Source organism: Gymnodraco acuticeps, unplaced genomic scaffold (genome assembly GCF_902827175.1).
Source record: "Gymnodraco acuticeps unplaced genomic scaffold, fGymAcu1.1, whole genome shotgun sequence".
NCBI lineage: Eukaryota > Metazoa > Chordata > Actinopteri > Perciformes > Bathydraconidae > Gymnodraco > Gymnodraco acuticeps.
The window spans coordinates 1,707,487-1,851,665 of NW_022990158.1; the positions used below are offsets into that span (position 1 = coordinate 1,707,487).

At 40.8% G+C, this 144,179-nt stretch overlaps 5 protein-coding genes across 8 annotated transcripts in view; 4 read left to right on the forward strand and 1 right to left on the reverse strand.

The window, feature by feature from the left end:
* Window positions 1-20,260: 20,260 nt before the first annotated feature.
* si:ch211-159i8.4 (matrix-remodeling-associated protein 5) lies at window positions 20,261-51,517 on the forward strand. The gene is given in 18 exon segments (XM_034217396.1): window positions 20,261-20,393; window positions 29,168-29,293; window positions 30,068-30,204; window positions 34,424-34,553; window positions 36,057-36,295; window positions 36,563-36,714; window positions 39,534-42,668; window positions 44,072-44,337; window positions 44,547-44,742; window positions 44,863-45,063; window positions 45,201-45,719; window positions 45,834-46,005; window positions 46,545-46,811; window positions 46,939-47,065; window positions 47,847-47,927; window positions 48,323-49,469; window positions 50,004-50,263; window positions 50,265-51,517. Coding segments are annotated over 17 exon segments (7,410 nt in total). The 5' UTR covers window positions 20,261-20,393; window positions 29,168-29,206; the 3' UTR covers window positions 50,559-51,517.
* LOC117546960 lies at window positions 37,818-43,013 on the reverse strand. Its single transcript, XM_034217398.1, has 2 exons — window positions 42,989-43,013; window positions 37,818-39,164 (listed from the first exon to the last, which is right to left on the reverse strand). Exons 1-2 carry the CDS (start codon window positions 43,007-43,009, stop codon window positions 38,235-38,237), a joined length of 951 nt encoding a protein of 316 aa, XP_034073289.1. The 5' UTR covers window positions 43,010-43,013; the 3' UTR covers window positions 37,818-38,234.
* Window positions 51,518-52,121: 604 nt separating the features above from the next.
* rab33a (RAB33A, member RAS oncogene family) lies at window positions 52,122-68,412 on the forward strand. Of its 4 annotated transcripts, none has more exons than XM_034217429.1 (5): window positions 52,122-52,393; window positions 60,566-61,115; window positions 64,140-64,280; window positions 66,095-66,175; window positions 66,273-68,412. In XM_034217429.1, the coding sequence occupies exons 2-5, from the start codon at window positions 60,738-60,740 to the stop codon at window positions 66,495-66,497; spliced, it is 825 nt and encodes a 274-aa protein (XP_034073320.1). In that variant the 5' UTR covers window positions 52,122-52,393; window positions 60,566-60,737; the 3' UTR covers window positions 66,498-68,412. The 4 variants fall into 4 exon arrangements, with proteins under 4 accessions (XP_034073320.1, XP_034073322.1, XP_034073321.1 ...); XM_034217431.1 differs by lacking the exon at window positions 52,122-52,393 and adding an exon at window positions 54,565-54,675; XM_034217430.1 differs by lacking the exon at window positions 52,122-52,393 and adding an exon at window positions 54,626-54,682.
* Window positions 68,413-71,405: 2,993 nt separating this feature from the next.
* Window positions 71,406-91,107, forward strand: fmr1 (FMRP translational regulator 1). Its single transcript, XM_034217407.1, has 15 exons — window positions 71,406-71,821; window positions 76,372-76,424; window positions 76,518-76,611; window positions 77,677-77,748; window positions 77,851-77,999; window positions 78,477-78,570; window positions 78,678-78,794; window positions 79,251-79,421; window positions 81,623-81,701; window positions 81,862-82,004; window positions 82,149-82,235; window positions 82,602-82,836; window positions 83,032-83,226; window positions 83,457-83,536; window positions 88,409-91,107. Exons 1-15 carry the CDS (start codon window positions 71,771-71,773, stop codon window positions 88,613-88,615), a joined length of 1,827 nt encoding a protein of 608 aa, XP_034073298.1. The 5' UTR covers window positions 71,406-71,770; the 3' UTR covers window positions 88,616-91,107.
* A 22,638-nt stretch (window positions 91,108-113,745) lies between these two features.
* Window positions 113,746-144,179, forward strand: part of LOC117546978 (AF4/FMR2 family member 3-like) — a 163,649-nt gene continuing 133,215 nt past the window's right edge. The window contains exon 1 of the mRNA XM_034217427.1: window positions 113,746-113,988. Coding sequence (XP_034073318.1) covers window positions 113,936-113,988 — 53 coding nt within the window. The 5' untranslated portion in view covers window positions 113,746-113,935. The remainder of the gene's footprint in view (window positions 113,989-144,179) is intronic.

Consider the following 144,179-nt stretch of genomic DNA (forward strand, 5'->3'; position numbering starts at 1 on the left):
TCCCTCGACTATCCTGTCTGGCCTGTTATCCGACCCTGCCTGTATCTACGCTGACCGCCTCGCTTACTCCCTGACTCTCTGCCTGTCCCTGACTCAACTTCTGCCCGCTGTCCTCCGGTGCGTTAAACTGCTCGGTTGGTATTCCTCAGATCCAGTGGAATCTCCAATAAAGTTTATTACCAATTCTCCTTGGTTTCTCGAGTGCTGCATTTGGGTTCTCCTTAAGATTGTGACAATAAGAGTGAAAGCTGAGACCATGTTGACGGATGATTTGACTAAGTGGGAGCATGTAGATATTGAATAGGAGGGGTCCAAGCACAGAGCCTTGAGGTACACCTTGGTTGACTGGGGCGGGAGGGGAGCTGCAGTCACTGATGGTGACAAAGTTTTTCCTGTTAGACAGGTAGGACTCGAACCAGGCAAGAGCTGTGTCACTGAGGCCAAGGTAGTCAGACAGGCGGCTGAGGAGGATGGAATGGGATATGGTATCGAAGGCTGCTGAGAGGTCCAGGAGGATGAGAATGCTGATGAGGCCAGAATCAGATGCGATGAGGAGGTCGTTTGTGATTTTGATGAGGGCAGTCTCAGTACTGTGATATGGTCTGAAGCCAGACTGGAGGGCTTCGTAGAGCTCATGCAGTGACATGTGGTGTTGCAGTTGTGCGGCAACTGCTCTTTCCAGGATCTTGCTCACGAATGGGAGGTTTGAGATCGGCCGGTGGTTGTTGAGGTCCTCTGGGTCCAAGCCAGGCTTCTTCAGGATTGGAGAGACTGAGGCAGTTTTGAGGCAGGGTGGGACTGTGCCAGAAGACAGGGACAAGTTCACAATGTCAACAATGATGGGGCAGATGGTGGATAGAGCTGCGTTGACCAAGGCTGTGGGCATTGGGTCAAGAGAGCAGGTCGATGTCTTGGCCTTAGTAACCAGCTTGGTAATTTGGATGACATCCACTGGGGAGAAGGTGGAGAGGCAACACCTAGGTGGACGAGTAATACCTTGTGGCTGGGGTGCGGTTAAAGTAGGTGGGGGGCCAGGCACCAGAAGCTGCTGGTGGATGGAATCAACTTTTGCCTGGAAGAAATCCAGAAACTTCGAGCAGAGATCAAGAGCACCTGGGGGATGGGGGGGATCAAGGGGGCGGAGAAGCCGGTTTATGGTTGAGAACAGCATTCTCGGTTGGGATTGTTGGATGCCAATGAGGGTGGAGTAGTAGGAAGACCTAGCCAGGGAGAGGGCTGCAACAGTTCTTTTTCTTTTAAGAAAATTCTACCACACGAAGTTCATAATGCTATGACAGAATTAAAAGTGGATGGCAGTGCAGGACTCGATGGTATAGAAAACAGGTTCATAAAACTGGCGTCCCATATTCTCATGTACCCACTTGCTGATTTGTTCAACCTGTCTTTGTCCACCTGTGAGTTGCCGATTATTTGGAAATGTGCACGCATCATTCCACTGCATAAAGGTGGTGATTTACTTGATACAAATAATTATAGACCAATATCTATAATCTGCTCTATTTCCAAAGTTTTGGAGAAAATTATTTATAATCAACTGTCACATTATCTCAATACTTATAATATTTTATCTCCGGTTCAATCTGGTTTCAGGCCTAATCACTCCACAACAACTGCCCTACTTAAATTTACGAATGACTTGTACTCTGCTGCAGATGATGGTGAACTCACAGGTGCCATTTTTATTGACTTGACAAAAGCCTTTGATTTCGTTGATCGATATCTGCTCTTGGATAAACTTCACGGCATTGGCCTTTCTAATAATACAGTGTTATGGTTTAACTCGTACCTTTACAGTAGAAAGCAATGTGTGGTTGTTAATGGAAAACAGTCTGACCTGTTGATCCAACAAAAGGGTGTACCCCAAGGATCAACTCTGGGCCCACTTCTGTTCTCTATTTACATAAATGATTTATCTTCTTGTCTCATTAATTGTTGTACTCACCTTTATGCTGATGACACTGTCATATATACATCCAAATCAGATTTTTCACAAATTCAGATCTCTCTTCAATCGGATTTAAATATCTTACAGGACTAGCTATCACACAATAAACTACTGCTTAACAAAACAAAATCTTATACCATGGTCTTTGGTACCAGGCAGAAGCTCAAATCCAAACCTAATGTAGTAATAACATGTAAGGATGGCACTTCTCCGCATAAAGTTGATAGCTTTAAATATCTTGGTGTATCTTGGTGACTCTGAACTTTCATTTAAACTACATATAAAGCATGTAATACAAAAAGTCAATTATGGAATCGGTGTTTTACACCGCTCTCACAATTGTTTTACGCTCAGTGTCCGAAAGAGAATTGCTTCTCAACTTATTCTTCCAATTATGGACTATTGTGATGTTGTCTACCAAAATGCACATAAATCAGATCTTGCTCCACTCAACATAGCCTACAATAGACTATGCAGATTTGTTCTTGGTTGTCCTTTTCGTACACATCACTGCACAATGTATAACCAACTTAAATGGCCTTCTTTAAATGTAAGAAGACACACGCATTGGCTTCAGCTGATATTTAAATGCCTTTATCTTAACTATCCCCCTTATTTAAAATAGTATTTTGTACCCTACTCACCAAATCATCAAGTTAGACATTCTGTTCAGATTTATTTCTCAGTCCCCTCTGCAAAAAAATGTATTGGCAGAAGAGCGTTCATGTTCAAAGCCCCAACTGACTGGAATACTTTACCTGCTGCTATTAGATCTTTTGCATCATTGGGTATGTTTAAACATGCATTATCATCTCACTTTCAACTGGTCTGCACTTGTTATTAATGAAACTGATATTGATGAAACTGATTTGCTTGACTGTCTCAAATTGTAATGATTGTATGCATTGCTTGAATTTTTCTTAACAGACTGTATGTGGTTTGTCTTGTGTGTCATGTTTTGCATTTTGTCTTTTTGTTTATGTATGTCTGTAAATTGTTGCTATTGTCGGGACCCCCTTGAAAACGAGATGGTGCATCTCAAGGGGTTTATCCCAATCAATAAAAATGTCTATATATATTATTTTGAGTACATGAGTTTAGTATTTAAAAGGGCCTTTGCAATATCACATTTTCAGAAACATATCATAATGGAAATGTACACATCAAAAACATAGGTAGTGTTTGAACTCACAGCAGTCAATCCAGCAGCTTGGAAAGACTTCAGTGATGCCGGGTGGGTGCAAGTAGAGTGCGAGAAGGTAGACAGACAGGTGGATAGACAGACAGTTCATCCACCCAATCATTTCGTTTGCCGAAATAATTGACTGGATGAAGTTAAAACAGTCCTTTAACAGCCATAGTTACTGGATTATGGCAGTTGATTTGTTCATTGTTTTAGAGACGTAAAGAGTAGCTAAAAGGTTGCAGAGTGACATCAGCATGTTAACAGTCAGTATGTCGTGTAACAGTTTGTTCTTGGCCAATGTATTGCCGTGTTGGTCACTTTGGCATGGTAGTTAAACTTGTTAGATTAAAAAAACCTGAGACGTATCATGGAAACAAACATTTAATTTTGTACAGTCTTGCGATTCTACCGATTCATGCTCTCAATTTCATAATTTGACTTGGAATGTTTGTCCGCAGAAGCAGAGCAAGTTAACAAATACCAAAGTTTTAGGAACAGAGCTGTTACACCAGAGCATCAGCTGAATAAAGACAGCAGTTGAGCCAGAGTCAACAAGTGTAATCCCATGGCTACGATTTGGAGTCGAGCCTCTCCTGCACTAAAGCCACTCCAAATAAACTGGAGAGTTCCTTTCAAAGGGGATATGCTCTGAAATCTGCTTTTCAGCCTACATGACTGTTATATAGGGCTGAGAGTGAGACACAAAGAGGGGGAGTGGCAGACTATTGAAATATGGAGCTGGAGAAATTAGGAAGAAAGAAATACTTTATTATAAAGAACATAAGAGTTTCTGAGATTAGAGACCAAAGGAGAGGGATTTAAAGGGAACGACTGGAAACTGAGCAAGTTTGTTATTTTCTACAATGTTGAATATGTGTGTGTATACGTGTGTTTGTGTGTGACAGGAATGCAAGTGATATTTGGATCATGGCACTGGCACCCGGCTCCATCATCACAGTCATGAGTGAGTGTGTGTGTGTGTGTGTGTGTGTGTGTGTGTGTGTGTGTGTGTGTGTGTGTGTGTGTGTGTGTGTGTGTGTGTGTGTGTGTGTGTGTGTGTGTGTGTGTGTGTGTGTGTGTGTGTGTGTGTGTGTGTGTGTGATGGTAATAATGCTGAGTGATGTAAAAGTGTAGTTGTCTCCTGTTTGGGACGCCTAAGGATTAGAAAATAATGTATGAATTGCAGTAAAGCTGATACACTTCACTCAATGTGATATCATGATATATTTTTTTTCATCTAAACACAGTGAGCACTCTGTCGGTATGAATTACTTCTCTCTCCTGTAAAGTTTGGCACTGGAAGATGAATTCCTCCTTCATTTACAAAGCTATCTGTGCTATTTTACAACCAATGGCAAAAGTAGTCAATGATCATACCTTATGGAATAAAAAACAACAAACTAATTGCAGACAGGGGAGTGATGCCAAGGTCTGGTTACATGTTAACATCAACCCAGAAGACCAATCATCTTATGTCATTTTGTTCTATATGTAATTTGTTGTTCGCATTTTATCCAAATGGTGGACATTTTTAACAGAAAGCTGTGTTGCTTTTGTAATGAGTTTTCGTATTCACCTCCAGTTGTATTGTTTGGACCTACATTAGATAAGTAGAAAGTAATGTAGAGGCAGACTTGGAGAAGTCTTTTTTGGTTACCATATCCTTTCTCTTTGGATGAGCATTGCTTTTTAACACAAACATGTACGAACTGAAATATTTAAATTTGAACTTAAAACATACATAACTCAGAAACTCACAGATATAAACTGTCAAATGTCCCACACTAATCAATTACAGCAAACTACACCAAAGAGAGGACAACAACAGGAAACAAAGACAAGGGGAATGTAACAAAAGTAAAGCATTATACTGTATATAGTATTTAGTCTACATGATATTTGTACTGAAAAGTAGCCTACATCATATTATATAAAGAGTTTTTGGCTATTTCTTCCATCCACTGATAGATCTTCACTCTTTTAAAAATATTTTAATCTTGCAACACTTCCTAAACAACAGTAATACGAGCTTCCACTTCCTTTTGGCAACATGCCTCATAGGCAATGCATTGGTCCCAGTACCAGAAAACAAGTCTTCACAACGATGATTGACGGTGATAATCTGAGAATATAAAATATCTAATATCTAATATGGGGCTTGAACCCAACATAGAGAGTGCTACAGTACAAGTAGTTCACATCTCTAACAAAGGCCTGAGCTCCTGAGTCCAAACATTACCATATTACTTGGGGTCCCAAAAGTTCTATTGATAATTTAAACCTCATTAGCAGTTATTTTGACTCTTTAAACCATGATTTATCCCATGTTTTAGCAATTATTTCTTCCCCTGGGTACCTCTCCAAACATCTCCTAAGGCCTTCACATTTGGTTGGTTATAACTCCCTCAAATGTTATAAAAGCATAATGTTTTCCTTTTTAAAGTGCCAATCTTGTTCTGGCCTGTCCTGCATCTCGGTTCTAGATGTTAGCGGTAATTGTCAAAGGCACGCCAAGTCCACAGCTGCATGTTCTTCCAAAATCCTTATTTAGGAATGTGTGTTGTTTATTAATTGTTCAAACATAAGTTGATCCAATCTAATAGATCCCCAACCTAATATAAAAAAGTTAAATGTTACGCCTCCAGTCAAGTAAAACATTTTTTACATTTTTGAAACCTTTTATAATATCATTACATTACATTACATTGCATTTAGCTGACGCTTTTATCCAACGCTACTTACAATAAGTGCATTCGACCAAGAAGATATACAAACTTGAAGAAAACAGAATCATATAAGTACATCAGGTTTCATAGAGCTAAAACATTTCAAGTGCTACTCAACTGGCTATAGATAAGCCAGTCCTTTATTAGTATATAAGTGCTTTGTTAGTAATTTTATCGCTCAAAGTGGAGTCGACTGGAACTGCTACCTCCACGACCCGACCACGGATAAGCGGGAGAAGATGGATGGATGGTGGAGTCGAAAGAGATGAGTTTTTAGTCTGCGCCGGAAGATGTGCAAGCTATCTGCTGTCCTGATTTCAAAGGGGAGCTCATTCCACTATTTTGGAGCCAGGATAGCAAACCAACGTGTTTTTGCTGATGGGAACTTGGGTCCCCCTCGCAGTGCGGGTGCAGCGAGCCGTTTGGCCGATGCAGAGCGTAGTGCACGCGCTGGGGTGTACAGTTTAACCATGTCCTGGATGTAGGAAGGGCCAGATCCATTTGCAGCATGGTACGCAAGTACTGTAGAGGAAACTTCTGTGTAGCATGCAGTGGAGTCACCGACTCAGGAAGGAGACACGGGAAGAGTCGGAGCTTTGATGTCAAACCACTGTGATTTATTTGGAGTTGGTACCAGAGTATTCACATCACAAATCCAAGAGTCAGAGGTTCTGACTCCACGGTAGAGTTGCCACGTCAATTCTGGAGAGCCTCTCTCTTGCCAGCCCATCTAACTGGTTTCGCAGAGAGTAAACAACATAGTTGAGGAGATAGCCTAAACAGTGTGGGAACACAGAGCTACTTGCTTCGGACACTTATGACCTCGAAGATTTTATCTTGGAGTCCACATATACAGAGAAGGAAGTGTCCCAGTGTACCCACAACACAGACCATCTGTATCCCAGTATTGACCGGTCACAGAATGGGAACAATAACATTATTGGCTAAGCCGCCTGTGTCCTTAAAGAAGGTAAACAGACATCGAGGTTTGTCCTGTATGTTACAAATTGGCGTCTTATGATAATTATTTCCATAACAAGTACCATTGTCTTGAAGTGGATTCTAGCAGTTACTGGAAGCCAGGGAAGGGAGCGGAGGAGCGGCGTGGTGTGGGAGAATGTTGGAAGGTTGAAGACCAGACGAGCCGCTGCATTCTGGATGAGCTGCAGAGGTCGGATGGCACATGCAGGTAGACCAGCCAGGAGGGAGTTGCAGTAGTCTAGGCGTGAGATGACGAGAGCCTGGGCCAGAACCTGCGTGGCTTTCTGGGTCAGCTGGGGACGTATCCTCCTGATGTTGTAAAGAGTGTATCTGCAGCAGCGGGTTGTAGCAGTGATGTTTGCAGTGAAGGACAGTTTGTTATCTAGGGTCACACCCAGATTCCTTGCAGTCTGAGTCGGGGAAACAGTAGAGGTGCCGATGTTGATTGTTAGGTCAAGAGTGGGACAATCTTTTCCCGGAAGAAAAAGCAGTTCAGTCTTGTCAAGGTTGAGCTTGAGGTGGTGAGCAGACATCCACTGAGAGATGTTCGCTAGACAAGCAGAGATGCGTGCGACGACCTGGGTTTCTGAACGGGGAAAAGATAGAAATAATTGGGTGTCGTCAGCGTAGCAGTGGTATGAAAAACCATGCGGTATGAAAAACCGATCCGAGCTAATGACCGATCCGAGCAAGTTTGTATACAAGGAGAAGAGGAGGGGACCAAGAACAGAGCGCTGAGTGACCCCTGTAGTTAATTGACAAGGGTCGGACTCGGACTCGGACCCTCTCCAAGTTACCCTGTAGGTGCGGTCTTCGAGGTATGAGGTGAGGAGGGAAAGTGCAGAGCCTGAAACTCCAAGTTCTTGGAGAGTGCGAAGGAGGATCTGATGATTCACCGTGTCGAATAGAGCAGACAGGTCCAAAAGGATGATAACAGAGGAGAGGGAGGCTGCTTTAGGAGTGTGCAGTTCCTCAGAGACAGCAAGGAAGGCAGTTTCTGTTGAGTAACCTGCCTTGAAACCAGACTGGTGCGGATTCAGAAGGTTGTTCTGATGGAGATAACAGGAGAGTTGTTTATAGACAGCACTTTCAAGTGTTTTAGACAGGAACGGGAGGAGAGAGACAGGCCTGTAGTTTATAACATCAGACGGGTTGAGAGTAGGTTTCTTTAGGAGAGGGTTTACTCTTGCCTCCTTAAGACTATTTGGAAAGTGACCAGAAGTTAGAGAAGTGTTGATGAAATGGGTGAGAAACGGTAGAATATCAGGAGCGATAGTCTGAAGGAGGTTTGAGGGGATAGGGTCCAGAGGACAGGTGGTAGGGCGGGCAGAGGTAATGAGGGTAAGAACCTCACTTGGAGAGAGAGGGGAAAAGGAGGTCAGTGTGTGGGTGAAAGGAGGGTCTGGTGACCCAGCGGTGAGTAAAGGTGAGTCAGAAAAAGAAGAGCGAATATCATTAACCTTTATTTCAAAGTAGTTAACGAAGTCGCTAGGAAGAAGGGAGGAGTGGGAAGGGGCTTTGGGGGGGGGTCCAAGAGGGTGGAGAAGATGGAAAATAGTTTTGGGGATTGGAATAGGAAGATTGGATCTAATCTTGAAAGAAAGTGCTTTTTGCCTGAGAGATCGAAGCAGAGAAAGAGGAGAGGAGAGCCTGATAGGTTAGGAGGTCGTCATGGTGTTTGGATCTCCACCATTTCCGCTCAGCTGCCCGAAGGATGGTTCTATTAGCACGCAGTGCATCATTTAGCCAGGGAGCAGGAGGGGACTGACGAGCCTGCCGAGATGTGAGAGGACAGAGAGAGTCCAGAGAGGATGAGAGAGTAGAGAGGAGAGTTTCTGCAGCAGAGTTTGGAGGCAGGAGTTGGAACGAGTCAGAGGAAGGGAGGGCTGAGAGCACCGATGAGGCAAGGGTAGAGGGGGAGAGGGAACGAAGGTTACGGCGGACAGGTGCAGAGTTAGAAGAGATTAGTTTGTTATGTTTGGAAAGGGGTAGAGAGAATGATATGAAAAATAGATGCGAGGTGTGAAGCAGGTTTACAGGGAGGTTAGAAGTAGTGCAGTTCCTTGAGAATATGAGATCAAGGACATTGCCAGCTTTATGAGTTGGTGGGGATGGAGACAGTGAGAAAGCAAAGGCGGTTAAAAGAGATGTTAGTTCAGCTATCTTCCCTGTCTGGAGGTTGAAGTCCCCGAGAAGTACAGCGGGAGGGTCAGTTTCAGGGATGTGTGAGAGGACATTATCTAAATCCCCCAAGGCGCCTGGTGGACGGTAGAGAACAACAATGGTTAATTGTATAGGATGGGTTACAGTAATGGCATGGAATTCAAAGGTGTAAGGAGTGAAGTTCGGTAGTTTGAAGAGGGAAAAGCTCCATTTGGGAGAGAGCAGGAGACCAGAGCCACCTCCTCTGCCAGTGGGTCTGGGTGTATGGGAGAAGGAATATGCTGTGGAGAGAGCTGCTGGGGTGGATGTGTTGGATAGAGTAATCCAGGTCTCAGTGAGAGCAAGGAAATCCAGAGATGAAGTCAGCCTTAGGAACAGCTGACTGGCAGTTCCACAGGCCCCTAAAACTAGATGTTGGATCTCAGTGGAGCATGTGGGATAGACGAGAGCAGGCCGGTTATAACGATTAGGAGATGCACAGGGCCAGTAATAATTGCGAGAAGACACATGAACAGGAATGGAGAATATACACATGTTTTTAGCAAGAGTGGATAAAAACACCAGCGATAATTAGCTAATTTAAAGTAGGATTTACCTCCTCTTTGCCTCCCTCGTGACTCTATTGTCTGACGCTCCAGGAAAGTGCTACCTAAAATGGACCCCTGATTGTTGAGTTGTCACAGCTGTGGGGCCACGCCCCTTTAATTAGTTAACTCTCTGCAGCTGATGGGCCTCAATAGGAAATTGAAACTCGCTCACTCCTGAGTTGTTAATGAAACTTTTTAGTGGCACAATCATGGGCGCAGGAAGGGGGGTGCTGAGGGCTCTGCAGCACCTCCTGCGCCAGGCAGGGGGTGCGGAGCTCCCCTGTCGGAATTATTATTTGACGGTTATTGCTGCTCCCGCTGTGCATAATCTGTGTAATATGTAGCCAATAAATTCCATATTGTTGGTAAAATAATATTTTGGCCTGCCCCGAATGTTTTTTCTGTAGCACCGGACAATTCTACCTCAATAATATAATACTTTAACCGTGCTTTACGTGAACCTCATCATGACACTCGAGAGGACAGCAGGACTGTAATTTTCCGTGTTCAGTGAATGCAACAGAGGCAAGACACCAGACCAATCAGAGAGTTGCATGGAAATAAAAGTGTGCTTGTGTCATTCAAACTCGGCTCTCTGTGTGTGTGTGTGTGTGTGTGTGTGTGTGTGTGTGTGTGTGTGTGTGTGTGTGTGTGTGTGTGTGTGTGTGTGTGTGTGTGTGTGTGTGTGTGTGTGTGTGTGTGTGTGTGTGTGTGTGTGTGTGTGTGTGTGTGTGTGTGTGTGTGTGTGTGTGTGTGTGTGTGTGTGTGTGTGTGTGTGAGGGAGAGAGGGAGAGAGGGAGAGGGACCGGTGCCAGCAGCAGGGACCGTGTTGTTAGCATCTGGTTAGCTAGCTGCACTAACGGACATACTGTACGGAACTGTTTGTTCCACAACAAGCTGGAGGAGAGTTCTCCTCTCAGACTGAGAGGCTCAGGTGAGCTAAAGGACTCTCTTGAGTGTTTAGATAGTTAACTTTAGTCTAAGTTATCTCAGTGGGTCTCAAACGGTTTGGTCACAAATTATTCAAAAGATTATTTCCGCAGCACACCTTCATATGATCATTATAGTTATAAAACAAATAAGAGAATAAAGAAAAAACAGTTATGAAATACTATATGGCAGTAAAACAAGAATACAGTTTGAAAAGGGAGTGATTTGTAAAATATCCATAAAGAAAAAGAACATCTGCTTACAGTTGTGTTTCATCTGGGTGTTGAGAGATGTATCCATAGATCTCTTAATGTTGCTCTCAAATTGCACCAGATTGATGCTTTTAACTTCAATATTTAAAAAAAATCTTCCCGGGGTAGCATCCCCCCGGACCTCCCTCGAGGAGGTGAGGTCCGCTCCCCACTCGTAAAAAATAGCACTTTACCCCTGCCTATATGCCGTGAGCTGATTATCGAGCCTTCATTGTAACAGTCGCGGGTGTACTGTGTGTTTGCGTGTGGGGAGTGCTTTTGTGCGTGCTCTATAGTGCCCGTAATAGTGTTCACTGGAGTCCAGCACCTCAGCACCCCCACTCAAAATACCTTCCCGCGCCTCTGGGCACAATAGTTTGCAATTACATTAAAACCTAAGTTATAAAGATATGAGGTTAACCCTTAATACAGTTACCCCTACTCAATAAAGCTCTTAGTATTCTACAAATGTTTCAATCAAAGTTATCTCGAGCAGCCAGTTAGTTCAGTTTTAAGGTTTCTGTCGAAAGAATTGTCCCAAATTTCTGCCCGGAAATACTGTAGCGGTTTTGAGTTTAAAATCACAATTTCAATATCATGCCATTATTAAGTTGTATGCATAACAATGATTAAAGATTCTTGCAGGAAATTCTCCATGTGTTCTGTGGAAAGGTAAGGACTGGCTTGTTAGAAGGGATAACACCATTGAATTGAGTGATAAAAGTCTTAATAAGAAGAGTTTATGTAAGGTCTTACTCTATAAACACCCAAATTATAGCTTGTTCTGCTGTCTGACCTTTTCCGACTAAAACCATAAGGATCTCAATTGGGAAGATCGCTCTTCTATCGAGCCCCCTGCCCTCCCCCTCTGAAAGTCTCTATTGGACTCCTTTGTTTACTTCCGTGACATATATATATATATATATATTAAAAGTGACATCAGTATGTAACACTCACAATTGTATTGGCTAGTGCTCCAACACATTGTACGTGATATGCTATAGGGACATCTCTAAGTGGTTGACCAATCACAACAGAGCCGGCCAGCTAACCAATCAGAGCAGACTGGGCTCTGGTTTCAGACAGAGGGTGAAAAGAGGTGCTCTAGCCCAGGGGTTCCCAAACGTTGCCATGCCAAGGACCCCCATATAGCATTATCCTCTGGCGGGGAACCCCCTGTTGCAAACATTTTTTTAAATGATGTGTACAAGTGCCTCGCGATGGAGCATGCAGTGTGTTGCCACTACATTTGGGGCCTTCTGCCTGATCAAAGCTGTCACTCCGCTTTTTTTGCCTGTCATAGCCGCTGCCCCATCTGAACACACACCCACACAACGAGACCAGTCAAGTCCATTTGAGATGATGTACTCATCTAAAACTTGGAAAATGTCTTCCTGTGGTCCTACCTTCCAGTGCTTTGCAAAATAATATTTCCTCAACAAAGTTGTCTTCTGAAATAAATCTAATGCTGTATGCAAGCAATTCTGCGACATTTGCTACATCCGTGCTCTCATCCAGCTGCAGAGCGAAATAAATATTCATATAAAAAATAAGATAATAGATTTTCATCTATTCTCTTATAGTATAAAATACTATATGACAGTAAAAAAAAGTTGTTATTAATAAACAAGAAGACAATTTAAAAGGGGAGTGATTTGTAAAATATCCATAAAGAAAAATAAATCTGCTTACAGTTCTGTTTCATATGGGTGTTGAGAGATGTATCCATAGATCTCTTCATGTTGCTCTCAAAGTGCACCAGATTGATGCTTTTAACTTCAATATTTAAAAAATCATGCCCCCGGACCCCCTAGAGCAGGGGTGTCAAACTCAATTTCATCGCGGGCCACATTTGCATAAAGGTTGCACTCAAAGGGCCGGTTGTAACTATATAAATATATAATATATATATAAAATAATGTATTATATATTACATTATTGCCTCTGAATTGGATTAGTATCGGATAGGATAATAACTTAGTCATTAACTACGTCTGAAAGCAGAAGTCTCTTCAGTGTGCATGTCACAAAACGAGATGCATTGTGGGACATGTAGTTTATGGGCAACCTGCTTCTATAAAGTGGCATGTAACCGTATAATAAACGTATTATATTCTTTGCAAGCTCTTGCGGGGCCACATAAAATGAAGTCGCGGGCCGGATTTGGCCCCCGGGCCTTGAGTTTGACACCCCTGCCCTAGAGGATGTTAGGTCCATCCCCCACTTAAATCATGTCCACATGGATATAGGATACTAAATACATTTGCACACATCTTGTGTCCATATCTTTCTGTTTTGGTGGTCATGCCACAACCGTGCACATGCATGCATGCACGAGTCATAGTGAGTGTCTGCATTTTGGGGGGGTGGGGCGCCAGCTAAAATCTTGCCTAGGGCAGCAAATTAGTCAGGGCCGGCCCTGACTAGTACACTTAATCACCTCGTCTACTGTGTGTGTGTGTGTGCCTCTCTGTGACAAGCTAAACATCCACGTAGGTCATCATGTCAGAGTCTAAACCAGGGGTCGGCAACCTTTTTGATATGAAGTGCCATTTAAAAAAAAAAAATTCTGTGACTATCTTCCTCACCCTCTCAGACTTTCAGTTGCGCACGCTACTAAAGAGACGTGCTACCATGGAAACCAAACAATGGTGTCGCTGTATTAAAGTCCGAGTGGAAACAGTCCTGAGTAAATCTGATTTTGTCAGATTTCGGGAGAAATGCGGGAGAAATATGACCCCGGGAGGAAACTGGGAGAGGGCAATGAAATCGGGAGTCTCCCACGAAAATCGGGAAGGTTGGCAAGTATGCCCTTTAAGAGAGAGAGAGAGAGGCATTTGTACAGCTCCTTATGGGTACTGCAATTAGTGAAGTGCTTTCCTCCGTGGTGAAACGATCAGCACTGCACCACGGAGGAAAGCGGCAGAAAGTCACCTGGAGATAAAGAGAGCGGGGCTGCGTTGCGTGCATGGCTTCCTTCTGCAGGTAACGGGGAGACGCGCCTTGGCGGCGGTCTCGTTCAGGATCCGAAAATACAATTTAAATATTTTGCACACTTATTCCACTTATTCCTAGTGTGCCACTGGTTACGGTGCCTTGTGCCAATGCTGGCACGTGTGCCAGGGGTTGCCGACCCCTGGTCTAAACTGTATTCACAAAAGTACAGAAAGGAGTGGGAATCAAACCCTGAGTTTAAAGGATGGTTGAAGCCATTTATTGGAGATGACACACGGCATAGCCTACTGCCTTTATTCTAAGGGAGATTTCTATTAAAAACTACTAAAACTATTTCAATCATGAGAGACGTGATGTATGAAATACATGTTTAATACCGGACACGTGGTATAGAAAATTATGATGATAGATTACAACAATGAATCAACTGATGTTTGGAGATTAGGCCCCGGTTTGTAGGATAATCATTCGGGAGGGGAAAACCGCTCCGATCCCAAAGAGAAGAGAAGTGAGAAGTGCTGAGATGTGAAGCATTTCTTACCTTGCTGGCTGATTGAGGAGATCTGTGGATGAAATGAGATAACACGGGGACATGATGAGATGTCGGAATAACTGTAGGGTTAATGTGAACGCCAACCATGCTTAGCGCCTGCATGTTGGATTAGACGATGCTGACCCACTGGCCGCAACCTGCACGCGCAGGGTTAAACATGACGCTGATCCACCGGCCGCAACCTGCACGCGCAGGGTTAAACATGACGCTGACCCGCTGGCCGCAACCTGTACACACAGGGTTAAACAAAATGCTGACCCATAGGCCGCAACCTGTACACACAGGGTTAAACGAAATGCTGACCCATAGGCCGCAACCTGTACACCCAGGGTTAAACAAATGCTGACCCATAGGCCGCAACCTGCACACACAGGGTTAAACAAATGCTGACCCATAGGCCGCAACCTGCACACACAGGGTTAAACAAATGCTGACCCATAGGCCGCAACCTGCACATGCAGGGTTAAACAAATGCTGACCCATAGGCCGCAACCTGTACACACAGGGTTAAACAAATGCTGACCCATAGGCCGCAACCTGTACACACAGGGTTAAACATGACACTGACCTACTCGCCCTGCACGTGCAGGGTTTAAACATAATGCGGACCCACTGGCCGCAACCTGCGCGGCAGGATTCAATACGAGCTAACCTGAGGTCACGACGATATGAAGTGTTTAAACATGAACACGGTGACACGTAAATGTGCTGACTTGCTAAGACCACCACCAGTTGTATGTATAAATGCCGTTTAGTGTTCGGACCTTGGATAGCCAGCACGCACGGATGTCCGGGCGAATGTGGGATATGAAGGCGGAGGAGGACCACCGTCCGAGTTGGCAGGGAGGAGGGAGATATGCCTTGAATGGCTGCACCTGTCTGAACGAAAGCCATGATATGCTATTAGACGCCACCACCAGTTATATGCATATTTACCATAGGTAAACTGAAGAGATCTTGATTGGCGGCACGAGCCGATGTCCGGTGAAGAGGGAGATGTAGACGATATAATGCCCGAGAGCTGTTAGCTTGAGTACGGTGATGCATGAATATCGTAACCTGGTTTACCACGAGCCAAGTGAGCATGAACCCGAGAATATGAATGAAGTGCAGGATGCACGCAGAAAAGACGTACACTTAGTTAAATACTGAGACATGACCCATGATATAGTATATCTTAATTAGCGTTAAGTGTGCCGGGATGAGTCATAGATGCTGATGAGCTGATTGAGTGATTAAGACTGTCTTCTATCATCTGAAGTGAGGATGATGGAGGGACGCTAGTGTTAGATCCAGCAAGTGTGATAATAAATGTGTAGAAATAGTGGAAATCTGAATGATCTCATGCAGATATCCTCCCCAAAACGGAGGATGTGCAGTGCACGTCCTTAAGTCGGGGAAAACACGGTCGTCGTGAGGCCGGCGGATGCCACGTCCAGGAAACGGGAGATGATGCGTGCCGAAGAATCCGCATGCAAAGTACGGTTGCCCGGTGAGGAAGAGCAACTGTCGTTGAAGACGTTTATGTGGATGCACGCAGTTGGTTAGAGGAACGATAATACCATGAGCTTGATGTGATGGCTAGGAACTCCGGTGTGAGACTGGGCCTGTAGTTCCTCATGATTAGGAACGCTGTGCTCCTGGAGGAGTCTCTTCTGTTTCTTCTTCTCTTTTCCCAGTTGAGCGGAGTTGTAGTTTAGTAATGTTGTATTTGAACGCTAGATGCGTGAAGGCAACGCATTAGGAGATCTCCCTGAGCAGTGGGTGATTTGAACTGGGGAGAGACGCTATTAATATTATTACCCGAATAGCCGGTGCACGCATAGTTTCTCCTACTTGACTTAAGGCTGAAAGAGTTCCCTGAACGATGATGGGAACATTAAAGCGCGTCGTAATATCTGCTTTGAAGAGCCAGCCTTGGCCTGCACGCTATTAGATTACATTATCTCCGTGCGTAGAAAGGGGGGAACATTGACCTTGTCATCAAGATTGCCCTGACATTTACCGAATTGTATTAAATAATCTGTCGACAGGCTGTAAACAGAAAAGCTGAAATTGAAACTAATAAATACTCAGTTACCTCTAATCATTAACCGAGTTTGTATAATGTAGTTACTCTGTGTGTTGCTGCTAGCATACATAACATCTGACGTGGGAACGTTACTCGTGAATGGAGCTACGGAGCTGCTAGAAAGACAGTGGAACCCGGTGCATTCCTCCGTCTGGATGTGGAGCACTTTTGCTAAATGTTTAGACAAAGTGCTCGTGTTACGCCCTTACATGATAAACTCTTATTGCACTTTGGCAACGAGCATTCTCCACATCGAAGCGGGTGAAGTTAACCACGCCTCGGAGCGCGTTCTCTCCGCCACCTCCGCAGTGTGCTCCGCTGCATGTAGCCGCTGTGTGTGTAAACTGCCCCGTCCCCTCGCGATGGGGGAGAGAGATCTCATCTGATCGAAAATACATCATAGGCGCATTTGATTGTCCTTTGCATATTAGAACGAGTTGTGACACTAGACTGCGATATAATGTTTTTGTAGCAATAAACAGGACATATATTTATAAATGTCTCCGGTACTGATAAAAAGACCAATAACGTTGGAGCTTACGCACGTAAACACACTGCTGACGTCACAATGAATCGACGACTGAATTAGTTGCAACTAATTTGGTAATCGATTTGATCGATTAGTCGATTAGTTGTTGCACCCTTAGTCGCTGCAACTCTGACTACTTTTACATCCAGGCTGAAGACTTTTCTTTTGTCGCTGCTTTTAATTGAACTATTCATATCTTAGACTGCACTGTACTTTGATCCATGTACTTTTTCTTTTAATGTTTATTTTATTAGCTTCCTTTTAAATGACTGATTTTAAATGCCATTTCTTAATGTCTTTCATTTTTTAAAGCAATTTGAATTGCCTTGTATTGAAAGTGCTATATAAATAAACTTGCCTTGCTGCCAAGGAGATGTTGTTGTCGCAGATCTAGCCGTTGGTGCACCAAGAAACGGAATATTCTTAGTGGAGAAGAAAAAGAGAAAACCGATCATTTAGTCAATAATCATTCAATTAATATTGGGAGTGAATTCCTAATTTATTTAGTATCTGGTCATAAACAGGATAATGTGCAGCGACTTGTTCATTGAGGAAAAGAAGCCCTACGAAACGCCATTCATTTCAGGAAACGCTGTGTTGAAGCTTGAACCTGCGTTTAGTTACTGAGCATTGTAATGAGTAATTACCCGACTGCATTAGTAATGCAAGTAATACGTTACTGAAACTCCATACTGTAGCACGTTACCCCCAACACTGCCTGAAGCTCACCTTAACCCTGACTAGAGGTAGCAATGCATAGTGTTGAACTTCCTGTCGGCTCCCAGACCGTAGTCGAGGAAACGGGGGGGGGGGGGTGACTCTCTGTCGTCTCCCAGGGCAGAAGCAACACGCTTCTGGTTCAATAACCCATTTTATCGGAAAGACTGGAGAGAGGCGAGCTCTTCTTGGGAGGTCGTTGCATTATTTAGCTCTCCTGTTTCGCAAGATAGATTTCGCAAGATCACAGACCTTCCTTTTTTCTGCTGCCTCGTTTATTTCTAAAAACATGTATCCCGCTCGCTCATACCATGCCCATGCACACATGCACACGCCACACCCCTCTCTTAAGGGTAGCGATCTCACTCTGCATGACCCAAATGTCGTAACAAATACGAAACATCTCGTGAATTTGTTGCAACTGCCTTTGCCAACGTTACCCTGACGCCTGTTGAAGTGAGCGCAGGAGGAATAGCTTCAATGGGATAGCTTAAGCCCTGCCTGCCTGCAGGAGGGGTTGTAGTTGAAGCCAGAATGGGTAAAAACTCTGCATGTGATGAGGACCCGTTCCGCGTGAAGCCGGAAGCGCTGCATTAGGCGGCCCTGATGCCAGTGATGCCTTCTCAAGAGACTGAAGCGTACGTCAGTTGTTTGCGTGAAGTAGCCATTCCCATTAGGCCGGAGGAACTTCCATGGAGCCAGATTTCCTTGTCTTTTCCTCCCGCGTCCGGGCTTGCGGGACGGCCGGCTGACCCGCTACCCGACTGGGGAACGCAGCCTGTAGCTTAATCCGCGATACTGCGGAGCTGATGAATAAATGCCTGGAGCTGGAACGAAGCCCTCAGCTGGGCCAAAGCCCTGCTGCTGCTTGGCTTAACCATGAACACCGTGACGCGTACACTTGTGCGTTGACACCTGAAATGACAACTGACAGAGAGGGAAGAGCAGATTTAAAGGGTTTAGCAGGTGCAATGATTGCTAGCTGGGGAGTACCGCCCCTGATTACTTAATGGGAGAGAAGCTTGCAGTGACGTGTAACACCAGGGGTATGGTCTTCTTTCTTGAACTTGCGCTAAGCTTCATTTCTACTTAATACTTTTTCTAATAGAGATATTTCTGATCTACTGTCGTCTGGATTTTCTCTGGTGGTTTCAAGTTTTGATCCTTGAACGGGGTGGAACGTTTTCTTTACTCCTCTCTCCCATGCTCTCTCCTACAGCCGCCATGACATGATATGCAAATTAGGCGATGACGTCATTTAGGGACTTCTGGTGACTTTTCGGACAGCCAATTTCCTATGGAGTTGGCAACACTGCAGGCAGTATGAGAAAAATAAAGAGCTTTTTGAACATTAAAGCATGGAGACATGTCACAGTAGAGACACTACATACAAAAATGTGCATTATATGTCCTCTTTATGTCTAGTTAAAGGAGGAAAAGAGAATTTTCCTCAACCATGAGGGTTAGGGTTGGGTTTAGGGTTAGACATATTGCTGTGGTTGTGAGATCAAAAAGAAGAGAAAAAAACCGGTAAACCAGTAAACCAACAGGCTTTTGTTAAATGTTTTACAAGCATTGGCTTGAATAACGCACATGAATGATTTTCACGCTTTCTTCTCCAACTGCAGTAAACTTAATAAAATGGGGGCATAAACAAAAAAGCTCTGTTACAAAATAACCTATTGATATAGATTTGTTTAGAGTTTGACTCGGGCAGCAAATGAGCAAATCAGTGACTTAAGTGTTTCCAAATGTGGGCAAAAAGTCAACACAGTTAACGTGCACATTGTATTTACCAGATCAATGGCATCTATCATGTTATGAAAAGCTAGACTTTACATTTCAACATGAAAAATAATTTCTTCAATCCTGCAAAGTGATATGTAAACCTAGACCAGGGTAAACCTGCCACAGGGTTTCAATCGTTTCAATACTACAGGTATTACGTTTAGAATCAGGGCTTAAAGGACAATTGCACGGTTAATGCCTTCTCATCCTGTTTCATTCACTGTAATGTTATCCAGGCAGCTCACATGAATGATACTGACTGCCTGCCAACTTTTTCAAAGTACGTGTCAATGTGTGTAGCTGCCAGCACAGCTCTGTAGCTATAGGTGATTTATAATAATTGGCTAATCTTTATTCAAAAGCTGTAATGTACCTCAAGAGGGAGAGTAGAGAGGAAGAGGGAGGCGGAGGGTTGGAAAGCGTGTGAAGAGAAAAACAGGCAGAGAGGTAAAAGAGAATACAAACAGAGATAGGGAGAGGGGGGGAAAAGACGCACAAAGGAGTGAAAACAATTTTATTTTTTTTAAAGGAAAGCTAAGTGATAATGTTTCCAGCAGGATTGTCCGTGTGAAATGGAAATGAGGAGTCTCAGAGAGGGAAGGCGGGAGAGAATATGAATGGAGGAGGTGAAGGAAGGAGCGTAGGTGTAGGAGGGGATGGAGAAGCAGCATTCCTGACCGCACAGTTACAGAACAGGACTAGAAAGAGGGAAAGAAGTTAATCCGAAATCCAGATGCCTTCAGGACCAACAGAGGGTCAAACATATCCACAGACACACACATACACACACACACGCATGCACAGAAGGCGCTCCATCCCCTCTCCTGCTCTCCTGTTCACAGACCTCGGAAACTCGGTGGCACCAAACGGACAAAAACATTGACTGGATATCTTTTTTACATCCGTTTTTCCTGTAAAAACAAAAGGACTTTTTTGGGGTCTTTTTGCACTTCAACTGTTTATTCTTTCCCTTTCTGGAGTTATTTCCAGGTGAGTCTCTTGTGGTTTTCATAATGAGAAGTTGCTAAATGTTCCCAGATGTAACAGTCACTTTAACAGCGGCAGTTGTTTGTGTGGAGGTTTGTTCAGCTTTCTGGTTTTCATTCAAGTTTTTAATTGAAAATCCATCTTACATGCCAAAGCAACAGCCCTAACGTTTGCATGGTTAGGTTTCAGAAGCTGATGTATAGCTGATGACTTCGTGTCCTCATTTAGGAGTGACAGTTAAATAACTTGCGGTTGTAAAATGAGTGTCAAAAGGTTGCAAATTGACAGCTTTAGAGCCGTATTGGTCTTTCCAACATCGAGGAATGCTGTCTCACTTTGAAATGAGGATGATGAACTGATTTCTTTCTGACTGTGTCATGTATTGACAGAAGTGTTTGGTGTCGTGCTAACTCATCTGTTTATTCACTTGTGTTAAATGGGATAAAAAGAAAACAAACATGTGTTTATTTTACCCCAATGAGCAACTTTATTCCCCATAAAATAGAGAAAACTGTTTAAAAAAATGCTTGTACTTTTTTGACCTATATGTAACCCTTTTTTGCCCCCCAATCCACCACAAAAAGGCATCCAGTACGATTATGTTCAAAGAGCATCTGAAAGTTGCAAATATTTATACTTGACATACCGTGCGCAAGTCTCATAAATCTCTTTCAATCACAGAGTGTGTTTACTATAATCAGGTCCATGGGTGAAGTGCATTTCAGTCATAATGGTACCACATAGCACTTCAGGCAAACAGACGCACTGTATACATACTCTTTCGTATTTTTTAGCTCCACACAGCTTTGATTTAAAGGGTGCCAGATTCCAGTAATAATAAGCAACAGACACCAGATAGTGCAAAGTATTTTAAGATTTGCAAAAAAGCCACCTGAGCGTCTTTCCGTGCCACTGCAGCAAGCCATGCTAAAACGTTGAGAGATTTACAGCCAATACTTGGAAAGGAATTTTCAAAGGACTCTGCCCATTACATTTAAGCAATTAATTAACACCCAGTCAGAGGATTTTGTGTCTCACCTCATACATCAGTGAAAGTGAAAACGTTTTATCACACCCATAGATAAAGTTGCTTTAAAACCAATGTGGGCTATTCACCCTCAGCAGAGGACATCTTATGTTCATTTTCAGGTTTCATATTTGTATTTCATGTTCCTACTGGGACATGTCTCCGTGCTTTAATGTTCAAAAAGCTCTTTATTTCTCTCACACTGCCTGTGCTGCAGCACCTCTTTTCACCCTCTGTCTGAAACCAGAGCCCAGTCTGCTCTGATTGGTTAGCTGGCCGGCTCTGCTGTGACTGGTCAGCTGCTTGGAGATGTCCCGCCCCTTAGCCTATCACATACAATGTGTTGGAGCGCTAGCCAATTTAAGTAAGAGTGTTACATAGTGACGTCACTCTGTTACGGAAGTAAACAAAGGAGTCAAATCAAGGTCTTTTATGTGGGGCTTGGGGTTGTGTGGGAAAGAAAATCCCTCAGGTTTGGACTTGTTTGCCTTGGCAGATAATTGATATGCACAAAACCAGTATAAAACACTACAGGAAAAGGAAACCCTAAAAAGCATCAAAGGATGTGTCTCTTTAAGAAAAAATGCGGAAAGCCAAAAAAAAATATATATTAATGTTAACACATTTTAAAAGTGTTTTTGTCATTTGTCTAATGGTGTTTCTAGTTGTTACATGATCTTAATCTTCTAGAGATGGATATTAATAGCACAACTCAAATGAAAGAGATTTCTGAACATCTGTATATGGGTAGCACAAGATGTTAAAGACTTGCATGAAAACATGTGGAAATCGTATTGTAGTCTTCAATTGACATGTGTTATCTTGAATAAAGCAGCTGTGAATTGGCTGCCAGTCATTTTAATGCTTTTGACAGGAAGAATAATTGGCCTGACTCAGACATTCTTGAATGAAAACATCAAGTATTAAAGACATTTGTTGGGCTTTTGATCTGTTTTTATGGATTAAGTTTAGACAACAAAACTGTGTTTGGTTGTTAGTATTGAATCGTCATGCTGCATGCTAGCTAAAGCCACACATGATGCCTCAAAAGAAAAAACACATGGTTATTTTCTTCTCACTGTAATAATTGTTCCTATTACAATTATGTGTTTAAGGCTGTTACTCATGCGCTAGCATTAGAAACAAACAACTTTATGGTGTGGTCCCTTTCTAGTTAGATAGGAAGCTTGAACGAATTGGAATGAAATTGATTAACTCGGTCATTTAGAAATAATTATCCTGCATGTTGCAACTTCTTGAAGTGTTCAAGACTATTTTGAGTAAAGGATGTGTGTTTAGAGCACAGTTTCTTGACTTGCATAAAGCATTTAAAACATAAAATGATCCAATACGTTTTTCTACACTACACTGTATAGGGTGAGGCCTTTACTTTTTATCTGCTTGTTGACAATGTGTGTGTTTTCTTTTAAAATAATGCATTGTCATCAATAAATTCATGCTCAATTGGAGTGCAACAAGGCTCAACACTGGGGCCACTGTTTTTCATTTTATTTATGAATACGTTTGTGAGAATGTTGAAATCCAAATCAATGCTGATGACATAGTAATATAGACTCATGGGAGAGATGCTTTTGAATGTCAATTTGAAAGCCATATCAAAACATTTAGTAAAAACTTGATTTATAAACATCAAGACATATTAGAACTCAACAACAATGAAAACATCCAAAACATCTTTGTATGTTGAGTTGACTTATTTTCACATCTTCCTTATTCTTTCTACTTGTCTTGTAACCATAATATGTTGTCTAATTTATTCAATTATGTTAATTATTCAGATTGTCTCTATTGCAAGTCCCTTATCAAACAGTGTCAGGCTTACATCAAATTAAAGTCAACTTCAGCTATATTGAGCATATATAGAAATGTTATTTATTGGGATAAACCCCTTGAGATGCACCATCTCGTTTTCAAGGGGGTCCCAAGAGATTATATTGAGTATAATTTAAGACTAAATAGTCAATAGTCATACTGTTTACTACCAAGATATCTGTCTTGTTTTTTTTTTTGCTCCACAAAATCCTGCTATCAATCAATACAGTGTATGCTAGATACAAATCCAGTTATTTATTGGTGGGATTTCTATGCTCTTTACTGCAGTAGTTCCGTATAACGTGTTATGATGCAGTACAGCCCTTTCTGTTTCTACTTCATTCCATATGTTTGTTGGTCCTTTCCAGTTTTTTGACCTTCGTGACAGCATGATGTTGACATAAAAAAATACACCACAGAAGAGGAGGATGGTTGTAAGATGAAAGAAAGACCATATATAAGGAAACAAAGAAGTAAAGGGTGCGTTTTGGCAGGACTTAGAGGAAAACCACTACGTGCCAGTGAGCATATGATTTTGATAAGCAGGGGTGCTCTGGCTCCTTCACTGGAAGTACTTTATCTCTTTCAGGTCAGAGTCTGGGAGGGGTACTAAGTGATTTCACTACAGGAACACCTTTTCTCTATTCTCATCTCTTTCCATTCTGCTGTCCTCTACTCCTCTAAAATTATTTCCTTTGCTTGTTTCCTCTCCTGTCCTGTCTGTTATCTAAGTGCTAACACAGGAGGTCTGGTAAAGCCATTAGAAGAGAGCATGCAGCTAGCTGACTGACAGCGTTTACCTGTGATCACCATAACGTCTCGACACTTGAGACGGACAGAATGGACACCTTTATTGTTCTGTAACGTTGAGGTAGAAGCTCCTTCCTGACACATGATATAAGTAAGGGTCGCTGAACATCTGTGTGTAACACCCAATAAAAGGCCTCCAAAATCCCTTCAAAGTGTTAAATGACTGAATGGAAAAAAATAATAACATTTGGATTTCCAAATGTACACACACAATATGGGATATTTATTATGAGCCATAAGTATGATATATCCCATCTCAGAAACTGGCTTTTTAACGATGTTAAGCATGAATTTTTATGATCTTGGACACAAGATGGCAAAGTAATTAGAGACCAGAGGACACACGTTCCAGCTCTTGTGACACAAAGCATCCCCCCTGCTGCTGAGTGAACCTTAAGCACAACAATGAGTGTCTGTTCTGTGGTTGATCCTGACCCCTGAGGACGCAAGAGGAGAAGACTTTCCACTGTGGATCATTACATTATTATTATCTTAGTGGTTTTTAATGCACAATTGCACATACTTTATCAACAGAGACAGGAAAGACCAAAAGTAATGGCTATTTCCTTGGCCCATGATACACCTTTTCAACCAGTTTCATAAAAATCAGTGCAGCAGTTATTCCCTAGACCTTTGGACTTACAGACAAACAAGACAAACCGAAAAATATATTCACCCAACTCTGCAGTTTCCCTCAGCTCTACCGGGTGCTGAGTCTTTCAGCTCCTTGTTTTGGTTTACGGGTAAATAGTAGTACTGTAGCAATAACATTTTGTTAGCAATTAGCAGTTAAGGAGATATACATTTGTTTAAGAGTTGGTGGAGACCAAAAACAGAGCTAAAAGCAGGGCTGTCCCTCCCTACAGGCAGATCACGTAGACTGCGTGGGGCCTCACCTCGCGGAGGGGGCCTCATCTTGCGGAGGGGGCCTCATCTTGCAGAGGGGGCCTCATCTTGCGGAGGGAGCCGCAAATGTGGCGCACCTATGCACTTATGGGACGCAATTAGTGTGGCGCGGCACGGTTTCGCCGCTGCGAGGCTCCACTAGCACCAAGTTTATAGTATGCAAGTTAGACCAAGAGGGCAATTCAACGTTTGGATATAGCATGCACCTCAAGAATCTTGAAATATATAGCACAGTAGGCTAAATATAATTCCCATTCGCTCTGACATTGTCACATTGCAAAGCTAACCTGTTCTTGGCATTTACCTTGTGGATGAAAATATGTTCTTGTCATTTGAATTGTCACATTTGTTTTTTTAATGTTTTTTAAAGATTTGTTTTGGGGCCTGATTATCCTTTACTAGAGAATGTCAACATTGCAAAGGGGAGGCAGAGGGGACGACACACATAAAAGACCGCATTCAAACTTACTGGATGTCTACCTCAGCAGGGACTGAGCCCCAGTAAATTGTTCCCCTAGCTCTACCTGGTGCACTATGTGGCAGCCCACATTTCTTATTTAATTCACCAGTTTTCATTAATACAATCTGAAGATTATCTTACTGTTGGAACATTCAATCATTGTATCTGAGCTGTCACCACCACTGACCCCCTGATGTAGTCTAATGGCTTTGTCAGATCAGGAAGTCCAAACTGATGTGATACACACACACACACACACACACACACACACACACACACACACACACACACACACAGCTGTAAGTTAAATTAGCCTCCCTGTGCAGAGAGAACACATTGAAAGAAGTGGAAAGAGGAATGCCCAAACTGGCCTCTAATTACATCAAAATATGTATGAGCGTTCTTTGGTTCTCTTTATCTTCCTTTACTCATTCCTGTTAGGTCTGTTAAGTATTGGTGTGTGTGTGTGTGTGTGTGTGTGTGTGTGTGTGTGTGTGTGTGTGTGTGTGTGTGTGTGTGTGTGTGTGTGTGTGTGTGTGTGTGTGTGTGTGTGTGTGTGTGTGTGTGTGTGTGTGTGTGTATGTAATTGGTTTGTAATAACATAGTAAGTGCCAAACCACCTGGCTCTGCAACAAACCACATCTGCAAATGTCCCTGTTCGGGTCAAATTGACCCAATTTCCATTTTCAATGAATACAAACAAATATAAAGATATATTTGTTCAACCTGAAACTCAATGGCCGGGGCTTATTTATTGTGAAGGACATGTGGAATTGTTTTTTATTTTTTTCCACTTATGAAAAAATGCCCACCCGCATTTATGTCCTTCATAAGAGGTTCGGGTCAATCTGACCCGGATACAATACCAGGACAGACAGACAGAGAAAAACACACACACACACACACACACACACACACAATTGTATGCATAGAGAAGCTGTTTGAACCTATTTTCCCTTGATCTTTGTTGTGTGTACACAAAACTATCCTAGAACATTATAAACATTTTAGATCTTCCAGAAATGTATAAACATTTCACATTTTCTCGCACTGTCCCCCTTGCACCTGCACGCCGGAGGAGGGACTAAACAGAGACATAACCTCACATTACAGTGTATAGTGCAGAACTACAATTATCTACCAACAAAATGGCCAAAAGATATTCTGCTCAGAGCCTTGGAGCTAATAATGGATGAGAGTGAGTGGAATGCATTAGAAGAACACGGTGAAGTGGGACAGGAAGACATTTCTGAAGATGAGGATAATGTGGAGGTAAACTCAGAATTTGACAGCGAATTGGAAGATGAACTTGACTCAGAGCCAGCTGCTGGAAGACCCCCACAGCCAGCCGCAAGAAGACCCCCACAGTCAGCTTCTGGAAGACCCCCACAGCCAGCCGCAAGAAGACCCCCACAGTCAGCTTCTGGAAGACCCCCACAGTCACTGTGAGGTCTGTGGACCCTCAAAGGACTCCAAGACACAGACTACATGCAGCAACTGCAACAAGTACATCTGTGCTATACACACGAAGAAGTTCTGTACATCATGTGTTTCCTAAACGGACTTGCCCATTGACTCACATGATGTTCTGCAGCGTCACTTCATCAATATAGTTTTCGGATATACTGTATTTTATGAATAGTGACTGTTAATTGTTTTTATTTGCTTTGTGTTTATATCTGTTCTGTCATTTATATGGATGTTTCATTCTCTCTATATTTCACAGCCAAATACTTTTGGATGTGTGGTTCTTGTGTTCCAATTGCTGTTAAATTGCTTTATTTCCTTCAGGGCTTTGATTATTATATGACAGATTAAAAGTAATAAACATTCATGAAAACATGTTTCATTTACATTTGTCCTAGAAAAGCATGATCAACATGTAAACCTAGTTTTTATTACAGTGTATTTTTTTTAACATAAATTACATTTGTATCACAAAAAACGATGGACACTTCCATTGTTAAATTTGATCTAGCAAAGAGTATTTTCAAAAACTAATCATATATTTCATTTATATTGTTGGGGGATGAGTTAAAGACAATATATATATATAAGGAATTGTGCATGTTGAATTTAGTTCTGTATTTTTTTTAAACCCTGAAATATGTCCCGGGTCAATTTGACCCGAACATTACCAAAGGGTGCGAAATGTGAACATAACACAAGGGTTAAGTGGTTATGTGAACATAATCTAATGTATTATATGAGTTTGAGCTACCAGAGTGTGACTTTGAGTCATCAATGCCGACGGATTCACATGTGAAAACACATATCCCTAGTTTTGAACATGATTCCCCCAGGAAAGTGATCAAACCTCTCCGACATGTGTTATTACCCTTAAGGCGAATAGTTTGGTATTAGGAGAGCTGCTACAGTTGTCAACTTGCTCAGCCATGGACATTTTTTCTCACAGATCTCAAATTCTCTCTTAGTCCTGCTAATGCAATCACACAAACCTTCTTTCTTTCTCTCTTTCAATTTTTTTCCTTTCCTTTCCTTTTCCTGGACTGGCTTGGGCATGTGTAAAGTGTCTTTAAAATGCTCTGCATTTTAAAGACATGATCATTTTCTCTTTTATGTTGTCTGCCTGAAGCTTATAACCAAATCCATTTAGTTTAGCTATTTCCGTTTCAAAGGTAAAACTTTAGCTGCATATGTATGAATAAGCAGCTGCAGATTAAATGTTTGTCCATGTCCTAAACATAATGTTTATATAATAATGCATTACATTTTTTATTAGAGCGCTTTTACAGGTGCTCAAAGCGCTTTTCAATGACATATTACACATAATTAGACATGTAAATGTCATTACTGTGGACATTACCCACATTTATTTACATTTATATAATGGCCCTTTGCCTGTGAATGTGGCTTTTTACTTAATATACAAATAATATCTAAAGAAATGTAGTGCAACATAGTAACAGACAGCTTAAGACACATCTTTTTAAATGATCTTTTTATTAGCGACACCCTCCTTTTAAATGGAGTTGTAATCTTTATTTTTTTCTTAATTCTATATTGTTTAATTTATTCAAAAGGTTTTACAAGCTTTAACTTATATTATTTATTTATCAGTTTTATTAGAAACATTTCCTATTAAGTTGGTCTTTTAATCGTTTAACTTTTATTATAATTATCATGAAGTTTATATTATTATTATTTTATTGTGTATATATGTTTGTTTTATCTATTTTATAGGTTTTTACATTTTGTTGTATCGGTTTATTTGATCTTTTGTCTTCCTTTATTTTTCCGACAGGAATCGTTATCTATTTCTTTTTTTTAATTATCATACCTTTTACTTCCGTGCGTCTTTTGTTGCTGCACATTTTCAAAAAGGTCTTGAATTTCTTGTTGTTTGTTTTAATTTGTGACGTGTGCTATTTTGTAAAGCACTTTGAGCTGCACCTGCTGTATGGAAAGTGCTATATAAATAAAGCTTTATTATTAATATTAATATTATCTTTTTAATGAGGGACTGGAGCCCATTTCATTATGCAATGATTCAAAGGTACAGTACAATAGACCTACCACAGGGTCATTTCCTGATCCCTCATCATCTGTTCACATGGATGAATAGCAATATCATTATATAAAGTCTCCAGTTTATCAGATACAGATGTACAAGATTAAATCCCCTATTACAGCCTTGTGATGAATCTTGTCTGGGTTTTTAATCTTTAGTTTTTGTTGACACGAATCAGTGCATCTAAATCTCTTGATCCCCTCCTGCAGGTGTATTGATGACGTGAGCGGTCACACAGCCATCCAGTCATGGCGCAGTGGGGGTGCGCCAACATCTTCTGCAGGGCGGCTGCAGCGTGGCTTCCCTTTCTCTTCTCATCACTGCTATGGCAAACGGTAAATTCATAGCAAAAGTTCTCAACCTTTTAGAAGCCTCTGACTAGATTACATTTGAAAATATTCACTGATTAAGGTAACTTAAAAGGTGACATTCAATCTACGAAACATAGCCAGCCTTCCAGAGCTTAACTTGCTGTGCTGTGGATGTTGAGTCATTGGTTAATTCATCATAGGTTTCAATGGAAAGCTTCAGATAATGATTAAGGAATTTCCCTACCCACAAAATAACAATGTGTCTATCAATTAGTCACGTCTTACCTTTATTCTCCTGAAGAAAACCTTGTTTTTCTCACATTCCCCCATGGTTAAGGGAGACTCAAAAAAGGAGAACGTTTTATGATTTGAAGAAAATGGGGGTTAAGTTTCACACCAGCATAAATAAATAAAAAATCAGTTTTTCATCTCATTTAGTCCTGTGCAAAGGCATATCCATTTCCGATCAAACCTTACCATTTGAAAGATTTCAGGATAGCAAAGACAAGTTGCCCAAAAGTTTTCTTCAAGAGTTCAGGGTAACAGGGTAGTCATTTTACCATCAGTCATTTATTAAAAAAAAAAGAAGTGTCTTTTAAGTTTGCTAAAGGTATTTGTCTGACGTAAGGGAAAGCACAACATGGATGGATATGGTAATATTGTACACATTTCCTTAAAAAAGTAGAAGTAGTAATCTTCACAAGGTTAATACACTTTGTTTGTTTCATTATGCCCCAACTTTTATTTAATCCCCAACCTTCTCCATCTGATCTCCTTTTGTTGTCATCCTCTCTGTAGATCTCCCCCATACATGCCAACCCAACTTGCCCACGTAGCTGTAGCTGTCCGGGTGTTAAAGAGGTCCACTGCACGTTCAGACACCTCACCACCATTCCCAAAACCTTCCCCAGAGACACAGAGAGGCTCAACCTCGGGTAAGACTCACTCACTATGCATGAACACAGGTGCACACTGAAGCATTGAGACATTGCCATCAGTGGCAACCCAGGGGGATGAAAACTAAACACTCTACAGGAAGTAGTGTGGAGTAGGTTGTCAGAGAAGTGTTTTCATTGGCTGACAAATTATCAACACAGGCTCTAATACCTACAAATGCTGAGGTAAGAGCTTTTTGGTTGTTGAGATTACTTTTTTTAAGCTATGGATCTAACAGATGAATTACTCCCTTGCCTTAGAGGATGGGATAAGGAAACACGTATTGCTGCTTTCCATCGGTTGTCAGCCCTCCTTAAGAACAAAAGATGCCAGCTTTACATCAAAGAGAGCAGCCGATATAATCAGCATGTATTCTATTGTGCATCTAATTTCAACACATCTGTTCCGAACCCAAAAGATAAGGGCTTAGCACCAACATGTGGTTCTGAACCCACTCCGGAGGGGATAAATCTCTTAATCACTTCCATGTGGACGGAGCTTTCACTGCCCTCCAGCACAGTGGAGAAATAGCCCAACCACTGTTCTGTATAACAAACTGCTTTGTCCAATAATTGGCTCCATACAATTCCTGTTTACATGGGAAACCACTTGGCAAGCAGCAGCGAGAGCTATGCTATTGTTCACAGGAGCCTTGCCATTTGCATGCAGGACTCAGCTATCACTGCATTGCAGGTGTGTTGCATTTTTTATCCCCAGCTCTTCACAACAGGATAAAATGCTGTGAAGAAGCAATTAATTATGTCACGAAAGCTTCAAGTCCACAGGAGGTAAACTGTCTCCATATGAACTCATTGTGCTAAGGGAATATTACCGTGGGAGCCATCAGTGAATTCCGGATCATCTTGATCTTGAACCGAAAATACTGTTTTATATATCCAGCATTACACTGCTATTAGAAAGGGTTTGGCACCAGGAAGCATTACATTCATATTAAATGACAACACCCCCTTCAGGTCAAACTGAATAAGGTAATATATTCCTAACCACTGTAAAGACATACAGTATGGCAGGGTGGAAACATAGTACACAAATACACAGACCCATGGGATATATTACCGGTTTACCATTTAAAATGCAATAAGTTACAAAATTGGACAGTATGTATGTATATAAGTATGGCAGCTTCCGATGTCTGCAATAGATGGCTTTGAATCAGTGTGCATTTACTTCATATATATATATTAAAATAAATTATATGGGTGCCATTCTTTTACCGGTTCAAAACACAAAAACACAAGAGCAAGGAATTAAATAAAGGGCATGTTTGTTGGAACACCTTAGTAGCCAAGTGGTTACCTTGCATGGCACATTACTACAATATCCTAGGGTCAATTCAGTCCTTGCGACCTTTTCATGACATTTCCCTCTTTCTACTCTAGCTTTATCATCACCTTGTTTCTTTCTATGTTGTCGTTAACTTATGTATGTGAGTTATTCCAAGTAATCCTGACCGTCATTGTCCTGCCACAGGAAACAAACTACTGAAACAAATTCTATACTTTACTATATGTTATACCATTCTAAAATAACAAAGATTTAGTTGACAAGTCATAGTTTTAGTTTGGTAAAAAATGCTCTTACACACATCTGGATTTTACCGCAGAGAACTTTGATGTTGCACTCTTGTATACTATTTCTGATTCCCTATTGATTCCTGATGGTGGTTCTTGTGTGGGGTAGAAGGCAGGATCTGTTCAAATGTAAATAAAAGGGATTTCTTAAAGACACTTCAGCAGAGCAGACGTTTGGAATGGGACCAAACCTTTAGGGATCTAACAGACTCTGACTTTCTAAACACTAGACATCGATCAGAGGGATTAAGTCTCTAATGCAAAACTGTTGGTATATGTTCCCATCAGCCATCTGCGGAATTTTGATCTAGCCTGTTTTCCTTTAGTTTGTGGTTTAAATTCAAAGTAAACTGCTCTAATAAATGCAGGCGTCTTTCCTCTTATTAAAGACCTCTGCCAATTGTTTATTGAATGGCACATTGGCTAGTGACTGTCATCAGACAGTAAAGATGCATTGTATCTTTGATTGCCATTTATTTTTCTTCGGCAGTGTGGGTTATATTTGTTTGCAGGGTCGAGTTCTCTCGAATTAAGCACTGCTGAAACAAGTTAAACTATCAGTTTACATACATCCTTTGCAACAAAGGAAAATGAACTGAAATCAATAAAGTGAAGGTACAGTACACTTAAAGCATTGATACGGCTTAAACTACAGTTAACCCTTGTTATGCTCGTTTAACAGCTTCAGAAACCCCCCATATATTTCACCACATCTGAAATGGTAAACATTATTTGTAACTTCATGGGAAAAAAACTCGAGAAAACATGCCCAATTTGCGAAGTAATTGGCCAGGTGTGTAGAGCGAAAAAAGTTGAATGGGGAAGCTGTCTTCACTTATTCTTTACCCAACAACTTTTTCCATTGAGTGGAGCACCATGAGTGCCTTCCAGGAGGGATTGTCCGAAATTGGGAGTCATCACCCCATTTGTACGATTCATTGCATTGAGACTGCAAACATACTGTATGCCAAGGACACAGACAATTGTTGGGGAAACCACTAAGCCACTTAAGTGTCTGAGCCTCTACTATTGCTAGACGAAAAAAGAAAATAGCCAAATTTATTTATCAGTTAAAACCACCAATGCAAACCATGTCTCATTTCCACTGCATAGTTATGCTTGACTCACTGTTGGTGCCAGGCCCTTTTTTTAATTTAGTATTTCACTTTGGTGATACGAGGTGCGATCCACAACTTTTGTTATTGAAAAACCAGAAAAGAGTGATTCAAGTTGAGTAAAGCTGCGTTGACAATGAAGTGGAAATGAGTGGCATGAGTCTTGCAAGGCAAAGCTGCTGACAACACAATTAAAAAATAAATGTATATATAATCTAAAGTGTCTTTAATGGGATGACCATCAACTATTAGACAAGCTTGGGTGTGCCATGAAATGTAATCTATGAATGCTTGTAACTCCTGTAAATTGAAGGAATGCAACATCTTTTGTCATGGATATAAGAGCAAAGCACCAAGACTGTCAGGGTTCAAAGTTCAGTTCCCAACAGGGAAACTTATACAAAAAATATGTGCATCATGGTACTGGAACACCATGGAAAAAGTGACCAATGGTTGATATATTGTGAGCTGGCTGTTTTATTGATGGCAGTGGAAACGCAGAGTATCCCATATGTGTTGAATTGGGTAGGGATAACTGCACCCTGGGAATGCTTTGAGTTTTACAGTTGAGGAACTCAATACGTAGCATCTGTTGAAACAATGTACTGTGCCAAATCCTGTTATTGGAAAGCAGTGCTTACTATTTTAACACTGAAATCGATCAAATTCTGTCTCCACCTGCCAATAAAAAACATGCTATGTATACTGTATTTGGCATCAGTTTGACTCTTCGTCAGATGTCAGCTGCAATGTGATGAAACCTGAAGATTCCAAAAAAAGTTTTTTATAGTTTCTGTATTAGGATTGCTGAAATAATTATTAACCTGGGCCCCTTCGCATGTAGACCCATACTATGATGTACAAGAAGACAATTCCAAATACGCTCTAAACTTCCTGAGTCGATTTCTTCATTGATGCTTTCTAAGACAGTTGTGCAATAAATGGTAAATGGACTGTACTTATATAGCGCTTTATCCAGTCTTTAAGACCCCTCAAAGCGCTTTACATACTACATGTCATCCACCCATTCATACAGAGCAGTGTATCTAACTCTAGGACCTAACATTCACACACATTCACACACCGTTGGCCATGCCATCTGGAGCAACTCAGGGTTAAGTATCTTGCCCAAGGATACATCGACATGTTGACTGCATGGGCTGGAATCGAACCCACAACCATCTGGTTGAAAGACGACCACACTCCCTCGCAGCCACAGTCACCCTGCAATAGATACAGTATGGTGATTCATGATCTGTGTGTGTATTTCCACAGAAGAATGATGATATCACGGTGGGTCAAAGGTTGACTGAGGTATCTCTTAGATCCCTCTTTCCATCAATTATTTCCAGCTACCCATCTTTGCATCATTTGAAAGGTCAAATTTCCCAGACACAGATGCAAGCATCGACTGTTAACTAATATTAGTTTCCTTTCCCTCTGACCCCCTTTATGACCCTTTGTTACTCTTTCATCCCTAACTGTCCCTGTTTATTTTCTCTTTCCAACAGATATAACAGCCTGACGGAGGTGGAGGGGTCAGAATTCAGGTCCCTACGGCAACTGGAAATGCTCATGTTGCATGGCAACGACATCAGCACAGTCAACCCTGGGGCATTTTACAGCCTTAGATCACTACAGGTAGTGTGTGTGTGTCCTAGTATTGCTATCCTTGTGGGGACCTACATCTGTTTACACAGTCAGGTGTGGGGACTCGCCTCCCTTATGGGGACATGATGGAGGTCCCCATGAGGGGAATCATTAATTTTAGGGTGAAGACTTGGTTAGGGTTTTGGGGTCAGGGTTTTGGGGAGGGCTCTCGTGTGTGTGTGTGTGTGTGTGTGTGTGTGTGTGTGTGTGTGTGTGTGTGTGTGTGTGTGTGTGTGTGTCCTGGTATTTTAACCAGAGTAGTAGATTAACTTCTCTAAATATGTTTTAAAAACCAGACAGACTTCTGGTTTATGCACCTGCCTGCAGACTGAATTCAGACATCATCCTCAATCATCATTATGATCTAATTCCAATGACTGTATTTGACTTTATTTGGCAAGAGCCTGCGGTATCTCTTACATCCTGTTTAGATCTAATTTTTCCTAAATATCCAAGTCAAACCAGAGTAGTTAAATACTTTTGGTTGTTGATGTGGTGTCTTGGGTTTGTTTCAAACTCTCTTGAGTGTTTGCATATGTTACCTTCTCCATATCGGGCTCTCAATCATAGCTTGAGCTATATGTAGCAGAAGCATATGTAGAATTGGGCTGGCTAACACTATACTGTGTATGTGCCTCTCAAACAGTGCCAAATCTAATATCCCTTTAGCTAAGCCTCATCCAAGCCAATAATTAGTTGCGCTTTGATTGTTTGAATAAAGTTGCATTGAAACTTGTTGGGTCCAGACAAATCCAATCATAATCCAAATTCAAAACAGACTGACGAGCCAGTTTCAAACACATCAAAAACTACTTGGTTAGGTTCAGTCAAAAAAGATTATTAGCTTGATATAAGTATTTTTGTCACGTTATTTAACTTACAGAAATGAATTAAAATAGGTCAACAATGACTTTTGGTTTCACATGGGACATGAACACCAGTCTCCATGTGTTCCATTTGTTTAGTTTACCCTATCTACTGTTCACCATGACCTTCTCCACACGTACAAGTACATTTGAATAGAAATGTAAATAGGTGACGTAAAATAAATTTCCCTCAAAACGTTATTGACAGTTTAGTTTCATTGGATGGGAACTTACCATTTAGGACGCAAGGCTGATGCATCCAAATAGGATAGGAATCAGTCAAGTTTGGTTTGGGTTTTGTGACTCAGATGTTGAGGAACAAATGTCCCCAAAGACCACTAACATTTGATTATGAGGATGAAATGTCCGTAAGTTATGTCAACTAATAAAGTCTGTAATTTAAAATCTCAATTAGTGCTCCTTTAAAGAAGAAATCACAATCACGTTATCAGTAACAAAGGGTTGCTTCCAAACCCATGCTGTCTTTACTTTTAGTCACTTTTTATTGGTGGCCTTAACCAAGCAAGAAGTCTATTTACTTAATGTGGACCTAAATCAGTCAGGTACTCTGCACCCTCAATAGATGCTTTAAAGTCAGTATAACACTAACAGTTTTTTACCCCCCCAGATCATGAAGTTGAGTTACAACAAGCTAACATCCGTGAGCCCCGGTCTGTTTGAGGGCCTTGTTAGTTTGATCCGTCTCCACCTGGACCACAACCTCATTGACTTCATAGAGCCATACTCCTTCTCTGGCCTGACATCCCTAAAACTCCTGCAGCTGGAGGGGAACCTTCTCAAAGATATCCATCCTCAAACCTTCATAACAGTGTCAATACTAGGAAGCTTTTGGACCTCAGGACTCAAGTAAGAAATAATATGACTAGATATTTCTATTTATACTGTATGTATTGTAGTTGAACATTTGAGGCACCATAAACTTCAGTTTGTATGTTCTTAATAAGAAGATCCATAGATTCAACAAATTGCTCATATTTTAAAGATTGATCGTACTATACCTTTTACCTTATGGATTCTACAGTAGATGTTTCCCTGCCTTCTTCACAATGCACCATCCCAGTGTCACCCTGTAGACCAAAAAGTAAAGAACATGATATACTGTTTTTGTCTCAGACACTTACACCTGTCAGATAATCTGTTGGAGCAGCTCCCTGCCGAAGCACTGAAGACAGCTCCAAGGCTGGAGCTCCTCTCTCTACATGGCAATCCCTGGACCTGCGACTGCCAGCTACAGTGGTTGGTAGAATGGAGCTCCACACATGACGGTAAGGATGCTTCAATCCAGTTTGTTTGCTAGAACACTATTTCCTACTCCTTTACTACTGTGGTGCTTGGAAGTTTGATCCAAACTAGATGACAAAAGACTAAACATATTAAAGGTTCGTAGGGAAAGTGAAAAATGTCATTGGTGTCATTAATGAATTTCTTAGCCACTTTCAACTCAGTTTTAGTCTCCACCAAATCCTGAATAAAATATGTGAGTATAGAAGACTTAAAATTGCCACTATGTTCCTCAATGTGTTGCTGTTTTAGTGAGCTTGTTGATTAAATGCTGGGTAAGTAGTTTATCAATGGTTTGCCGGCAAAAAAACACTAACTACTGCGACTGTAACAACTTTATCATAGCACAGAGAATGAAGCAAAACAGTAAAGGTTTATTTGCAAACCCCTTTTTATATTATATAAAATTAAGCATCATTAAAACATGTACTTGTTCGACTGAGGAAGCGTGAACAAGTTTGTGAACACAAGACTCATATATTATCACTTTTAGGTTGATATAAATAACTTGCAAACATTTACTTTTTCAACCTTCCAGCTGTTGCAAACAACTGAGCGCCTTTACTTGGCTTCTATAAAGGCAAAAAAGCCACATCAAACCATTTTTACCTTAAAATGAACTCTAGTGTAAATGCTAAATCATTAAAGGTCAAGACAGATAACTTAATAACTGGTTGTAACTTATTTATATATTAAGAACATGTGCACAAAAAAGACACATGTTTTTGAGTAGAAATAGAAAAAAGTACTGGCAGACAATATTGCATGCCGGCCTTCAAGCTTCTGCTATACATACACGTGGGTTTGCTGTCCTGGCTCCAAGATGGTGGAATGAGCTCCCCATTGACATCAGGACGGCAGATAGCTTGCACATCTTCCGGCGCAAACTGAAAACTCATCTCTTTCGACTCCACTTCGAGCGTTAGAACTATTAACGAAGCACTTTTATACTAATAAAGGACTGGCTTATCTAAAACCAGTGGAGTAGCACTTGAAATGTTTTGGCTCTATGAAACCTGATGTACTTATATGATTCTGTTTTCTTCAAGGTTGTGTCTTCCTGGTCGAATGTACTTATTGTAAGTCGCTTTGGACAAAAGCGTCAGCTAAATGCAATGTAATGTAATGTAATGTAATGAAGGACACAGCTACATTCACCAAAGTGTATTTGATCTACATGCAGTCAAGAAAAACGTTTTTATTGATTATTTTTTCCCTATCCATCTACCTGATTCAAAGTTTTTTATTAGGCAGGTGCTTTGTCTCTTATTTTGTATGTTACTTGTAATAATAATAATACATTTAATTTATATAGCGCTTCTCATCTGCCAAGACAAATCTCGAAGTGCTTAACAACAAAGGATACTAATACACTTTGATAGATTAAACAAATAATTGTAATAATAATAAGAAATCAAAATATAAAATATAAAATAAAGTACAAAAATAAAAGTCGGTGATAGCGATAAAAATGGCAGTACTCCAGGTGTACCATGCTCAAAGTTTATTGGAAGGCCTGCCGAAAGAAGAGGGTCTTAAGGCCGGTTTTGAAGACCTCGGTGGAAGGGGCAGATCTCAGCTGATCTGGGAGGGAGTTCCAGAGGCGCGGGGCGAGTGAGCAGAAGGCTCGGTCTCCCATTGTTCGGAGACGTGTGCGGGGGATGTAAAGAAGAGGAGCGTGGCTGGAGCGGAGAGAGCGGGTAGATGTCTGGGTATGGATGAGGTCACAGAGGTATTTTGGGCTTTGTGCATTCAGGGCTTTGTACGTGAGGAGCAGAACCTTAAACTGGATCCTGTAGTGGACCGGGAGCCAGTGTAGTTTTGCAAGTATGGGGGTTATGTGTGCGGACCTTTTTGTACCGGTGAGAACTCTGGCTGTGCTGTTCTGGACAAGTTGCAAGCGGTTGATGGATTTGGCTGGGAGACCGGAGAGGAGTGCATTGCAATAGTCTAGTCTTGAGAAGACGAGTGCATGAACCAGTTTTTTGATGTCATCAGTTGAGAGTGAGGGCTTCAGTCGGGAAATGTTTTTCAGGTGAAAGAAGGAGGTCTTGGTGATATGTTTGATGTGGGCTTGGAAAGACAGAGTGGGGTCAAACCTTACACCGAGGTTGGTGACAACGGAGGAGAGAGGAATGAGCTGACCATCAAGGGAGGGGCTGATGTTGGCGGCCTTGGCAAGCTGGTCGGTGGTGCCTATCAGGATTGCCTCCGTCTTGCTGCTGTTGAGCTGAAGGTAGTTGGTGGTCATCCAGGAGCGGATGTCTTCCAGGCAGGTGTTTAGTGTTTGGATAGTATTGGTGGTATTGGGTTGTGTTTTGATGTAGACCTGAGTGTCGTCGGCATAGCAGTGGAAGTTGATGTTATGTTGTCTGATGATATGACCCAGAGGTAATAGATAGATTAAAAATAGGATCGGCCCCAGCACTGAGCCCTGTGAGAAAGAGGCAGAGAAAAGTAAGTCCCATAAGCTTTGTATCAACAGAACAATTTATAATACATCATGTTGTTCATGACCTGCTACATCTGAAAATAAATGGTTGTAACCAGAAATGTACTATGGACTGCATGAACTTTGACTGAACCCATGAAGAGAAACAATTGTATCTTAATTTGTCCTGTCCCCCCAATCCATCATAATTCCAAAAATTGTCCTTTACTCTGTTTTAACTACCGTCATCCATTTTGCTCTATACCTTTTTCTTTCTTTGCCTTTCCCTCCAATTCTTTGGACTGTTTGCAATGTTTCTTATCATCCCGCCATTTTTTCCCCTCTCTACTTTTCTCTGCCTCTTTCTCCCAGGCGTATTAAAGTGCAAGAAAGAACGTGGCACCAGTGAGATTTGTCCTCAGTGCTCCTCTCCTCAACCCCTGAATGAGACTTCTTTGCTGGAACTGACCCCAGACAAGCTTACCTGTGAACGGCCAGATCTTCGCTCTGCTCTAAAAAAATGGGACAATCCTCTGTGGGCTGAATCTGAAGCAGAGCCGGACATCCCCTACATTCGAGACTTTGAAAAGCCTTTAGGACATCTGACTTTTGTTCTCTCTGACAGCCATGGAAACAGTGCTCATGTGGCATGTAACGTGCGACATCCTGGAGACAGTTCACCCATGTCTTGGACAGTAAATCCACAATTACCTGGGGAGTTATCAGTCAATGTGTCACTGGTGACTGTCCTTGAGTGTGAGATTGATCGAGAGACGTTGCAAGATCTATGGCAATTGGTTGCATATTACTATGAAAGCCCTGCTATCTTGGAGAGAGGTCAACTAAGAGGGAATGCAAGCAGAGTAACCTATCAATATGTGCAAGCTGTAAATGAAAATTCCCCGTATTTTACAGAATTGAAAGGGTATTTGGTAGCAGAACCTTCCTGGCTGCTTCAACCCAGAGTGACCTTGAGGCTTAACAGACAGCAGACAACAACCAAGAAATTGGTGATGGATTTCACAACAGTTATTACCAAGAACATCAATAGCCACAGAGGGTCGATAGATGAGAATGACCTTGCTGTGTCCTGGGCTCTCATTCGCAGAGGGACAGGAGGGCGGGTCAAAACTGCTCTTGAGGGTACGAAGGTTCTCTTGGAGTGCAATGTTGTCACTTCAGATCCAGAGATGAAATTGGAGTGGATCCTTCCAGATTTGTCCGTTCTGGAAGATGCAACTGATAAAATGGAAGTTTCTGAAAGAGGGGAACTTGTGATTTTAAATGTCACACAGTCTGACTCAGGCCTTTACCATTGTATGGTCAGAACCAAAGCTGGTGTGGACTTGATGCCTCTGAGGCTCACCATCAAAGAACTCTTGCTCAGCCCCACTGCTTTCAATGGTCAGAAGATTGTAGTTGAAAATGGTAAATCTTTTACCCTTCCTTGTGAGGTGACCTCAGTCCTGCCCAGTCAAACTATGTGGTACCTACCCAAAAATCAAATTCTTCTCCCCACGCAGCAGACAAAAAGAACAGAAGTGAAGGAAAATGGGACTTTGGTGGTAAGGAGGTTGACACAAGAAGATGCAGGGGAATACACCTGCTTGACCTCAAATCTGTATGGGGTTGACATGCTATCACACATGGTGGAGGTCACAGGAGTAAAAGCCTCTGCCAGGTCTAAAGTACAAACTGTAACAGAGAAGAAGGTGTTGCCAGTTGACTTGGAGGAGGTAGAAGGTTCAGGGGCAGATTACCAGGAAATTACACGTCCATTTGCTACACAGTTGCCTAAGAAGGTCAGACCACAGCAGAGGAATCCTAATGGGCTTTCAAAAAGGAAAATAATTAAAGATTCAAAGAGAAAACCGAATAAATCTGTTAAGGAACTAGATCCAAATCGTTGGGCGGAGATACTGGCTAAAGCTAATGCTAAGCCAAGTGTTGCCCTTCCCACAGAGCCGTCGCTACCAGAGCCAAGCACTGAAACTTTCCAAACAAGTCAGTTTATACCAACGACAACAACTGCTAAAACAATTGCTACCACCCCTTCTGCTAATAGGATAAAGATAACACGGTTCCCCATCAACACAAATGCTATGACGGAAGCCTATTATATAAAGAAGAAAGGAGATCATTCTGAAACATCTGAAAGTTTGCCTGAAGTTTTACCACAACCACCACCCAGTTATAGAGAACCAACCCCACACGCTGTTGGTGCAATCACAGAAAAACCAGAAGCTGTCACACACCCTCCTGTTGTTAGAACTCCTCAGCCAGTCGATGAGTCCAAAAATAAGCACTCGGGAGAGGGGAGAAGGAACCACGTTGTTCCTGATCAGTCAAACAGGAGAAGGCCTCCTTATAGACGTAGAAAACCCCCAATGAGGAGAGTACGCCCCCACGGACAACCCTTCTACCATCAAACAAACAAGCCTCAAACCACAGACTCCCCGACAACAACCATCACACCAACAACCACCTCACCAACAACCACCACAACAACAACCACAACTACTACTACCACCACTACTACTACTGCAGCGACAACAACACCTGTTCCAGCCACAGTGGAAAACCCAGAAACCCTATCTGCTGAGTATCAAACAGAGGAAGGTGAAAGTGATTACTATGAATATAATGATAAGGACAGTGGTAGTTTTGATGCCAAGGAAGATTTAAACACTGAAACCCCTCATACCACCCATTATGTTGACAGTAGCCAGACCACATTACTGCCAGCCATAGAACAAGATATAGGTAGCTCTCCACCTAATCCAAAGACAATTGTTACTCCAACGCTTAATGGTACCCCTCATCCAACTCAAAGGGCTGTTGAAGAAAAGGAGGACAATATTGTAAATCTCAAAGAATCTGAGAGACAGAGGATCAGAACTCAGACTGAAGAAAAGACCAGCCATGACAAAGAGCTTAATCGAGAGACTGAAAGGAAGGAGATGCCAGTAATGGTAGGACAAGGAAAACAGAAACTAGACTCTGAAAGCTTTGAGGGAGACGAAAACAAATCTGAAAAGGAGTGGGTGTCACAGAGCTACAATACAAGGGGTAGTATCCAGTTAACCGCACAACCTAGAACAAGACCTAACCCTCAACCTTTACCGGAACAACATACAAGAACTTCATCTTCCAAGGTCATTACATCACAATCAACCAGTGACAGAACAAGAGAAGAAGTTACACAAAAAGAGGATAAAGAGGTAGCTAAGCCAAATACGAAGCCTAGTTTCCCAATAATGGAGCCAGTTCACCCTTGGCTCCATCAGAACAAACAGGGAGGAACGCAAACTTCTACTTCCAGGACACACCCAAACAAAGACAGACATACGGGAGGACAAGGGGAGGTAAACCCAGGCAGACATTCCCAGCCTCCCAGAGTCCCCCCTACCTCCCGCTGGCCTTCAACCCATCATCATCATCATCATCATCAAAACCCCTACTACCCTTCCTGGCCTGGTCAAAGACCATTTCCCTATCCAAGGCAAGGTAAATACAGCTGCTGTGTAATGATTTATTTATTAAACACTGTTATGAAATGAGGTGTTATCCTTACATCATTGTATTGATTTGACTAGTTCCTTTACTTAAGGCGAGACACGGCAGGCAAAAACATCGTTTTTCAAGTACTGGTCAATTATGAGATTTTGTGCTATTTTGATTCTATAACATGTTTTCTTTCAGGCTTTTGGAAGGAAAACGTACAAAATACACATTTAAGTGTTTATTTTACTATAGTTTGTCTATTTGCGTCTGTAGATTTCTCCTAAATTCACCAAAAGTTAGCATTCTAACGTAACATAACTTACCGCGACCGCTGTGTGCACCATGTCAACAGAGGTATCGCTGGAAAGCTGTGTCTCTCCTGCACAATCTCATCGGATCCAAATATGGTCATTTCCTTTGTATCAGCAACCAATCGTGAAAGCACAAAGGGGTCTTAAACCAAGAAACGAAATCTCATTGGCTGGTGTCAATTTCTGACAACGTGATTCGTTCAGATGCATCACGTGGTGTGCTAAAACACTTCCTGGTTAGCTTTCCGCTATAAATTGAAATCTCAAAATAGCAAAAGAACGGGGAAAAAAACGTTCACAGAGAAGACGACAACAATTGTCACTTGCACGAAGCAAGGTTATACAAAAAACAAATGACTCCGAACATGAAATACCTTCACGGTGACGGAGTGCGTCGAGGCGCAAGCTGTCATCCAAAGAACAGGAGGGTTTAGCTAGCGCCTCACTGCAATCTTTAAAGGTCGTTTTCTCAAAATGAGTTTTTTCTCCTACTCTGAGTTCGAAATTTCAACTTCAGTAGCACGTAGATACACCAAACCTTCCAGTTATATTCCTATCAATATTATGAAGGCTTTTACAGAAGGGTTTGTTCATATATCATTCATAGCCTGAATTATACAACATTGTATACCTAAAACATGGCGAAAATTGATATTTTAGGGCTGTTGACAGTATTTTCTGATTTATGGAGTGATAAAAAGAGATATCCAAAATCCCTTCTGTAAAAGCCTTAGATACTAATATGACTACAAAATGAAACAAGAATTTTGAACCTGGCTATATCCAAAGTTCAGATTTCGATTCCTGAAATGTGTTAAAATATGTGCATATTTCATGAGATAATGGATAATTTGCATATTTAAACATGCTATTTCAGAAAACTTGTAATACAAAAGACAATTGCCTTATTGTAAGTAATTAACTGGAGAAATTTCTAGCTGATACTTTTAAGTTAAAAAAAATTACCCTATTCACCTGGGGTGTCTCGCCTTAACAAAAGTACATTTTATGTAGGGTTGATGTTTTTTTATGATTTGAAAATCAAATGTTGACAGTTTGTGTTGTTGGATATTTCATCAATTTGTCTTTTTGTAGGTACAGGGTCACACCTTGTGCCAACACAACGACCCTGGTTTCTCCCCCATCCTTGGGCTCACATCCCCTTTGTAACCAACCGACCAGAGATCACAGCTGAAACAGCGAAACCCACACCGACAGTGTTTGGAACAATGGGAAACTCCAGAGTTATAGTCGCTTATCCTCATGTGCCACATCATCATCAACAAAATCATGATGTGGATGGAAGGACACAAAACAGAGATCAACTGTTTCTGTCAAGGCTGAGGAACAGATACAGACAAGTATGATGAGTTAATATGAGATGGGTGGTGTTGTGTGTACACAATATCATTTTATCTGCATTTAAATGTTCCTCAGTGCTTTTAGAACACAGGACAATTGCTAAAGATGGCATTGACAATAAACCAGCTCTAAGAGATGGGATCTATTTTCAAAATGGGTAATACGATAATATTTAAAAATATAGTAAATTACATTTTGATTTTTCCAGGCTCAGCTCGATCGAATCATACAGCTGGGGAGGATGGTGACACCCAAACCTCGCACTAGCTATCACAATTACAAGCAGCAACCTTTGAACCCAGCTAAATCTTCATCATCATCATTCTATAGTTTCAGTCCATCCCCTCGTTCTTACCACCCCACCACCCCTGGAGTTCTGTATGGAGGTCAATGGCCTGTTGGAGGTAGATGCACCATTGAAAAAGATATAGGCAATTAATTTCTTAAGGAAAGTAAGCAGTTTATTTGAGTATATTTTGATAATGTGATAAGGGATTATTTTATGTTTAAATGTGTCTTTGTAGCAGGCCGGTTCAACTCTCGTCGGCCCACAGCTGCACCTCCTTTCCCATGGATTCTTGGTGCTGGAAGTGGTGGGCTGAAGCCCCATATTACCACGGTAACCACAGCTAGTATGTCAGTACTGGCTGAGAGTGATGTGTTTCTGTCCTGCAAAGCAACGGGGAACCCTGAACCCAACATCGCATGGACCAAAGTCTCTACAGGTAATGGAGAAAGAATGAAAAAGTCATTGGAGAAGGCCAGAAACGGAAATGTGGCACGATCAGTCCTGAAAAACATGAATCATAATTAAAAACTCCCCTGTCCCATTTTATCTTTATCATTTATATTTTCCTCTCAGGTGCCACAATCCCAGCCAACACCAAGCATGGTCCTCGTTTTGAAGTCTTCAAAAATGGAACTTTTGTTATAAAAAACATCCAGCTCCAGGATAGAGGCCAGTACCTCTGCACAGCCCAGAACAGCTTTGGATCAGATCGCATGGTCATCACTCTAGCTGTCCAGACCGAGGCACCCAAAATCCGGCAGCCGGCGTCCACAGAGATAGCAGTTTACCTAGGGAAAAATGTGAATCTTGACTGTTTCGCTTCGGGAAAACCACCTGCCCAGATTTCCTGGATTCTTCCAGACAGGACGTTTGTACGTGAAGTTGGGACTGTTGGCACTCCCCTTTCTTCCCTGTCGCTGCTTCAAAATGGAACACTTCAAATTCATTCTCTAAATTTCTCCAGCAAAGGGGACTATAAGTGTATTGCAAGCAATGCAGCAGGTGCTGATACAATCACTTACCATCTCCATGTGGCAGCCCTGCCTCCAAGCATCAGTGAAGGAGGAATGGATACTGTGATCATTCAGCCAGGTATAATACAAACTTTTACATCTCCAATAACAGGAGGTTTTCCTCATTATATGGCTTGTAAAAGACAATAAAATGTTTGCAAGATTTCTAAACTAATACAATCCCATTTACCAGGCAGGAGTGTGTATGTCCACTGCACTGTAAAGGGCGAACCAGTGCCTACTCTGAAATGGATGCTGCCAGCTGGAGTCCATGTTAAGCCAACACAGTATCTTGGACGCAGGCTCTTTGTCTTCCCCAATGGGACACTGTATGTGAAGAATGTTTCGCCAGCTGATGCTGGGAGGTATGAGATGTGTACTTATTTAACTTCATTTTATGATTCAGTCTTTCTGTCTCTGCACTGGTAATTAATTGTACCTACAATATACAAATACAAGGTTTTAGTTGACGCACCTCGCTACATCAGAATGTGTTCACTAAACCTAGTCAAATATAATTTAAAACTGATAAAAGGGAGAAACATGCCAATAACATCAATTGGAATGAAAGTTTACAGGCATGAAAATATCATACGCTACTTCTGTAATATTACTTTTACCATGCTAGCAGTATGGTTGGCAATTTGGTCCAGACTGAAGTATTGGATCGGATGCCATTACATTTTGTATACACTAACATAGTCCCGAGGAAATAAATCCCGTCTTAGAGATCTAATTTTAAGTTTTCAATAGCACTTCCCCAAGTTTACCTTTTAATGTTTTTGTTTTGACAACTATTAATGGATTTTCATGACATGTTAGTCAAAGTTTTCAGGCCATTTCAAATGTTCTTCTCTGACTGTTGTTCTAGGTTTTCACCAGTGTAATGTAAAACCTTCCACAGTTACGAGTGTTTGGCCACTAATGCTGTTGGCATAGCCAAAAGAGTGATCCAGCTGGAGGTGAGGTCCGAACCCCACTCCTTCTCACGCCAGCCTTCTCCTCTCCCCATCCCTCCAACAACCCAACGACATGGTGTGCCTTCCCGACAGCACTCTGTCTCGGCTATGTATGGTTCTGCTGTCTACCTCCACTGTCCAGAGTCTACCGGATCCACAAGAGGGACCTACTGGCAGCTTCCCTCCAAAACCATCATCGAACACCAATACAGGTAACTTATTTTTGCAAATTTGTGAATCAGTTCACTATGTTATAAATAAATACATTGGTTTTAGTTTCCATATAACTTCACTGACTGCTTTTGTTCAACCTCTATTCTCTTCCCCATCTGCCCGCAGTCCAGAGAGACCAATTAAAGTTTTCCGTAATGGGACACTGAGGATACTTCAGCTAACAGAGCTGGATGGTGGAAATTATCTGTGTGTCTTTCAGCGGCCCAATGGGGAGGATATGGAGCTGTTCCAGGTATGAACAGGACACATAAGGTCTTCAGGCACCTTTATTTTCCTGCCAACTCTGATCCACTAGTCTTTTTTTCCTTTCTGGCTGAGGAAGGTCTTTGGTCAGTGCAGTTATGAACCAGGACACAGGACCCAAAAGCAGGACTCGAAGACAGTTGTCCAAAAATAGAATGTTCTTTAATAACAAAAACTAAATCGTACTTTCAAAAAATAGAAAGTAGTTAAATAGCCAAAAGGAAGTTGTACGGCAACACAAACACTCACTTGGCAAAAGGTCTAAATCTCAAGGTAGGTATCAGGAGTCAAAAGGCCTAGGTGCTCACGACATGAAACATAACTAACTGGCAAAGGAACAAAGAAACACCAGGGCTATATATAGGTGAGGGGGATGGCCACAGGTGAAAACAATCAGGGCAGGGCCAAGCAATCTCACGGGCGGGAAACACACAAAGGCAGGAAATGTGGGATCTGGAATGACAGGAAAGATTACTTTTAAAATAAAAACAGGAAGTGACAAGATCAAAACACAAAACTAGAGTAAAAACATAACTAAACCTAACATATCTGTCGAGTCACAACAAGTGCTTTATTTATGATTGACAAAGTCACTGTTAAACTACCTATACTATAAGAGCCAAATATGTGGTCTGTCCCCAGGGTTTGTTAATCATAGGATTTTAATGTCTAATTTTCTCTTTATATTTCACAGGCAAGTTTTCATAGATTTTTGTCTGTATTTGAAAAATGTATTTGCTTGTATTTCCTAATGTATTTACATTTTTCAGGTGGAGGTGATTATGACCCCTCCCAAAATCGAACATGTGAGGACTGCACAGACCAGGGTCACTTTTGGAGAGAATTTCCAGGTAGATTTTGGACATCTTTTAATGTTTGATAGGCCAGGTCCAACACCTGTGTTTTAAAGGGTATTCTTTAGTTTTTCTACATTTTGTAGTTTATGCAAATAGTAATACATTTGATCATGATAAGACAATGGTCTCATTTACATAACATTTTCATTGTTTCTTTAAGGGCCACCATTTATTGATTTTAGCAGCTTAACATGTGAATAAACACGGTAAACAATGATAAAGCATATCACGAAACATTCAGTTACTTTATTGTTAATATATGACATACATTTCTTGCATTCAAGAACAATTTAAAATCAACCATAAACAAATTTACAGCAAATATTTAAGAGTTTAAATTAAATCAACTACTTCCTCCACAAATTTAACCTGCTTTGCTTTTTTTTTAGGTGGACTGTGTTGCAACAGGCCTTCCTGATCCAGAAGTTACATGGAGCCTTCCAGATGGAACTTTAATTAACAATGCCCTTCAATCGGATGACAGCGGACATCGCAACCGCCGCTATGTTATCTTTGGCAATGGAACTTTACTTCTACAGCAAATGGGCAAGAGAGATGAGGGTGACTATACCTGTTATGCCAAGAACAAACTGGGCAAGGACGAAAGAAAAGTTAGCGTCAAGGTGGGACCGAATGCCCCGACAATTGGGTTGAAATCCCAATCACTGGTTACAGTAAAGTTAGGCGAATCGGCTACATTTAGTTGTCTGGCAACTGGTGAACCTACTCCAAAAATCATGTGGATCTCACCAAGAAATGTTTTGATATCTATCTCATCAGATAGATATCAATTCACGGACGACGGGACGTTAGTGGTGAAAAAAGTTCAAATGGCAGACGAAGGCAAATATGCATGTGTTGCACGCAATTCTGCTGGTGATGATGTTAAAAACATGAAACTTGAAGTTGAACTCCAGGAACCCTTTATCAATGGCATGAAAGGGAGGAGCACCACAAAGGTTTTGGCAGTTTCTTACCAAACCGCTCACCTTGATTGCAGAGTGGAAGGAAAACCCGAACCAAGAGTATCATGGGTAACTCCTTATGGCCATTCGCTCCCATCACTGTACCTAGGCGGGCGCTTCCAAGTCCACCGGAATGGGAGCTTGGAGCTGAGAGGAGTGAGGAAAGCAGATGAAGGAAGGTACACATGTTTTGCTAAAAACAATCTGGGTGAAGCCTCACTTTTGGTTGAGTTAGATGTGGCATCAATAGCAGAGAAACCAAGTTTTGCTTTTCCCAATATTGAAATCTTACCAATAAAGCAAGACACAAGGGTGTTCTTCCTGGAGTGCCCTGCTCGTGGCAAGCCACACCCGGAATTTGCATGGGTTCTACCCAACGGGACAATGTTAGCCCCTGGTGTTAAACTCCAACGCTTCACACATCATCTGGGTAACGGAACTCTACAGATCTCTCATCCGGTTGCAAGTGATAAGGGAGTATACCGGTGCCTGGCAAAAAATGTGGCAGGACAGGCAGAGAAACGTTATGCGCTGGAGGCGGGAAGAAAGCCATTGATCAGGGGAACCCCAGGTATGCTTTTTCATCTTAAATTAAGGAAGCAAAATACTCCTTAGCTTTGTCAATAAACTAAAGGTGTTTTCAAACCTACTGTTTAGTTTGCTCTGGATCAAATCACTAGAAGGGTTGGTAACTTGTTGCATTCCACTTAGTTTAGACATTAACCAAAACGCATCACTCAAAGTCACATGAGGACATTTAACAATGTGTCTTAAATCGATAAAGCCTGAAGAAGGGTTCCTTCTTCCAAAATTCCAATCACTAACAAACTGCTCAAGAGTACTTTTTTGACTGGTATGAGACCACTGTCTTGAAAGGGTCTTGGTGCCATTGTTTTAGACCACACACAAGGATCATTTGTGTTTTCAGATCGTTCCAAGGGTATCAAACCAAGTCAATTAAATTAAATTAAACAACGCAGGTTTGAAAACACCCTGAAAGCATATGAAGAACTGATTGGAAATCTGTTCATGTTGCATTGATTTTTTTTTTTATCAATCAATTCTGGCAGGATATTAACTTACTGTTATAATTTAATTTTTGCAGGTGGGATGAAGATTACTTACGGTCTAAATCTCAACCTACCCTGCACGGTGGATGGCTGGCCGCAGGCAACCATCACATGGACCCTCCCTAATGGTCTTGTTTTGGACAAACCTCAAACGATTGGCCGGGTATCTTTTCTTACCAATGGCACCCTCCAACTCAGGCATGTCGCCACTTTTGACAGAGGAACATACACCTGTAAAGCGTTCAACGCTTTTGGTTCGTCAACGCTATCCTACCCAGTGGCTGTTATGGTTTTCCCCCCCACGTGTCACCAATATGCTGACTTCAATCACAAGAGTCAACCGGGGATCCCCAGTGAAGTTAAACTGTGTTGCGTCCGGTATTCCCAAGCCGGATATTTCATGGACGTTGCCTGGACGCACAACGCTGGCTCCACATAACCGGTTTGCAGTGCAAGGAGGGATTTACATGACAGAGGAGGGCAGTTTGGTCATACAGAACCCTATGCTCATGCACTCTGGCATTTACAAATGCAACGCTAAAAACGCACTTGGAACAGACTTCAGATCTACTTACCTACATGTGGTCTGAGTGACAGTAATTATTCTATTGGGAAACTGTCACAGCATAATTAAGACTGAACACAGATTTTTCAAGAGGATTTGAATATCTTGCATAATAAAGATAAAGACAGACTTAAAACTGCCTGAATGGCAGTTTGGCTTGAGGACCCTTGAAAAGGTTGTGGACTTCATGGATAACATCCAACCTTTTGTGATTTTAACTGAAGTTTTTATCCTGTAAAGGATGCAGATGTCTTTCTTTTTTTGACTTTTTAATGCATTTTCACTTCTCAAAGTGAATAATTAACTCACGGCTCAAGCTTTGGCATTATGGCATGACCCTGTAGATGTCATTGCACATTCCTCATATGACATTATAATACGTAAATGTTTACCTCACAGTACACTTTATTTTGACAATGCTGGTTCTGCAACTGAGATAAATTAAGACTATTTTCTCTTGGTATTGATATATTTGTATGTAATGTGTACCCATGATGATTATTAATATGTGCTGGTAGAATTACAATTTACAGTGATTTGAGTTTGCGGGACAAAAATGCTTTACCAAAAAGACTTTTCCCTGGGAACTCAATAACAAATTGTCCAGCATTTATTCAACACTACTTTACAATTAGTCAACAAGCAGTAACAAGGAGTGAAGTGTATAATTCCTGAATGCGGGTATATTAACTATTCTTTTCATATATTTATAAAGTGTCATATTTTATAAACATTGAGTGAGCAGTGATTTTTTTCTATGTGGATACAAATACCCCTTATTGCTGCTCTACAGTTGCTCTATAGTTTGTATCAGCAAATAAATTACTGTATGTACCAACGTCATTTATTCATTTTCAAAATGTTGGTAAAGAAATAGTTTAGAATAATATCTAAGTTGAGAGTTTACATTAACTATTAACAGTTTTGGGACACCGGTACAAAACGAAGGTGAACATAACAAAAAATATGTATGTACTGTGTATAAATTATGAGTAAAAATTTAAACATACAGGTATTTATTTTTGTCAGCCCGATTTTTTTACTCAAGGAAATGGTGTACAATGGTATACAAATTCCAGTTAACAGCACAGTACAAAGACAATAGAGAGAAGTAACTATTGTGATTAACATTAATTAGGGCCATAACATTTTTACAATGACCCGTAGTTCCTTATTATCTTTTCATCCTATGTTGATCTAAAAGATCTTGAAGGAATGTAATGCCCAATGAATCAAAAGTATATTCAGGTGATTATTTTCTAGTTCTAAGAACTGTGATGTCTGTTTCTGAGGTGATTGGGGCAAAACATGTGAGATTTTGAAAGGAGATTTGATAGTTTTAATGAAAATACATTGATTCATGCATCCAATTATGTTAATGCAAGCTATATTTCACTGTTGGTTTGTGTTCACCAGAATGTGAATGTCCCACTGAGCCTTGCTTCCAGACAAACGGCTCATTGACTGAGGAAGAAGCGAGCTCTGTCAGACACAAGCGTCGGGACTGTTTGACACAGTGCGAGTGTGTGTGTTTAACATGCGTGTGTGTGAGAGAGAGATTATGTGTGTCTTTTTTGAGAGACAGTGTGTATGTCTGTGAGGAAGAGATTGTGTCTGTGAATGAGGGAAACAGTGAGCAGGGAGCCTTTATTTGTGTCTGTGTGTAAGAGAGACATTGACTTGGCGAAGGAAAACAGAACTTGATTGGTATTTCTGTCTGCATTTCAGGCTGATATCAACAGACAGGCTGTTTGTGTACACGTCTATGTGTGTGCATTTGTGTTGTTTTGTAAGTTAGTCAAAATGGAAGCAAAGCAGCTCTGACAAACAACAGCAATCTGCATGGTTACATTTCAAACGGTGAGTTACGCTAATTTCCTCTTTCTCTTGTATATTGTTTCAATCATCCTCAAGCATTATACTGTCTGATTTCACATTGAAATGTCAAACCCCCCATAATCAAATATTTACATAATTAAGCATGTCATTAAGATAATGATCTTAATGATGCTAACAGCAAGATTTGGGAGGAAAAGCTACACGTAAGGAAACTATCAAATGCTACAGTTGCATTTTTTTTTAAATGTATGTCAAGCTAGCAGTGTCGCTAATATATCTTAAAGATTCGTAGGGATTTTGGCAATGTTTTGACTTTTCCTTCGGTCAGGGGAGGTTTTTGTCTTTCAGTCTTGACAACTATTGGATGGATTGCTGTGACATTTGGTTCAGACATTCATGGCCCCATTAAATATAGCTCAATCTTCAGGTCAAAATGTTCTATTATTCTAATCATTTCCAGCAAATCTGCAAAACTAATAACATTTCCATGTGTGTCAGCTGTACGTTTTGTTAGACCGCCAACATGCTAATCTAAAATAGTAAATAGGACAAGCTTACTTGTTAAACATCAGCAAAATGTTCACTGTGAACACATGAGCATGCCTGTGTTAACACTAACACAACACCATTGATGCAAAGTCTTGATAAAATAAATTGTGTTGCTTTTGTAACCAATAATAACATTTAACTTAGACTCCAGACACTTGCATATATGCCACAACTCATTCGGTGTAAATTACTCGTCAAAACTAAAAAGATGCTTTCAAAATACATACTTATCTGTCCCTGAACATTAGATAATAATGAGTTTATCATTCATGGGGCAATGTACAAACTGACATATATTTGAAAGTCATTTAGGTTCAACTGTTGTTGTCCTCCAGAATTATTTTAGATCTTCACAACCTAACATAACATGTTTGTACGTAGGATAATGTGTTAGCCATATGCTGTTTTCACCTGTAGTTCTTGCTAGCATATACCCAGAAGTCCCCTCTCTGTAGCCAGTCAGGCGTGCTGTACTGATTCTGCATCAAACACCTGCTGGGTCGGAAAAAATACAAATGACAAATCCTCTCTGGAAACAGTGCTGGAATCTCCTTAGCTGCAACCGCTAGGGCTATAAATAAAGTCTAGCACTTTGTAAATGACATTGACCTAAAGGAATATGCTACTGAAAGAGTGTTGTTAATTTGTTTGAGGGCAAGGCAGACAACATTTTGTATATATGTACTAAAGGGAATTTCTGCTTTTTCTTTGCACCTTGATGATTAATCTATTCGGACTTTCTGGTGACACTGCAATCCCTTGCATTACGGCCATGTTGGTTAATGGAATGTGATAATTGGACCAGCTGATCAGATCACTTGACTAGATGGTGTGAGAAAATCTGTTTCAATTTCTCTCTGGTAAAAGCAGCATTAACTTATATCCTCATAGAATGGCATGGCTGTAAACTTTAAGTCAAATGGAGATCACATTCATTAATACACTGATGGCTACAATTGTAATCTTACTATTGGTATTCCAGCTGCATTAAACAACAGTCTTTATGCATTGTTTAGTTATACTGTCTGGAATCACAATCTTCTATTTGCAGAAGATTTCTTACTTTAATTTCATTAAATCAATACAATGACACAGATGCATTAATGTGTAGGCAGTTCACTGTTGTAGCAGATTTTGATATAGGCCTAGTTTAAGGGGCAGGAAAGAAGAAAAACAATTCTTCATAACACATTTGTATCAATATGTTGGGCCAATCAATGGCTTTGTTTTTTCACACATATGGAGGAGAAATAATGATTTGGTGAAACTGCTTTCAACTCACATGTGAACTGAGACAAGGGGTTACAAAACTGATGACGATGGCGGGAAAACACACAAAGGGAGGAAGTAACAGGGCCTGAAATGAGAGACAAGAGGCAAGTACAAAATAAAACAGGAAATGGAAAACGAAACACGGCATGAAACACGGGGGTTGTGTTCCAATAGTCCATTTAGCTTAGGAACCTTCCTAACGGAATGAAATGACCCGGAAGTACGTCAGTGGCAGCCATGATAAGTGCCGTTCCAATTCTCTAAATGAAAGGAAAGGAGGTTTCAAACTTCCTTTATAAGCTCCTTTAGTTTAGGAACCACTGGACCTCCCTTACCGAAAGGAGAGGAGAAAATGCTGCCCCACAATGCATTGCAGCGGCAGCATTTGCCGTCACTCAACAGTCGGCCGTTCACGGAAACAACCGATTATGACCGAGAAATGATATCATGAAAGTTACGGTGCTTATTAAGCATTTTAAAACGTATGTGGTAAGTTGCCAAAGTGCTTTGTTCTGAACGTTCATCAGTATTATAATCAAAAAGAGAAATATGAACGTTAGTTTTTACTGAAATGATCAAATAAAGTCAACTTTTCACAGTCTTTACTGAGCTGTGTGGGGTTTGTTCAACTTTTAAAAGATGTTTGAATGGTGATATACACCGTGATAGATGTTAAGGACTAACGTTTATAATAAATACATTTGTATTGATTTTAAGATATTTTCATAGTTCATACAATCATACGTATTGGGATCATTTGTATTAATGTGGACCAGAGGGAGAGGGTGACGAGCATAAGTTTCACTTTCCTTTTTTATTTCAATTCCAGCTTTGGTCATGAAGAATATGTTTCTCTGTTGTCCACGTTCATAAAGCATAAAGCAACAGCATCAGAGCACGGTGCAGAGTCTCTAGATGAGTTTACAGTAGTCCCTCGTTCTTATTAAACATCCATGTTGTAGTCCGCTGTATAGAAAACTGTAGTTTCGATAGTTTCCCCACAGCAGCAGACGCACATTCATGACGTCCGCTGGCGCATCATAAACACGTCGGATAGTGAAAGTGCATTCGGATTCTCTAAAGTACTGGGTTGCGTTCCGATAATCCAAAAATCAGCTCCTAAATTCTAACCCTATCTCCTATTCCTTGACCTCTGAGTGAAACGTCACAGGGTTAAGGGATAGTGGATATCAATGGGAGTGAGGGGGGAAGGGGGGATGTCTGGTGCCTTGCTCAAGGGCACCACGGCAGGAGGTGAACTGGGACCTCTCCAAGTAGAAGTCCACACTCCAAATAGGTCTGGTCGGGGACTTGAACGGGCGACCCTACGGCTCACAGTCCAAGCCCCTACTGACTGCCATAGATTTAGTCCCTAATTTTACTCTCAAAATGGACCAGATTGATGCATTTAACTTCAACATTTAAAAAAACATCTTCCCGGGGGAGCTTGCCCCCGGACCCCCCTAGAGGAGGTAAGGTCCACCACCTGTTAAATTGTCTCACCCACATTGAGGATGCTTCCTACGCCCATGTTTTATTCCATGTGTCAAGTCAGGCAAATTGGGTCAAAATGTTATTGCATCACTGATCTGTTAACATTAAAATCACTAAATATATGCCGTAACTATTTTGCTCTAGGCAACTCAAGGGCTCAGGTAATGTGATTACTATATGAATAATTATCCAAAATAACATAAAATGCATAGGGTTTTTTGTTAAGTAACATACTTTCGTCGCCGGCCGGCCGATACATGCCGCGCATTAAGTGGGCCTGTCTATCAATTAATCCCCGGGCCACTTTTTTCCCCCAGTCCGCCCCTGTCGCGTCGCGATGTTTCCAGAGAGAACAGCTGTGAGGTCCGTGCAGAAAGCAGAGCAGTGTGTATAATATATATCACTGAGTATAACAGGCCTACTCTCTTTATTTGCTTTAGTTTAGTAGATAACTACAAACAAAGAGTCGATATTTTTCTAAGACCATTTAGTGCTTCACATAATAAAATACACAACAACAAGAGCAAGGCTGCTACCATAGCTCGTGTCAGTCACGTTCTTGCGAAACACATGAAGTCTTTCAAAGACGGCGAAGTTGTGAAAGAAGCATTCCTGGAGGCTGCCGACACGCTTTTGGGGGACAGTAAAAATAACAGTAGCATTTCAACAGGTTTTTGATATAATAAAAACTCAAGTTAGATACCGTTATTAATCAGCTGTAAGTTTTAGTTTGTTTGAACTTATTCATTATAATTATTGTACAAAATGGTATAAGAATGCAAACTTAAATTGATTATAGTCTATTATCAATTCAGGTTAAGAAGCTAGTGTTGCTTGTATCCTATTTTACAGGCATTTATTTGTATACTCTACTAAAATGCAACAAAAAAAGGGTTTGATTCTATTAATTTTGTCTTTTTTATTGCACTTTGGCAGCAGATTCCTGTGTAGCTTCAGATCTGAGTTGTCTTATTAGTAAACCTAATTTATACTTTTGTAGCAACACTGTTTTTATATAATGGCAAAGAAAGGGTTCAGAGTCTTTTCTTTTTGTCCCTGTGTCATATGTGGCAGCACTGTTCAATGTTTCTTGAAAACATTACCCGCTGTAGTGACGTGTGAATAAACTCCAACTCTGTATCAACAACACTGTTGTGTAACTTCAGTTAAATACTTGTGTGTAGATTAGAAAGAGGTAAGATAAAGAATCTGCAGTATTTTATGAAGTATTGATCGTACAAAGGTCAGTTTTATACAAGTAGAAGTGTGTATTTACCTGGTAGTAGGCTGTCAGTAGTAGGCTGTCAGTAATGGCTACGCCTCTCTACTTGGACTGGTAGATCTCGGCAGACTGGCAACTTTAAAAGTAGCTCTCGGTTAAAAAAAGGTTGGGCACCCCTGGCCTATAGCCAAGCTTAGCCTCTCGGCAACTCAAACTGAACTGGGAATTGAGCCGCCAAAAATAATGATTATTACCTTACTTTTGTCTATTTTTACTCCTCAGTGTGTATATTAAGAAAAATATGTTGGTTTATTTGATATATTTTAAATATTTTAGCTATTCTAGAAATGGGGTTTTTCGGTGGGTTCTTTCTTTTTTGGTTACTGTGATCATCTCCAGTACATTGTTGGTTACTGTGATCTTCTACAGTACATTGTTGGTTACTGTGATTATCTACAGTACATTGTTGGTTACTGTGATCTTCTACAGTACATTGTTGGTTACTGTGATTATCTACAGTACATTGTTGGTTACTGTGATCTTCTACAGTACATTGTTGGTTACTGTGATTATCTACAGTACATTGTTGGTTACTGTGATTATCTACAGTACATTGTTGGTTACTGTGATTATCTACAGTACATTGTTGGTTACTGTGATTATCTACAGTACATTGTTGGTTACTGTGAATATCTACAGTACATGGTTACTGTGAATATCTACATTACATTGTTGGTTACTGTGATCTACATTACATTGTTGGTTACTGTGATTATCTACAGTACATTGTTGGTTACTGTGATTATCCACAGTACATTGTTGGTTACTGTGATCTTCTACAGTACATTGTTGGTTACTGTGATCTTCTACAGTACATTGTTGGTTACTGTGATTATCTACAGTACATTGTTGGTTACTGTGATTATCTACAGTACATTGTTGGTTACTGTGATCTTCTACAGTACATTGTTGGTTACTGTGATCTACATTGTTGGTTACTGTGATTATCTACAGTACATTGTTGGTTACTGTGATCTTCTACAGTACATTGTTGGTTACTGTGATTATCTACAGTACATTGTTGGTTACTGTGATCTTCTACAGTACATTGTTGGTTACTGTGATTATCTACAGTACATTGTTGGTTACTGTGATCTTCTACAGTACATTGTTGGTTACTGTGATTATCTACAGTACATTGTTGGTTACTGTGAATATCTACAGTACATTGTTGGTTACTGTGAATATCTACAGTACATGGTTACTGTGATTATCTACAGTACATTGTTGGTTACTGTGATTATCTACAGTACATTGTTGGTTACTGTGATTATCTACAGTACATTGTTGGTTACTGTGATTATCTACAGTACATGGTTACTGTGATTATCTACAGTACATTGTTGGTTACTGTGATTATCTACAGTACATTGTTGGTTACTGTGAATATCTACAGTACATGGTTACTGTGAATATCTACATTACATTGTTGGTTACTGTGATCTACATTACATTGTTGGTTACTGTGATTATCTACAGTACATTGTTGGTTACTGTGATTATCCACAGTACATTGTTGGTTACTGTGATCTTCTACAGTACATTGTTGGTTACTGTGATTATCTACAGTACATTGTTGGTTACTGTGATCTACATTACATTTTTGGTTACTGTGATTATCTACAGTACATTCAACACCAATCTCTCAATTACAGAGGCATCACACTACTCAGCCTCCCCGGGAAAGTTTACTCTAAGGTACTCGAAAGGAGGGTCAGGCCGATTGTCGAACCTCAGATTGAGGAGGAACAATGTGGATTCCGTCCTGGTCGTGGAACGACGGATCAGCTTTTTACTCTCGCAAGGATCCTGGAGGGGGCCTGGGAGTACGCTTATCTGGTCTACATGTGTTTTGTAGACTTGGAGAAGGCGTATGACCGAGTTCCCAGGGAGTTACTGTGGGAGGTGCTGTGGGAGTATGGGGTGAGGGGGTCTCTACTCAGGGCCATCCAATCTCTGTACTCCCAAAGCGAGAGCTGTGTCCGGGTCCTCGGCAGTAAGGCGGACCCATTTCCGGTGAGGGTTGGCCTCCGCCAGGGCTGCGCTTTGTCACCAATCCTGTTTGTAATATACATGGATCGGATTTCGAGGCGTAGTCATGGGGGGTCTGCAGTTCGGTGGACTAAGGATTGCACCACTGCTTTTTGCAGATGATGTGGTTCTAATGGCTTCATCGGTCTGCGACCTTCAGCACTCACTGGATCGGTTCGCAACCGAGTGTGAAGCGGCTGGGATGAGGATCAGCACCTCCAAATCTGAGGCCATGGTTCTCAGCAGGAAACCGATGGACTGTCCACTCCAAGTAGGGAATGAGTCCTTACCCCAAGTGAAGGAGTTCAAGTATCTCGGGGTCTTGTTCTCAAGTGAGGGAACAATGGAGCGTGAGATGGGCCGGAGAATCGGAGCAGCGGGAGCGGTACTGCAGTCGCTTTACCGCACCGTTGTGACGAAAAGGGAGCTGAGCCAGAAGGCAAAGCTCTCTGTCTACCGGGCCATTTTCGTTCCTACCCTCACCTACGGTCATGAAGGATGGGTCATGACCGAAAGAACGAGATCGCGGATACAAGCGGCCGAGATGGGTTTTCTCCGCAGGGTGGCTGGTGTCTCCCTTAGGGATAAGGTGAGAAGTTCGGTCATCAGGGAGGGACTCGGAGTTGAGCCGCTCCTCCTTCGCGTCGAAAGGAGCCAGTTGAGGTGGTTCGGGCACCTAGTTAGGATGCCACCTGGGCGCCTCCCTAGGGAGGTGTTCCAGGCACGTCCAGCTGGGAAGAGACCAAGGGGTAGACCTAGGACCAGGTGGAGGGATTATATCTCTTCGCTGGCCTGGGAGCGCCTTGGGATCCCCCAGTCAGAGCTGGTTGATGTGGCCAGGGAAAATAAAGTTTGGGGCTCTCTGCTGGAACTGCTACCCCCGCGACCCGACCATGGATAAGCGGGAGAAGATGGATGGATGGATGGACATTGTTGGTTACTGTGAATATCTACAGTACATGGTTACTGTGATTATCTACAGTACATTGTTGGTTACTGTGATTATCTACAGTACATTGTTGCTTACTGTGATTATCCACAGTACATTGTTGGTTACTGTGATTTTCTACAGTTGGGACGTTACTACTGATATTTGTAAAGTAACTCCAGAGTTGCTGTAATTTTTGGTTGGAAACACGGTATTATACTCTAAAATGGTATACAGTAATGTACTGTGCACAAACACTGTAAATAACTGTGGATTTCACAGCCATTTGTTACAGTGTATGCATGATTATAGCTATTATATTGTAATTTTACCATATGTTTTAAACACAATCCTAATCTGAGAGTTAACTGTCTTGTCAAATAAATGAAATGAACTAAAAAGTACCATACCTCCCTCTAAAAAGTAGACTGTGTTTATAGAAGGGACCATAACAATAACAATTAAAAACAATTATTTAAAAAAAATACAATTCCCTATACGAAAACATAAGTAGGCTACAAAAAGAATATCACAGATATAAAAGAAAAAGGTGCATTATATCTGTGTTTAAAAATAGATTTTAAAAACAATCATTACATCTGAACTACATTTTATTTTACAACGCTTCTCCCTTTAGGGCCACACTCAGCTGAAGCAGAGCATCGTTGGTATTGTTGTTGCATCTCTGGTCTCCTCCTTCCGTCCTCCCTTCCTCCTCCATTCCCCTCCCTTCACTCATCCATCCATCCGTCCAACCCCTCTCCTCTCCACACACTCACACCGACTTTCGCATCGCCTCCTCCGGCACGATGACCAACGATTCCCCGGAGGAGGAGACCAGAGCTCCGGGCAGCGGTGGTGGTGGGGTTGGTGGAGGAAAAGGGATGACACGAAGGAACCGAGCGGACGACAATGTCACCATGCTGACATCCTCCATGGATTTACACAGAGCCGGCCGGAGCCGAGCCAGCAGCAGCAGCACCGATCCCGCCCCGAGCATCACGTCCTCCCTGGAGCTGAGCATCCAGACGCGGATCTTTAAGATCATCGTCATCGGGGACTCCAACGTGGGGAAGACCTGCCTCACCTTCCGCTTCACCGGGGGGAGCTTCCCCGACAAGACGGAGGCCACTATCGGCGTGGATTTCAGGGAGAAGGCGGTGGTTATTCAGGGGGAGACTATCAAGGTAAAATCAGCAGAGGGGCTGGATGTTGATCTGTGGTGTTCCCTGCACTCCCTCCCCATTTTTTCTTTTTGTTGATCAGCTGCAGCTCAAAGTCTGCCAGTGGCCTTTTCTTTCTTCTTACCCTCACTAAACACTATTTCATTACAAATGTAATTTAAAATGTTGGAGAAATGAAACATGTATTGACGACATAGTCTTTGTGTGTTATTGTAGCCTAATGGTAAAATACATAAACCCAATGGGTATTTTGAAAAATATTTGTATGGAGAAATCAATATGTTTTTTGAATTAAATCTGAAGCTGATAATGGCAAACCTTTCAACCTGTATTAAGACATTTGTTTAGAAAACGAATATCCTTTTTATAAAAACCTACAGGTAAACAATTGATTGTAAATATGTAAACAATACAACAAAATCAACTCAAGAGTGACCCCTCTGTTTGAGGGAGACTATGGCCATTTTCACTATTTTTAGATTTTTTAATATTATTTAATAACCGGGTTATCGAGAAGATAAGATTAGGCATCAATAATGAGAACAGTTGATAGTTCCAGCCCTAAGACCAGGTACCTTTTGTGTCCAACTCTAGCGTCCCTGATGTATTTGCAGGATGTCAATGAACAGGTGTATAAATGAAAACAATTTCCCCTTTTAAACCCATGAAGAAAATCTGCTTTCCATTGTAAGTATGGAATGTATCACATATCAAACAAGTCACATCTAATTCTACACTCGTACACAAACAGAATTAGAAATGTAGGGGCCATAGTACTGTAATGCTATCCTGGTAATCACTGAATTAAAATGTAATGATTTCAAACATTAGTAGCAATGTATAATGGCAGATTTATAGCAAAATCTATTTAGGAGCATTATAACATTCTAGTTACAATATCATGACAACAAGGATGAATCAAGATTGAGATTTTATATGATAAACATTGTTTTATATTTTTGGCCTGTAAGTAAATATTAGGGTTTTTTTTTAGATGTATTATTCTGTTGTGTCTTGTTCATACCTTCCCCCTCCTTACGTGCACCGGTAAATGAGCATGCAACCTCTCTATCACACTCACATAAGCCCATGCTCCCTTCCTCCTTTCTGTCTCAGTAACACAGTCTGTCTACAACCTCCAGATGCCCCCTAATGCTGACTCACAAACCCACTACACCTGTTAGGTCAGCTTGGCGGAATCATCGATATTCTCTTCAAAACATATATGAGGAATGAGGAACAACAAGTGTAAATGTCTTTTCAACTTAAACTTTAAATCGACAGTTCACCCCAAAATCAGAAATACTTGTTTTGTTCTTACCTGTAGTGTTGTTACAATTCGAGATAGAGCTAGTTAGCTTAAGTTAGCTCTGCCAAGGAAGATATTAATCATATTTCCATGTAGCAAGCTAGCTAACGTTAGCTAGCTTGTGGTGAGCTTTGCAGAGCCTCTTATCCATGGGTATAAAACGCTTTCTTCTCGGTGATACAGTTGGCGGGTGTAGTTTGGTAAAATATAAATAGTTCCTATATGAAACGGCTCAAACTTAGTCTGTGGCTTATCTTGAGTAACTGGGGTTATGACATCTTATATTGTGTGGCCACAGAGTGCCAGTTCCATTATATTGGAGACAAGGCAGACTTTTTCTACGGCTAATCTCTTCAACATTGAAAAACTTGAGTAAAGGATTTTTTTTGATGTGGTATCATTTGTGTCAACACCATAGACTGTATATGGTCAACACGTGAGAGCTGAAGGTTTTCCAGCATGCAGGTGTTTTAGATCCAGCACGCTCCAGGATCATTTATTACCAGAGCTGAGACAGGAATCTAAAATATTGTTATGTGGGTCATCCAGATGGTAATTTCATGGCCTCTTCAGTGGGCTCTTTCATTTTACATTATTAGAGAGCCAACAAGTCAAAATGTCCCTCACGGTTTACCTATAACAGGAAATATGTAACATTTCCTCAAAACTAACTGTACAAAGATCTGGATGGGCGACTATTTATCCTCCGGTCCTCTGGCAGGTGAATAAAAGTAGCACACAGACAAATTGTATTAACTGCAGAAGACTAAAAATAGCAGAGCAGAGCACTAAGTATAGACAAAGTAAATATACTTTTGGCTTAATTGTCTCATACTTACATTCACTGTAGGCTGGTTTAAAAACAGTGCACTTTATAGTTGTCACTAAGCCACAATTATAGATATTGGTTTAGAAAGAAATGTACAATATGAGATGCATATAATATATGAAAAAAGTCAGATTATGGCCAGGCAGTGTCCAACTGAGAACAAGCTTTGATTTGATGAGCTGTATTGAATGCAGCATTCAGCATCTGCTCAAAAGCTAAATAGCCGTGCTTGTCCTTTCACATGGTAATAGCAGATCATTGGCTGGTCCATTTAAACTCACCGTTTGGCATGTGTCACTATATTTAATTTTGGCATACATCAATTTCGCTTACAGCACAGAGTAGATCTGCCTGAGGCCTTCGTTAATGATTAAGCAGAAAAGCCAAATGTGCCATAGAGTACTGCACTCATGAGACCTTACAGCAGTTTCCTGTTGAAATTGTAAAGTGCCATGGACTGGATCTTGTACGCTCATATTGGTTCAGACAAGTGATTGTAGCCAGATTGATGTGGTAATTACATATTGTTTTATATAAACGTCACAAACATTGGTGTCCTGATTCTGTTACTCTGGATGCTGTGACATGACATGCTTAAGGTCGAAACCACAAACAGAACTCCACCAAGGTCAATTCCATAAGTAAGAAAGTATGCGTCTATCCGTCCTGTGATTCAGATATGCACCAAAATATAACGTGTTATTCATTGGTCCAAGTTACACTATTCAAACAAGTTTCATGAAAATCAAACCAGTCTTTTTTCTGTTATCCTGCTGATCAGACAAACAAGTCAAAACGATTACATAACGATCTTGGCGGTAATATACAGCTAGTATATTCACTTTTCCTCAGTCAAATCCAAACAGTTTCATCCGGTCTATCTCCACAGGTGCAGGTATGGGACACCGCAGGCCAGGAGCGCTTTCGTAAATCCATGGTGGAACACTACTACCGCAATGTCCACGCAGTGGTCTTTGTGTACGACGTCACCAAGATGGCTTCTTTCCGCAACCTACAGACATGGATAGAGGTTAGTTACTGCTTAATAGATGGCAAAATGGTCTTTGTCAAATTATGAATGGTTGAAGAAGCAGAACCCATGTCTTTCCGTCTCAGTTTTTGTCCAGTTTCCATTGCTCCCAATGGCTAGTCCCTAAGACCATTTATTAGGCGGGTCATGTTTTCAACCATTTGTAACCATAATGCTAATGCTGCGTCAATTCTAACCACTGCTGTAAGCAAGCAAACAAAGAGGTGTACCTTGGCTTCACTTAGAAAATGACTTATCCAAAGGGGTTTGTGTGGTTGTATACAATACTGCTAATACCACGACAACTGTCCCTATGCTTAAAATGACCTCTACTGGCACTGTGGATACTACCTTTAGTTACTACAAGTTGCATCATCAGTAGGCCTAATAATAATTGAGTCTTACTAATTGACTACTTGATATATGAGTTGTATATGGTAGTCGTATTAGTGGTAGCTAGTACAAAAGTAGCAGTATTAGCAATAGTTAGATAGTGAATGCAGTGATGGTTGTAGTGAAGTAAGATTATAGATTTAACTTTTCCCTTGCAGATATATTGAGAAAAAAAGCACAGGTGAAATGAATAAGACTAATTAGCTGCTGCTTTCTTTATTCTGCATGTAGCTAACTATGACTTACTGGGAACATAAAGGAATATGAGTCATTCTTAATGTAACTATTTAAACCTTAATTGGTCAAAATGTGTGACAAGATTGTATGTAGACCTTAGTATTAATAGTATGGCTATTTGAAGAATTACTGGTAATGTTAGTGTGTTTGTGGTTAAATAGCAGAAAATGTAGTACTTATATGAGCACAATTTTATAATTAATCTAATATCAGTTGAAATATTAGGGCTTTGGATCTCACTTTGCAAAAAAAGTCTAATTCAAACTATTGAGAGCCAAGATATACTGTACCTAGTTTGAAATCATTGGAACATTGCCTCAAAAAGCATTACATTGTCAATTTGATGTGGTTTTATTAGCCTGAGTCACAAGCTATCTGGTGACTAAAGATTTGCTGTCTTTGCAAATTGTTGAATCCCAAATGTTTCCAAACATTACTTGTCAAATGTTTCAGGTCATTGTCCATTCAGCACGACAAACTAGTTACCTCCTTTTTGCATTGTTAAAGAGAACAGCAATAGCCACATTTGCTCTGGGCTACTGGGGATGGAATAGCTTTGTGATGTTGCATTTGACCAACAGCCACCACAGAAGTTAACAAAGATTAAGGCGTGATATTTAAATGTTTTCCATGTCCGTAACATAATTCCAGTTTCACCCCTATTTACACTATGGGGGCATTTTCCATTCTTGTGCAAATGCATTGGCACATCAATATATGTTTCTGAACTTTTATCTTTGTATATATATAATATGCTGTCAGATCAAGGTTAATGTTTTGAGATATTTCTCACCTAAAAATAAACCAGTCACTTTGTGTGGAACAGACACCATACTGAGATCCTTTCAACCTTGACAAAGGCATACCAGATCCACTCCTTCCTTTCTTACCTTTCACAATAAAATCCTTAGACATTACACTGTGTATCTATTAACCAATAGGACCTTCAATTCCCTCAGAGTATCTCTTTAGTGGGTTTTTTATACTGAGCTGTTTGGAATAGTGGCTATGAAGCCATTTTGACACGTTATTGCCAACTTTTAGGAGTCATAAATATCTCGTTATTACAGCTAAGAGACCAGTGATAAAATGTTTCACTTTGCTGGTCATATTTACGGTCGCATATCACATAAACATGGCTAAAGATTATAACGTTTATAAAGCAATATTATGTTATGTTTCAGGAGTGCAATGGCCATCGGGTCTCAGCATCCGTACCTCGAGTCCTGGTGGGTAACAAGTGTGACCTTGTGGACCAAATACAGGTGGGTGTACTTAAGAAAAGACAACGGTTATATAAGACAACTTTATTTCATCTTAGTTTGAATTAGGATTTACAATCAAACATTTGTGCTTTCTCAGGTGCCCTCCAACACAGCGTTGAAGTTCGCCGACTCCCACAACATGTTGCTGTTCGAGACGTCGGCCAAGGACCCGAAGGAGAGTCAGAACGTCGACTCTATCTTCATGGCGCTGGCCTGCAGGCTCAAGGCCCAGAAATCCCTGCTCTACAGAGACGTGGAGAGAGAGGATGGGAGAGTCCGACTCACACAACAGACTGAAACAAAGAGTAATTGTCCTTGTTGAGGAAAAAGAGGAGTGGGAGGCATAATGGAAGGGGAGGATAGAAAGAGTAACTGTACATGTGAAGGGAGAGGAGGAGAGGGATGATGGGGAGAGTGAGGCTAAAACAAGAGTCTTTCAAATTAAGTGCAACTTTTCTGGTATAGGAGGAGGAATGGAGGGTTGACTCTAAGAGAAATGTGTTTCAAGGAAGAGGCGGACAGGTGGGAAGTGGCAACGCTCATGTATATTAAGGATGAGGATGGTGAGGATTGATTAACAATTCAGAAGACGATGTTGCCTTTTAGACTACAGCATAGTGTAGATATTCTTCCATTTATTCAAACAAAGACAGAAACTGAGTAAATGTACTTTCAGCAAGCAGAGTGCACAGTGCACATCACAAGGGATGAGTCATTAGGGGATCTACAACAAACAGTGTTGATACAAGGCTGTTGTTTCCTAAACCAGCCCAGGTTTGGTGTTTATGACCGCCATTACCAACACAGTCTTATTTTTGCCTTACTCATATTGATATTTATCCACATCGTAGCTGAAAGCAGAATGTCCCCGCTGTTTTCTACTGCCTTAAAAAGCTGCCTCTGTCAGATTAAGAACTCAGTCAGGCAAAAGTAGCATAGAGGATTCACGTATTTTAACCACTCTTATGTAGAAATATCAACAATTTCCGAACATAAATGAGATGGTTTTTCCTCTCAGAATGTTAGTGTATCTAGGTAAATCATTCAAAGTTGACTTAAAATCACTGTGAGAACACAAATACATGGCAAAAATGGAAAAACACAAACTTAATGTGGAAAAAATATGGGGTGAGAAAAGTCCAAGTGAGCCCAAAGTACCGGAAGACCTTGACAACAAGGTTTCCAGATCAGCTAGAGGTTGTCAGGCAGCTTGTCACATATTGATTTATAGGCTGTAAGATCCTTTTACCCATATGCAGGAGACATACACTCTACTACAAAGAAGGGCCCTCAAGGCCAGGCTCTTTTTTTCTTCTAATCCTGATGTAAACATATTCCCGCTCTATGCTAACCGTCTGGCCCTCTGGCACTGTGGCTTATCAAGCTTTGACTTTGTGTGCAAAATACACTCAGTCTTTGCCGTGTGTAGCATCAAGATAGCCAGTCAGCAATTCCATATTCTTTAATGAACGACGTATGTTTGACTAAAGGCCTTTATGTCCGTTTTTGATGGACCACATCAATATCACTGCCTCCAGTCTCAGAGAGGACAGGGAACATGATAGATGCCTGTATACATAGTGGATTGACTTATACTGCTACACTTCCTGAACCTGGATGTACGGTACGAGTGGACCTTTAAGCCTGTTGTCTGTATAAGGGATTAAGTCCTGGAGTATCCGAGTCATGGATGATCCAGGCCACATGAAACACTGCAGAAAGCCATATTTATTATTTATTGTACAGTACTGTTTAGTTAAGCAACACACTCGTCATATCTAACCCTACTTTAACACTGTAGTCTACTTTTGCCATCCTATTAATATATGTGGATGCCATATGTTAACAATTCAGATCAGTGAGCATTTCCCACAGGGTTTCCCTCCAACCTAATTATTACATCCGATTGAGTTATTTAAACACTGTGCACATCGAGGTAAAATCCTTCTTGCTATTGTCTGAGCTGTATCAGGTTTTTCTTTTTGCCTTTTTATAGAACAGATAAACAGGAAAGGGGGAGAGAGGAGGGACGACATTGACTAATCAAAGAGCCGTTGGTCAGATTTAATCCTGGGCAGCTATTAAAGACTCAAACGTAGTACATGGCTCTATTGGGGGAGCCACTCTTGTGCCCCAGCTGTATCAGGTTGTCGATTGTTTTTTTTGTCTGAAATGTTGCAGTTTCAAACATGTTTGATTGCCATTAAAGATGAATAAATTGACATAACTGGATCAAACCAAAGCTCTATTTATTCTCATTGTATGTACATGCCGAGCCATGGGTTCACCAAAGCTAGGGAAAAAACACAAAGATTCCTTACCTTGGTGAAAGTCCTTGTTAGTTGTTTTTTTTAAAAACACATTTTACTGGAATCGCAATTGACAATGCAGTTTTGTTGTATGGGTGGTATGACCAGGCTGTCGTGGCACATTCGTAAGTGAGAGGTGGGTACACCCTACAAATGTGTATCTGTTATAAATATCTGTGGCTCTGTTTACCATTGAGTTAGCATAACCCGGCTAAGTTAGTCCCTGTTATACGTTTGAGCCGTTTGTACAAGCCTGATTAGAAGAGAAACATGAAAAAGAGAAGAATGTGCCTACATTTCCTGTCCAGATCTAAATTAAATCAAATTTGATCTGGTTTCAAATTATTCAAGAAGAACAATTAAGGTATTTTTAAGTTAGCCTTGTTATTAGCATTTATTACTCACTATATTTATAATTTCACATTACATTAACCTCTCTCAATGTTGAGAATACAGATGCACTTTTGTTTGCTTGCCTTCTGATTTTCCTGTAAATATGCTTTATTTGTTATATTTTGCTAGTGTCTCTTTTTTTTTGCAGTTGATTTATGATTTGTATTTTTTTCCAACTGATTTTAGTTTTGAAAGTGATGCCTTCATATTTTGATATTTCGTATGTGGCCTATACATATCAGTATGAGCTATAGTTCCTTGTTAAAACAGGTAACAATGTCGTTATTAGTTGTCCAGGGACCTATAGATTAGATTATTCGATCGCTATAAAATAATCCACAAATATTTGATAATCAATCAAATGTTTAAGGATTTTCTAAGCAACAATGCCAAAACTGTTGTGGGACAAAACATCTGAATAATTCAATTTACCCTTCACAGAAAGAGTTCCACGGTTTCACTTTAGGTTCAAAACAAAACAAGATGTTTGTTAATGTGTAATTGTGATGCAGAATTAATCAACATGAATCAAAACAAGAAAATACATACTACTAGAATGAGACAAGAAGATACAACCAATAATATACCATTTAAAAATCCATCAAGACCAGCCAACTAAAAGGGTCAACATGATAACTTACTCTCCGGTTTTAAGTCTCATTCTTGCACCACTCTATTGACCTTTAGCAACATTGTCGTTATTGCATTGTCCCGAAGGCACTTCAGATGAAACTGCTGAAGAAGCCACATTTGACTCAGATTCATATTCCTTGGAAAACAGTACAATCATTCTACACTTTTTCTCTGGAACTTATGTCCACTTTTGAAATGATGTGCCCCCTAAGCATTAACATGATGAGGTTTTCAGTAACATGTCTGTTTTGGCCATGAGTCGTGACTAAGGTATTTATGGTTAAGAGCCTGTTTCCCTCCCACACAGGAACTTCAGATTTCATGTCTGTTTTTCCATTCTCATAGTTTTTCTCTCTGTGCTATATCTTATTTCACATTTCATTTGTACGTTTTCTACTGCCCTTTCATTCTATTTCTGTATCTTATAATAATAATAATAATAATACATTACATTTATAAAGCGCTTTTCCTGGTGCTCAAAGCGCTAGTCTATCCCTATATCTTTAAATGCCTGTCTCATGTCTCACTGTCAGTGCTTCTACATTTCAGACCCATCATATTTTCTTATTCTCTGCCTCCATATATCACACTTTCTTCATCAGTCCATCACCACCTTTCCCACTCTCTCTCAAAACATGGCTCGCCGCAGGTCCTTTTGGCTGGTACATACATTTCTCAAGCAGATTGTGTGTCCATTAATAGTTGTAGCAGATGAGTGCTGCCGAATTTTGAGTATGAGAAGAAAATTAAATCCTTTCATGTAATTGAGATCTTCCTTTCTGTGCTTGGTACCAAGAACACATTTCTGAGACAAACTGCATCTACAGATGTCTTCAAGCATGTCCTTTAGAAATGCTATCAATTCAAATTGTGTTGGTTTGTGCAACATATTATAAATGTATTAATGTTTAGATATTAAAAAAAAGGCCTTTTGTGGTGGGGGACATGTTCTTGGCTTTGGTAATGTGGTAGCGTTAATATGAAAAGATTATGAAAAGTCCAAATGGAACATTTGAACAGTGACAGTCCCTGTAGTAAGTAAACACAGTTAGGTTAAGTAAATCATAAGTCGAACATGAATCAGGTATACAAAATAACACTCACAATCTTATGAACATAACACGTATGTCCTGGGTTGTAAAATGCTGTGGGGTTTTGCTATTTGTTTTTCCAAAGTGATAGATAATGAGGTTGAGCAGCCAAATATCATGACAAAGGCATATGGGGAAAGTCAGATTTGTTGTTGAAATACTCTTGTCGGCCACAAGAGGCTGAAGTGTACGCCTAACCCAGGTTTTAAATGGGATTTAACGCACTCGTGGTTTCTTCCAGGGGAGTCTTTATTTATGTGAGCACTCCAAGCAAAATGAACTTTATGTTGTTTGTAAGTAGGTTATGTAACATTACTGTCATGTATTTCCTTTGGTTAGAAATGTATTTTAATCAGAGCTATTCTGCTGTTAGAACTCAATTACTCAAATGAAATGGAATTACAGTTTTTCCCACCTGCTCATAAACAAAGGAGAAATTACAATGTACACCAGACTCAGAAAATGGATTACAATCATTGTTTTCTCTCTTGCGCTTCAGGGCTCGCGTAAAATAAATATTTTTCCTCAGAATCAATTACTACTGTAGCTTTAATTTTTAACTCGTTTTGATTTGAGTTGAGGTGTAATACAGTATAAAGACAACTGCCATTTCATCTTCAGATTAATTTTCCAGAAATATAAAATATATATTTCTATTACTGAGACAAGATCATTGAAACCTATACAAAGAGTCTCTATGTGCCCTGAAAACTCTTTATTTAAAATGTATTATTTGTTACCTGTGGAGAGCAGCATAGGCTCAAATGAGTGTAGCCATTCTCAGATTTCCGTAGAGGAAGAAGCGGAGACGTCACATGGAGAGAAGCAGTAGCTGCTCCACCACTAATCACATATCATTAACATAACTAGCTAGTGCAAGCTAACACAGCCTGCTACACAACTCGCCTTTGATCTACCACACATCCGGAATTGCAAATTTGCACGAACGAAACGGAAGATTCGTAGACGGTGTAAAACGAGAAACACCACTACGGTCACATACAGTTATCGTGGCCTCTTTTTTGCATCTTTGCAGGCTATTTGGTTAGCTAGCAAAGCCACCGATAGCAAACTCTGCCTTGGCTAGCGTCAGGCTAGCCAGCTAGCTAGCTAGCTACTAACATCGGTAACGGTAGTTAGCTAGCTAGCAAGCTGTAGTAACTTGCGTCATGGAGGAATTAGTCGTGGAAGTGAGGGGAACAAGTGGGGCCTTTTATAAGGTAAGTTTGTGACTTTTTGCTTTATCATGTCATTAACACACCATGCATAAACCTGACGCTCGCTAACATGCAGCAGTGTTGCCGGACTAACGTTAGCGGAAAGATACCTGCTTGTATCCCCGGGCCTCAGTGCTTCTGTCCGGCGGAGGCTGAAGCCTGTAAACAAAGCTAGCGTGAAGATGCCCCCAGAACATCAATGCTGCTAGTTGAATATGTGTGTTATTGCTGTTGATGATGATGTTGCTAAACCAGTGTAATTGATACAGTATTAGTCATGTTGACGCAATCTTGAGTTATATGTCAAGTGATGGTAGTTGGTTGTTTGCAGAGGCACAGGTGCCAACATTCGGTCTTGATTTGTGTTTTTAATACTAACAGCGAGCTCAATTAACTCAGGGTAACAGCAAACATGGGGGTTGTTTTGCCTTCCCCCTATGCTCCCTTTATGTGTAATAATAATACATTACATTTATAAAGCGGCTGGTAAGAGTTGCGATGTTATTCTGAAGGCAAGAGTCAACAAGTAACGTCTGATCAAGTTGGTAATTGGTTACGTTATACCACAGACTGGAAGAATGTGATCAGAGCTGGTATTGTTGCAAGGCTGTGCTCAGGTTCCACTCATAGATCCCTGAGCAGAGATACAGGGGATGCAGTGTTTCCCACAGATATGAAATATACTTGGGCGGGTGGTGGCAAGGGGGGGGGGGGGGGGGGGGGGGGGGGTGCGCGAAAAAAAAAAAAAGTTTTAACACCATTATTTATTGACTTTTCATTCCGGTATAATCATTTTGCGCAAAGATGGCACTGTTTGTCAGAGCACTTCATCCTTCTGGGATTTCATGAAGAACAGCTCCAACGCCTGTGTGTATGGGAACGCCTCTGGTGCTGGTCCATTAACTGCCAGTGTTTCCCACAGATCTGAAATATACTTTGGGGGGTGGTGGTAGCGGGGGGGGGTTGAGGTGACGTGCAACCACATTAACCTTTCTGTTGGTCGCTTGTTAGCAGACCCTTCACGTGATGGCAGAGCGAACAGGTACAGGTACAGGTACAGGTACAGGTACAGGTAGGGCCTATAGTGACAGCCCTATAGTTTAAATCTACTACCCACACATGAACATATGGAAATGGGTTACTATTTAAAAAAATAAATGTATTTATTAATGTATTTAGGAACCTATCCATGTGATTTTTAGTGGGGGTCGACCTCAAATCCTCTAGGGGGGTCCAGGGGCATGCCCCCCCCCGGTAAGATTTTATTTTTTATTTTAGAGTTAAATGCATCAATCTGGTGCATTTTGAGGGGAAAATAAAGAGACTAGATCTATGGAAACACCTATATTAAACAGAACTGTATACATTTCAATAATCATAAAATCAAGGCCATAACCAATAACATACCATTTCCAATATGAAAAAAACACTGAAACTTGTTTATTAATTTAGTTTTGGTTCATTTATAGTTGTGAGTGTATGTGCTCCTGAATCAGCCTCTCCTGTCTCCCTCCTCTCCCTCCTCTCCCCCCTCTCCCTCCTCTCCCCCTGCTCCTCTTTGAGGCAGCAGCAAAGACTAGTTTTCTCTCAACAAGTTTTAAAAGTGTATCTTACCTTTTTTCACCTAGTTAACTTTTTATTTATTTATTCATGCATATTTTACTAATCACAGACCGATTACAGGGACATTCTCCCTGGAGTAACTAAGGGCTAAGTGCCTTACTCAAGGGCACACTAGTGGTGGTGTTCCTGGCGGGATTTGAACTCACAGCCTTCCGATCTTCAGCCCACCTCACTATCCATTAGACCAATCACTACCCTCTCAAATGGAAATATGTGTTTACATAAATGGTGACCACACCGTTTGAGACCCACTGAGAACTTAGACTAAGTTAACTATCTAAACACTCAGAGAGTCCTTTACCTCACCTGAGCTGAGGTTATCCCGAGCTTGAATGACACACAGAGACCAATCAAGGGCTTTGATTTATGATCTGTATGACAGTGGCCATGTCGGCAGGCCACATCATGTGGACAGCCAGTCACCCTGTGTGAGGCAGGCCACTTAACAGGCCAGAAGGAGGCAAGATCAGAGCAAGGGAGCGAGGGATCATTGTCTACAAGTTAATCGATCGCAGATGGCGTCGTGGTCACGGAAAAATAAAAAATAAAAATATTTTTTTTAAAATGTATAAAAAAAAACTAAATGGGTCGCGAAATATACTTGGGCGGCCGTTAATATACCTGGGCGGCCCGCCCAAGTATAGTCTATGTGTGGGAAACCCTGGGATGATATGATGAACAGTATCGGATACAAGTCAGATTTTCTATGAGATCAAAATATTGTATTTGATGGGGGGGATTGCCTGCTTTATGAATGGTTGAACTGGGGATGGAGGAGAAAATAGGACAGCAAAAAGACTTGAGGAAGGAAACTAAAATATGATTGGAAAACCTGAACATGAATAAAAAAAACAATAACCATAGCCATTGAAAAAAATGTAGCATTGGTAAAAGACCAGAGTTGGTAAATATAAATAAAATGGCACCATCTCGTACCCGTTCCGTTTGAACAGCATTCCAACATATGAATAATAAAGGCAAACTGTAGCTCTACCTGTTTGGCTGCAGAGCATTGTGATTGGTCTCATGTATTGAGACAGTAGATGCTTTGTTGCTGCCAGCCTTATGTAATGAATATGACTAGAATGAACGTGCAATACAACAATCCAAAACGTTTTTTGAAGTGTAATGACTCAGTGTTGAGTCGGCCTGCAAACACGGTACTGTAGCAATGTTCTTTGTGGGTGCTGCATTCAATGCCAGCTGAATAGTTTGAAATGTGAAAGGAAATCTGCACCTTAAAACAAATACAGGGACATTATTACAAATAAAAAAAAGTCCTTTCTCAAAAATATGTCCACTGGCTTTAAGACAAGTTAAATGTCTGCCGTGAATGGACTTTGCTCTGTTAGTTGGGTGTGGTACAATCTCTCATTTGTGGCATACACTTTGAATATTGTTTTATTATTTAGCAGGTGCTCAAATGACAGCTCTAAAAGGCAACTAACCAATGATTAGTTTAACAGCATCCACAACATGTACTGTCTTCAATCCTCACTTCACATGAATGGCACTTTGCCAACTGCTGCACCTTTGCTGCTGGAGAGCTAGCCAGGTAACCAGTCTGAACTGCTCTTTGGTTTGTACTTCATTCTACAGGGTTTGACTTTCTGCAGAGAAACATTGCTGTGATGCAAACTAAGGTGCTTCGATACAAGTCAGTCTCTGAGTCTTTTCATTGAAATGCCAGCGGCTCTCTTGAAATAAGTGTAATACAGTTCATTGCATTATAGTTAGATCACAAGCCTGGACACCTGTTGGCTGTTAGGAACAACTACACGTTACAAATGGCAGACTCAAAATGCATCACCTTGGACTGCGCCTTGGCCCATAACAAAAAGAATAATAAAATGAGAACGCCTTTCTTTCTCTTAATGTCTGTAAATCCAGCACTTGAAGTAGATAAGCATATCAAATTCATGTATTTGCATGATTCTGCAACTTCTGGGTTGTACCCAAATGATTGATTTCTCTTGATTGTAGGTCAGGTCTTTGGTCAGAATGTAAGCCGACTTGCCGTAAAAAAGACAAGTAATTGTGGTAGTTGTGGTAAGCAAATACTTACTATCCATATTGCAAAAAAGTGCTGGTTGGTGCGCATTATTTACAGTTAAACAATTAGAATATATTGAACTTGAAGCATTTTGAGTGGCAGCGCAAAATCATCAAAGCGCTATGAAAATAGATGCTGGGTGCATATGCTCTCTTCTCATTAGAAACTAGTGAAACAATACTATGTATGCTCTCTGCCTCATATTTATCCTCAAGTTTTTTAATATTGAGTTTGGTGTTGAATGTAGATATCTCTGAAGCACAATATAAAAAACCACTTCTGTGACGTAACGTCCTTTTCCTCATGGTCATTTAAGTATGGATGTATGAGAACTTTTGTTGTTGAACAAGACGATTCAAGTAGTCATAATCATGGAGTAGTTGTATACAGGCCTGGGGCCTCATTTATAACGCCGTCATTGAGCGTATATCCCTTTTATAAATGAGGCCACAGGTACAGGAAGTGCAACGGAAACGCTTTCTCTCAACCGTTTCTGTTTTTGTGAAGCTCTCTTTTTGGAATGTTAAGCTTCATTTCATCCGTCGCTGACTGTTAGCCTGGCAGGCTAAGCAACCCGCAGACTAGGCTCTCCGTTCCTCTCTTTACCTTCTAGGCATTGCATGTCCTACTTGTAACACTTGACACACATGGAAACAGAATGAGTGTACAACCAGAGAGGGACAGAGCCAAACCTGAAACAAGCCAAAAGGCAATCATTTGGGCTGTTCCTCGCTAAAAGCTTTTGGGTTGGGTCAGGCATTGGGGGCAGAAGTGTAATGCTTTTACATGCTTGATGCCAGGATAAAGCTGTAGTGTCTATCTATGCATACCCTGTGTATTCTAATTTGTGATCTCTAATCTTCTGTGATTCTTGCAGGCCTTTGTGAAGGACGTTCACGAAGGAGCGGTCACAGTGGCATTTGAAAACAAGTGAGTAATGCGCTTACACAACATCAAATAATATTCTGTAAAAAGGGACATTTTTGCCAATGAATGCTGATTTGATGTCCATGTCTGTCCCAGTTGGCAGCCAGAGCGCCAGATCCCGTTCCAGGATGTTCGTTTCCCTCCTCCAACAGGGCTCTGCAAGGATATCAATGAGAACGATGAGGTCGAGGTGAGACTGATTTAAATACTCTGACCACTGTTTCAGAAATGAATATGGCATCATTTAGGGTTTTATTAAGAAAGCAGAGACGGTCTAGTTGGATTGCAAGGGAATATTTCTATTGGAATAACATGTTGCTCTGTAGGCCAAACAGACTGCTAAGGCTCATGGGAAAGTACCTGTAGTTGGAAATGAGGAGTCGATGAACTCTGATCTTTTGGTTCACAAAAATTAGTTTATATTTTTATAACCTGTCATCATGGCTGCGTCTCACTTCGGTTAAATGGAATCCTTGCTTCCCTCACTTGCGTCGTTTCCCTGCGACTAGTCCCTCCCACCAGGGAAGCATGGAGGGACGCAAGGAAACCACGAGAAGCAGGGAAATGAGTTTTAAGAGCAATGGGACGTCGTTTCCTCCGGAGCGTCATCCCTTTGTGATGACGCGGCACAGCTGATCGTCTGACAGCAGCCAGATCAGTGCATGCGCTGCATCGTCCAATCAGTGAGCGATACACAGTAAGGGGGCGGGGCGAGTGTATGAGGATTTCACCGGAGGATGGTCTGGTAGTTCCTCGATCCTCGGTCCTCCGGCACAAATAAGGCCACTGGGACGCTACTCAAGATGGCGCCGACAAATCAACTTTGTTGTTCTGCTACTTTCTTGATTTTTATATTTAGTATGTTTTGCAAAGATTGAAAGAAACACAATTTATTGCTGTTTTTGTAATAATAATTGAAATGTATATATAATCTCAGGGTTGAGTATTCAAATTGAAAACTGATATCTAAACCTGAATATAGTTGAATGTTGCTCTTTCTCAAAAATCATAATTTGTTCACTTCATAATGCTCATACAAGTAAATCGTTAATTCTTTGACATTGAATATATTCATACGGCCTCTCAAGTTGTTAGCTTTAAACAACCTTTTCAAAATGATGACTAAGAAATGAGCTAGCTTCTTTTGATTCCATTTGTGTATTTGCTACCATTGTGCCGGATGCCTTTCATTTTGATCGTCTCTGGTTGGCAAACAAGTGGGAAAGTGTGTGAAATGTACCGTGTGTGTTTCCAGGTGTATTCCAGGGCTAACGACAAGGAGCCATGTGGATGGTGGCTGGCCAAGGTTCGCATGGTCAAAGGAGAGGTAAGGCTCAGTCTTTCGAAGACGGTTTATTTTTTTCCCGTTCTGCTTTTCAAAAAGTTCAAATATAGATCTGACATAATCCTTGTCTCCATATATCTCTAGTTTTACGTAATAGAGTACGCTGCATGCGACGCGACACTAAATGAGATAGTGACGCTGGAGCGGTTACGGCCAGTCAACCCGAATAAACCAGCCACCAAATCCACCTTCATCAAGATCAGACTGGATGTTCCTGAGGATCTACGGCAGATGTAAGTTCATATAATAAATAGTAATAATTATACATTTCATTTATATAGCACACTTTAAAAACAACGTCATCTCAAGGTGCTTCTAATGCTATAAGGAGAAAATAACAATACAAAAAGATATCTAAGGAGCATATTGAATCAAATATGGTAATATAAAAAAGAACCTTGTGCCGTGGCTTAACATTACCGTATGTTTCTTGTGGGAAACCTGTAAACATAAGCATCAAACTCTTATATTGTAAGCCTGTGCATGATTTATTCCAATTTCAATCATATTCAATGTAAATACTGCTATATTTAGTTTTCTTCAAATAGTTTTCTATCTATATTTTATTTGTACACCAAACTCCTCATATGTGTTAATCTACCTGGTAATAAACCTGTTTCTGATTGTGATTCGTAGTTAATAGCTATGATTGGGCTACATTTGTATATTTTCAGTTGACATGAATCATTTGTTCTTCTCTGTGTTGACAGGTGCTCCAAGGAGTCGGCCCACAAAGACTTTATAAAGGCAGTCGGAGCGTTCGATGTCACCTACGACTCGGAGAAAAAGCAGCTGGTCATTTTGGTTCGTCAAACATTATATTTATTGAAGAACACAACATTGATACAGTCTGTCCCTCTCTGTGACTTCCAACATGATTTAGACATGAAATCCTCTGGTTGTTCTTGCAGTCGGTGAATGAGGTCACGACAAGGCGGGCCAACATGATGAGTGACATGCACTTCAGGAGCCTCCGCACCAAACTGTCACTCATGCTGAGGAACGAAGAGGCCAACCGACAGCTGGAGGTAGAGCTTTACACACACACACACACACACACACACACACACACACACACACAAAATAATAAGGCTCACGGATTGAGGCAACTTCAAATCTTTGTGTCCTTGTATGAATGTGTATATTTGATCATTTCATAGCTACTTACTCAGCTATAGGGATATAACCGGTCATAATGTGTACGTTTGCTTACTTTGGAAGTGAGGGAAAGTTTGAGTTAAAGCCACACAGGAGAAGTCTGGCTCCACTGTTGTGCACACAGCTAAATATGTTATAATTGTACAACATAATATAGTTCCATGCATTTTATTAAACCAGGTTTTTAATTTGGTTAACACTCCTTTGACCATGTTCTGAGAAAATGATTGTACTTTGATTTGAACATCTTACATCCTTACAACCTTACTCAGTTCTTTTCTTTTTGTTCATGTTTTTGTTTGACCCTCCGGTTATGTATCCTTCAGAGTTCCAGACAGCTGGCGTCACGGTTCCACGAACAGTTTGTGGTCCGCGATGATCTCATGGGTCTGGCCATCGGGACTCACGGGGCCAACATTCAGCAGGCGCGCAAAGTCCCCGGGGTCACTAACATAGATCTGGATGAGGAGACGTGCACCTTCCACATATACGGAGAGGTAGGGTGCCTCTATGCAACATGAATACACTGACAAACTGATGGAAATGACCTTCTTAGTAAAGAGTGTAGGGACGCTAAATAATGCTAAATTGTATATCCGTTATAAATCTAAGTAATAAACACAAGAAATATCTGTCAAAACACCATAAACCTAAAATCCACGGACCCTTCCCCATTTGTACCCTTTGAGCGTCTATCCTGCTCAAAACGAGACTTCAACTAATTAATAGTCTCAATGAATGAGGACCTGTAAAAAGTCAGAACAATTGTGTTTAACTATATTTATAAAATAGCTTATTCAAGGTTTTTTGCATTGAATCACATTAATGGGTTTTTCTTTTTACTCTAAAAAATTACAAATGGTTGTGTATTTGAATATAAATGTACTGTTCTTTAAAAAATAAATTGATATTATTTTTCTTATTTAAAGGTCCCATGTCATGGCCATTTCTACTGATCATAATTCCATTGTTGAGGTCTACTAGAATAGATTTACATTGTTCAATGTTCCAAACTCACATTGGTTTCTCATACAGCATCTCTGTAGAGCAGTGGTTCCCAAACTTTTTGTGCCCAAGGCACACCAAAGGACAAGTACAAATCTCAAGGCACACCTATTGTGCAAAATAGCCCTTATAACACGTGTTATCACTCATATCATGTCAAATATCTGTAAATGTGCATAATTATTTACTAATGCCAAATAAAATGTGACAAAGACAACTATATTACTCATGAAATATTTATTAACGAAATATTTCAGAAATTAATTTGAAACTTTATCAAATTAGGCTTCATCAAAGCAGCAACACACTCATTTAAACCAGACAGGTCACAACATTAAAAATGAGGCAAAGGAAACTCAGCAGAAATTCAGCACAGAGAACTGTCAATGCAAGGAAGCTGCACTGCATGGTCCTGAACTACAAATTATAAATGTAACATTTCAGCAATCAGCATTGAAACATGTGCTATTGTAAATATTTTGCCGATATATTACACTACTTCGTAACTATCTACATAAAGTAATTCGTTACTATACTCGCCGAGCACGTACAAACTGCGTATGCGTGAGTGGCAATAACTCTCCTTACCAGCAGGCGGCGGTAGTGTGTATTTGTCATTCAAAACAGGCAACAACCGGAAGACAGAGAAGAAGAACAGACTGCGTGATATAAACAACAAATAGCGTGTGCGGTAGCTTCACCTGAGCATGTGTTCTTTGCAGGTGCTTGTTGAGGTTTGACCACGTGGTGTTTCCAGCAGTGGATAACAGCTTCTGGCCTGGGCACAGTTTGCACCTCACCGTCACATTCCTGTCTATTCTTCGGAGGACTCAAAGTAATGGGCATACCTCCACCCCTCGAGAGTTATCGCTGACTCAGCCATGTTTATGCAGCACTGCACGTGGAGATGTGGACGCGCAAGTCGCGCAGATTACGTACATATAAACCTACAAAGTACTGATATAGTAAATTAAAAAGTAATTAGTTAAAGTATTTGTTGTGTAGTTGTATATTGCAATAATAACGTATGGTTGTCACAAAATCTCACGGCACACCCGGACTTGCCTCACGGCACACCCTTTGGGAACCACTGCTGTATAGCATGTGTATTCACTGTCTGTCCTAGACGGCTTGTTGGAGCTCCTGCCCCCCCCCCCCCCCCCTCTCTGTGAGCCCACTGTGCTCTGATTGGTCAGCTCGCCCACTCTGTTCTGAATAGTCAACCACCGTTACAGCTGGACATCAGTGATTATGTGTTACAATGGCGTTCGTTAGCAACCAGTGTGTGTGTGTGTGCGGAGCTCCGCGGATTGGTCCATTTGGTCTAGAGTGACGTCTAACTGTCCCAGAAGAAACAAATGGAAAAAGAGAAATGTCCAACGAGGCGTTCTGGGGCAGCACAGACAGGTATTTTCTGTGTTAGAGTTTTACTCCCTACAGGGTGTACTTTGAGGGTTTGTGACTCTGCAGACCGTTTACATGCAGAACAAGCTACATAACACACAAGGGGACGGGTAATAACCGGAAAAGTCTATGATGGGACCTTTAAAGCTTTGACAATATCCATAATGACAATCATGTAACATAAAACACAAGTTTAACACTAAAAGCCAGCTCAAATGGCCACCAGACCAAAACGTTAATATTTATGGATATTAGGATTTGTCAATTGTAAGCTTGTTATTTACTTTAGGACCAAGAGGCTGTCCGTCTGGCGAGGTGTTTCCTGGAGTTCTCTGAAGATGTCATCAAAGTTCCCCGGAACTTAGTAGGTGAGAAAAATCCCTGAACTGAGACAATGAGATCACTAATGCGGTAACTAGATTTCATTTAAGAAGCAGACAGTCCTACCACTGTCCCTGATGATGATGATGATGATGATGATGATGATGATGATGATGATGATGATGATGATGTTGTTTTCTTTTACAGGGAAGGTGATTGGCAAAAACGGCAAGCTGATCCAGGAGGTGGTGGATAAGTCTGGGGTGGTTCGAGTTCGTATTGAGCCAGATAACGACAAGAAGCCCCTAGCAGCAGCGGCCGCAGCAGCAGCAGCGGCAGCTATAGACGAGGTCAGTGAGAACACACCTCTTCAATGCTAACAATCCTACCCACTATGGTTGTGATTCATTTATCTTTATTACTGATAGTATGCATCATTTGAGAATAGATCAAATTGAAAATAAAATGTTTCTTCCTGAACCTCTCTCTTTCAGGGAATGGTGCCATTTGTATTTGTGGGGACCAAGGAGAGCATCTCCAACGCTACAGTTCTACTGGACTATCACCTTAACTACCTTAAGGTCACTATTTGTGCTTTAACATAAGATATTATGTGACTGAATTATTTGTATGTTTGAGCCGGTTCACAACCTTTAGCTACGGCTATAAATGAATTAGAATTTCGCTCTTTCTGTCAAACATCTTTTTATTTCAAGGATGTTCAGTATACATAGTGAAATTAAATATAGGCATTGCAGCAATAGCTATGAAATGATGATTATATATGTATTTTCACATTTAAATAACAATAGCCTTCTGATTTATTTCCCAAAAGCCACTTATCTGCTTATTAATATAGAAGTAAACTAGTGCCCCCGGTACGACTGCAGGCTATTAATCCGGTGCAATCATACCAAATAAATTTTTTGTTAAACTATTGTCCACAGGAAGTGGATCAGCTTCGTCTGGAGCGTCTTCAGATCGATGAGCAGCTGAGACAGATCGGAGGTGGAGGGGGTGGAGGAGGGACGGGGCCCCGGAACATCAAAGACAAAACCTACGTGTTCGATAACGGCATGGGGATGGGGAGAGGAGCAGCAGGAGCTGGAGGGAAGCCCTACGGAGGAGGGGGAGGAAGAGGTGGCAGAGGGCGGAGAGGAGGAGGAGCGGCCTTCGCCTCAGGTACTACATAGAGTGAATTGAATTATAATTGTCTTCATTGGAAAGTACATGAGATCACCCAGCTAAAGCTATAGGTACCACATGTCAGAGGTCTTCCCCAGGAGGTGACTTTCTTTTAAAACAAAACAATTATTCGGACGGTGATTTTCCACGGTAGTTTAAATTAGGTCTGACTGATGTACTCCGTCCCCTCAGGCACCAACTCAGAGGCATCCAACGCTTCTGAGACGGAGTCGGACCACAAAGACGAGCTCAGTGATTGGTCGCTGGCCCCCACCGAAGAGCTGATGACAGGAGGCGGGACCCTGCCCAGGCGGACAGATGGGAGGAGGAGACCAGGCGGAGGAGGGCTGCGGGGACGAGGGGGGAGAGGAAGAGCAGGGTATAAAGGTATGCACTCATTCATAAATGATATCCATAAGAATGAAAATGAGTTGGATAATGAGAACCCTTTAGACTCCCTTTGCCAATGATTTCTCATTTTGAATGTTTGCTTTTCAAGGAGATCAACATTAAGCAAACATTTCCCCTGACACAAATCATCATGACACAAATTCAAGCTGCAAGCTGTTTACTGTCACCTCTGAGATGAGACTCAGGAGCTGTCTGCTCTGGTTTAGGTGACGACATGCAGTGGAGCGAGCCCAGGCCTCGTCACATCAGAGACCCCAAGACCAGAGCGCAGGAAGAGACTCTACAGGTAACACACACACACACTCGCCAATCGGCCGGTCCATATTCGATAAAATGATGTGATTGCAAGTGTTAATCAGGGTTCGTACGGGTGCTTGAAATCCTTGAAAATGCTTGAAATTTGACGTGGTGTTTTCAAGGTTGGGAAAGTGCTTGAATTTTGGGAATGGTGCTTGAAATTGAGATAAAGTGCTTGAAAATGTAAATGCTTTACTTTTACAATAAATTGCTGTCTGACTGAATAGTTCGCTTTTTAGATTAAAAGAAAAATAATTGCTTCGCTTCTAAAACAGCTCCGCTGCGGCCTTCCCGCGTTATGCGCGCGACCTGCAAGTGTTTGTGTTACATGTGACCTGGGCATTCTGATGAGTGATAGATGACTGTGCCAGGAGGTTGCAGTTTCAACGAGCGTTGGCTAGCAGAAGACAAATACAAGCCATGGCTAAGACGAGGGTCAAGCCCACGAGTAGCCTCCTGCAAAGTTTGCAAACATAACGATGAGAGAGTCTGCGCTGACGAGCCACATGAAAGGTACGCCGTAGTAGAGCATTTTAGATTAGGCTAACGTTGCATGTTACGTTTGTTTAAGCTAACGTTAGCAAGCTGAATAGCGAACTCGATTGAGGGATAATAATAATTGCAGGGGACAATCATTTCAGAGGAGCGTACCTATGTTATGTGCGTTACAGTCGCCATCCTGTGGTGTTCAGAGGATGAAGCACTCACGGCATTTCGTGTTATAGTCACGAAATATAATCTATTGATTCGACACAGAGCGATTTTGAAAGCAATGTATTTCTACTGGTAGTATGTTTCGTGCCTAAACCAAATGTGACTTGATCTATCGAAATCAGTCACATTGACCCGAAGACACATTTTCGTTTGTATTACTGGTCTGGGGGAAGCTCGCGAGTGTGTTTGTGTGTATTGTGTTTGTGTACCGGGGAACACTCACAAGAAACACCGGCTGTTGTTATGCCTGCTGTGACGTTAAGTTACTCAGTTCTCCGCTTGTAATTATGCCGACGCTTCAAAGTTGTATTTATCATCTGAATTTGCCGAAACAAGTTTAATATTCTGAAAGCCAAGACTTTGTTTAATTGAAAACAGATGAAAACAAACTGTCTTTATATAAAATTGAAGTATTATACAAGTAAAACTACATGTTGCTTTAATCCCATGTAATTGTAGAATGAACACAGTCTTCCTTTGCAGATGTATAAGTCAGGTGTCTTGAGTAGCATTACCTACAAATCATTGTACACATTTGTAAATATTATTTTCCACTTGTTACCATTGTGAGGCTATTTCTATGCAGCTCTGCGTGATTTTGTGGCTACAATTCAGACTAATACACTACCAGAGGTGGAGAAGTACTCAGGTATTGTACTTACTTTACTGTATCTTGTACTTAGCAAAAGTAGAAGTACCAGAGTGTAGGAATACTCTGTCACAGTAAAAGTCCTGCATTCAAAATATTCCTCAAGTGAAAGTAGAAAAGTATTCTCATCCAAATATAGTTAAAGTAGCGACAGTAAAAGTAGTGATTGAGCAGATTGGTCCATTTCATAATATGATATGTTTTCTAATGATTGATCATGAAAGTGTTCTCAAAGCTGGTAAAGGTGCAGCTAGTTTGAATGACTTTGTATACTGCAGGGTAGCTTGTGAATTTACTCCAGGTGGAACTAAAGTCTGATTCAACACTTGATTATATTTCACATCATTCATCCAGATCTGTGAAGTAACTAAAGGTATTAAATACATTTAGTGGAGTAGAAGTACACCATGTACCTCTGAACTGTAGAGGAGTAGAAGTACACCATGTACCTCTGAACTGTAGAGGAGTAGAAGTACACCATGTACCTCTGAACTGTAGTGGAGTAGAAGTACACCATGTACCTCTGAACTGTAGTGGAGTAGAAGTACACCATGTACCTCTGACTTGACTTGACTGCCAACCTAAAAGTACCTCAAAAATAGTAATCAATAATGTATTGAAAATGTATTTGGCTGATTGTTTTATATCGGCTCAGACAGGTTATATGGGACATACAGATGGGTCACTCATTTTGAAATATTAAACTTAGTTTTCTTTTCTTTAATTTTTCATCCTCGTGTAGAAGGCTATCACGAAACACACGTTTGGTTGTTTATAGCATAAAGAACATCTGATTTAATGTGAGGTAGGGAAATAATCATTTGAGTATGTGTATATAAATATGTAATTTACAACAGCTGTAAGATGCTTGAAAAGCTGGAAAATGCACCTTGAAAATGCTTGAAAAGTGCTTGAATTTGACTTTGGAAAAGGTGTAAGAACCCTGGTTAATGCTCTGAAGTCACCGATCCCTGGTGTTGCTACATTGTGACCACAAATCCATTTTTGAATTAGCAGGAGGAGATCTGGTTACCGTTAGCACACAGGAAGCGGCATACTTCTGGCAATTTCATTTACGTTTAAGAAAGTGTATGTATCGGAAACATTTGTTTGCCATAGGCCAGATTTTCAAATCATAACAAATTGCCGGTATTTTGTTGAAGGATCCACGGCAATTCCGGATCGATCTAGAAAAATATAATCCCTGGAGCATTCAATAAAAGCAGCTATCAAAGAAGCTAACAGCCGTCATCATTTCTACTTTAGGGCTCTTAATAATAATAACTTTATTTATACAGCACTTTTCCAAACAAAGTGCCGTTCAGGCGGCAACAGATCATGAGGTCAACAATCCCCAGCCCGTAAAATACACAACTTCTCGACATTAGCAACAACAATCAAAATAGAAAAAGTCAAGTAGTGGCATTATAGGTTAAAACAGAGGTTGCGCTAGACTTTTTCGCTGCCCGTCATTTTGACGGACAGGATCGTAAAATTTCCGTCAAAATCCATTATTACCCGTCGGTCTGTACACAACTGACGGGGGGGGGGGGGGGGGAGAGCACGCTCGTGAACTGTCAACGAGGGGGGAGGGGGGGGGGATTAGCGCCGGTGTTATGCCGTGTTGTGCATGCCCACTGCACCTCGCGGGAGCGCGCCACAGCGTAAAGCATAAACTCCCAGACATTTCAATGATTTGTACGGCATAGTTAGGTCTGGAAACGACATAAGGGCATAACACCGGAGCCTTGCTGCGGGGAAACTTTGGCGCTGTTCTGAGTTTGTTCTAATCCGTCAAAATGACGGACTGCTTTCAGATTTTTCCGTCATTGTCAAAAGAATTCCGTCATAGACGGAATATATTCGGTTAACGCGACCTCTGGGTTAAAAGCTTTAATACAGAGATGAGTTTTAAGAAGTGATTTGAAAGACAAGAGCTTTAAAATGAATCAGTAAAATCAATTCTAAGACAGACAAGTAGCCATTGAAGAGAGATTAAAACAGGGGTGATGTGGTCTAAAGGCCCTGACACACCAAGCAGTCACCAGAGGACTCGCCGACGTCGGCTGTTGCGTCGCGTGTTCTCCTGCGTCTTGGCCATGTGTCGCGCGGGAACACACCGCAAAGACTTCAGTGCATTCAGTAGTGTGTATTCGTCATTAAAAATAGGCAACAACCGGAAGACAGAGAAGAAGAACAGACTGCGTGATATAAACAACAACAAATAGCGTGTGCAAACTGCATCCTGGTTATGATCCACTGCTGTCTGCCCGTCTTTGGTGCTCCACAACTACCCGAAGGGGCAAGTCTCTTGTACCGGGTGTACTGGGTTCGCAGATAATCCCACTTCTTCCTCAGCTCTTTCTCTGAAGCACACAAATAAACGATGTAAGCATTGTGGCTAGTTAGCATGTCCAATTCATATCTATATGCAGTGCCAAACTGCACAGCTAGCAACAGCTAACAACAAGATAACAACAAAACACAAGGTTGAAATAACAAATTACATTTCACGTTAACGTCACTGGACGCTGGCAAACAATAAAAAGCCAACAATATCTGCTAAAGAGCTCAATTGATGAAAAAGATAATCTTACCCGAGAAACCAAGTTGCGTTTCAATCTCTCGCCAGAGTCCGGTTTTCACTACTCGGTTCGAGTACCTTTTCTCTGTGATGTGGTACAGAGCTGGCCTCTCCTGGATCAATGTGATGAGCAGGTCTTCGTTTGCGTCATTCCAGATCGCCATGATGAGATGAAAATGAATATCAGTCTGTGTGTGCCTTCTTAAATCGTTTGTTTACGTCCCTCACTTCCGTTTCGCTTCTCATGCACTGATTCGCTAGCTGAACAGCCAATCAGAGTGATTGTTTGGTCCGACTGCCAGACCCGATGCATGGCCGATTCAACATGTTGAATCGGCCATGCATCGGGACAGGCGGTCCAAATAAGGCGTGTCACGGTCGACGGTGCGGGACACACCAAATTGAGTTTGGGCGACAGGACACGCTTCGTCTCCCGACTTACGAAAACAGCCGAAATCGGCCTGGTGTGTCAGGGCCTTAACCCGATGTCCCAGTTCATTAGTGATCATGCATTTGATCATATTTCTGCCCTTGTAGCTGTGAAGAGTAGCTGTGAAGAGTAACGGCCCGTCCACACTACAGCTTCGACAGCTTCAAAAACGGTTTCCAACGCGTCTGCCCATTCACTTTGAATGGGGTGACGTCACTTTTCGCCGAACTGCATTGTGGGAAGCAGAGCGGAGCTTTCCTGGCGTTTCAGGCTGCAAAAGTTGAGCAATGAAGCTTTCGGTGGAGCCAATCAAATCATATGCCAGTACAAGCTCTAGCCAATCAAACCGCTGCTTATGTGTCAGGGGCGGGAGATTCATGTGATTGGTTGTTGGTCGAGCTTCAGACACGCCCAGCTCCAAGCTTTTTTTGAAGCTGTAGTGTGGACGGGCCGTAAGACTGTACTCACTTCCTTTCTCCTACAGATCCGCGTGGATGGTAACAACGAGCGCAGCGTGCAGCACTCCTCAGGGGGGCGAGGAGGAGGAGGAGGAGGGCCTTCCTCCTCCCTGGTTGGCAACATGGCCGGGGGCGAGGGCCCGCCTCGACATCACCACCCGAGACCCATCAGAGACCGAGGGCTGAAGAAGGACAAACAGGACGCTCCGCCGCTGGTGAACGGAGTGTCGTAGATGCACCACTGGAGGACCTTAGCACTTAGACACACACACACACACACACACACACACACACACACACACACACACACACACACACACACACACACACACACACACACACACACACACAGGCAAACCATTGTAGAATCTCTCGCTTTTTCTTTCTCTGTCTTTGTCATGAATACACATATCTCATCAGCATGGAGTCGGAGTTTACTGTAGTGCAGAGTATCTGCTGGTCCGCTCTGAGGTCTTTAAACCTTTTGCTCCGGTTTGTTCCCGACTGATCTTCTCTGGACTGACAAGTAAAAGAAACAGTACTTTTTGGACAAAAGGAAAAGAAGAGAAGCTCATCTCTCACGGAGGCATTAACCCAAACGTGCACCCTTTGCTTGTTTTGTTTTTTAAATCAACTGAATTTATTGGGTGATGAATGAATAATTTTTTACCCACTGCCCTGTTTGGACTTTCTCACACCTGAAACAAATGAATTAAGGAAGCAATTGGTGAAACAAGAAACAGAATTAGACAGCAGCAGAAATATGGGTTCCTACAATTTGAAAACATATTTTGACTGCACACTTTTTATCGTCGGGGTGATCTGGCAGCACAGTTTTAAAGGGGTGGCTTGACCTCTTTCCCACAGGTTGAGAAATCGTGTTTTTGTTTCTCTAAATTGCAAAAAATATACTTTCGAATTCAACAGATACATTTCAAAATACAAAATATTTTTCACTTCTATATTTGGGAAACTGAGCTTTCAGGCGGGGAGATGTTTGTAGATAGATGTTTTTTTTGGGTAGTCATTTGAACCCTGCACTTGAGCAGGTTACATCTGTCTGGGATCAGCAGTAGAAAGGAGTTCATATGTCCATATGTAAGGATGACATGTGAGCAGGTATGCATGGGCAACACATGCTTATCTCATTGTCTGAGTCATCTGTTTTGTTTCCTGTTGCCAAGATGATGTAAAATTCCTTCAGTTTCTTGGACCAAGCATGAATAGTAAGCAAACCAATGGGGAAACGTAAATCTGAGGCACTTTGATGCAACTTCACTGTAAAAAAAAAAAGCTTTCACAGAAGCGAACATACTAACTCCTTAGAGTCTTAAACAGGGTACACAATGTCATGCACTGCTGTATATTTCAAAAAGAATATGGGACAAGGAAATGTGACCAACAGTGACTGGGAATCCGCAAAAAAGACATAAGCAATTGTCAGAAGTGTACTATACCAAATAACATTTTGAAGTAGTCTGCATGAAGACCAACACATGTGTTTATTTCCCAATACAAGCTGTAAGTGACACCAGAAAGCTCACAGTGAAACTAGGAACCTTGATCAACCATCCAACTATGTAATATTAATCATTTCTGAAAATATAAACAGGGATATTTTTGAGATTCAATGAGCTGTTGAGATGATGCTGCTCTAAAGGCGCCAGAGAAAAACAAAAATATACCACGGAGTCCCGGACTGATGGATGTTCTATGTGATTGGAATTGGCATTAAAGAATCAAACAAATAACTACACAGAGTAGCTTCTGCAAATCTCAACACTGATGAAAGGATTCTAAATTCAGCATACATAAACAGGTCAAACCTGTACAATCGTTAAGGAACAGTGACTCATGACTAATGCCTTAACAATGGTCATGAATAATGCTTTGTGGTTCAACGAATCCAACAGTCCTGGTGCATTAATGTCTCGGCTGTTCCCACTTGTTCCCAGCAGCTCTTGACTCCAGCTTTTTGAATGCTTCTCATTTGGAGCGAGGCCGTTGCTTTGCCTCCGGTATTGCGTCTTTCTCGAGAACAGTTAATCCAAACAACTTCTCAACACTTAGCTTTCAGTTATTCTGACCCCATAAAAAGGCCAAGATACACACTTTCTCGCCATGTTTACAAAACTGGAACATGTTAATATCCGCTTCCTTGATTTGGATCCACTGTTAATCTCATGGGTTACTTCTTGACACATTTACATCTCTTACAACCCTTAAATGTCATGTAAGTCTGGCCTGTAGTTTTTTTGTAACCCTGCTGACAAACAAACTGAGACGGCGTCTCAATAAACTCACACTTCACACGGCACATCCTTGGCTAGTCAGAAATACGCTGGCCAAGTGGGAAGCCAATCAGATTAAAGGTTTTGGAGAAAAATTGAAGGACTAAAAAAAAGAGTCCTTCAATGTTGGTTAAATACTCATAATCTCATACAAGACTGATGAGTGAGACACTTCACAGGGAGGGCTGATGCTAAACTTGATGTCGTTCCTCAAACTTACTTTTAACTTTCAGACAAACCTGATCAGGTTGCAGGACTGTGACATGTAGAGCTCCTGTCACCTGATCACACAAGCTTTTCTTTAATTTATGAAACCTTTGTATCTAACCTTCTTGTTTTGCAGTTAGAAAAAACCTGTTTGAAGTATTACTGTAGAAGAAACAACGGTTCATTGAGTTATTCCTTGACAAAATAAAAATTTGGTGTAAGTTTTATTCTTTCTGGCCCGCCCCTTACTTTTTGTATTGATCCTTTTACATTTTGTAATTTTCTCTTGGCACCTTTATGTAAATAGTAGGGCAGAGAAGAGAGTCTTGATTGAAACCTTAAAACAACATGCACAACACATTTCGAATTAGGATGGATGCATTTTCTTATACATGATTTGCGTTTACTTAAGAAAGTAACGGCTAATGAAGCCAGGAGTAGTGAAGCAAGATTTTTCAAGTTTACATACCTGGATTTAGAGCAACGTTTTCCCCACAGTCCTGAAGCTGCCGTCTGTCAGTTTTCTGCCGCTCCTCTAGGTTCCTTCTTAATCTTAGTGCCTTGGATTTATACTCCTCTATTTATGTACATTTGACCCTTTCTAAAAATCACCTGACTTCTCTGAATAGATCAAAGATCTTCTACTGTCTGTTTTAACTCGGTGTAACACACCTGTTTGTTTTTTAGGACAAACGATAGCTGAAAGTGTATTTGTTTGAACGGTGCAGGTGTTCAGACATCAAAGAAACATAACACAAAACGGTGTGTTGACTAGTGTCCGCACCTGCTGTTCGGTTTACACCTCAGACTTCAGAAGTCTTCTGCACGGAAACACTCATCATCTCCATCGGAATAAATAGAAAACAATGTAGGTGGCGTGAAGGCCTTTAAAGATCAAAAGTCCAAAACTGTATCCTACATTTAAAATGACTGCAATAACTTAGATGGGCGAGTGTTTGTGGGTGGGAAATTGATAGTAGCATTAGCTTGAATTTTAAATTCAAACTGTTAAAATGTGAGAAAGTCACTGATAAACGAAAAAGCAAAGCAAAAAAAATTATCTAAATGTCTTGTGCATTTGTAGGCATCATTATTTCATGAAACATACTGTTATGCATCTCCTCACTATACCTTATAGCCAGCACTATATTACAAGTACATCAACTATGATATTTAGCTTTAGTGTTGAGGATGTTTGAATTTAGCTTTACTTTTTGTGGTGCTCTTATATATTTAATTTACATTTTGAAAATGAGCTAATTTCCTTTTTTTCTCAAATGTAGAAAGCGATTAGCTTAGCTCAGCTAAAGACTGGAAACAGGGAAATGGCTAGCCTGATGGTCCGAAATACAGCTCCCTGCATTTGTAAATCACACTTAAAGGTCCCATGTCATGCTTTTCTGGTTATTACCCGTCCCCTTGTGTGTTATATAGCTTTGTATGCATGTAAACGGTCTGCAGAGTCACAAACCCTCAAAGTACATCCTGTAGTGAGTAAAACTCAGAAAATACCTGTCTATGCTGCCCCACAACGGCTCGTTGGAGATTGTTCTTTTTCCATTGTTTACTTCTTGGGTATAGTGACGTAAGGGGCTAAGTGACGTCCAAATGGACCAATCCGCGGACTTCCTCAGCCTTGTCTTTTCTCTGCCGCAGCTCGGCGGATTTCTCAGCCTGAGCACACACACACAAACTCACAGCCAGGCTACGAGTGTGTGTGTGGGTGGGCTCAGGCTGAGTTTCGCGTTGTCTCGCAGACCCCCACGCAGCAACCAGGAAACCACACCAGTAATCCAGCTCACACTGTCAACACGGCACCCGGACCCCACGCATCGTTCTCATCTGTTTGTCATTTTCTGGTTGCTAACGCCATTGTAACACATAATCACTGATTATGGGGGGGGGGGGGGGGGGGCAGGAGCTCCAACATGCTGTTTAGGACAGAGAGTGAATACACATACTATGCAGAGATGCTGTATGATAAACCAATGTGATTTTGGAACAATGTAAATCTATTCTAGTAGACCTCACCAATGGAATTATGATTTAACCTTTAATACCATGTCGTACTTTTAACCTGTAAATTCAAAGGTAATTTGTGTTTTTATAGCATCCAGGCAAAGTGACTTTTCAGCTATCTGTTTTCCTCATATTACAACATTTATGCTAGGTGTATATGCCAGCTAATTGGCTAATACTTCCAGCATAATTATTTACAGATGGACAAGAGAGTGGTATCAATCTTTTTCATTAAACTTTTGGCAAAACATGAATTAAACGTAATTCCCAAAATGTTAAATAATTTCTCTAAACAATAGCGATTAGGAGCGTCTTCAGTGTGCATAGCAGCACATTACTAACAATAGCTTAGATCAACTTCCAACAAGGCAAACATAAAAGAGCCATTGTGCCCCGCATCTTCAACAGATTTATTGAATTATCATGTGGGGAACGGTTGACTCTCCGAGCTAGAAAGCTGCAATTGCTCAGAGAAACCTCACCATATTTAGTGTGACATGTGCCTTTAATTGTGGATAGTATATATAAATCAGGGATGATGGGACGTTGATAACCAGATGGAAAGATGGCTACTTCCTGCCATGACGTTACTTCACCCTTCAGTCGTCTCTGAGTATTTCTGGGCTTCCTAAAGTATGGGTCCAGGAAAACGGCTTGCTTTTACTACCCAATCATTTTTAAACACTGAAGATGTTGTATCTTTGTACAGACAACGAACATGAGCCTGTAGTTTATGACCTGGTTCAACTGATCAGTGAAATGGATGCCGTTACTTTTGTAGAGCTGTGCATTCATAACCTTGAGTTGCTACTTTGCATTCTTTAGTTCTCTTCCAAAGTCTAAGATGGTTATTTCTTGGATTCAAAGTGGTGTAACCCCGTTATAACGTTATTCCCTATCTCTTTAAGTAACTGAAGAAATGAAAGGAACTAAGAAGATTTCAGAGTTTGAGTCTGGTCTCATTTTTTACCAGAGATCAGTGTATCTTTCTAGTCTTGCAATGCATGTACAACTTAATTATTTTTGTATACTTGTATTAGGTTCGGACATGTGTAAAAAGAAAGTCGAGTTTTCGTCTCAGTTCTCCTTGACCTGAGTTCAACTGTAGCTGGTGATGAGTTCTTACAACCATCCCCAAGTTAACGACACATTAGGAACTTTAACCTTTTGGATGATGTCAAAGGAAACGGTAATGACAAATCAAACTGGCTTTTCTTTATAGAACTTCATCTTTCTTTAAAAGTATTATCGGTGTCAATCTCTCTCTCTCTCAATAATCTGTTTGCTTTCACTTGCTGTTCACACTGCAGCCATGTTGCATTTTGATCCAGTGAACTGGAGTGCGTTGACACATGGCTCACGTGAAATTAATCTCTGTATTGTCAATAGAGCATCAACTGTAAGGAGTTGCTTTGTATTGTAAAAAATAAGGTGACATACTGTATATAATGATGTCATTATTTGTCTGAGAAAAGATTTGTACTTTTGTTTCAAATGTGCATTTCTTCTTTTTTTCTGTTTAATATCAGTCAAATGCTAGAGCTCTTGATAATAAACTTAATGATGTGTGAACAAATAGCAGGGTTGAGTCACACCAAGCTGTCATTAATCATTTGATTGATTGAAGGAAGACTGAAATGGACAATTACCGTATAGCAAAACATAAAAATGGATCCATTATTTGTATTAAAGCTTTAAGTGATACTCGTAGGTTAGATTTCGGTTTGAGCTCAACCTACACTTATATGATCATTTTAAACTTACCGCAGAACATTTCAATCGACATTAAGATACTTATTTTCTCTACTGATTGATGTAAATGACTGAAAATAGCATCTTTAATAGACCAATTTGTTAGATTGTCTTATGTTAAAAATAGTTTAGCTGGACGAGTGTGAACGTACAGTGATTTTGACCCTAGACCCCCAAAAAACTAAACTCGCAGTGGGTTGCTTCCAGATGGGAATCTATCATTTTGGGACTTTACAACTCTTGCGAGGCCCGCTCTGCGCCGACCTGTCCTAAAATGTACCTCTCAATGCCTTATCTTAATCATTTGCGAGAGTTTATGAAAATAATTAGCAAATCAAGAGTTACCAACTAGATCTGACGAGTCCAATAATGATAGTTATGGTTTTAAAGGAATAGCTAGCCTGGCTCTCCACATTTCTGAAATACTCCTACAATTACTGAAGAACACGTCATGTATCATTTGTTTATTTCGAACACAAACTGAAATGTAAAATGTGCGGTAGTTTCAGCACGCAAAAAACGTGTTGATTGCGTACATATTTCACAAATGAGAAAGTTGTATACATTTGTGTCATCATGTATGTCGGGGGCGGGAGATTCATGTGATTGGTTGTTGGTGGCGTTGCTCGCAAAAAATCCCCAAGCTTTCAGACACGCCCACCTCCAAGATTTTCAAGATGTTTTCAAAGCTGCTGTGTGGACGGGCCGTTACTCTGTACTTTCCCAAATGTAACCATTTTTTGTAAAGAAATCACATCTGCTCTACCTAATAGCATGTTTCACACATCAGTTTCGTGAAAAGACTGCCTTCTACAGTAACTCAAGTATTCTAGGTTAATAATGTTTGATTTATTTTGATGGGATAGAAGAGTCTTGTATTTTGGTCATTCCATGCTCTTGTCATCTCCGATGTAAAAAGACCCAGCTTATTTTTCATTTTGAATTCATTTCTTTGCTTATGTTTCTGAGCTTCATCCTGCTCGTTGGTGTATTTTATTGTTCCTCAATACACTAGGTACAATTACACTTTTTAACTATCGGAATTAAACTAACAAAAGCAGTTTAATGGCTTTTCTTCAGTGCTTTGGATTGATCTTAGGTGGGTTACTAACAAGGTGTAATGGGGCTTGTAGTGGACAATGTAGATTTAATAAGGCAGGTCTGCATGCTGACCAGTAAGAGTCATGACGGTATGGTGCTAGTTAAGGATTTATACAATAGGGATTTTATTTACAATAAGTCTCCATTTGAATCCTGCTGTTTTCCAGTCACCTGACATGGAAACAACTAACTTTAGAGAAAAGTTGAGATAATGTAAATATGGAAAGATGTAGGGGAACAGGAAAAATGTGGGACCCCAAACCAGTGTTTAAGACAAGGAAAAGTATGCATGCATTTAATTCCCAGGTCTAGGCTGTGCGTCAGTTTGGGATACTTATGAAATAATCTGCTGAGGACATTTTGAGTTTTTATCTAGATGCTGTTTTTTGTTTTGGCAAGACACTGTCCTAAATGCAATACGTTGTGTCTGTTCATTAGAATAGTACCACAACCTGTGTAAAAGGACACTTACAACACTCATTCTTAAAGATGCATTTAAAAAAAGACAACAGCTTGTTGATAATAGTAAATCACTGTTGATTCCATTTTAACTTTTCAAACTAGAATTGTTAAAATTGTCTTGGAGAAAATATATAATTCAGCTTGGATACTTTCACTCCTTTACCAAGCCTTTAGTCCAGTTTGGGTTGCAACATGGTTTATGTGGAAACACATGTGCAAATAATGTTCCTTGTTGCTGCTTGCCAGTCCACAGCAGATGTTATGTAATGTAAGTATTAGCAGAATGTATATAATATCGGCAAATGTAAACTATACACATTGTGGGCTGTTCAACAGTATAGTGCCAGAGAGTGCAGACACATAAAGAATCTGTAGATACCTAAACCAGGGTAAGTCAACAAAGCTGTAAACATTGAGTGCACTTTTCAGCCGGTTTTGTTTCCCTTTGCACATACTGCCAGAGTTTAAAATGTTTGAGTTGACATGTATGGTTGTAGTGCCATATATTTTGTATGCAAGCTGTTTCAATAAATAAAGGTGGATCTTCCGCTGTTAGCTCTGGCTGATCTCTGCATTTTATGACTTCCAGGATTTGAGTTGTGAAATGTGGTGAGCACTGCTATGGAGGCCCAGTACTCGAGGGTTTGAGTTGTTCGTTAAAATGTCGAAATGATAATCTCATTTTAATGTATCAGGCTTCTAAGGTGTTGTCTAGCTAGTCAAGTCATGCTGGGTACCAAATGCAAATGAGAATATTAAATTAAATCATAGTTATAAAGTCTAATAAAATAGAAGAATACAAGTAATATGCCTGGTTTCAGCTGCAGAGAGCTTTCTCTTTCTTGTTCTAAAGCAGTGGTTCTCAAAGTGGGGGGGCGCAGAGGCATGACAGGGGGGCGCGAGAGACCAGGGGGAAAAATGGTTCTTTAAAAAAAAAAAAAAGATTAAAAAAAAAAAAAAAATCATATTTTGAAAAATTATTGATTGAAAATAATATGATACAGTACTATTACATCTGGGTCTCTGTGTTTCATTAAAGCTTGGCTGTGTGTGTGTGTGTGTGTGTGTGTGTGTGTGTGTGTGTGTGTGTGTGTGTGTGTGTGTGTGTGTGTGGTGTGTGTGTGTGTGTGTGTGTGTGTGTGTGTGTGTGTGTGTGTGTGTGTGTGTGTGTGTGTGTGTGTGTGTGTGTGTGTGTGTGTGTGTGTGTGTGTGTGTGGTGGTGTGTGTGTGTGTGTGTTGTGTGTGTGTGTGTGTGTGTGTGAACGAGCCATTTTGTGTGTGTGCGCGAGCGAGAGAGAGAGAGAGCACACCGGTACCAGAGATCGTTGTTGTTAGCTTCTGGTGCTAGCGAGCTACGCTAACGGATATAAGGAGTTTTTTCAACAACAAAGGCTCAGTGAGCTAAAGGACTCTCTCAGTGTTATCTCAGTGGGTCTCAAACGTTTTGGTCACCATTAATGTAAACAATTATTTCCGAGGCACACATTTATATGATCATTATAGTTATAAAATAAGAGAATACATTAAAAACAGGTATGAAATACTATATATTAAAAAAAGAATACAGTTTAAAAGGGGAGTGATTTGTAAAATATCCATAAAGAAAAAGTAAATCTGTTTACAATTCTGTTTCAAATGGGTGTTGAGAGATGTATCCATAGATCTCTTCATTTTGCTCTCAAAGTGCACCAGATTGATGCTTTTAACTTCAATATTTAAAAATCTTCCCGGGGGAGCTTGCCCCCAGACCCCCCTATGTGAGGTCCACACACCACCTATAAAAATAGTACTTTACCCCTGCTTACACCTATATGCCGTGAGCTGATTATCGAGCCTTCATGGTAACAGTCGCGGGTACATTGTGTATTTGCGTGGGGATTGTTGCAGTAGAAGATTCCACTGTAGCGCCCAGTACATTAATGGGAAACCCTAAATGTTTGAGCACCCTCTATGAAACGTCAAGCTACCCCACAGCACCCCCAAAATAAATCTCTGGCGCCGCCACTGAGCCTGACTATTTGTGTTGGGGGGGCCCGACTTTTGGTTTGAGAACCACTGCTCTAAAGGAACATTAATTGCAAATTGTTTAAAGATGCTGTCAAGACAAAGTTACATTTAAAAAGCCAATTGCTATAATATATAAATAAACATCAGTTATGTGACCACAGTATGACCTTGAGTGGCATAATCTACTCTCTGACCTTAAGAGTCTCCAGCAGGGGGGTCCAAACATTTTTCACCGAGGGCCACAAAGAGAAAAATATACGAAGGGCTGGGCCCCTCACTAGAGGTGAGGTATATTGCCTTATAAGTTAGGTTATAAGTTAGAAAAATCAATCAAATGTAGGTAAATTATGCTTGATTCTTGAATGCTTTAAGAAGAAAAAATCACAGCTTTCCATAGGGTTTCATTTATTGTGTTACAAAAGTTAAGGTAAAACCTAATAGAGGTGTCATACATAATAACCTAATCAAAGTAAATGTAACAACTACTACAGTGCAACAAAACAGGAATATTAAATGTGGTCTCTTAAACATAAGATCTATAGCATCTAAAGCAATATTGGTAAATGATTTAATATCAGATTATAATATTGATATATGCTGTCTCACTGAAACTTGGTTGAGACATGAAGAATATGTCAGCATAAATGAGGCCACTCCACCCAGCCATATCAATACTCATATTGCCCGAGGCACGGGCCGAGGAGGTGGAGTTGCAGCAATCTTTGACTCAAGTTTACTTATCAATACTAAACCAAAATTAAATTATACCTCCTTTGAAAGTCTCGTTTTTAGTCTTACGCATCCGACCTGGAAAACTTTGCAGCCAATCTTATTTGTTACAGTGTACCGTGCACCAGGTCCTTATTCAGAATTCTTATCTGAATTCTCTGAGTTTTTATCAACTTTGGTTCTTAAAACAGATAAAGTAATTATCGTAGGTGACTTTAATATTCATGTTGACGATGATAAAAATAGCCTTACTTTTGCATTTAACTCTATATTAGATTCTGTTGGTTTTTGTCAGAGTGTAAATAAACCAACCCACTGCTATAATCACACTCTCGACCTTGTTCTGACTTATGGTATTGAAATTGAGCAACTATTAGTCGAACCGCATAATCCTGCTTTATCCGACCATTTCTTAGTAACTTTTGAAGTACTGTTACGAGGACTACAAAGCATTAGTCAAAAGCTCCTGCAGCAGAAACCTATCTGTTAGTGCTATAGCCAAATTTAAGGAAGAGATTCCACCAATACTTAACTCGATAGCATGTCTGCATGTAAGGGAGGAAACTTATACAAAATGTACACCACCCCAAATTGATCATGTTGTTGATAGTGCTACAGATGCGCTGCGAATAAAATTAGACTCTGTTGCTCCTTTGAAAAAGAAGAAAATAAAACAACATAGACTAGCTCCATGGCATAATGCCGAAACCCGCAAAATAAAGCAAAAGTCGAGACAACTTGAAAGGATATGGCGTTCTACCAAACTTGAAGAATCTCGTTTAATTTGGCATATTACTCTCAATGAATATAAGAAAGCATTGCGTAAAGCGAGAGCAGCTTACTACTCTTCATTAATAGATGAGAATAAGAATAATGCAAGATTTCTTTTCAGCACTGTAGCCAGGCTGACAGAAAGCCACAGCTCGATTGAGCCTTCTATTCCCATAGCACTCAGTAGTAATGATTTTATGTGCTTTTTTAACGATAAAATTGTTACTCTTAGAAACAAAATTAATGACCTCTTGCCTTTGACCAGTATAGTGTTATCAACAGCTCCCGGAAACGTAAGTTCTAATATTACACTAGATAGTAAACTAGAATGCTTTTCAGCCATAAACCTTGAACAATTAAATTCAATGATTCTCTCTTCTAAACCATCAACGTGCATGTTAGACCCAATTCCAACTAAGCTGTTGAAGGAAGTTTTTCCATTAATTAGCACTTATTTATTAAATATTATGAATATGTCTTTATTATCAGGCTATGTTCCACAATCATTCAAAGTAGCAGTGATAAAACCGCTTCTTAAAAAGCACAACCTCGATCCAGAGGTTTTAGCCAACTATAGACCTATTTCTAATCTTCCGTTCCTCTCAAAAATTCTTGAGAAAGCGGTCGCAAAACAGTTGTGTGATTACTTAAAAAACAATGATTTATTTGAAGCTTTTCAGTCTGGCTTTAGAACACATCATAGCACAGAGACAGCTCTGGTTAAAGTCACATATGACATTCTAATAGCCTCTGACAAGGGACGTGTCTCTATTCTTGTTTTGCTCGATCTCAGTGCTGCATTTGATACTATCGACCATGATATCTTATTGCAAAGACTAGAGCACTTAGTTGGCATACAGGGAACTGCTTTAGACTGGTTTAGGTCCTATCTATCTGAACGCTCTCAGTTTGTACGTGTCAATGATGAATCTTCCACGCAAACCAAAGTTAGCCATGGAGTGCCACAGGGCTCAGTGCTCGGACCTATTTTGTTCACATTATATATGCTTCCGTTAGGCAATATTATAAGGAATCATTCTGTAAACTTTCATTGTTATGCGGATGATACTCAACTATATTTATCAATCAAGCCTGATGAAATTAATCATCTAAATACAATTCAAGACTGCCTTAAGGACTTAAAACGTGGATGACCTTAAACTTTTTGATGTTAAACACGACCAAAACTGAAGTTATTGTACTTGGCCCGAAGAATCTACGAAACAAATTATCTAAGGATATACTAACTATGGATGGCATTAATTTGGCCTCCAGTGAGACTGTAAGGAATCTTGGTGTTATATTTGATCAGGATTTATCCTTTAACGCCCACATCAAATCAATTTCAAGGACCGCCTACTTCCATCTACGTAACATTGCAAAAATCAGGCATATCTTGCCTCAAAACGATGCAGAGAAACTAGTCCATGCATTTGTTACTTCAAGGCTGGATTATTGTAACTCTTTATTATCAGGGTGTACCAAGAAGTCAGTCAAGTCGCTTCAGCTGATTCAAAATGCTGCGGCTCGTGTACTAACCAGAGTTAGGAAAAGGGACCACATTACTCCTGTTCTGGCTAACTTACACTGGCTCCCTATAGAACACAGGATAGAATTTAAAATTCTTCTTCTCGCCTACAAAGCCCTTAATGGGCAGGCGCCATCTTACTTTAAAGAACTCATTATACCCTACTGTCCTACTAGGGCATTGCGTTCCAAGAATGCAGGGTTGTTGGTTGTTCCTAGAGTCTCTAAAAGTACAATGGGAGCCAGAGCCTTTTCTTATCAAGCTCCACATTTGTGGAATCAGCTTCCAGTTTGTGTTCGGGCGGCAGACACCCTATCCGTTTTTAAGAGTGCGCTTAAGACCTTCCTTTTTGATAAAGCTTATAGTTAGGGCTGATTAGATCCAGCCCCTAGTTTTGCTGATATAGGCTTAGTTTGTCGGGGGACATCTTACTTCTTCCTTCTCTCTGTCTATACCTGTGTACTCTCATGTTCCGATTAACCCAGCTTCCCCAAATGTCTTTCTTTTTGGTGTCTATATACGCCGGGATCCGGAGTCATGGATGATCCTGCGCTCCTCTGTCCTGGATCGCGAGCCCTGGATCTTGAGTCGTGGCTGTGGTCCTGGATCATAGGTCCTGGATGGATATCCTTGTGGATTCATCTTCCTATTATACACACATGCATTTCCAAACATTTGGACTACCTATGTTGCAAATGTATTATCTTCTCAATTTACACACGGCATCTATTGCACGTCTGTCCGTCCTGGGAGAGGGATCCCTCCTCTGTTGCTCTCCCTGAGGTTTCTCCCATTTTTCCCTTTAAACTGTGGGTTTTCTCCGGAAGTTTTTCCTTGTACGATGTGAGGGTCTAAGGACAGAGGGTGTCGTATTGTCATACTGATATTTTGTACAAACTGTAAAGTCCACTGAGACAAATGTAACATTTGTGATATTGGGCTATATAAATAAACATTGATTGATTGATTGATTGATTGATTGAAAAGTGTTGTAACTCATCATTTAAAACAGTAGCCTCAGAGTGCAGACATATGAAGGGTATATTTGAAGCTTGTTATGCAAATAACATATTGTTTTTTTTATCAATTAAGATTTGTTAGAAATTGTTTTAGCTTTAATTGACTGAATTTACTTGAAAAGTGGGCTTATTAACACATGATGCTACCATGTCATCTATGTTCACATATATAATTAAGAAGTACAATATTATACAATCACAAGTTTCGGGTGTGGACCACAATCCATTATGCTTTTTTAATTTGATGAGAGCCAATTCAAAATGGACAATGGGCCGCAGTTGACCCCCGGTGGTAGTTTGGACACCCCTGGTATGATATTGGGAAGTGTTTTGAGATAAATGCTATGCACTGAAGATGCTAATGCAGGTCGATTTTTTTACAATGTTATCCTATCAGATATGTTATCTGTTATCTTACATATGTTAGCTAATGTGCTTATTAGCACAAAGCACAATTAAAAACGTTGATCTGCACTATATTAACATTAGAAAGTAAATGTAACCATTAACATCCTGATTAGTACAGCGCTAATGTTTTTTCACCTGAATCTTCCATTCAGTGACTTTAGTGGTGACACGGCCATCTTAGCCAAAGAAACTGTAACCTCAGATGTTGTTGTGTCAGTCAGTTGGACCTGTGGTGTCCTAAGCTTCGATGGTTAGTCAAGGACACACCTCTGTGCCGTCCATTACAACAGAAAAGCACTGTGGCCTTGAATAGGATCAGCATGTTTGGTCCATTAGTGAAATGCTCAGGATAAAAGAACATTACAATACAGGGCTCCCTCGTGGGGCTCTTGAGCGCAGCGACAATCAAAAGACAAGGCCAGACTCTTCCGCTCCAGCAATGCTTACGGAAGGAAAACCCTCAAAATCATTTAAAGACTATATGAGTGGAGAGCATAATAAGTGTTCAGAATGCAAATGTAATCAATCTAAAAGCTTTATGACTTTTTTGAACAAAGCAGTTTTTGCCTTGAATAAATAAAGCTTTCAGTAAAATCCAAATGATCACTCTGGACATACTGCCTTATGTGCAGTTGTTCCCCTTCTTTATTCAGTCCTAGTCGCTAACAGGTCATTAGCATGGGGAAGGTTTTGAATCGAGACATCGGTGATAATTAACTTCTGAACCAGGTTTATACACATCAGAGTTGGAGGTAGTTCAAGTCTTGTTGGCTATTTAGTTAGACATAATTACGTATATTGTAATTAACTCTGGCAAGGTTGTTGTTGCTTTTCATTTCTTTGAAGTTTTTTAGTGATTTGTTGGTGTTTTGAGTCTCTTTTTAGTTATTCTGTCTTTTTACAGTTGTTTTGCATGTCTTTGAATTTCTTTTGTGATCCGTTGTTGTTGTTTTGTGACTAGTTGTGCCTGTGACATTTTTGGTATGACTTTGCAAGATAGACAATTTGAAACGTTTACTTTTTTTGTAATAAAGCATATTTTACTTGTTTAAAATGATCTCAAAAAGAAATGGACAAAAGACAGATTTGAAGCAAAAGGAGGTAGATTAGGTGACACACTATTTAGGCTTACTTACAGTTTAAATGTGTGTGAAAAAAGATAGAACACATTCTTTAAACAGCTGTTTAGCTACAGTATTTTCTGTAAAGGTTAAATGAGGTCATTTAAAAAATGTGTGACAAAGAATACCATCCCCAAATGTTGTCCATAGTGCAATTCTATTTCTAACAACATGGGGGAGCTGTGGTACCGTGTTGTTCCACTTCCTCTTCAATTACAGAGAGAAAGAAGCGTGAGAAGAGAAGAGCCCGGGCACATATTGAACATTCATGACATGCACTTCTCAACTTCTGCAAGATACACAGCAAGTATAATGAGCTAAAAGCTGAGAACTTGGTCCTTCCTGACTATCAGTTTGTATTTCTTTTGGGCTCTGTGTCTATGTGTGAGTCTAACTCTCTGTGTCATCATTTATATTTAAATGACCGGCACAGCTCTGGCTTTAACAAAAGCACTGCGAAAGGCTCCAATGGAAAGGAATAAAAGAGGAACATCTCTAAACAAACAGTAACTCTGGTCGTTATAAAAACTGTGTAATGAGTTGGAATTGAATGTATACGTGTGACTCTATTTTGCCCTTATCCTAATATCTCTATCTTTGTAATTATTCTTAAACTCATCCTACAGTTGCTTTTAAAAATCCTTTCCTTTTTGCTCTCCCTATTTTTGCTCTGTCTCTTAGTGTCTGAGTTTTGGACAGCCTTTTCTTACACACACACACACACACACACACACACACACACACACACACACACACACACACACACACACACACACGCGTATACACACACACACACACACAAAACCAGTGTTCCCGCAGGTGTTTAAAAACCTTGAAAATTGGTTGAATTTTGATGTGGTGCTTTTAAGTTCTGCAGACGCCTGGAATATTGATTTTTGAGGTTGAAATGGCTGAAATTGATCAAGGTCATGAAACAGCACTTTCAGACAATATTGCTCATCGCCGGCGGGCAGTGTTTTATTCCCATCATGCTCTATGGTTAACTCTCCTCCCTTCTCTTCATCTGAGGCTGCTGTTTGTACTTGCGGAGTGTGATGCAGAGTAGTGCTGGCATGTTGCCCCAGACCAGACCAAAATACACACTCACAGAGACACACACTCCAAAACAAAGACACACAGCCCGCAGTGTGTCTTAAAAATATTACCTCCGATACATTTGTACTCCTCGTGTCCTCTCATCACAGGGAAAAACACGCTGCGTAGGAGGACTTTTTAGGGACAGGACAGTGATGTCACACTGTTACAGCTAGCGCTACAGCACATGCTGAGCGAGAACTTTCTACCATCTGGTCAATCATTATTCATAGCAAGGCGTAAACAGTAAAACGTGCCGCTGGGCATGTGTTGCAGCAAGTGTATGATAGGAAATGAGGGCCGAGGGCTGAAAACTGTTATTGACACGCTGCTGCTGCTTCCTCGGCTGATCTCGGACAAAGGTGAAGTGGTCGGATTAAGACACAAAAGCTGGGGACAAGTGCAGTTCGTGACAGGTTCAAGGAACACCCGGTGTAAAAACTGCACAGTACAAAATGTTTCACCAGTAGCAACCATAGGTAGCAACACATTACAGGGGTCACTGTTAGTAGATCTCCTTTAATGTAACCGTCACTGCATTGCTTTCACTAACATGCCCATTGCCCAGTCATTGCTTTATAGCACAAGGACAGGAGAAGCCACATTTGGAAGATACAGTGCAGTAGCTGTTTGGACGTCCAATCCTATATTTAGGCCAGGTGCAGCATAGTGACGAGAAAAGTGGAGTGACCACACAGTGGATTATAACTCCTGAACTCCACTGCACTGAAAAGGCAGCGTTGAGGAACTGGAGCTATCACTCACATTTTTGCAGTATCATTCTTTTAAAATCATGACAATATCAAGCACAAATACAGGCTCAGTGATTCTCACAGCTCTACCTACTGCATGGTTTATGTTGTGACAGGTGCACGTAATCACCGAAAAGCAACAAGGAGCAAATTCAGTGCAAACCTCTTTACGGATGGATTTAACTGGCAACTGCACCAGATGTACAATGGGGAGGGTGGTGAACCTTCACTAAAACGGCAAAACATGGCGAAGGGCAAGGTGTGGTATAGTTAAAAATGTATTGCTTCATGCTGATGTCATGTTCAACCAATTTAAAACGAAACGCACTGGAAGAGAACAGACTTTCGCCAAGGCTGTTTCCATTTGGGGAAATATAGTGCGCATGTCCCCCGTGACTTGGATACACTCTAATATTTAATGGGTTCTTCTTTGGCCAATGCTGCACACTTCCACCAAGTTTTATGAACATTTCGGCAATAGATTTTTCCGAAATGACAAGCAGACACATCAAACCACACTGAAAACGTAACCATCCAAGAGGAAAACATTCAAGGTACTTCAAAAAAAAAAAATGTCTTCAGTTTTTTGTATTTAAGGTATGTACATACGTACACATTTGTATATCCACCACAGCTTACTGTCCAACATGCTGGTTAACTCACCTTGCTTGTGCACATCACAAGAAATTACTTTGGTGAGTACAGTGTATTCATAGCTGATAGAACAGATGACCTCAACGCATAATGAAGTTGTACTTTTACCTTAAAGGGGACTTATTATGCAAAATCCACTTGTTCATGTACCATTAGCCAATCACCAACCAAGGTAAGCCCCCCCACCTTATCACCTGAATCTCCTCCCATTATGTTATTTTTAACCAAACCTCTCAGAGGGGCGTGGGGAGTGGCTCCTTATTTTCATCTAAAGTAACAGACAGAGAATCAACACTTTGGAAACAGGGCTGAAACAGAGGGGATTATGGGATACTACAATGATCTGTTTGGTATTTGGAGCCAAACTCTTCAGAGACATGTTTCGTATATCTGAGAACTATATTATATTGATGAAAAACAGTATAATAGGGGACCTTTAAATTAAAGTTTGACACCTTTCATATCAATGTCCAAACAGTGTTAGGGGAGAGGGGGGTAAGATGAGTAAGTGGACCCCACCCCCTTTATTTAGGGAACTGTGCACATTTGTTGTCAATTCAGGAAGCACCCATCTTTTCTATGTGGCTGTGATGGAGAGAAGCACATGGTGAAGTGGTAAATGTTTCTTTCACAACAAACCATGTTTAGCTTGTCAAAGTACATTTTCAACACGTCAGGTATAATTACTGTTATGTCAAAGCAAATGTATCCAGGTGTAGTGTCAGGAAAAGGGAGTCGGTGTATTAAGAACAGAGTTCTAATCTTTATTAGCCATTAATAACAGAGAGGTTATCGCATGAACTGCTCTGCTTGATGAGAACACTGCAGATCTTCCTTAGGTACGGTCCTCAGGCCCAGCATCACCCAGGGCAGCTTGTCGACCCAGTTACCGTCCGTAAGGCCGGCCTTGAGGGCCGCCTTCATGGAGCGATGGAAGCGCTCGCAGAGGCCGTTAGCCTGAGGGTGATAAGCGGTAGTCCTGTGCAGCTTAACCCCCAAACCGCCTGCCACAGCGTTCCAGAGCTCGGACGTGAACTGAGAGCCCCTGTCTGAGGAAATGTCTGACGGGGTGCCAAAACGACACACCCACGTTGCAATGAAGGCCCGGGCAACGTCTGCGGCTGATGTTGAAACGAGCGGAACCGCCTCCGGCCAACGGGTCGCTCTGTCCACCATGGTGAGGAGGTAGGAAAACCCCTGAGAGGAAGGCAATGGACCAACCAGGTCAATGTTGACGTGATCAAACCTCCTCTCAGGCACCAGGAAACGCTCCAACTGGGCCTTCGTGTGGCGGTCCACCTTAGCGCGTTGACAAGCCACGCACTCCCTGGCCCAAGTCCTCACGTCCCTTTTCAGTCCTTGCCAAACGAACTTCGCCGCAACCAAACGTACTGAAGGTTTAACGCCGGGGTGTGACAGGCCGTGCACAGCCTCGAACACAGGACGCCTCCAGCTGGCAGGGACGATAGGCCGCGCCAGGCCCGTAGAGACGTCACACAGGAGAGTAATGCCCGCGTCGCCGAACACCACGTCCTCCAAGCGCAGCCCCGCGCTCTCCACCTTCAGAGCCTGGACGCCGGGATCTGTGACCTGGTCCGCCACCATGCGAGTATAGTCCAGGCCCAACTGGACAGCACCGATGACGACCCTGGAGAGGCAATCAGCAACCAGGTTCGACTTGCCAGCCACGTGCTTAATGTCCGTAGTGAACTCCGATATGTAGGACAGCTGCCGCTGCTGACGTGCCGACCAAGGCTCCTCCACTTTTGACATGGCGAAGGTGAGCGGCTTGTGGTCGACAAACGCCGTAAATTCACGGCCTTCCAGCATGAAACGGAAGTGCCGCACGGCCAAATAAAGTCCGAGGAGCTCCCGGTCAAAGGCGCTGTATTTGCGTTCTCTAGGCGTCAGCTGGCGGCTGAAAAAGGCGAGCAGCTGCCAAGCGCCCTCCACCCACTGCTCGTGCACTGCGCCGACCGCGTAGTCCGACGCGTCCGTGGTGATGGAGATGGGAGCCGTAGATGATGGGTGTGCCAGCAAAGCCGCCTGAGCCAACGCGATCTTGACCTCAGCAAAAGCGCCGACAAACACAAACGGCAGGTCCCGCAGCACCGAATCCATCAGGCGCTGGAACGTCTGAGCGGCATTCTTGAGTCCAAAAGGCATCCGCAGGAACTCAAAAAGTCCAAAAGGCGTTATCACTGCTGTCTTGGGAATGTCCAGGGGGTGCATGGGCACCTGGTGGTATCCACGCACCAGGTCCACCTTGGAAAACACCCCCGTACCGGCCAGATGCGCCGAAAAGTCCTGAATGTGCGGCACCGGATAGCGGTCAGGCGTAGTGGCGTCGTTGAGTCGGCGGTAATGTCCCGCACGGGCGGAACCCGCCGTTCGGTTTGGGAACGACGTGCAGGGGGGAAGCCCAAGGACTGTCGGAGCGGCGGACAATGCCCAGGCGCTCCATGGTTGCGAACTCTGCACTCGCCACAGCCAGCTTAGAAGGGTTCAACCGCCGGGCCCTGGCGTAGACAGGAGGCCCCCCGGTAGTGACGTGGTGTTCCACGCCATGCTTAGTGGTAAGCGCAGAGAAGGTGGGTAGCGACAGGTCCGATGCACAGACACATAGGCCTCACGCCATACGTGCGAATGGGACCGCCGTTAGCCGTCGTCAATCGCGGTCCGTGCCCCCCACGGGCGACGTCTTCACTCGACGCTGGAACTACGCTCCGTTGAGCGCCCGTGTCACACAGAAACAGGCTCCCCGAAACGCTGTCGCTGACGAAGAGGAAGGAGCCTGCACGTGCCGCCGACGCTCAGAGCCACTACTGAGCGCCGGCCCCTCCGTTTCCCGGGGGGTTGTAGCTGCACGGAGCGATGCATCTCTTCGCCCTTGTCCCGAAACGTGCGTGGTAAACAGCCACGTGTCCGGCCTCCGCCACGCTTTCTTGACTGCCGGTGGGCCGCTGAGCGTCGCGGCTAACGTCTCTGCACCGGGCTGTCGTGTAGCCAGGAAAAAACGATCCGCTTCCTCAGCCAAAGCACGGGGCTCCGTGACAGGCGTGTTGGCCAGCGCCGTCTGTACCCGGGGAGGCAAGTGACGCAGGAAAATCTCCGTGAATAAAAGCCGGGGATCCTCCCCCCCTAACAGATTTAGCATTTTCTCTATTAGCTGAGATGGCTTGCTGTCTCCTAGGCCTTGAATGTCAAGTAACTGGCGAGCCCTCTCCTTAGCAGATCAGCTAAATGTCTTAAGGAGAAGGGCATAAGGGCCTTAATCGCATCATATTTGCCATGATGTGGGGGGGCTGCGATGAATCCCACCAACCAGGACGACGCAGAGCTGCCCAGCGCTGCTACAACATGGTAGTATTTCAGGTCCCCGTCACGGACCTGTCGGCAGGCGAAGTGCGCCTCCACATGTGCGAACCATGCCTCCGCGGCGTGCTCCCAGAATTCCGGCAGCTTTACGAACACATCGCGTTCAGCCATGCTCGTTAATTTCCCGGAAACTTTCTCGGAAAAGTCAGGGTCACCAGTATAGTGCCAGGAAAAGGGAGTCGGAGGCGGTGTATTAAGAACAGAGTTCTAATCTTTATTAGCCATTAATAACAGAGAGGTTATCACATGAACTGCTCTGCTTGATGAGCTATAGCAGGAATGGAAGCTAACGCTACAGGTGTTCCCACTAAAGGGTCCGTGTGGCAACACAATACGAGAGGTGAATTATGTCCAATAACGTGTCACCACACAGGTCTATAAATATGTATCGTAGATGTTGGTTATTTAGCAATGTGAATCATTTAGCTAGAGAAGATTAGCATGAATGACTTTTCTAGACTTTTTCTCCAAAAAGAGGCTGTGGGGCAAAGTGAGCCACATGATTTGGGTTAAATTGAGCTAGTGGTTCAATTTAAGTCCCCATGGAGCATTGAAGTTAATTCTCTGCAGTATAAAATGCTATTTCAGTGTAGTTTTACACAACTGATTTGTTTTTGATGTTTTAAACATTGTAAAAACAACAACATCCCTGTACCAAACAACTGAAGAGAGACAGGGTTTAGCAGGTGTGCAAGACATCACATGATCCAGCAGGTCAGCTAAGGGAACTGGTCTTGCTAAATACAGAATCTTGATAGAATGATTTATATTCTTTTAGGTCTAGATTGGTTCAATCATTTGAACTCACCATCCTTCCTGCCGTATGCCTCACAGGAGTTATTTGACAATCTGGCTAAAGTAATAGACAGATGAGAGAATAAACACATTTGATAACATTAATAACTATCAATGAATAGCCTAGATAAATCAGTAAAAAATACATGTACACAGGCTGGTACATGTGGTTACCTATACATTTACAAGGATATCTTTTTGGGCAGTTCAGTTCATTCTGATTCTGATCTGGCTCTTTTTTAGGTTTGGTGTACTGGCATTAAGTCCCTCCAAAGATGATTTATATAATGTTGACGAGGTGTCAATACAGCGCGGAGACCAAAGCAGGTAGTGGCAGAAAAAGGATGATATATATTTTTGTACTAATGCAGGTTCAACTTGAAAACGTCAATTGGTCAATTTACCCCGAGGTATCTCAATTTACCCCTTGACGTGGATCAACCAACCCTTTAGATGGGGATAACCCTTTTTTTCAGGAATCCAATTTAATGACCCTTTGTGATAAATGCATTATTATCATCTTTGATTAACAGAACACATCCTGAAATAAAGGTTGTTGTTGTCATTTGACTTCTATCTAATTTCTCCTTGCCTACAGGACAACATTTTAAAAATACGACAGTCACATACAGGGGGCAAATTGTCCCTTTAAAAGATATAGGTACAGCTTTAGTGTGACAACAGTGCACGGGATTCAGTGGACCTATTGTTTAGAGAACACAGATGAAGAGCAATATGCACAAAAAAGTGTGAAAATGCCATGTCACAATACTGAACAGTATTCAAAATCTAAAATACATTGATAATCCAATAAAAAAGGACTATGATGTTTTCCAATTGTCTAATAGAGATACTCTCTGCTTCTTACTTCACTTTCAACGAGTCACTTCTGTGTGTGGAAAAAGCCCTGTATTTATCAGGACCTCAGTGCCTGACAATGGGTTGTTTTCAGTACTGAAGACTTCATTTGTTTTTGAAAACACATTTTTGCCAATTACTTTCTTTCAATGCATACCCCAAACAAACAACTACAATTGTTCTAATCTGTACCAGTGCCATAGCTATCATAAAAGTATATTGTATTGTGTCTGTCATTTTAGATTTTCCGACATTTTATGCTTGGAGGATTTTGAAGGCTGATTCCTGTCTTTTTAGACTAAATATAAATTAAAGCAAAATGTTTTAGTAGAGTAGTTTAGTGGAGTTAATTTCAGTCAAAAGAGAGTGCCTTGAAACAACATTTAGATGATCCAGTAGGCATTTCAAATGGGATGTGATGAAGAATACTATTTACGAAAAAAGGAGAAAAAAAAAATTAGTATAAATCCAAATGTCTTTGGTGGTGGCCCAGCGTGTGAGACGCGTTTTTTCACTTTGCATGCAACATGACTATCTTCCTATTGCTGCAATTTACTTTATATTTTAGGTTTCTATCATTTTAATGATTTACCTTTTATCATCTTTATATTCTTATTGTCTGACCAATCTTAGATTTGAATCCCATGATTTAAATGCCATGTATATACTTTATTGCTGTTCATTTATTGATGCAATAATGTGCATGTGTTGATTGAAAAAAAGCATCAGGAAAACTGCACATAAAGTTTGGCTGTTCTTTGCAGCAAAATGCTTTTAAACTACGGATGTTTAAAAAGATAATCTAACTAAACGTAACCGGTATGCACTCTTGACTCACGTAGTGAGTATAAAATCCTTTCATGGATCGCAAAAATCTCAAGTTTCTGACTTGAAGATGTGCATCAGAGGTGATGACTAGAGGTTGTTCATCTTATCTGCAGGATAGTAACAGATTACATGGATGGGAAAGCATAACAAAACCAGATTTAGCATTTTATTTGAAAAGAATTGCCATTAGATAACAGTTACATCGCTAAGAATGGCTTATTATATTTTATATTTTACCTTTAAAAGTATGGTCATTTTCAAATGATTATGACCAATTCTAAATGCCCAAATATGTTCTACTGTATATCAAACTCCTCTCACTTTTACAGTTTTGATAATTGTGACTGATATTTGTTTTTGTTATTAAAGGATGATCTATTGAGATGAACATTTTGAGTAAGTACTCCTCTTGCATTACGAGAGAAAAGTATTGTGTGTGGCCTTTGATTTAAAAAACAAACAGTAGCAACTGAAACAAAAGAAAGCTGAACCCCCCCCCCCCCCCCCCCCCCCACATGTTGTAGCATACACAAAGTGCACCTGGAGTTTGTGCCAGTTTGAGAGGTTTTTGTGAGGGTAATTAGATTTGCCCAACTGTATATGCTGAGTATGCAAAATGCATTTCATTTGCATTGAAAATATATATTCCAATGATATCCATGTCATTTGTATTCATTGACCGACAGTGGTGTAATGTAACTAAGCAAATGTACTCCCATATTTTTACTTGAGTATTGTTTAACTATGCCACTTTATACTTACTGTACTTGAGTACAATTCAAAAGGTAAGATCATACATATTACTTCACTACATGTATCTTTTAATTTGAGTTACTAGTACTTTAGAAATTAGGAAAGTTAAAAGAGAAACAAAAACATATAAAATAGGATGGTTTGTTATAAATTGAACTGTCCGACAGTTTTTACGAGAACATTTAAGTCGATTAATCAATTTGCTGATTGCCTGAAAATAAATTTGCATCATAGATCATTTAAGTAATTTATTTTTTTTATTTTGGGGGGTATTTTTAAATAAATGTGAACATTTTTTGCATTTAGTACTTACACATTGTATTCTTGAAGTAGGCCTAAATCTTGCACATAATACTTAGTTTCTTCACTTATGTATACTTTTGAATGCAGTAAGTACTTAGTAAGTACATGTTCTGTATTCTTCCTCCACCAACTGAACACATCAAAGTAGCCTATCTGGCTCAACCCTGGTTTTCACTAACACTATGCAAAAATATAAGCCTTTAAAAAACTGTAATTACAGTTTAAATTATTTTCCTTGTGCAGTCAGGTCACTCTTTCTCATTAAGTGTCACATTCGGGGTTCATGTAAATGTTTATTTTTGCAACAGCCCTGCAGTATAAATAGCTCTACTTGTTAAGAAAGAACATGTTTGCAGTGAATATCTCAGTGTGACTTGTCTTCCACAGCCTTCTCCAGTGTGTGTGTGTGTGTGTGTGTGTGTGTGTGTGTGTGTGTGTGTGTGTGTGTGTGTGTGTGTGTGTGTGTGTGTGTGTGTGTGTGTGTGTGTGTGCGTGCTCTCTCTCTCTCTCTCTCTCTCTCTCCCTCCCTCCACCTCAGCCTGCCTGCCTGCCTGTCAGCTTGCCTCGACCACGTAGCAGCTTCCTGGCAGCGGCAGCCGCTTGTGTCTGCTCCTCACACTCTCACACACTCTCACACAGTCAGTCAGTCAGTATCAGTAGCCTATGTAGAACCACGTAGCACCAGCTTTGGATTTTAACCACCACCACCAGCCGAAGCGGCAATGGACCTCTTTGAATTCGACTTTTTCAGAGACTGGGAGCTTGAACAACCATGGTAAGTCCTGCGCACACTGCTTTAATATCTTTTGTGTTTATCATGTTAATGTGGGAGGGTTAAAAAGAGGGATAAACGGACATGGCATCCCTGCTTATTTGGTTAAAAAATGGGTAAAATGCGTTATTTTTGGGAGCTAAAGTGAGTAGCGGAGATTCCGTGCAAACCGTATTTCTTTGTCACCGTAAAGCTGCCGTTGTTGCTCGAGACGAACCGGGGTGCACGCACTAACACGCTCGCGCTCACACAAACAAACATACAAACACGAGCCGGCTTTTACTGTCTCGCTGTGATATTGGAGGAATGTTTGATTTGCGTGTAAGCCTGCACCGGGGCTGTGTGACAGGCGGTGACACGGTGAGCAGCAGGGATGTAAGGGGACAGCAGGCGAAATGAATGAATGTTAGCTAACACACAAGTTTGACAGTTTACTACAGAGTTTTATATAGAAGCCTACTGAACATTACACGTAGTAGAAAACGTGTTGAGTTCAGGTGCATCACATATGTTGGTGCTTTGTGTGTTTTGGGGGATATACAGAGAGCACGGTATGAAGGAGTGAAGTTGGGGTGTGCTGCTTCTGGGATGTCAGTGCAACATTTGTTGCCAAACCATATATCTGTTTGGTTGATAAATGCTACAACTTTTGCTCCCTCTTTAACATAGCCCACAATAGTGGTCTGATATATGCTGATATACAGTCAGTAGGGTTAGTTCTTTGTAAATATGCAGAAGAGATTATTGACTGGTTGATTGCTAATATAAATCAGCAACAATTCTGATCATCCTTTATCTTTTAAGGAATACATCACACATGTGCTGGCTCCAGTTCTCCGACAAAACAATTGCAGCTGACATTGAATTGTATATTGTTTAATTTCAGACCAGAGCTGCAAACATTAACTGGTAACCATCACATACACCTGCAACTATATTAATAATCGGTTACAAGTCATTTTTAAAGAAATAATTCCCTGATTCTCGATTCTTAAGTGTAGATTTATTGTCTGGTTTCTTTAATCCACTTTGGCAGTAATCTGAATACTTGAGTTGTGGTCAAAATAAGACATAAAGACAATTATTGACAGCTTTATCAATAATTATCTATCTATCGAATCGATCCATCTCTCTCTCTCTCTCTCTCTCTCTCTCTCTCTCTCTCTCTCTCTCTCTCTCTCTCTCTCTCTCTCTCTCTCTCTCTCTCTCTCTCTCTCTCTGTCTATACCTACCTACCTACCTACCTACCTACCTACCTACCTACCTACCTACCTACCTACCTACCTACTACCTACCCTACCGACCTACCTAACCTACCTACTACCTTACCTACCTACCTACCTACCTACCTACCTACCTACCTACCTACCTACCTACCTACCTACCTACCTACCTACCTACCTACCTACCTACCTACCTACTTACCTACCTACCTATATATATATCTATCTAAGTCTTATCTTTCCATAGTTTGTCCACCAGAGAGCACTGACTGGTTAATGTTTACACTCTTAAATTGTTCTGCTAAGTACATATCTTTGTCACCATAAAAACAATAACCACAATCAATAAGAGGTCATGCAGTAATCTGTAAAGAAAGTAATTGTTAATCGCAGCCATGCCGTGCACTATAGAATTGCCTTACAACCCTCAGTGCAGCAGAGGACCTCAGAACAAAGACTCACAGGGAGAGAAGTGCTGCTTAAGGCTTTTAATACTGGAGAGACCCAGCGCTGTTGGAGGCTTAAAAGAAGACGGAGAGGCCGACAAAGGAGAATTATAATTCTATTTCTCTGCGTGATTTGGAATTTATTACAACATTGAAATGTAGTTAAGTCAAAAGAATGAGAAGTAAAATGGTCTATTGAACATTCAGAACAGCTTCTCTTGAACTGGCCAGCTCCCAGTCTGGGCTACAGTGTGGACTGCATTTATAAAGAGTGTTTCCCCCTTTACCCCCTTTATTTCCGGTGTGGCTGTAACTGGGCGAAATCGTAGACAACCTATTCTACCTGCTGAGCAACACCCACCTCACTGTTCGTACAAGTGGAATATAAAGAGATGGGGACTATATTTTACATTTGAAATACATTCTGGGTGAATACAAATAGGAAAAGCCTTCGCAATTTTGCCTGATAAAAACATATAAGAAATGTTTGGGCATATATCTTGATGTGAGGTCATGGTATCCTCAGCTGCAACAAGTAGTTGAATTATGGATTATTAAAAGATGGAATATTGTTTATGCAAAACAAGTGTATTCAGCCTCTCAAGCAAGGTTTCCTTCAGTTTAACTTTTATGTCATATTCAAATGAATATTTTTGTATTGACAAAACAAGACATTTTCAGTCCTGACTGATTTATCCCTTAAAATAATCTCTGATTTATCCATATCAAAATGATCATCAGTTGCAGCCCTTGAGGAAAACCTCTTGGAATAATAGAACAGAACAAATCAATGTGCCATTAAGTTAAAATGCTCTGTGAGATGTTTCACTACAGCTGGATAATATCTGTATTGTATTTATCGGGCTGTTTCACACAGTGCTAAAATGGAAAAAGGACTAAGGTCCATTATATAATGTACAACTGTCAGCCTCACTACTTCAACCACGTATTGTAGTGGGAGCACAATAACTTGGCAACCGTGTTGCTGTTTTGAGTCCGTATTCCAGCGGGGGAGAGTGAGAGCGAGGAAAGTGACACACACTGCTGTCCCTCAGCAGCCACCGTGGAGGGGCCCTGGAGCCGGGTACTTAACCCCCCACTGCTGGAGTGGAGCAGCTCAGTGCTCAACAGCAAGCTCAGGGTGTCTACACATGTAACCCCCCCCCCAACACGCACACCACCACTCCATCACGCTGCTGCCGTCAGTTGGTCCTGATGGGAAATTAGGCTTGCACGAAAAAACCCAGCTTCATTACAAGGAACCCACAAGAAGTGCCAGAAACAGCTGATTGAAAAAAAAACAATACTCTGAGCTGCTGATGGGTGGATCAGCTTAAAGGTGAAACCAGATTAGACCTTCAACTTTTAGATGTAGGAGTGAATGAAAACCGGCTCCTTGACATGTGATTGCATGTTCATGGTGCGGTATAAAGAAGGAAGGTCTGGACTCAATATAAAACCAATAGATGTCCTCAGCTGGTGTCAACTCGTCTGCACCGCCTGATACCACCATTGGTCATTTTCTCCAAATCCTAAAGCAACCAATGTTTGTAGGATTAGAAAACATGACAATTTTGATATTTTCACCTAACATTTTCTGAGATTTTGCCCTACTGTTTGTACCATAGTAGTTATCTCTTGGTGTATTAGATCAGTAGTTTCAACCATCCAAAAGCACAGTTTTGGTAGGAAAGGATAGAAATATTTGTTCTGCTACAAAGATTTATACAATGGCGTATTAAGGGCATAGGTAAAAAGTAATTCATAAATGACAGAGCTGTTGCTGCAGGTAATCAAACCCTTTGAATTTCAGTCTCACAGTCCAATATTCAATCAGCTTAATCACGCATGTGAGTTCAATACACACAAAATCATTCATCACACTAACATTTCCATTCTCCCTGTGTTATTTCAAGATGAATGACATACACTTCCTTGAAAAAAACTCAGGAAACTCAGAGATTAAACTGATACATTCACAGGGAAAAAAATGTGCGTTACTTAATTTATTAAATTATTCATGACCTACCAATTTAATTAATTTCACTAAGGACCACTTTACCTTTTCATTCTGTCACACCATTTTTATCACATTTTATAAAAAATGTACCAATCTACACTCAGCATATCCAAGTTTTTTTCTAGTAAGGTTACGTAAACACCTCCGTCTTAAACATGGCTTATATTAAAGGTCCCCTATTTAACGTCACTACCGGGGGGCCTCCTGTCTACGCCAGGGCCCGGCGGTTGAACCCTTCTAAGCTGGCTGTGGCGAGTGCAGTACTATTATAGCTCTCGGATATATACAAAACATGTCTCTGAAGTGTTTGGCTCCAAATACCAAACAGGTAATTGTAGCATCCCATAATCCCCTCTGTTTCAGCCCTGTTTCACAAGTGCTGATTCTCTGTCTGTTACTTTAGATCAGGGGTGCCCAATAAGTCAATCGCGATCGACGTATTTGGCAGGGTAGTGTGGGTAGATCCCTTGGCATTGGAAAAAAAAGAAGGAAAACAATTTTTATTTATTTTTTAAAGTTAGCCTATCATCCATCCTTACTATGGCATTTGCCACTTGATTGACATGCAGGTAAGCCAGTCTGAGTTGTATTGTGCCATACGGGTTCATGCAGTTATGAGGGGCCCTGCGGCGCAATTAGTGTAAGCGCACCACAGTTTTTCCTCCGTGTTCCTGAAACGTTCAGAATCTCTTTACACAGAGGGGACACATGTTTATGTATAAAATAAATGAAAAAGTGGATTTTGCACAATAGGTCCCCTTTAAGCATACTTGGCCTTTTAACCAGCCACATACAAATAATACAATACATTCAACTTGTGCTTCATGGTCTAGAAAAAACAATTGAATTTGGTTTGGGAATGGTGCTGCACATCATGTTGATGCTCCTCACCAGTGTCTTCTAGCAGCAGCCCTGGAAAGCTTCTTGATGTAGCGACGTCTCAGTGATAATAAATATCAAAATGGACTCAACTGTCCAAGATCATAAGGAGTAGAACACCTCCACTGGGGGAAAAAAAACCCAGAGTAGTGGAGATATTTTCAAATGGACCTACTTTTCTTAAATTTTACAATGGATTTCACAGGCATAAGAGCTGACACACACCTTCAATGGAAACCGTGAAAATCAGTCAGATTGGAGTTAAAAGTCTGTCATTCGCAATTGATGTGCTGCTCCTGTTTGACAGTGGATTTTCCCTTTAAGGGAGAAAAAATGAGAGAAAACAATCTTGAAGCCACCCCACGCCTTTGTTAAATTCAAACGAATCCAACACTGTAGATCTCCTCCTTCCTCCTGGAGAAATACCCTTTCATGTCTTCTCTTCTTTGTTGCTCTTTCTCCCTCCTCCTCCTCCCATCTCACTCCTTGTTTCATTCTCTCGCTCAGAGATCTGAAGGCTTTGTATAATTGTAATAAGGCTTGCATTGAATGCCGTGTACTCCTCGCTGTAATTGCCCATCATGTAGCTGGCTAATCATGGCAGTGGAATCTGGGGGAGATCGCTTTGACTGTTAATTGACACTGATGGTGATTGGTTGAACCATTTAAGTAGTTAATTAGAGAATTGATTACACATATCGTCGGCGTAGAATTATAAGATTCCAGCTGCGTGTTTAGGAGCCTAAAAGTTCACATCTGTGGGAATACACTTTGACGATTATTATAATTATTATGACTGGATCTCTTTGAGTCTTTAATAGTTTGAATATTTCTTTATGCCTCTTTTAAAAATAAAAATAAAAATAAATGACATTTAGCAGATAATACTGTGTCCAATACCATAAACAAAGAGTCTGGGGTACCACATTATCTTTGAACAAATACCTCGATAATGCAACAAAATTGTAGGGTCGACTATTGGTTGATTCAATAAAGTACCTCTTATCTTATCTTATTAAATATTCACGAAGTTACGGGTTTAAAAAAAATGATCATCAGAAATGTGGATATAGCAACTTAATGTGTTGAGTCAAATCATTTAAAACCAGAAAAAGACACTTATCTTAAAAATCCTTATCCAAGTCAAGCCACTTTTTATATTGTAACATAAAATATCATAATCTTTTTTTAGATACCTCGATATTGATATGGATATGATATTGTAAGGTTGACTCTAAGCTTTTTGATGAAGCATTTACACAATGAGATTTTTGATAAATAATCCTCAAAAATATGGATAAAATGACTTAACAGGTAAAGACACATGATGAAACATTGTTCACTGTAATGCAGTTTTAAAACTAGAAAAATATACTAACGATGTCCAAAATCTAAGACGACATCTATTATCATGTCACGATATCGATATATTACACAGCCCATTTCTTGGGGTAAGCTCCCAAGTGGAGGAGATGAAATCTGCAACAGTCAATGTATTCAATGTTCAGTCTCACAGTCCAATATTCAATCTGCCCGTCATTCCTAAGCACTCAATCAGCTCGGTCACACGTGTGAGCTCGATACACACAAAATCATTCATCACACTGAATTTTCCATCCTCACTGTGTCACGGGCCTCGGCTTCCAAAGCAGCTCCACTTGATGATACTTCACACCGGCAGCATCACGGCTCGGAGGCTGTGAAAAGAAGCTGCGTCCCATCCCAAACTGCCAAGAACTCACAAACAAACGCTTAAAAACGAACAGCCAGATAACACCGAAGGAAGCTTTCTTTCTGGAAGGAATCCTTTTTATCCCGTGCCGGTGGGATAATTATCCCCCAGGGCTGTACAATCGGGGCTCAGTCAGCAGGTGTGAAGCAGAGGGAAGAAGCTAGTGAGATCAACTGGAGTCCATACTGGGACTCTGTCGGTGGTTCTGAAGACTTTCCAAGGAAAAAAACTGCATTACATTTCAGTTTTACCGTTAGCTTAATGGGTGTGTTTATTTTTAACTCCACATATACAAAACACAAGGACAAAACACTTTCCTTATCTCTATGAATACACTCAAAACCTTGCAAGGTGATGAAAAAGGTTACAAAAAAAGAAGCAAAACATGTAAAAAGAAGAACTCACAGTCCTAATGTTATGCCAACAAAAAAGGTACAGGTCAAATAAAGAACATACACATGCTCTTCATTACTGGTTCATCGGCCAAATGTTCTGGTTGCACGTTTGTCCAACAACAATCCAGATCCGAAAGTATTTTTCATAAAATGATGAATTCATTAGTATGAGATTATTTGTCTAAATTGCCTTAAATTGCTTGGAATCGTGTCTTAGTCCACCCAATGAAATCTCATCTCACATGGACTCTCCTTTTAGCTCTGTTTTGGTATTCAATTCAAAGGAGGTTGGTCCGACCAGTACATTTCCACCTCAGTTCCCTGGAAGAACAAATCAGCTGTGAACTGAAGAACAGGTAGATCTGAGCGGAGAGTCCACCTTGACATCCAAGAGGACAAGCTGTCCGACTTCCTCGATCAGATCATAAACTAGAAAGAGGACTTTGAGAGAGCTGTGAGAGAGATCTCATGCAGAGGGAGAGTGTGGCTTGACACCAAGCACCCCTGCAAGTTAAACTGGTGCAGACGAAGGAAGAAAATGAGACCCTTCAAAAAGAGCTTTGGCTCAAAAGCAGTTGCTCTCTGTTGCTAAAACCAACGTTGAGTTGGAGTTAAGAGACTTTTCTTGACATTGAGAGGGTTCAAACTCACAAGCTACAGGAAAAATGTACCAAAATGAAGCAAGCTCTCTAAAAACAGGAGGAGGAGGAGGAGGAGGAGGAGGAGGAGGAGGAGGAGGAGGAGGAGGAGGAGGAGGAGGAGGAGGAGGAGGAGGAGGAGGAGGAGGAGGAGGAGGAGGAGGAGGAGGAGGAGGAGGAGGAGGAGGAGGAGGAGGAGGAGGAGGAGGAGGAGGCTAGGAAGACTGTGGAGAGATCCCAGGCTTTCAATCAAGCTCATACAGTTGATACCAGTAGAATTAGAGCAGCCCTATAAAAGACGCAACATCTGCTGGAAACTGAGGGCCTCCGCCACATCCTTAAAAAGAAGAAGAACTGTTCAGGAGACTTTTCAAAGGCCCTTTGGAAAACCTTCAGCTATACAAAAAACAAAATGATTTATAGTTTGTTGGTTGGCTTTTGTTGAACATTTTGCACTACAGTCAATATGAAATGCTTTGTTTGATAATAGATCAACCCGAATTTCTCATTTGCACCCTGAACCCTTAAAATATGTGATGTAACCTTTTCTTGTCTAGACTTTATACAGTATATTTGGCCAACTATCATTAGATAATTAATCAATCAATCGATCAATGTTTATTTATATAGCCCAATATCACAAATGTTACATTTGTCTCAGTGGACTTCACAGTGTGTACAGAATATCAGTATGACAATACGACACCCTCTGTCCTTAGACCCTCACATCGTACAAGGAACAACTTCCAGAGAAAACCCACAGTTTAAAGGGAAAATGGGAGAAACCTCAGGGAGAGCAACAGAGGAGGGATCCCTCTCCCAGGACGGACAGACGTGCAATAGATGCCGTGTGTAAATTGAAAAGATAATACATTTGCAACATAGGTAGTCCAAATGTTTGGAAATGCATGTGTGTATAATAGGAAGATGAATCCACGAGGATATCCATCCAGGACTTATGATCCAGGACCACAGCCACGACTCAAGATCCAGGGCTCGCGATCCAGGACACAGGAGCGCAGGATCATCCATGACTCCGGATCCCGGCATATATAGACACCAAAAAGAAAGACATTTGGGGAAGCTGGGTTAATCGGAACATGAGAGTACACAGGTATAGACGGAGAGAAGGAAGAAGTAAGATGTCCCCCGACAAACTAAGCCTATATCAGCAAAACTAGGGCTGAATCTAATCAGCCCTAACTATAAGCTTTATCAAAAAGGAAGGTCTTAAGCGCACTCTTAAAAACGGATAGGGTGTCTGCCGCCCGAACACAAACTGGAAGCTGATTCCACAAATGTGGAGCTTGATAAGAAAAGGCTCTGGCTCCCATTGTACTTTTAGAGACTCTAGGAACAACCAACAACCCTGCATTCTTGGAACGCAATGCCCTAGTAGGACAGTAGGGTATAATGAGTTCTTTAAGGTAAGATGGCGCCTGCCCATTAAGGGCTTTGTAGGCGAGAAGAAGAATTTTAAATTCTATCCTGTGTTCTATAGGGAGCCAGTGTAAGGCAGCCAGAACAGGAGTAATGTGGTCCCTTTTCCGAACTCTGGTTAGTACACGAGCTGCAGCATTTTGAATCAGCTGAAGCGACTTGACTGACTTCTTGGTACACCCTGATAATAAAGAGTTACAATAATCCAGCCTTGAAGTAACAAATGCATGGACTAGTTTCTCTGCATCGTTTTGAGGCAAGATATGCCTGATTTTTGCAATGTTACGTAGATGGAAGTAGGCGGTCCTTGAAATTGATTTTATGTGGGCGTTAAAGGATAAATCCTGATCAAATATAACACCAAGATTCCTTACAGTCTCACTGGAGGCCAAATTAATGCCATCCATAGTTAGTATATATTTAGATAATTTGTTTCGTAGATTCTTCGGGCCAAGTACAATAACTTCAGTTTTGGTCGTGTTTAACATCAAAAAGTTTAAGGTCATCCACGTTTTTAAGTCCTTGAGGCAGTCTTGAATTTTATTTAGATGATTAATTTCATCAGGCTTGATTGATAAATATAGTTGAGTATCATCCGCATAACAATGAAAATGTACAGAATGATTCCTTATAATATTGCCTAACGGAAGCATATATAATGTGAACAAAATAGGTCCGAGCACTGAGCCCTGTGGCACTCCATGGCTAACTTTGGTTTGCGTGGAAGATTCATCGTTGACACGTACAAACTGAGAGCGTTCAGATAGATAGGACCTAAACCAGCCTAAAGCAGTTCCCTGTATGCCAACTAAGTGCTCTAGTCTTTGCAATAGGATATCATGGTCGATAGTATCAAATGCAGCACTGAGATCGAGCAAAACAAGAATAGAGACACGTCCCTTGTCTGAGGCGATTAGAATGTCATTTGTGACTTTAACCAGAGCTGTCTCTGTGCTATGATGTGTTCTAAAGCCAGACTGAAAATCTTCAAATAAATCATTGTTTTTTAAGTAATCACACAGCTGTTTTGCGACCGCTTTCTCAAGAATTTTTGAGAGGAACGGAAGATTGGAAATAGGTCTATAATTGGCTAAAACCTCTGGATCGAGGTTGTGCTTTTTAAGAAGAGGTTTTATCACTGCTACTTTGAATGATTGTGGAACATAGCCTGATAATAAAGACATATTCATAATATTTAATAAAGAAGTGCTAATTAATGGAAAAACTTCCTTCAACAGCTTAGTTGGAATTGGGTCTAACATACACGTTGATGGTTTAGAAGAGAGAATCATTGAATTTAATTGTTCAAGCTTTATGGCTGAAAAGCATTCTAGTTTACTATCTAGTGTAATATTAGAACTTACGTTTCCGGGAGCTGTTGATAACACTATACTGGTCAGAGCCAAGAGGTCATTAATTTTGTTTCTAAGAGTAACAGTTTTATCGTTAAAAAAGCACATAAAATCATTACTACTGAGTGCTATGGGAATAGAAGGCTCAATCGAGCTGTGGCTTTCTGTCAGCCTGGCTACAGTGCTGAAAAGAAATCTTGCATTATTCTTATTCTCATCTATTAATGAAGAGTAGTAGGCTGCTCTCGCTTTACGCAGTGCTTTCTTATATTCATTGAGAGTAATATGCCAAATTAAACGAGATTCTTCAAGTTTAGTGGAACGCCATATCCTTTCAAGTTGTCTCGACTTTTGCTTTATTTTGCGGGTTTCGGCATTATGCCATGGAGCTAATCTATGTTGTTTTATTTTCTTCTTTTTCAAAGGAGCAACAGAGTCTAATTTTATTCGCAGCGCATCTGTAGCACTATCAACAACATGATCAATTTGGGGTGGTGTACATTTTGTATAAGTTTCCTCCCTTACATGCAGACATGCTATCGAGTTAAGTATTGGTGGAATCTCTTCCTTAAATTTGGCTATAGCACTAACAGATAGGTTTCTGCTGCAGGAGCTTTTGATTAATGGTTTGCAGTCTAGGAACAGTACTTCAAAAGTTACTAAGAAATGGTCGGATAAAGCAGGATTATGCGGTTCGACTAATAGTTGCTCAATTTCAATACCATAAGTCAGAAAAATTAGAAGGAAAACAAACATATCATCTCTACAAACAAGCCTGACTGGTATCACACACAGTGAATATTTGAATTGATGGTTTAAAATAATGAATCAGCTACTGTATAAAAATAGTTACCAATTCATGTTTGTTGATCGACCTATTGATTAACTAACTAATGGTTGCCACTCTAAGGCTGTATATATATTACCTAAGTATTTATAACATATTGATATTAAATCTTAACAGCTTTGGGCAAAGATAAGAAAAATAATTGTTTTTGATTACGGGATGTGTGTGTGTGTGTGTGTGTGTGCGTGTGTGTGTGTGTGTGCGTGCGTGCTCGTGCGTGCGTGCGTTATCTTGGCAGCATAAATCAATCAAGGAAGCATTGTATTCTAGCACAGAGATGGGCAACTTGAGTACAATTAAGAACAGAAATATATGGTCACATACTGTAAGGCTTTTTGGTTTACCGGTATAAAAAAAGAATCTGTCTTTGAACAGAGGCAAAGGGACAGCACTAACAGATGTTAAAGAAGTTACATTCAGAAACCATACTTCTTGCTCCTCTTCATTACAGCAGAACAGCAGAACTATGTTCAGTGTGAATTATGTTTGCATTTGCTTAAGAACAAATGCAAACATAATTCACACCTCTTTTGCAGGTTACTTCTGAAAGTTGCTTTTCCCGCCACTTTTTTACAATAAGCAAAATATATCTATAGAAACACTCAAAGTGAAATAACTGAACGCATACGGCCAGTCACTAACTGAGTGGAGGAGATTGATTTCAAGAATCGTAAGAAGTCATAGTTAAGGAGATGGTGTCTTTGAGCAGCAGAAAACAAATCCACTTATATCATCCTGTCACACAACAACCTTTACCCTCTATGCTTTGAAGTCCTTTTTGTATAATTAAGCTTCACACAACGGTTGTTGTTGGACTGGTATTAGACAAATGTCATCTTAATATTGAGAGAAATCTAGACCCTTATCTGTGGCTGAGGGTAGACCTTTTAAGGTTTGCTCTTGCTCCTTATAAAGAGCTAAGCCATCTGTTCACTTTCTTATGTGTCTTATAAGAAAATAGAAAATCCTCAGCACCACATTTATCTTTATCAGAGAAATTCTGCCAAACTGGGATGTAAGAAGAGTGTCTCAGCCCTCCTCCCGGATTCCCGCAAAACCACATATTTCTGTTGCTAGGAAAAGGAAATATTGGCGTCCCTTGAAGATGAGGATAAATAGTGATTACACGCATTATTTCAATACGCTTTAAAATAGACTTATGTTCCTTAGAAGCTCCGATCCAACAAAGATGGACTCCTAACTCAGAAGCATTATTCTTTTGTTGCAGAGGGAAATACATGAGTAGAAATGGGACCAACAAATAGCCAATACAACCAATTCAACTCAATAATCACTCAAAATCAAACCTTTTGGCATCAAAAACGACATTGCATAGATTAGAAACGCTGACACCAACATCAGCTATTACCATAGTTTACGTCATCCTAGGATTCAATCCAACAAATGATATTGGGATATACGTTGTTTAAAAACGTATCACATGTTGATGCGGAAATGTCCAGACACATACACTCTACCATCTGTCCAGTGAAGCGTATATTAGAATGCTGCGATCTCTTCAGGGTGGCTTTATCAGCCATCATTTGCACCTCAGCAGGATACACTAACACATATGTTCTGTTGCATGCCACCTTCCCAGAGCACCAACGTCACCTAGTGGAATCTAATAATGGCCCAGTGTACAGGAAGGATTGTCCTGCTCCAGATGAAAGAAACCTAAAGTGGTCTGCAGCTGGAAGAACTCTGGTACCGAGGAGGACCACACCCCCTATGATCACCATAGCGTTCATCTTGTGACCGGGTTAGGATTCTTTCAAAGTGTATTCCGCTCTCCGTTGCCCTGCACGAGGGTTCGACTACTATTAGGCAACATCCTCCACTCTATCTCCGGACTCTCAAGCACTTCACATATATTTCAACAAATAAAATAAGAAAGCACTCCATAATATTATTTGAGGACATTACCCTGCTTTTCCTCAATTACTTTGGGGACTTGAAGATTTGCACACATTCCCCTGGCTGCATGTCATAGATAATAAGGCAAAAGTCCACAGGGCTCAGTTAGAAGCAATATGGCTGAGGGCTGGGCATTCTATCCATATAATATCCAAATTGTGATAAAAGCATAGATATCATCTTGGATTATAGATATCGTATACGGCATAAGTGTGTTTTTTCCTGGTTGATAAGGTGACATTAATGTATGAGCCGATGTCTGTCACTATTTCAATTATTTGTCTTCACTCGCTTAGTGATTAAATCTTAAATTTAAAACTTAAAATCTTTAAATATATCAGTTAACCAGGTCATTGTTGGATAAAAACATCAAATCTCAAGCTACAGCTTCACACTTTCTTCATCTTTGATCATCAATGAATTTTTTTTTGATTTTGTGATAATTAATAATAGATGTCTTTGAAAATAAATCCATTAAAGTCCATTTACTGTAAAACACATTTTGAAATTCAAAAAACTGCATTCAAACACACCAATCACCATGACAAACATCCGATGATAAGACCCAACAGGCGCTCAGCGGCTCAATAAGGTGCAATGCAACTCATGACTGAGGGACGTCTCTCTGAGCGGCAATGTCTTATAGACTTATAGAATAGAAGTGTTTGAAACATTTACAGTTACCAAACAAGCAGAAATGGAGATGGTTGCACTGTGTTAAGAGATTATTACAGGAAATGCTGTGCCAAATCGCAGTCTCCTTGTCAATAGATGTGACTAAAAGCCTTTACACTACTAATTGGACTATATAGCAGAATAGCGAACATAACCGTAGCAGATCGTCCCCCTGGGATCGGATCACTGTTGGAGCCGCTGTTCTAATATAAGCAGAGTTTCCCACCTTTTAATACTCGTATTTATCTGTGTACTTATTGCTCAAGAGTGCTTTTTATGTCATTCATTTCGGGGTTGTTTTTGATCAGAGAATACACAGTGGAGAGATAAGGGGAGGGTTAGCTCTTGTAGAGTTTTTGAAACCACATTTAAACCCACAAAGGATGAAACTAAAGTGAAATGATAACATTCATCAGATCAGCATACATTAGCTACAAATATGAAAATCATGGTAATTTTAAACGAGTGTTTTGGTTTATTAATTCATAAACTGTTTGTCTATTTATTCATTTGCTGTGCGAATTAAATTAGGAATGCGTTAAATTAGTTAATGAAGAGCCGGCTTGAAATAACATTCCCTAATTTGTTGTTAAGACTAATGAAGAATTAGTTGAATTAGTTAATCAAGTGTTTGCTGTAGAATTCTAATTGCAAATGAGGTTAATTAGCTAATGAAGTACAGTGTTGCTCTGTTACACTCATTCAGACAGCAGAATGATGGCATGGTGATGTTGTGACTCGCTATGATACTGTCTCATTGAGCGACTGTGTCATACCACCAAGCTCACGTAGACGTGGTTCACTTTGTGATCTGAAACAAAACGACTTGTTGAGGTTTAATAAAAGAAAATGTTTTTCCTGTAACTTAAGATTGTACTTAAATTAGGTGTGTTACGCATGTAAGGGTTAGGGTTATAGTTAAAATAAGTCAACGTTGATTTTTTTTGTTTCACACAGACATGCACGGGAAAGTCTCAGACTTGTTTTACCCTTCCATCGTCCACTAGTTCCTACTCACACATACGCAGAGTTTGAGTAAAAATGTATTTGTCATACATCAAAACCAAACATTATAAGGGAAAAAAGAGACGAAGCTAATTACTGACCTGGGCACCTTCCTACTCCTGCTGCTCTAAAAGCTTGGTAGGATCAAATAAAAAGCTTGGTAATCCAAATAATATCATTATAATCATATTTTCAAAAATCAATTAACTGCTGCACCTTTTTGAAAAGCCCAAATTCAATAGCTTGAAAGACGTGACTGAACAATGATTATCAGCAGTAGTGTGTGTGTGTGTGTGTGTATGTCTCTGTTTGTGTGTTGGGTGTTTAGAGAAAGAGAGAGCGAGATCCTTGGCAATCAACACCTGGTAGCTTCTGCCCTCGTGCCCCCAAGATACCGAGTCAATACACACACACACACACACACACACACACACACACACACACACACACACACACACACACACACACACACACACACACACACACACACACACACACACACACACACACACACACACACCTGGCTCTCATCTGCCAAGAGGAGCATGGTGCTGAGGAATGATAACACACACACACACACACACACACACACACACACACACACACACACACACACACACACACACACACACACACACACACACACCTGGCTCTCATCTGCCAAGAGGAGCATGGTGCTGAGGAATGATAACACACACACACACACACACACACACACACACACACACACACACACACACACACCCTTGAACCCAGGGCTCTAGTTGCTCTTCTATTGTTGTTGGCACTTGATATTGCTGAGACTTCCTTGAATGTATATCTGTTTTTGGGTTTGCGTATTTGAAGGTGTCAGGAGGCCATGCTTTACAGACAAATTGAAAGTCTGTCTAGCTGTCGGCTAAAGGGGAATTTTAGCCTCCCGAACCTCAAGGTTTTAGCAAGTGCATTGTTTCCAACATCATTATGGTGAAATGTTGAAGAGGGAAAGCATCCTCAATGTTTCCTCACACCAGCCTGTTGGCAGAGCTCCTCTCAGATCTCAGAGAAGTCACGCGTGATTTGCACACAGCGTGCACATGGAAGGCCCCGCAGGGCGAAGCTACCACTGAGGGCACTGAAGTCATGTCCTCCATGTTTATTTCTGGGATGTCTAGGCAACCTGCGAGCAGAGTTTACACTCCAAAACAATGGTGTTTTAAATAATTGGCAGATTTTTGTTAAGCTCAATATATTTAAATTGTAATTTAGTCCTACATGTTGGCTTACTACCAAAATAAAAGCTAAAATGCCACACAAAATAAAACGATAGTAAATGTACTTCACTGTGCATTTAAAAGAATATAGAGAGGTTGAAGCATTTCCATTTTCCTAAAACCCTGTACGGCTCAAATTGGTACCATTATTAATTAATTACATTTATAACATGACACCATTCATTGAACTGTAGTCGGCCTCCTGTTCAATATGACCTGTTCAGATTGACCAAATGAATCATGCTGTTAAAGATCAAATAAAAAGCAATATCTTGTTCATCTCTACGTATTTTCTTATGTAAAACAATAAATCAACTGTTTGATTAGACATTTGATACACAAAGAGTATTTATTGAATACCCATTGAATATGTTATAGCTGTAACATTGAACTTTAACAGGCTCAGTTTGAGGGTAAACAACTAAAGCAAATGCTGTTTCTATCCACAGGAAACAGCTAATACAATTACTAGCTAGCTGTTAAGCATACCTCAATGCAGTAGTTGCAAGTGTTGCTTCTCAAATGTCATGTATATTTGAAATGGGGTAAGGTTACTAACTAGTGCATTACTTTTAAAACATTTCATATCACATTATTAATAGATTGAACCTAATTGAAAGTAATTTTCTTTAGACTGTATTATAAGTTTGTATGTAGAGGTGGGCTAGGGCTAAGGGTGTGCCTCTCCCTGTCAGATTTGATATGCATGTAGATTCACATTCAACAATAAGACACACAAATGTGATAAATACACAAATTCAAAAAGAGACTTAACAGAGACTTCACATTTGCCGAACAAAAGGCCCTTATAAACAAAGGACAGGGCCTTACAATATGATTTGGGAGAAAGACAGAGACAGCGAGCTGGAGGTAGTTGGCCTTACAAGACAGTAGATTAAACACTGAATTTAAGATAAAGCACAAATAATAAAACTGAATTTGTAAGCATGGAGACATTGAGGAAGTGTGAGCGAGACAGAGATGGAGGGCTAATGACGTACCTTTTCTAGCCGAGGCCAATTTACTGTGAGGTTTTGAAAGGTCATCTCCTACATGGAGGCCTGTCTGTGACAAATTACATTATTTACACCGGGTAGAAAGAGGCAACGAGACCCGGAGAAGCGCAGAGAGTAAAAGAAGAGGGAGGGAGAGAGTGTGTGTTTGACTGTAATTGGTCTACAGTGTTAACACGAGAACCCCGAAGACATTTGCTAACACACTGCCTAATGATGCTCTTATCAAAGCACAACACCTGCAATTTTGACATGAGACCGTTATGTCCTTCTCACCATAAAGAGATTGTTTTACTGCAACATTTTGATGTTTTAATTTTTGAGCAGAGATGTACACTGCAACACCGCTTCAACGGCTGCTGTGGGGGGGGATTACATGGCTAAAAGGAAATCCGTTATTAAGGGCAATCTCTGCTGTCTTTTGTATAAAAAGCAACCTTTTTACTGTTCTATTTCATTGATGTCTCCTAAAAACTGGTTCATCTTTCTTTTTTAACACATCAATGGTTGATAAGCATTACTGGACAGAAAAGAAAAGAGCGCCAGTTACTTAAATGCAAACTCCACCAATGCACATAACATTTTTGATTGGCAGCTGATCTCTGGGAAATGCAGTGCAGAGGCTGTTTGATTGACGGGTGATCCATGAGAACTGCCAAAAGTGGAGGAAAAAACCCTGACATGACACTTTTACATTTTCAAGATGCTGTAACACCTACAGTATATTACATGACATCATAAGATCAAGATAGTGTATTATCGTGCACAAAATAACTGTAATTCCTTTAGTTTATTTATGTTTGCTACGTTCAACAAAGTAAGACTGCCAAGCTGCGGAATGAAGACATTTCAATGTTTCTTATTTTCCCTGAAGGACACGACCCAGCTCCCCAAAGAGCAGCTCAGTGTGCGCTTGTGTGTGTGTCCCTTGGGCTAGAAGGGAAGAGCCACAGGGATTAGTAGTTCAATGGTTTGGGACTTCGGGAATGAACGGAAATATGAATATGTAGATTTAACTTCCTAAAGGAAATGTCTTAAATGAATAAAGCATAATGTTTGATTAACGTCCCAAAGTAAGCGCATAAAAATGTACTTTATAGGAATGTGGATCTTATCTTTGTTTCATGATGCTGTCTGTAAGATTTATTGCAGAATTGTTTGGTATTTTTTTATTTTGATTCTCAAATCACAATTATTTTGGTCTTGCATAAACTTTAATTATATGTAATATTTTGTTTGGGTATATTTATTGATTTAATATTTATTTTAGCAACTGGAACATGTGTGGGTTTTTCATAAAGGAGCATTCAATAAGCATTAAGCAGTTTATTTAAAATAATATCTAAAATAGTGAGTGACTAAATAATTGAGTACTAAGTACTTTGCGTTTTAAAATATCAAGGGATTTTTTCTAGGGAGTAAAAAGACGGTAAATAAATATCTTTATATCAATCATCATAAAAAGCATTGTTTGAACAATTCAGTTTTTGCTACGCTGAAGCCCGGTTCCTACGTACACGCGTGTTTGAAAATAGTGTTTCCCCTTCAGCAAGGTTGGCCACATTTGTGGTTTGCACAAATGTGGTCTCATTTTCTGCGTTTTTCAAGAGAAAACGACTCAGACTGACTACATGAACAAAAAACTCAGTTTACCCTTTCTACATGTCAACAACATGACATAGTTGGAAGTTGGGAAAATGTTCGGCAAAAGTTTTCCTTAAACATTTGGGTAAGGACGAAAAACCAACATGAAAAGAAATAGCTATGTTTAAATAAAAATACCTTGGTATTCATCGGTAGACGTGAGAAAAGGTGACTCAGATACCCAAAAGGAGCTTCTTCCGTCCCCCGACAGCAGCTAGATAACAATGTGTTGCAATTCTAGCTAGGTCATTAGCATAGAATAGTATAAACAATATGTGCAGTTTTAACTGGTTATCACACTATTATCACAAAGTTAACTTACCATTTCAAAAGTGGTTTCAATTCCTCATGGTTTCTTAACTTACAACATCACTGCTTTAATGTTGTTTACTGAAGTTGATAAATATGAGGGGTATTAACTTACATTTACTCTCAAAGTGTATTGTCAAACGGAAACCATTTTCTCCTCCACTGCTCCTGTCACTTTCCTTCAGGACATGAATTCCCTCTTTATCAACTACTTCATAATTATCCCGTGTCTCTGTGCCTTCTTTTTTCAGTTCAGTGTCTGCCCTCTCTTTCCTCTTTATGTTAACCTTTTCCTATCGCTCTCCCCCCTCTTCCTCCCCCCCTGCCTCCCTTCAGAGGCATGCTAATACATTTGTTATCAACCTACCCCCTAATTAACATGCCCCTCTCTGTCGGGGGCTCTCCTATCTCTATTACTCTGTCGAGATGTCTTCTTCCCTGTCTCCTATTTCATTCAGACGTTTGCCTCTTCTCTCTTTTATTTTTAATAGATGAATTTCAGAATGGCTCCTCATCCTCACTTCTGAGGCTATATTATCTACAGACAAGTCTGTCTGAATGCCAGCAGGACAAGGAAATCTCTCGTATAGCGTCTCTTGCTTTAGCAGTGTGTCTCTGTATGTGTTGTGTGTGTGTGCGTGTACCACCCTAGTGGTTCCCAAGCTGTGGTCTTACAGTCAAAGAGTCCTTGGCAGGCTTCCATGCTGGGTTCCTGGGGCGTCTGTCCGATAGCCATTAGCATTCACTTTAAATGTTGCCCTATAACATCTCCTCTCTTAGAGGAAATGCTCTTAAGGTCTTGCAACTCCTCTTTGTACATTTGACATTAGGAAATAGCTCACAGCAAAACATGTGTTCCATTGCCAATAATACTATGGACTGACTACCAATGCCACCACTACTCTGTAACTCATTTGTACTCTACTGGCTAAAGGCTGTTGGCACAGTCCATGTCCACAGTCTGGACATGGACATGACTGTTTATTTATATGCACTAAAGTGAATGATTTCATGTTGTGAAAAACAGTTAAACCTCCCTCAGATCTTGGTACAGTTTTATATAATTCTTTCTCATAGTATTAAAAAATGTGTTGCTGTCTGATAGCTGCCGGTCGGCAGTACAATCTTGCTTTGTGAACCGCTAAGCTAACAGCTAATGTCAACTGAAGATGCATTGCTAATGAATGCTTTTAAACTGTATTTGGTACAAATAAGCATGGGAAAAGTAAATGATTACAAATTCCGTTTTTTGGCAAGAATTGTGAATAAACAATAATACAATAGATCAGTATTTGACTATATGACTTAACTGTTGTCTGCATTTGATATTGGTTGGAAAAACACGTTTGAAATCTCTCAGTTGGAAATAATTGTATATCAAAGTTTATTTATATGCACTGAATATTCTGCAGTTGCGATAAGGTATTTAGATGTTGTCCTCCTCCCAGCACCATTGTTCCAAAATTATGTATTATTTACAAAACGTAGTTAATTATTCATAACTAGATTTAAATTGTGTATTATCACTTTTAGTAAAAAGGGGGTTGACAGTGCTTTCTTTCCTACAATCTTTGTTTTACATTGAGGCCTCAGCATTTCTAAATAAAGTTCATGTTATTTCACTATCCTAGAGAAGGGGTATATTCTGTATAACTGTGTGTAATCCTGAACACACTACTGCTAAGCACACTAGAAAAAAAATCCTTTAGTTGAGCCTCATTAACCTGTAGATAAATGGCGGTGGTTTGGTGAGGCCAGACTGCAAGCTGTAAGCCTTCACTCTGCCCATACAGCTAACGGAGAGAGCGGCTAACGGGGAGCTCAATCAATACGCTAAGTGTGTGTGTGTGGATCTGGCTCGTGTTCAACCCTGTGCGTGTGCGCATTTGCATTTTGTGTGTCTGTGCATCTGTAACCACGCACAGGCTGTCTAAATGCGTATTGATCCTGAGGTGTTGTTTTGTGTGTCTGATGCTCTGCTGTGTTTTTGTGTCATTAAGTTTGGCTCGCCAGCACAAATGATGATGGATGAAGTCCGCTGAAGCATGATTCATCAGCGTGATTTTTTAAAAGTAGTTTCAGGACATTGATGCATTTTGGGTAGTGTGTGCTCAAGTCCTTATTTACAGCTTGAGTCTTTCAGCTTCAAGTATTCACAAACACTACCACGAAACGAGACACGAAGACGGTGTATGTACTCCTACATACACTGAAGGATGGAAATCTGATTGCATTATCCTCGAGCAACACACACTCACTTAACACACACACACATATTTGTGCACTCCTACTGTTTATGTTTATTATTGCCCAAAATCCCACATCTCTTCATGGTGGTTTCTTAGTTTTTCCTTTCAAATGATCTCTTTGATGTTCTCATGAACATGATTCGCCTCTCGTGAAGGGTCTACTGTTATATTCCAAAGTTGAACAAACATTTTTTTGCGCTTTTGCAGGTTTCCTTCCTCCTCATCTTGAAACAATTATAAAGCATGTGTCTTACTCAGTCTCCTGAGATGAGTTTGATCTTGATTAAATACATTTTTTAGTGTAATATACTATGTTGTTAACAAATACCTTAAATCATAGCTGTGGAAAATAATCATAGACTGTATGAAAATAATACAGGTTTGAATTGTAGTATAGTTGTTGTGCAAAGCATAGTAAAAACACAACAAGATACATGAGGGCTCGCATGATGATAACAAGGATAACAAAGGAAAGGTATTTCTTAAGTGTACAAAATTACAAATAATAACACAAAGATTCTCAACATCTTCTCTCTTTTTTGTTTGTAACCTGATGCTTTGTCATTGTCCAAGACAATCCAAATCCATAAAATGAACAATCCACTCCCATAGTATAATTATGTTCGATTTCCAGGGATGCACGATAATGTTTTTTTTTTAAACCGATACCGATAACTTCCTGCTTCTCAAGACCGATACCGATAACCGATAATAATATATATATATATATATTAAATGTACCTGTAGTTTTTGCACACCTGGTGGTAAAAAAAAGACTAGCAGTGAGCAAATGACATGAGCATTACTACTATGAACAAAACTAACCCTGGGGTCGTCTCTGGCAAACTTCTTGCCTTTTTCAAAAGCCTCGTCGATAGGTAAAAGCCCCGGTGCCTTTGCAGCTGGCTTTGGATTCGCCGCTAGTTTAGCAGCGCAGGCGTCTTCGTACGCTTTTAACACACCATCGTAGCGATGGCGATGTTTCAGGTGACTAATCAGGTTGGAAGTATTATAGCTCGTTGCCTTTTTCCCTCCTCGTGGAACTTCTGCATTGCATTTTTTAATACAAATAGCAAGCGAACTATCTAACTCTGAAACTTTGAAATAGTCCCATACTACCGACGACATGTTTGTTTACTGTCCTGGCTTCACGGCCGCACACCATTTACATCACAGCCAGGCATGAGTTAGGGAGCGCTGGATTTGTGAAAAACTCCCCTCTTCCTAAACCACTAATACCACAGTACTGGCAAAACGGGAGGAGCCGAGTGAAAAACAAGCGCCCCTCATCCCAATCCACCCACACCGCAGTATTTTTTTCTTTTTTTTTACCCAAAAAATATATTGTATATTATCGGGGCTATTAATACTGTTATCGGGTTTATCGGGATGACTTCATAATTCCTAATATCGGACCGATAATTATCGGCCCGATAATTATCGTGCACCACTAAAATAAATATTACCCTAGGGAACTTATACAAACTGTTTCCCCAAAAAGTGCATTAAGAATGTACAATGATGATCCTGAATGTAAACCATGTTACAATTGGAATATTAATATAAATCTGAGATAAGAAATAAAACTGTGCCTCTGTCCATCATACATTTCCTGCTGTCCCTTAAAGGTGGGGTAGGTAATTTTGGAGAAACCGGCTCGAGTGCGCTAGAATTAGAAAATACACAACCGGAAAAAATCTGCCACTTCCTTACAGAGCCCCTCCTCCAACACACACGAACGCGCACATGACCAATGAGGGCACGAGATAGGTTTGTGCACAGATGGAAGGCTGACAGGCAGGTAGGCCATCCAGTTAAAATGATTGGTCGTGCTTTTTACAGTACTACGGCTTCCACAGAGGACATTTTTTATGGATTTTTTGTCAAAGCATTTAATGTATTCATTGCTATCGGGATGTTAAGAGCATTCCATGGAATATAACAGTGTTTCTGAAATGAATTACCTACCCCACCTTTAACAGTTTTAAGTATTATTTGGATAATCAATTATCATTACCGTGTCAACGTCTTTCAGATAAACATTGAAATGGTATATTTGTATGAATTACTTCTCATGATGGTAGATATTTGGGCTGTGAACCATGTTTCCAGCGCCACCATTAGGCAAATAAGAGCAGCATTTGTTTTGCAGCGTTTGCACATCGTTAGATATGTAGCTATACAAGTCTTCAGGCTCCCAGGGGGACACTGGGGAACAGCAGGAGGAAAATAATAAGGATAAGAAACCTGAGCAAAAACAATCGAGTTTCAGACCCTGCGGGACTTAAACCTCAAAAGAAAGAAAGCAGAAACCAGGTGAAATGGTTAATGCTACTGTAAATAACACATAAACACAAAGCCTAACATTCATACCACCTCCCACAGGTTTTCACGTAAACATATATAATACCCATCGCCTCTATACGCTCCTTAAGGAGTCCTCCAGTCTTTTATTTCTACGTCCTATTCTTCTTCTATTTCTCTTGTTCTCGGCATAATCACCATGTTATCAGAGTAAATCCTTCAGACTCGTCTTCATGGGGATTTGTCATATTTTCTTCATTTATTTTATAATATCATGCTTTAGTTATTTTAGTCATAGATAATGTTCGACTTTCCTATTTCTTAAGCCGAAAATAGATCTCTATAATGTCGAGAACCCTGCCTTAATTATTTCCTGTAGACATCTTTATCATCTTTATCAGAAATTGTAAGCGAACCCTTCAAAGTCAGACAATGCGTTTTTATGTACATTTTGTGTCTTTGGCGCTCTGTGGAAGATGTGCGGAGTTTAACTGTTCAATCATTCTAACAGTTTCAATGTTCCCTCGTATTTATGAAAGCTGAAATAAAACCTGATTGTGAATGCTTCAATTGCAACAAAATGGCCATCAGTTTTACCTCTACTCTAGTTCCACTTATACTCCATCACTGAAAGAAACGGCGACCCGTGGCTGGTTCCCTGAAAAGGCCAAGGCTGTTATTCAGCTGCTGCCTGTTCACGGCTGCTTTGTAGACTCTCGGTAACCTTTGAGATGTGTGGGACTCTTGCATTCTGCCTGCTCACTTGTTGCCTGGCTTGTCAAGTAATAGTCTGATTGATATTTATACTGATAATCTCTGCTGTGAAGATAAAGATAAGAAATTGAAATAGTGTGTGGCGATGTTCAGTATCTTTAGATGCGTTATACTTCTATGCAGTGAGACTATATCTGACATACATTTTTAAGGAATTGTTCCATATCTGAAACGAGGGTCTAAGGATCGAGGGAGTTTGACAGTATTTGTAATTCCTTGGAGGCACATTTATGAAATGTGATTCTTGGCTGTATAAATTAAATTGACTGGACTTCTTGGGCTGCATTTAGACCTAGTAAATGGTTCTATCTACAGTCATATAAATACAATTGTTATGAACACATGTATGCATTTATGTATTTGTTTAATACAGTATAATAATTGTATTACAATCAGTAAATTAAAGTGTTGGACATTTTAGGAAGAATGTTTTTACCTTGTTTCTGAGAGTTTTATAAGAAGACTGGAATCACTCTTGTATGCTAATGATTAGCCTAGCCAGGATGCTGTTAGCTTAACTTTACATACTAATAAAGTCGAAGCAGCTAGCTTGGCTCTGTTCAAAATACCACAGCTACCTTCCAGCACTCCTTATGTCCAGTTAACATGTTTTATGTTGTGTTTATTCAATATAGTGTTGTCACGATTAGTGTTTCGTCAGCTATTTTTTTATTTAGTTTTAGTCTAAATAAGTTTTTATTTAGTCCTGTGTTAAATTTCCTTTTTAGTTTTAGTCACCTTCATGCTGTTTTTATTTAGTCAAGTTTTAGTCGACTAAAAGTCTGAGCATTTTAGTCTTATTTTAGTCAAAGAAAACGAATTATTTTAGTCTACTTTTTGTCAATGAAAACTGTTGAGTATTTTTTAGTCATCAGATTATATAGAACATTTCAGTCAAAGTAGTCTAGCCAAAACCAATAATTTGTCATTTTAGTCAAACGTATTTCACAATAAGATTATATCTTGTCCTTATTTGATGAAAAACACAGGTTGAATGATTAAGAAGCTTTGCAGAAAGTGTTATGGTCAGGTTTGTGGTGTTTTTACCAGCTGTGTTATGGCCAGTGGTGTTGTGGGCGTTGGACGCGGGGGTACGCCCACAATCTTTTTTTTAATAGTCTAATAAATATAAAATCATTGCCAGTGTAGGGACGGGTGGCGCAGTGGTCTGTGCATCTGATCATCAGATCAAGGGGGGGTGCTGGGGAACTCCAGTTCGAAACCCGCTCCTGCCGCCACTGCGTCCTTGGGCAAGACACTTCACCTGGATTTGCTCCTGTGGGTAATGTCCCCAGTACATGTATAATATCAATGTGTACTTGTAAAAGCGCCTCGATGACTTCGAGGCGTGAAGATGGACGGTGTGGCGCAGTGCGCTGTGCAATGATCATCAGATCAAGGGGTGAAACCCGCCGCTGCTGCGTCTGTAAAGCCGTTGTGTCCTTGGGCAAGACACTTCACCTGAACTTGCTCCTGTGGGTATTGTCCACAGTGACCATTGCATGTATAAAAAATATGTGTAATGTGTATTTGTACTTTGAGCATCTGGAAAAGCGCTATAATAAATGTAAGGAATTATTATTATTATTAGTGTTACAAGTGTGTATTTGTTGTAATAATGACAAAAACATAATACATTTTACAGTAATTATAATACAAAATAAAAACGATTTCCTTAAAGAATTATGATTCATCATCACGCTCATGACCCCGCGGCGAGTGTGTCACACACCCACGGCGAGCCAGCTCACTGCCCGCCGATTTTGCGGTAGCTCTTTCCCTCAAGAATGCTAACGAAAAAGCTCTATAATGGCAGGCAAACATTTTTTACTTGACTTCTTTTCTAAAAAGAATATAATTCACAAGAAGAAAGAGGCTAGCAGCACCGAAGCTACAAGTGAAGTTGCTATTACTACATCACCAGAAGAGCCGCCTAAAGACGTGGATAATGCTAGCACTAACGTCAACGTTAGCTGCGCTAGCAACGTTCCCCTGGCTAGCTCAAGCTCACCTTTCCCAGAGGTATGGACGGAGGAGATGTGGCGGAGGAAACAAGAGGCATACCCCTGGAGACTGCAAAGCTGGGAAACTGGGCTGCAAAGTTTGTTCATCCATTTCGGATTTATCAGTCTTCAAAATGCAAGGTGTGTGTGTGTGTGTGTGTATGTGTGTGTGTGTGTGTGTGTGTGTGTGTGTGTGTGTGTGTGTGTGTGAAAAGCAGCGCTGTCTGCTTATTTGCAATGTAGGCTAGGCCTAATCAGAATAATTTCAAGTCCAGATCATCGCCTGCTTAGTTGCAATACTGTAGCTTATGCAATTTAGGCCTATAAATTGTTCATGTAATTTATATGCCAGTGTGTCCATGGTTTTGAGTCTGTGTGTGTGTTGAGCGCAGCTATAGGACTAAGCATGCCGGTAGTTTCTTTGGGCCTGTCTGCCCGTGTTGTGAGTGCACTTCGCGCGTGCGCACTTGTGTGGCATTGTTTGGGATTACCTAATTAAAATAGCGTCCCCCCAGTAAAAAAATCGCCACTACACCACTGGTTATGGCCACATTGCTTCCCTTCTGATAAAACAATGCATTCGCTTTTTTTCTCCGCCTCATTAGGCGCATTCACACTGCGGTACTTTTCCCACAAAGGTTCATGTGAACTTAGTTCATGAGAACTCTTTTGTCGCGTTCACACCAAAAAGAGCCGGTACTAAAATTAGTTCATGTGAACCTTTTTACCCCCACGAAAGTCCCTGCTAGAGAGCAGGGACTTTCGTGCGGCTCTCTTGTGAGAAAAGAGCTATATTTCTGATTGGCTGGGCGGATTGCAAACTACGCCCCGTAAAACTCCCAAAAAGTTTTGTGAAGCCGCCATTTTATTATCCTCGCATTAGCATTATTAGCATTAGCCCAGCGCAGAAACGCAGAGAGACTAACTTATGGCAACACAAAATAAAACATGGGAGCGGTGGAGATGAGGAGGTGTCGGCGTTCTGGCGATTTACTCGGAAGGCTTCAGTAGAAGCTGCTGGGAGTCCCAGCAGCTTCTACTGAAGCCAGTCCCCAACTCCGGGGACTTCCGGCCGGGGACTTTGGGCGGCAGTATACGCCGTGAAGTGGTTTGCGGCCTGCGGCCTGCCAGTAAGCCCGAAGCAGAAGAAGAACAAGTGACGTCAGCGGCTTCATTTGCCTAATCTTCCCCCAGGGACTTTTTCCAGTGTGAACGCGATCTGTACTTAGTTCATGAGAACTAAAGAGTTCTCATGAACTAAGTTCACATGAACCTTTTTGGGAAAAGTACCGCAGTGTGAATGCGCCTATTGTAGCGAAAATGGGCCCAAATATCACGTCGTTTCTTTCTCCCAAGCAGTGGTGGCTTTAGACTTTTTTGTTGTCAGTCATTTTGACGGACAGTAGGGGTGTAACGGTACACGTACCCGTACCGAAATTATTCGGTACGGGCCCTTCGGTTCGGTACAGGTGTGTACCGAAGTGTACCGAACGAATATAACGTTAAACGTAAAAAATTGAGAACGTGAACAACTTTTTGGAAGTAATCTCAGGTGCTGCGTCGCAGCATTCAGAGTAATTTGCTCACATTGGGTTCAACGCGTCATAGAGCGAGCAAGTCATTTAATTGGATGCGAGGCATACTATGAGAGCTGGTCAGAGGGATGCGTTCAAATGTAGTCAGTAATTTGAGGAACTGTCGAAAATTAATGGCAAACGCAGATAAAGTTGAGCTCGAAAATCCTCCAGCATCATTGAAGTCTCCGGTTTGAGAACATTTTGGTTTCGCAGTTACGTACAAGGATGAAGGACAAAGACAGGTGGACCGAACCAAAGCTGTTTGTCGGCATTGTTCAACTAAAATTGGTTACGCGGCTGGCAATACATCAAGCTAGCACACTCTTGAAAAGGCATCACCCGAACGTGAATATCACCGGTACCAAAAGAAAAAAAGACTGAAGTGCAAACCCAACTCCCGCTAGCATGTAAGCCTCCACCACTCGCAGAGAGTTCAGACCGAGCCAAAGCTGTTACAAACACCAAATATCCTTATGTTGCCATGTTAGCAAAGCGCTACCTGGCTGTATCGGCTACCTCTGTCCCTAGAGAGGGTGTTCTCCACAGCAGGAGACATTGTTAGTGCCAGCAGATCTGCCCTTTCGGCAAGCAATGTGGACAAGTTCATCTTTCTTTAAAAAAACATGAAAATACAATGACAAGCAAGTCCTAATGTCAACCTGGCTGCTCAGGTACAGTACAGTTCAAATACAGATTATTTCAGTGAATCGAAAAGCTGCACCTTAATGTTTATTTTATTTTATATTTTTTGTAGTGAAGATTCACAGTTTAATACAAAATAAAAAACCCAAATCTAATAGTTTATGTTTTGTGAGTACTAGTAGCCTACATTAAAGTTCAAATACAGATTATTTCAGTTCATCGAAATGCTGCACCTTAATGTTTATTTTATTATATTTTGTATTTATTTGAGTGAATACATTATTCACAGTTTAATAATAATTTAAAAAAATATATATATATGTTTTATTTTGTGAAAAAAAATTCTGCTGTACCGAAAACGTACCGAACCGAACCGTGACCAAAAAACCGAGGTACGTACCGAACCGAAATGTTTGTGAACCGTTACACCCCTAACGGACAGGATCGTAACATTTCCGTCATAATCCATTATTACCCGTCGAGTGCACAATTTATCACTCACTCGCGCTGACGGGGGGGTATTCGGTTAACGCGAGTGCGACCACTGCTCCAAAGCCCTGTTGTTGCCATTTTATTTTCTGTTAAATAAGGTTAGTTAGACCATGAGTTAGACCCGAGTCTTCCTGACAGTTCACAGTGTGCCGCTGCCCGGTGTAATTCAAATGTATCGCCGCGCGCACCACAGACACACACAGCTGCTGCCCTGCCGCAGCACCGGAAATGGAACTGCTGGGAGAAAAACTGACTATCAGAGATGTAAACGTTATCTTTGATAATATTTCGTCTCCTCATTTTTCGTCAACGAAAGTAAAGAGAGATTTTGGCATAGTTTTTATTTAGTAAACTACATTTTCGTCTCGTCACTTTTCGTCAACGATATTGCATGATGATTTTGTTACAGTTATTGTGTACTGCCGTCGGTGCCGTCTCGTCATCGTCTCGTTTTCGTCATGGAAAAAAAGGTTGTTGACGAACATATTTCGTCATAGTTTTAGTCAACGAAATTAACACTAGTCACGATACCAACATTTTGGTTTCGATACCGATACCAAGTCAAGAATTGAGATTCCGATTATTTTTCGATACTTTTCTTTTATTATTTTCATGATAAATAAAATTGTAGTTTATCTGTTAAGTGTTTTCTTACAACATGGTCTCTTCTTTATACTTGAGTTTATGTGATTTCTTTGATATTTAACTTTATATTTTATTAACATGTAATATAAGTAGGCTACAGTAATATAAATAATTATTGACAAAATGTACATTGCAGATGTTAGCCACATTGGTAAGTTAGCTAAAAATATAGCCATATTAGACAGTTATCATTGCCATTAATTGCCTCGTCAAACTACGAAAACGTTTGTTTGTCACAAAATAAATTACACTTGTTTGACTTAGAGATTTGAGGGCATGGGCTTGAGCATGATGTAATTATGTTATCTATCACATTCGCTAACCTGTCAGTCTTTAAATTCTTTAAGCAGCTCTGGATGCCGGTCGGCGGGTGCTTAGCGAAGTTTGATGTGTTGGCTCCCTTGGTTTGCAGGGATCTAAAACATTTATTACAGACAGGCCTCGTGGTGTCCGTAGGCTTGCCCTCACTGTCAGAGATATAGCTCAAATACTTCCAAATTTCGCTTCTGGCGTCTTTTTTGTCAACAAGTCGAGGCGCAGCGGCAGTTGCACTCCCTCTTGCAGCCATGCTTCTCGTTTTCTCACATGCTCTGGCAGCTAGCGCGTGCACGAGAGAGGGGAGGGACTTAGAGCGTGCTTGAGAGGGGAAGGACTTAGAGCAGGCATCCTCAAACTACGGACTCTGGTCCGGATCCGGACCGAACCACCACTGTCTCCGGA

Bases quoted from the DNA above. Each gene is read 5' to 3' on its own strand.
- LOC117546960 (XM_034217398.1), bottom strand. From the start codon at position 43,009: ATGGTGCACACAGCGGTCGCG. The intron at 39,165-42,988 runs GTAAGTTATGTT...TCTTTCTCACAG, and splicing joins TGGTGCACACAGCGGTCGCG to GGCTCAGTGCTGGGGCCGAT.
- rab33a (XM_034217429.1), top strand. From the start codon at position 60,738: ATGACCAACGATTCCCCGGAGGAGGAGACCAGAGCTCCGGGCAGCGGT. The intron at 64,281-66,094 runs GTTAGTTACTGC...GTTATGTTTCAG, and splicing joins ACCTACAGACATGGATAGAG to GAGTGCAATGGCCATCGGGT. The intron at 66,176-66,272 runs GTGGGTGTACTT...GTGCTTTCTCAG, and splicing joins ACCTTGTGGACCAAATACAG to GTGCCCTCCAACACAGCGTT.
- fmr1 (XM_034217407.1), top strand. From the start codon at position 71,771: ATGGAGGAATTAGTCGTGGAAGTGAGGGGAACAAGTGGGGCCTTTTAT. The intron at 82,005-82,148 runs GTCAGTGAGAAC...TCTCTCTTTCAG, and splicing joins CAGCGGCAGCTATAGACGAG to GGAATGGTGCCATTTGTATT. The intron at 82,837-83,031 runs GTACTACATAGA...CCGTCCCCTCAG, and splicing joins AGGAGCGGCCTTCGCCTCAG to GCACCAACTCAGAGGCATCC.